Source organism: Aulonocara stuartgranti, assembly GCF_965226115.1.
Source record: "Aulonocara stuartgranti genome assembly, chromosome: 4".
Classification (NCBI taxonomy): Eukaryota; Metazoa; Chordata; class Actinopteri; order Cichliformes; family Cichlidae; genus Aulonocara; species Aulonocara stuartgranti.
The window spans coordinates 2,085,120-2,210,416 of NC_138942.1; the positions used below are offsets into that span (position 1 = coordinate 2,085,120).

General features: G+C 44.3%; 7 protein-coding genes across 16 annotated transcripts; 3 read left to right on the forward strand and 4 right to left on the reverse strand.

Annotated features, from left to right (window-relative positions):
- Positions 1-11,023: 11,023 nt before the first annotated feature.
- Positions 11,024-17,253, reverse strand: foxj1a (forkhead box J1a). Its single transcript, XM_082531756.1, has 3 exons — positions 17,033-17,253; positions 15,512-16,126; positions 11,024-14,032 (listed from the first exon to the last, which is right to left on the reverse strand). Exons 2-3 carry the CDS (start codon positions 16,064-16,066, stop codon positions 13,208-13,210), a joined length of 1,380 nt encoding a protein of 459 aa, XP_082387882.1. The 5' UTR covers positions 16,067-16,126; positions 17,033-17,253; the 3' UTR covers positions 11,024-13,207.
- Positions 17,254-28,018: 10,765 nt separating this feature from the next.
- On the forward strand, positions 28,019-39,496 carry ubald2 (UBA-like domain containing 2). The gene is made up of 3 exons (XM_082531916.1): positions 28,019-28,360; positions 33,853-33,909; positions 36,089-39,496. The coding sequence occupies exons 1-3, from the start codon at positions 28,241-28,243 to the stop codon at positions 36,434-36,436; spliced, it is 525 nt and encodes a 174-aa protein (XP_082388042.1). The 5' UTR covers positions 28,019-28,240; the 3' UTR covers positions 36,437-39,496.
- Positions 39,497-44,870: 5,374 nt separating this feature from the next.
- LOC309704367 (glutamine-rich protein 2) lies at positions 44,871-62,242 on the reverse strand. 7 transcript variants are annotated; one of them, XM_082529471.1, is made up of 18 exons: positions 61,672-62,242; positions 58,489-58,569; positions 57,483-57,560; positions 57,292-57,354; positions 56,230-56,638; positions 55,549-55,637; positions 53,283-53,567; positions 52,543-52,665; positions 51,428-51,496; positions 51,017-51,181; positions 47,867-47,985; positions 47,382-47,447; positions 47,179-47,280; positions 46,941-47,105; positions 46,533-46,680; positions 46,311-46,422; positions 45,912-46,022; positions 44,871-45,624 (listed from the first exon to the last, which is right to left on the reverse strand). In XM_082529471.1, the coding sequence occupies exons 1-18, from the start codon at positions 61,996-61,998 to the stop codon at positions 45,494-45,496; spliced, it is 2,643 nt and encodes an 880-aa protein (XP_082385597.1). In that variant the 5' UTR covers positions 61,999-62,242; the 3' UTR covers positions 44,871-45,493. The 7 variants fall into 7 exon arrangements, with proteins under 7 accessions (XP_082385597.1, XP_082385598.1, XP_082385601.1 ...); XM_082529472.1 differs by having other exon boundaries at positions 53,298-53,567; positions 61,672-62,241; XM_082529475.1 differs by lacking the exon at positions 53,283-53,567 and adding an exon at positions 55,377-55,439 and having other exon boundaries at positions 61,672-62,241.
- A 1,056-nt stretch (positions 62,243-63,298) lies between these two features.
- Positions 63,299-73,405, reverse strand: mfsd11 (major facilitator superfamily domain containing 11). 2 transcript variants are annotated; one of them, XM_082529576.1, is made up of 14 exons: positions 71,669-73,405; positions 71,017-71,124; positions 70,880-70,935; positions 70,063-70,170; positions 69,900-69,979; positions 69,715-69,811; positions 69,145-69,203; positions 68,877-69,036; positions 67,135-67,178; positions 66,983-67,048; positions 66,692-66,817; positions 66,434-66,608; positions 65,959-66,094; positions 63,299-65,874 (listed from the first exon to the last, which is right to left on the reverse strand). In XM_082529576.1, the coding sequence occupies exons 2-14, from the start codon at positions 71,110-71,112 to the stop codon at positions 65,713-65,715; spliced, it is 1,365 nt and encodes a 454-aa protein (XP_082385702.1). In that variant the 5' UTR covers positions 71,113-71,124; positions 71,669-73,405; the 3' UTR covers positions 63,299-65,712. The 2 variants fall into 2 exon arrangements, with proteins under 2 accessions (XP_082385702.1, XP_082385701.1); XM_082529575.1 differs by having other exon boundaries at positions 71,017-71,219.
- Positions 73,406-73,856: 451 nt separating this feature from the next.
- srsf2b (serine and arginine rich splicing factor 2b) lies at positions 73,857-78,012 on the forward strand. Of its 3 annotated transcripts, XR_014276260.1 has the most exons (4): positions 73,857-74,221; positions 74,550-74,843; positions 76,186-76,252; positions 77,816-78,012. XR_014276260.1 is itself a non-coding variant. In XM_082529577.1 (3 exons), the coding sequence occupies exons 1-2, from the start codon at positions 73,863-73,865 to the stop codon at positions 74,839-74,841; spliced, it is 651 nt and encodes a 216-aa protein (XP_082385703.1). In that variant the 5' UTR covers positions 73,857-73,862; the 3' UTR covers positions 74,842-74,843; positions 76,186-78,012. The 3 variants fall into 3 exon arrangements, 2 of the variants coding, with proteins under 2 accessions (XP_082385703.1, XP_082385704.1); XM_082529577.1 differs by having other exon boundaries at positions 76,186-78,012; XM_082529578.1 differs by having other exon boundaries at positions 74,562-74,843; positions 76,186-78,012.
- Positions 78,013-79,740: 1,728 nt separating this feature from the next.
- On the forward strand, positions 79,741-81,472 carry eif1 (eukaryotic translation initiation factor 1). Its single transcript, XM_082530773.1, has 4 exons — positions 79,741-79,933; positions 80,558-80,721; positions 80,818-80,919; positions 81,000-81,472. The coding sequence occupies exons 1-4, from the start codon at positions 79,903-79,905 to the stop codon at positions 81,042-81,044; spliced, it is 342 nt and encodes a 113-aa protein (XP_082386899.1). The 5' UTR covers positions 79,741-79,902; the 3' UTR covers positions 81,045-81,472.
- Positions 81,473-86,932: 5,460 nt separating this feature from the next.
- Positions 86,933-92,582, reverse strand: LOC309705864 (trypsin-like). Its single transcript, XM_082531914.1, has 6 exons — positions 92,477-92,582; positions 89,681-89,701; positions 89,294-89,456; positions 88,848-89,116; positions 87,832-87,974; positions 86,933-87,745 (listed from the first exon to the last, which is right to left on the reverse strand). Exons 1-6 carry the CDS (start codon positions 92,529-92,531, stop codon positions 87,524-87,526), a joined length of 873 nt encoding a protein of 290 aa, XP_082388040.1. The 5' UTR covers positions 92,532-92,582; the 3' UTR covers positions 86,933-87,523.
- Between the last annotated feature and the right edge of the window lie 32,715 nt (positions 92,583-125,297).

Below are 125,297 nucleotides of genomic sequence, written 5' to 3' on the forward strand. Positions count from 1 at the left end.
ACAAAATGACACACACTTGCATCACATGCAAACACTTACAGATCAGGGGGACACACTAGTCTACTTCATATAAAACACTGCAGTCTTTGATTTCCATTGTTTATGCAGAAGGCATATTTTCAGGAGACACAAACAACCAAAAAAGCAAATAGGCCTACTCAGTATTGTCCACTGCAGCACCATGAATTCAGATCAAGCAAAAAAAACATAATACAGTAATAGAAAAAACACTATACTGTACACACAAAACATTATGACAATTGTGCATACGTGGGCTCATGGATCCCGCCGTCTGTTGGGGTCTGGCCACAGGACCTCATCAACATCGCAACCAATGTCCTCTCCCGCTGGGCACCGGGGAAAATATCCTCTTGCATGTCGAAACCATCCATGGATTGCTGTCACCTGAATGTCGCCGCAGGCCTGTTCCATTGCCTGCAGAAGAGGCATGCGGGCATGTGGTTGGCGGTCATATACTCGCCATCTCCAAGCCTAAAAAAAATCCTCTATAGGGTTTAAAAATGGTGAGTAAGGGGGCAAGTATACCACTTCAAGTTGATTGTGGTTGGAGAACCAGGCCTGGACCAGAGCAGCCCGATGGAAACTGACATGATCCCATATCACCACAAACCTGGGCTGATCTGCTCTGTTCTGTACAACTATATCATGGAGAGCATCTAGAAATGTGAGTATGTGTTGGCTATTGTATGGACCTAGTTTTGCATGATGATGCAGAAGCCCTCGAAGGCTTATGGCGGCACACAATGTGATGTTTCCCCCGCGCTGCCCTGGGACGTGCACAATTGCCCTTTGGCCAGTTACATTACGACCCCTTCATCTTGTTTCGCACAGGTCGAATCCAGCTTCATCAATGAAAATGAATTCATGAGGCTGTGCAGCTCCATCCATGGCCGAGATTCTCTGTAAAACAAAGAGAACATATTACTGCACTACAGTGCTACACATACAGAACCCTCACCCATCACACAGGTACCTGTGTAGCTCTCAGGATGGATCCATGTGGTACTGATATGGTACATATTCAGCTGCTGCTGGATTTCACCAATACTGTATTGTCATGTAAAGGACAGTTACACGTACCCGTACATATTCAGCTCGAAGTCCTTTGACCGTGTCACTGGTCCTCTCAAATGGGACTCTGTAGAGCTGCTTCATGGTGATGCTGAGTTTTCCCAAGATGCGTCTGATGGTGGTGATGCTCACATGGTTTATGTTGCTGAACACTCGCCTGTCTGCAAGTATTTGCTTTCGTAGCTGGTGGAGACGGATGGCATTGTCTGCCCTCACTAGGTCCACGACGGCGAGTTCCTGCTGTTGTGTGAACAGGCGTTGGCGTCCTCCCCAGAAGGTCTTCGAGTCATTCTGGAGAAATACAACCACATACTGTCATGGCTTTGCTTATTTTCTTACAGTACTTTACTGTATATACTGTGTCATCCACTGTACAACACTGTACTTCAATATAAGTAATCGTGCTATGTTTCACAGAAACTACCACTTTGGCTGCAAAAGCAGCATTAGCACCCTGCAGTACCCTGCACACTTGATATGATGATGTACTGTAGAACAGTGCTATGAAACCATCTGAGTAGAGTAGAAGGCAGAGAGGTGAAGACAGACCTGCTTTCTAGTCTGAATGTTCGTATTACAGATGCCACTGTGAAGCGGCTTAGATGTGGGTGGACTCTCTGCCCAGCTTCCCTCATAGTCAGGCCGTGGTTGATGACATGGTCCACCAAAGTTGCTCTTATATCATCAGAAATATGGGTCCGTGCATGGCCTCTTCGACCTCCTCCTCCTCTTGCTCTCCCTCCATCCATGCTTGCAAAGTTCTTGAATTGGCTAAACTGAGGGCTTTTTGTAGTTGGCTAATTGGTGTTCAGTTTTGCAAGTAAGTGCCTTCAGGTGTGTATTTGAGTGGTTGCAATTACCCGATGTGTTTTGTATTTTGGATACATGTGTTTTCCAAATGGCACCCTGAAATTTCATTTTGTGAACGAAGTGTCTTAATGTATGAAATAGAGTGTAGCATGCAGGACCATGTGTGTTGCATAATTGCAACTACAGTGCAAAGCAGCGCTTTTGTTTAAGGTATGAGTACATGTGTTTGAGGTATGGTAACAAAAGCTTCAAGTTGTGTTACTTTAGTCTAAGCATGGCTTTATAGTGTTCAAGAAACGGGCAACAACTGTAAGTCGTCCTGAAAAAACAGCATCTGTTTGAACAGGTTCCACAAAACTCTGGTTTCAGTCTCGCTGGTGTTTCATGGTATGAGTCGTTAAATTAAATATGAGCTCAGTGATGGATTAAAATCAACATTTGTGCTGGTGCCATATGCATGTGACGAGTTCAGGGTGTGGAGGTCAGGGCAAAGATTTGTAGGTCATTGTGTGCAGGATCTTCAGGAACACTGTGTGTGTGTGTGTGTGTGTGTGTGTGTGTGTGTGTGTGTGTGTGTGTGTGTGTTCTTTGTCAGGAAGACACAGTCTGAGGGGTAATCCGACATCCATCACAGCCTCAGTGAGCAACACACTCTCTGTGTAACAACAAGGAGACAAAGGGCAGGGAAACAGTGGGAGGGCCTCTCCATTCATGGTGCCGGGCTGGGAGACGTCCTTTTGTCGCGGCTTCAGAGGAAAGAATGAGGCAGCAGAAGACCAACATGACACAGCTGTTTGTGGAGTGACCAGTACAACTCCGCAGAGAGCTCAGAAGCTTCTAGAGGAAAAACACGGCGCTCCGACGAGCTCAGCACACACTCCTGCTTTCTCCTGAGGCTACAGGGTGGCCGTGTAGACACAGGGTAACTTATCAGGCCCATAATCAACGGCACCAGATTACAGATCACTCTGGGCGATTACATCATCGCTCTTTCATTTTCTGTAGATCCTGCATTAATTTTGTGAATTATTTTTTGTTTTTTTTGAAATCGCAAGGAGAAATTGTACTTTCTAACGTAAAATAATTACACACACTTTATTGCAGCACGTGTGTGTGTGTGTGTGTGTGTGTGTGTGTGTGTGTGTGTGTGTGTACAGAGGAGATTTCAGCCCTGCTTCAAAGCTTCAGCATGACAGGACAACCTCTGGGAATATCGCACGATCTGATATCGTCGTGTTGGTGTTGTTCCCAGATCAACATAGTAAATGTTGTTGCAGGATCAACATTGCAAGTGACCAATCAGAATGTTGTGACGTCATACTTTTGCGACTTCGGGAAAAAACGCCGTAAAACAAAAAACTGTACTTAAGCTGCGAGAAAGCGCCTCTGTCCGCCGATCAACGGACCCTGACCCTTTAATAAACGCTGAGCAGAACTGATATTGTCCTTGCAACATTGGAATTTCATAAATGAATGAATGGCTTGGCGCGCCAAAGAATAACGTCACAACAACGTGATTGGTCACTTGCAATGTTGATCCTGGAATAGGGTTGCCAACCGTCCCTTAAAAAACGGAATCGTCCCGTATTTAGAAACAAAAGTACACGTCCCGTATTGAGCTAATAAGGGACGCACTTTGTCCCGTAATACAGTGAGAATCAAAAGTAGTCTATAAATGTTAATGGATTTAACGCTTTGTTTGAAATCATAATTCCCAGCCCCTCTCCTGCTTTGTGACCAATGAGCTGACAGCACACTTATGACGAGTATGACAATTCAGATTACCGCTCATCTCATTGGTCGAGGAAAGGTCGCTTGCGGAGAAAATACCGGAAGACAACAGATGACCACAACAAGAAGCATGGCCAACAGGGAAACAAACGCCGACACTGCGGTGCAAGTCTCGGACGACAGTACACCTAAAGCTGGGCAGACACTGTGCGATTTTTTCAGTCACGTTATTCAGCTCCTGCTCAAACTGCACGATTGACTCGCAGGGGTTAGAAGTTGGTAGGTCACGATGCAGGTCTCACACTATACCGCCCGATGCTCTGATGCGACCTGAGTGCTCACACTGTGCCTCCATAACATGAAGGTTATAACAGAAAATCTGTCGCTCGCTCCCTCTGTCTTTCACTCACACAGACACACCACCACCATCAACTTTGCTAAATTGCTAATGAAAAACATGATCAGCTGTGATTGAGCAGCAGTGTATATCCAACTATTTTCACGGTTGTTGTGGTCGTGATAATTTTGTGATGCCACATCGAAAAGGCTCGGATGAGCTTTCCAAAGTTCTACAAGTTGTGCCTCCATCGCTTGTGTCCAGATCACACGCTGCACAGCCGTGCTGCTCCGTCTTTTTCACGGCGTTTACGTGTTTGCGCGTGAGCAGTGTGAGCGGCTCACGAGCGATTGATGATCGGGAGCTGCTCAAGGTGTTAATCGCTTCTCGTTACCCCACGTATACTACACGATGCACGATGAAGGCCAAAATCGGGCCGATCACCAAATCGGTCGCACGACTCAAAAATCGGCTCAAAATGGGCCAAAAATCGCACAGTGTGAGCCCAGCATTAGAGCAGCAATGTTTGTTCCCCTCAGAGAAAGAAAAGAAAAAAGGCTGCAAAAGTACTGGGAGGACTGGGAAAAACACCTGGCTGGAAAAGTGCACGATAACACCTATAAAGCGCACTGCACTGTGTGCCGGCGCACTTTTTCCATAGGCATGCTTCTAGTGGTGGGCACAAGAAGAACATGAGGGGCGTGAAAGCTCGGGGAACCCTTAACCAATTTTTTGTCCACCAGGCCACGGCAGAAGCAGATATGGTATGTAAACACTGGTTTGTTTTTAAACCCTCTGGTTAAGGTTAATATGGGCATGTGCAGTGAATATCAGCGCTATGTGGCCAGAAGTGTGATAATATAATTTATTTTGTGTAATAAACAACTGCAAGGATAGATGATTACAACAAATAGATGACTAATACATAAAAGTAATACATAGATGAATAATGATGATGAGTTAAGATGCGTAATCATGGGAACAAGCGGGTTTACAAACAGGAGCAGCTGATTAGCTTTAGAAAAGCTGAAATAATACCTCAACTGAAGCCAATTGTACTAAATGTGCACAGTTACAAGAATATTTTTGTTCTATTGTTTTATATTAATTTATATAATTTTAAGTTAAGCAGGACAGAGTTCTTTTAAAGAAAGATTTACTTATATTCTCAAAAGTTAAGCATGACAGGCTTCTGTTTAAGAAAGAGACCTGTTTTACTGTGTTAATGTTGTCATTTTGAGCTAAAAATAAATGGCTAAATGATCATTTGTTTCCCATATGGTCATATCACAAAGAATATGCATCTGCTTAAATCAAATTCAAGTCAAATGCTTAAAAACTAATTTCACACACAAAAGAAAGAGCTACCACACTGGGAAGGGTGAAGACAACTGGGTTGCCACGAGGTGTCCCTTATTTATCTTTCAGGGAGTTGGCAACCCTATCCTGGAACAACATTTAGATTAGATTAGATTAGATAGAGCTACTTGGAAAGGCTGCCGTCACTCCAGCGCCATCTTAATATTTACTATGTTGTTCCAGGATCAACACCAACACGACCATATCAGATCATCCGGGAATATCTGAGTATCATAACCACAACAAATATGGCTGATGTTAAAAGCATGTGCTCCCTGTCATTAAGCTGCTTCATATTAAACTCATTTATTTAAACTTTCTCAAACAATACATTAACATGTTACGTCCGCACAAGGATTGATTGATTGATTGATTGATTGATTGATTGATTGATTGATTGATAATACTTTATTCATCCCGAGGGAAATTGGGTAGGGCTGCCAGCTGTGCCAGCTCCATCTTCATCATGATCATCATCAAGGAAAATAAAATAAATACATAGAAATAAATAGTGTACAAATAAAAACAAGAGTTGTGTCTACTGTTTACAAATGGTTGCTATATACAGTAAATACACTCAGAGAATGTAAATATGTAGATAAAGTTCAGTGGGAGATGTACAGTAAATGTCACCAAATCTGCCTTATAGCTGTTTATTTAGCTTACAGTGCATTGTATTTAAAATGCCGACTGATGTGCTCTTTGGGTGTTTCAAACCTGATCACAGGTGTTTTCACAGCATAGTCTGAACAAACAGACGAGCAGCCCCTAAAAGCTGAGAGCCACTCTGTTTGATTTTATGGTGTTGATTTTTCATGCGCTGCTGTGACAGTAAGATAAGACGCGTCTTCACATGTTTCAACGCAACACAAACAGCAGGAAGAGAGAGCAATAAATATCACATCAGGTGACGGAGAAGCTGCAGCAGTAAAATGCTTTCTATGTGTTTACTGAGCCACCGGCACTCTTCCATCGTCCTGATGAGGAGTTTGCATGTAAGTAAGTCACCTGTTGACTGTGGAGGGGCAGGAATGAGTGTTGGTGCCTCCGATCGTTGATTTAATGACGTGCATCTCGGGCAGATCTTCAAGGCTCATGTCAGCATGTGAGATGGGTCACTGTTCAAATCCAGTTAGAGCACATGAAAGGTGTCCTTTATACCTACATTGTGATGGACCCCTCAACATCAACCATTTCATAGAAATCATCGTATTTGTCCAAACAATTTTTTAAATTACAAATGTCCACATATTTAATTATTTTCTGTGTAAATCTGGAAAGTTCGATCTGTTGATATTTTTGTTTATGTGGTACGGACTGTAATATTTACTCAATCCAACATGAAAGTTGAATAAAAATACAATTTTCTTTGTTTTTGTGACAAAAAAAATTAAAGTTAAGAGAATTGTGTCTTTTATTTTTGCATTATTATGAAATATGATGATATACTGTTCAGAAATTACCACTATTTGTCTTTTGCAATGTGAATTTTTTTAAATTAATGTGTGCTCAAATATGCTACTTTGCAAAGTGATGCATTTTTTAAAATATTTTTACTAGCCTGAGGTGTTATGTGTCCCAAATTACAGATGCTGATTTACTTTGATATAAAGATGAGTGAAAAAAACAGACTTTTATCTTTAATGGTTTTTGAGATATTCATGTTCAAACGTGAGTTTCAGTGCGCAAAACACTGGCCTGTGAGTGGCTCAAAGGAGCATTTTTCAGAAACATATATCTAAGAAAGTATTTGGTAAAGGAAGCTAAAATCTGACAGCAATCACTATATTTGTTCAAACTTTGGACCATAGTCTTCATGCAAATGATGGAGCAGGATTTGAGGTGGAGCGACTGTCTTGAAGTTGCATGGAGTCCTACCTTCACACTGTGAGTATTTTCAAAGTTATGGGGAGAAAACATTTTTCATTTTTTAATTTGTGTAATTTTCATTAGTGAGACCTCATAAAGGGACCCATAGATCCTGATGCTGCTCCATGAACTCCTCCATGAACTCGCAGATGCTTCTTAAGGTGGAAATGATATTTAACAAAGAGAAAAGAGTGCGAACAAGCATGCCAAAACTCTCCTTTAAGCAGGATTTAAAGCAGGACTTTTCCTTGTAACGGCATGTTGTTAATCTGATATATTGGTACTTTTACATAAGTAAAGGAGCTGAAGAATTCTTCCTGTGCCATTGCACTTTGGGGGTCTGTTCTCTGGAGCCTCACTTTGGTGAGGTAAGTGAACTTTCACAAAAACCCTGCTGCAATAAATCTGGGGCTCCATCCACAACATCCCTCCTCAGCCCTAATCAACCCGACAGCCTCCATAGCACCAGGAACAGACCGTCACCCATCCCCGCTCCCTCCAGTCCTACATGACAATGGTACCAGCAGTTACCCCGGCAACAGGCTTTTCATTAGCTGTGTGAAAAAAGATGTATTCCCCGCCGCTTCTCGTCTGTCCACCGTTTCACATCTTGCAGATAAGCTGCAGATCCCTCATTCGGCAGTGCAGCTTGCAGGAGTGGAGACATCCTGACTGCTCACAAGAGCTGAGACTGACTAAACCTGAGCTCTGGCTCAGAGCACCCGGACAGTCACAGGCTGACCAGGTGATTCGTCGTGAAATCTCACTCGAGTGTCATTGTTGTGTTGCACCGTTGTCTGCGCTGAATGTGAAGCATCCAAAAACATGTCAAGATGGCTTTTTAAAATGTCGTAATGGTGTCAGCTGCTGGTTTCAAGTCTGCTAGTTTGGGAAGGACGAGGCGGTCCGTGCTTTACCTCTGATCCGCATCCTGAGGCTTCAGAAACCGTCAGGTCTGTGAACCTGCCAATTATCATCCCTGTCAGCTGTGTCAGAACTAAATGCTTTCGATCATATTTTACAATCATATAAAACAAGAAAATAAGGGACAATCTTCACATACAAGGAACTATTAATCTGAGGTTAATGAGGTTGATGAAAATGAGGTTTTCTAATCTAAATGATTAGAAAACCTCATTTTCTCTGAGGTTTTGGCAGGCACCCTGCTCTCTTCTGCTGAAGCCTGCTGTAAGTGGCTGCATCGTCAGCCCGGCCACATCGGGTGTTGGCGTTTAGCACTTTCAGTTTGCAGCGTTTCTTGTTGGAAGAAGCGGCGAGGGTTAGCGTTTCAGCAGGTGGCTCCTCTTACCTGCAGCCGTCAGCAGGGCCGGAGAATAATACCTGCATCAGGTTACCACGGCATCTCATCTAACCAGCCTGCTGCATTATAATTATGAGCCCTGCGATCCAGCTGGAGAGCTCCGTCCAGCAGGTAATAGCGCTGCGGGGGGCCTACATGGAGCTCTGGCTGGGGGGGGGAACAGCAGCTCCCCTTTCCAGGAAAAAGGCTGCGGGGCTGGGCATGAAGATGCAGGATCCTGCTCTTCCACAGGAGTGTTGGGTGTCCATCATGCAGAGGTGTAGCGTTACAGCACTTTATCTTTTCCCTTCATCCCTCTGCCGTCATTACCTCATCAGTGACCACAGACAGACACGCTCGCTCACAGAGAGCCCGTCTGTTCACGACCCCGGGGGGGGAACGCAGGCTTCTTAAATTCTACGTATTTGCATTTGATTGCTGCGGCTATTCATCTGATGCTCTGAACGCGAGCCACCTAGCTAATCTGCGGCAGGGTCAGGGAGTGACGGTGTGGTCTACAGCGGGGCAGACAGGCCGTGATATATGGGGCCGTGGGACACTTGTCCCCGTTAGACCCCACACCGCCCCAATGAGGGACCACAGATCTGAGCTTCATGGGGAACAAGAGTTTGACTGAGCACAGACAAAGCCCTGAAACAGAAACCCAGCCACCCCCCGCTACTATTACCCATCTACTGCCTGAACACACCGAGAGCCCCAAAAGAGACGAGCAGGAAAAGAGCAGCGTAAATCTCACGCCCAGGCGCACTAAAGCAGAGGGGGGTGAGGGCCGAAACAGACAGCGAGCAGGAGAAAACAAGACATACCACGTAGCCATGAAACAGCCCCGGAGGCATGCTCACAATGACAACGTGCTGATGATTAGCAGCTCAGCACGGCGACTGTTTCAGATTACCCTGTTTGCTCATCGTCATTTCATTCAGGTCATAAGCCAATAAATGTGGTAAAACTGCACCATAAATTAAAATACATCTCAATGAAAAGTCTCAAATTATAATATTTCATCCTGAGGGGAACATGAAGTCCCGAGAAAAAAAGCTGCTGATGGATTTTAAATATAACAGAGGACCAAAGTCATTTAAGGTTATCCTCGGGCGCTCAAAATCGGACCCATGTAAACATAAACGCTAGATTTAAAAAATCTATTTAAACCAACTAAAATAATTTTAGTGATCTTGGAAACTACAGTAAAATAAAATTACAGCAGAAATATCTGTGGATTTGGTATTTGTTAACTTGTTTACTGTCTGATGAGGGTTTAGTCCACTGCTTTTAAATGTTCTGTTTATACTGTGATATCCAGACTGAATAAAAACATACTAAAACTGTCAATGTAACGAAATATTTTCAAATAATAAAAACTAAAGCTGAAATAATAAATAAAATAAAATACAAACTATCGAGAAGCCGAATATTTCAGCATCCATAAAGTAGATCGTAGAAAATAATACTCTTGGAAAATATCAAATGCGCAGCGCTTCGTGGAAAATGGCACGAAGCTCTGCATGAATCTTCATCACATCCATCCAACAGCTAAGGATGGGGTTCATCCTCAGGGAACAAACCACTACTCCTTACAGACTGATCTGTTGAGTCGATAGGACACAGCATAGTGAAAAGCTATCAGAAAATCACTCAAATGTATCCTGCAGAAACCAAGAATATCCAGACAAAACATCAGGGCTGTCCTGTTCCCATTTGAATACCTCGACCATCACAGTCATAGACCGGCTGATGAAAAAGAAAAAGCTCTTTTATGAATATCTGTAGAAACTATCATCACAATCCATCCAGAGTGACTGTTTTAAGAGAAAAACTTCCTGTTTCATAACCACCAGCCTTAGGATTCACCCTCGGGGGACTTTGAATGAGTTATGTACCAATCCAACAAGCAGGAGTTGATGTATTTTAATAAATGAGTGAAAGCTTGGTCTAGTTGTGGTCATGGCATCACCAAAATTATTTGAGTTAAAGCTCGAGTGTCACAGCAGTCCAGACCGTTAGCATGCAGGAAGTCACCCTCCCAGGACCACAAATGCCTTTCCAGACTTTACAGAATAACTGTGCTACAGATTAGCTGTTACAGTTGAGATCATTAAGATTCACCCTCTGGGGACCACGAATATCTAAACATGCCAGAGGAATCCCCACCAGAGCCGTGGAGCTGTTCTTCTTAGACGATAACCTCGTGGTTGGACTAGAGAAAAGTTAAAGATTCAAAAGTCATTTTGATTATCCTCTGGGGACCACGAATGCCTTTAAAACATTTCAGCCTTTACATTAACTTTACGTGTGACTGGATGAGTGAGAGGCTTGGAGGTTTTTGATAGAAGAGTTTATCCTCTGAGGACCGTGAACTGCCTTTTTTGGCAGTCAAACTGAAAGAGCCTTCATGACTAAAAATGAGGAAATGTGTCAAGTAGACAGGCGAGATGCAGTAAAACATTTTTTATTGTCAAAGAAAAGTTGAAAAATAAAATAAAAACAAAAAGGTAGAAGAATACATGAGCGTTTAAACATCAGCATAGAACCAATCATGAGGTAAGATCCCATTATTGTGGTTTAAAGTGTTATTTGATTGAGACGAGCTAAAACACAACCATAGCTGGTTTTACTGAGAGTCCCTCGAGTGTATTCACACCTCCGAATACACAAAACAGTGAGCCTGGTCTCTCTGAAGTAAACAGCATGAATGGACTCCAACAAATGACTGTAACATATAACAAATATCACTGTACAATGATTGCACTTTCACACATGTTTAGAGAACAGTTACTGCATCTCAGCAGTTAAAGACTGTCCCCGTCCTTATGCAGCGTGATTTGGTTTAGTCTGAATCCAGCGAGCTCTTTTGTTCACGTCCAGCAGTCCCCAACTTTATCGCACACCAACACAAAAACATTTCCTCATTGCAGTAAAACGCGCACGGCCGCCCCGTCGAGTCCCAAGTGTTGTTCTTGGCACATAGAAGGTCAGGTATTCATTTACAAGCCACCGTGGCCTCTTTAAACTGTGCATTTTAAGCTCCTAATGATTCTTTGTTGGAGAATTTTGCCTCAGGCTGCTTTGTGTTTATTTTAACTTTTACACCGCGAAGCTGTGATGCGTCCTCTGCTGCGTTTCTTTATATCTACCGGCTACAAAGTCACAGGAAGGAAGAAAGAAAGCCGTTACTTCTACAAGCCATATATGTCAGTCTGTTTTTCTGGAAAAAGTTAAGCTAACATGAATAATTTGTTAAAGTTGTGCTAGTTCATTCTGAAAATAAAGAGTTAGTACCAAAAAAATCCCACGCCAAAAAAAGACAAGAAAACTAAATGAGTAAATCACATCTACACAGAACATAATTTGGCAAAAATCTCATCATCAGTCTGTCGTAGCATTACTCCTGATTCCACTTTAACAATTAAAAAAAAGTCTTAGTTGATCAACTGTTCACTGAAAATATCTTTCAGGCAACATGATCTCCTTTTTCACAATAAAACACTTTCGTGATGTAAACAGAGACCATGTTGTGTCGTCTGTAAGGCCTGGTCACACCAGAGATCAATTTATTCCAATAAAATTGTGCCGATTGGTGGATTCATGCTGTTAGCTGTTTATTTCTGAAAGAAAATGTGGACCTCTCTGATCAGATGGAGTGGTTTTGGTTGCCGGTGGATTGTATAAAATAAAAGTTGTGCTTTATCGCCAAAATGAAAAGCCATACGGCCTCTGATTCCAGTTAGCGTCGCACTTCTCACAGTTTCATTACCGCTTGGTGAGTAGTTGATGTGTGTTTGCAGACAAGTTCCATGCAAACTGCTGGTGGGAAGAGCAACCTGCTAGCAACCAAAGCAAGCACAACAAGGTTGTGGTGTGGCATTGTGTTCCTATTCTAAGTAATTTCACAATATCAACTGCCAGAGACCACATGCAGCCAAATCCACACTTTTCCGTAGTGGTAAACCGAGTATAAAACATAACGAACTGTCAGTGTTTTTGTGTAGTTTTGAGAGAGTTTATTTTGGGGGTTCTCATCTTCCTGTTATGATTGAGTGGACTAGTGACTGGCTAACTTATTAGCATTATCTGTAGGAGCTCTATGTAAGAACATAAACGTCTGAATCGGTTAGAATGGACATTAAACTAGAAATAAAGTCTACTTGCATTTAGCTCCAGCATCTTTAAACTACACCCTCCCTAACAGCTCAATGATTGGCCAACTTCTGGAAGCTTACTGAATGGCAGCAATCAGTGCTTGTGAGGGGTAATGACCGCTGGAAATGTAGTTTAAACAAATGTTTACATCATTATGTGAAACTCGTTTAGCAGGAACACCGTCCACCCCTGGCCCCGTGTTCTCACAAACACACGAAGGGAAACATGACGCTAAAATTACCGTGCTGCCTTCTGGTGTGTCCAGGCCTTCACTCTGAAAACTGTCATTTCACAAAAAAAAGGAAAAAAACATTCAGTGTAGTTTCTCTGTGGAATATGAACTGCTGCTGTACATTGTGGCATCATTGTTCGGTAGGCATTGAGTGTTTATTTCCAGCATTGAACCTGCGTAAAAATGTTTCTCTAAAAATACTTTAAACATCTTGAAAAGGACGGTTAAGCTTGCATGAGGATAAAAAAAGAGTATTTTATTCCCAGGTTGTGTTGAGAAGCGTTCTTAGTTTGTAAGACGACCTGGAAATTATTCCTTAAAGGAGGGTGTCCATCCTGCTGCTGGGGTCCCCACCTAATGGGTCCTCGAGCCCAAACAGCTGGTCTAAGTTGACGGTGGAGCTACAGAGGAAATCACTGCGGCCATGATCCGCCTCCTCTTCTGGCCAGGGGTTCTCCAGGAAGGCTGTGGCAAGGAAGGTCTCCTCATCAAAGTCAGACATGTTGTTACTCCTCTCTGCCTCTGCTGAGCCTGCAGGGGCTTCAACAGGAGAAATGTGGGTTCCCCGCACTGTTAGGTCCTCCTCTTTCATGATGGGGCTCAGAGGCTCACCACCTTCCAAAGTGAGCTCCCCGCTGAGGGCAGAATCCAGAAGGGCGTCCCAGTCGAAGTCTCCCTTCAGAGGTCCAATCTCCTTCTGTTCATCCATGGAGAGCAGAGGGGAGCTGGACCGACGGGGGGCTTTGGCAGCACCATTTCTAGAGCCCTGCTTCCTCTTGAGCCCACTCCTTCCCCTGACCACTGGCCAGGACCCCAGCATGGTCCCCTCAGCCAGATGGGGGTCCCAATTCTGATCAGCCCCCGTTGCCTCTTCGAACTCTCGAAGAAGCCTTTGGGACTCTGGGTTGACGCAAAGCCCGATCTGCCCTCTGGGCTGAGGCTGCATGTTCACCCCGAGTCTGTTCCGCAGGGCCGGGTTGATCTGGACGGGCGGCATTCGTCTCTTCTTGTAGGCACCACTCAGGAGGCGCTCAGCATACTGCGGGTCAATCTTCCAGAAACCCCCCTTCCCAGGCTCGTCCTTCTGCCGCGGCACCTTGATGAAGCACTTGTTGAGCGAGAGGTTGTGTCGGATCGAGTTCTGGAAGGAGGAATGTATATTTTAAATAACAGCTCACACACTGTCTTCATTCAGCTCAGATCATCAGATTGATGTTGCTCTTATTTGTGTTCAGCACATTTGAAGCTGCAGCCTGGCTTAACAGTTAGCTTAGCTTAGCATAATGGTAGTAACATGTTTACAAAAACTGTTTCAGTCTGTGTAGATAATTTCCCCCCTCATAACTGTACAAGGGAGAATGTTTGGATAACTGGATTACAGTTTGCATTATTAGAGGCGTGGCCTCTGTGACTGTCAGGTGTATGGTGACACAGGCGGCTGTCTGCTAGCTGTCTGCTAGGCTTCTCCTCAGCTAGCTAGAGACCCTGAACTAAATCTCTGGACCATGTTTGTGCTGTTGGAGCCTTTTGGAGCCTTTTTAATTATCTAACCAATAATATGGATGCTGTGAAGTTACTGCACTAACAGACCGTCCAACAGGTCTGAGCTCCAGTTTTAGTGAGTGAAATTCTAGGACTAATTGGATGTTACTAAAAAGCCAAAAAGAATTCCTAAATGTTCATGCTAAGAATAAATGGCAGAGAAATCTCCTTTAAAGTAATACAGGTACATGTGTACTATATCTGAAGTCCTTTTTTGCCTCAAGCCAGGAAATCAGAGAGCCAAGGATGTCAGGTTGGAGCTGATCCCAGTATGCTGCCTTTAGCACACCTGCTAAACCTGTGAGCTAACCTGCCCGCTCATGTTTCCTTTTATGATCCTTTAAAATTAATCTTAATTTAATTCTTTTATTTTCAGGCATCCTTCCATTTTTGGCTTGGGTAACAATATTTACATCTTTATTTTAACACACATGAGTTGCTATAAAGCTGCTGGTATGTAGCTTTTTAGGTTCAGATACCTTTAAGTGTCTTTTCAGCAACAGACTTTAGCTTTTTGTGGTGCAGGAAGTACAGCTAGCAGAGCATTGTAGTCAGTTATAATGTATCCTTGCATTCAACCATCCAGCCCCTCTCCACTCAGGTCTAAACAGAGCGCTGACCCTGTGACCTTTGTTAAATATTATCTGCCCCATGTACTGCCTTACAATAACAAAATGCTCTGAAATGTCTGAGGCTGAAATTCTGGGAGTGCAGCGAACGGCTTCATCAATCATTGATCCAACAGAATTAAAGTTTTCTGAAAAACTGCTGCTGCCTTCATGAGAAAGAATCTGCTTCGGTTACTCCTACTGAGCTGATTTCAGGTATTATGCTGCTTAAAAAAGGAAAACAAAAAGTGCAATCCTGTTAAAGTTTGAGTGTTTTAGGCCTCAGTTATTAATTACACACAAAGCCAAGTGGCAGCAGGCCCAGACCTCTGTTCTCAAACAGAAACACATCCAGCTGTGATGTGACCTGAGAGAAACTCATTTTCACACAATGAGTGCAGCAGGTGGCACATCCTGTCTCAGGTGGACTGCCTCTGTGTGTGTGTGTGGGTGGGTGGGGGGTCCGTTACCTGCCAGGTGGGGTCAGCATGGCGGTAGTAGCAGAAGTTGTCGGTGATCCATTTGTAGATGCAGGACAGCGTGATCTTGCTCTTCTTGCTGGCCTGCATGGCCATGCAGATGAGGGTGGCGTAGGAATACGGTGGCTTGATGTGCGCGTTGGTTTTGTAGTCCACGTCGTCCGGACAGTGTCCGTGCGCCACGATGCCGGGCAGTGGCTGCATCCTGCTGTAGGCCGCCGCCGTGGGCTTCCCCGGGGTCAGCGGCATCCCGATGGAGGCGGGATCCCCGGCCAGGGGGGAGGCTGGCGCGTCAGAGCCCAGCTGCTGGTGGCCGAACAGGTGGTGCTGGTGGTGCGTGTGATGCGGCACGTTGGTGCCGAGGATGGAGAACTCCTGCAGCCACTGCAGGCTGGTCAGGCTGTCGTCCAGACTGACGGAGCAGCTGCTGCTGTCGGTGCCGCTGACTCCGTCCCGCTCCTCAGCCTGAGCCGCCGCAGTCACCACCTCCTCCTCCAGACCCACGGAGCCTTCGGCCCACGGGTCGGCACAGCTCAGGGACAGCATGGCTCTCTCCTCTGTGTCAGCTACTTCTCCTCCTCCTCCCTCTGTTACCTCCTGACAGGACTGTAAATACACACCCGACACTTCAGTGAAGGCCAGAACAATGACCCGAGAACAGCTCTGTGTGCGCGCAAAGGGACACGCACTCAATCCACATCCACGCATTCATGCCCGACACCCACTCAAAGCAACAGCTCAGCGTTACGTCACTCTGACACCACAACATCTTTCTGCAGGATGTGGACAAACTTTTTCTCACACACACACACACACACACACACACACACACACACACACACACACACACACACACACGCACACACACACACGCACGCACACACAAACATGCACACACACACACACACACACACACACACACAAACATGCACACACACACACACGCACACACAAACATGCACACACACACACACACACACACACACACACAAACATGCACACACACACGCACACACACACACACACACACACACACACACACACACACACACATGCACACACACACACACACACACACACAAACATGCACACACACACACACACACACACACACAAACATGCACACACACGCACACACACACGCACACACACGCACACACACACAAACATGCACACACACACACACACACACACACACAAACATGCACACACACGCACACACACATGCACACACGCACACGCACACACACTCACACTCGCGCTCGCGCTCGCGCACGCAGGGGTCTCAGTTGTCGCGTCCTGTTTTAATAAAGTTTGAATTTTTTCCGCTTTCTGGACTTTCATAAGTTTTTACGCGCAGTAAAATCCGCAGATTTGCGCTTCTTGTACTCCGATCGATCAAACTCTTGAAGGACTTTTGAACAGTTCTTGTGTGATTTCTACATTTCTGTACTGATTTGCTTGCTGAGAGAAAGAGGATAAATGACCTTCGGAATAAAGATCCAGACTCACCTTTGAGCTGCGCCCGTTGAATCCAGACTGATGGAGGCCGAGTGTGAGTCTGCGCACCTGCTGCTCCACACGGAGACCTGGGGAGGAGTCCTGCTTCTCCTGCTCGGCGGAGGTTTGTGGCGGCTGTCAGCGCGCTGCGGGCTCCAGTTTAATACCTGCTGCAGGAGGTTTGACCGGCAACCATAGAAACGCTACACCCCCTGTAAACAGCTCCGCGCGTCTTCATTGGCCTCCCCGTTTCTATGGCGCTTCATTTTTAATCACGCTCAAGTCAACTGTGGCCGCGGGTTCTCAATCTGAGGCCCGGGGCCGCTCCGGGGGACCTGCTGGGACTTTTACTGCAGGATTATTGCAGTTTTATTAAAAGCAAACTCCGCATGACTTTTTCTTTCTTTAAAAAGCGAATGAATGCAAAAACATATTAAATCAGGATGGAAGCTCAGGTCCTGCTGCTCCAAGGCCACGATGCACCATCCACCCACACATCCATCATTTCTATCATATTTAATACCGCACTTATTACTCCTCTGCATTCAGGACAGATTAAGACTCCATATTATTAAGTCTTCCAAAAAGCTTTCAAAAAGTAAAACCAGCTTTTCTGTTGTCCTGCTGCTCTGAACAGTCCGAGCATGTGGAGCTTCATAAGGGATAAACTATTTGACTGATTTTAATTTCTTTGAGATGAAGATTTTACATTTAAAACATGAAAATAAAGTCTTTTAAAACTATACAAAAGACCCGATTATTGAAAATAAAAATGTTTCCTCTGTAAACGTTTCACCAGCCGATGAAACTTTTTACTCTCAAACAACAGATTTAAATCAAGAAAAATCTTTTTTCTCGTCATGATCTGGAACTTTCATAAAATAATTCCCCAATAAATCTCTAAATTTGTCAAAATAAAGAAACAACAATAACAAAAAAAAAATCTAAAACCTGAAAGTAAATTTTGTGTGTTAATCAATCAAGCAAAACTTTATTTATATACACTTTTTATACAATAAAGCTGTAACTCATAGTGCGCACACACACATTCACACACACATACACTATACTCATGTAGTATCACAGCAGGACTGTCTTTGGAACACTGAGATACAAAATAATAACTAACAGTGAAACATAAAGGGAACTAAGGTGAAAGAATAAAGACATTATATAATTAAAGCAGAGTTTTAACATTTAAACAAATAATACAATAAAAATATCACAATGAATTAATAGGAGGTGAACTAAAATATTGAAAAAGAGTAAAAATATTAAAAAGGATCTAAACAGTCTGAGCAGCCCTCGGGTCATCAGGGGGACTCTTCCATAACACGGAACTTATTAAGTCCATAATAATGCCATGTTACCTCTATAATAACTCCATGATAACTCTATGATAACTCTGTTAACTCTATGTTAACTCTATGATAATTCTATGTTAACTCTATGATAATTCTATGATAACTCTATAATAACTCCATGATAACTCTATGATAACTCTGTTAACTCTATGTTAACTCTATGATAACTCTATGTTAACTCTATAATAACTCTATGTTAACTCTATGATAACTCTATGATAACTCTATGATAACTCTATGTTAACTCTATGATAATTCTATGATAACTCTATGTTAACTCTATAATAACTCTATGATAACTCTATGTTAACTCTATAATAACTCTATAATAACTCTATGATAACTCTATGTTAACTCTATAATAACTCTATGATAACTCTATGTTAACTCTATAATAACTCTATAATAACTCTATGATAACTCTATAATAACTCTATGTTAACTCTATAATAACTCTATAATAACTCTATGATAACTCTATAATAACTCTATGTTAACTCTATGATAACTCTATGATAACTCTATGATAACTCTATGTTAACTCTATGATAATTCTATGATAACTCTATGTTAACTCTATAATAACTCTATGATAACTCTATGTTAACTCTATAATAACTCTATGATAACTCTATGTTAACTCTATAATAACTCTATAATAACTCTATGATAACTCTATGTTAACTCTATAATAACTCTATGATAACTCTATGTTAACTCTATAATAACTCTATGATAACTCTATGTTAACTCTATAATAACTCTATGATAACTCTATGTTAACTCTATGATAATTCTATGATAACTCTATGTTAACTCTATAATAACTCTATGATAACTCTATGTTAACTCTATAATAACTCTATGATAACTCTATGTTAACTCTATAATAACTCTATAATAACTCTATGATAACTCTATGATAACTCTATAATAACTCTATGATAACTCTATGTTAACTCTATAATAACTCCCCACAAATCTTCTGAAAACTGTTGAGAGTTCATTTGAGACGCGACCAAAAGGAGAAAATAATAAAAAGTGTTTGTTTGGTTTTGACGGGGGAACATTTGATCGTCTTTAATAACAGAAACAGTTTGTGGAGAAAAAGGACCCGCTGTTCAAAGTGCCCATCTCCCTCCACCTAAAACACTTCCACAGGATACACCTGTGCGTCCTCACTGATAGCTCCTCCTGCAGACTCCTCCCTCCTCTGTCCTCCTCCAGGTCACAGAGGAGGAGAAGCCTCCCCAGGTCTCTGGTGGAGGAACCAAAGGAGGGGTTATAAAATGAGAACAGGGTCAGTCTTCATATTTAGGGTGAGTGCTTTGTGTTTCTGTTTTTGTCCTCACCGGCTCGTCTCTTTGGATTTCCTTGTCCTTTTGTTTTTGTTGCGCTCTGAACTTCTTGGTTTGTTTTTCTTTGCTTGCTTCGCCTCTGTCTTCATGGTCACATGTTACAAGAATACTGGAGTCTCTCCCTCACATAACGACTCCTCACCCCTGGGTCTGACCTCAGAGGCCTGGACTGAGAATCAGGCATCAGCCACAGGAGACGTTTTACTGCAAAACGAGGTTTTTGTCTGATTCTGAGAGTATTCGTGTACTTTAATACGGTTACTTCTTGTGCCTGACTGGGCTTGCTTGTTTGTCTGCACAATAAATGTAACATACGAGACAAACCAAAAGCTGGACCGAGCGTCTGGACTGATGCAGGCGGAGGCGTGTGTGAAGGAATGTACTTTTGTCCATAAGGCAGAAAAGGAGAGAAAGGCGAAACAAAGAGCTCGGTGCCCCTGAATGTTCTGTTAGTGTGGCTGAGTGGTTTCCTGAGGCCCCTCACAAAACTGTAAAGCTATAAAAAGGCTTCCTCATCTCCTCAAAGCTGCTCTCAACTGATCTGCACAGGCTGCTGACAGCTGCAGGCTGAGTCAGAGAAACAGAGCTTCACCTGCTCACAAACCTCTTCAGGTGTGAAGGGAGGAAGTGGGAGCTTCAGAATAAAAGCTGAATTGTGGACCTCCTCTAGAGATAAATGATGTTTTCATTCAGGACACAGATATTTCGATTGATGCGTGAGTAATGCTAACATCAGGGAGTAAATGATTAACTTTAAACCTTAACATACTTAAATGGATGAGTTTTATTAGAATACATTTGTTATTTGGCGTGAAAGTCAAAAATGAGCGATGCTCACATTTTACTTTGATTTTATGCCTGTAGTCCTGTCTCTGTCCCAACTCTCTGCTTTGTTAGCCTTCTTCACCTGTTCTCATACAGAGGTCAGAGGTCAAAGAGGGACCAGTGAAGCAGACTAACTTTAAAGAACAGAGGAGCAGGGAGAAGCGATCTGGACTCAGAGCGACTACAGAAATCTGTCATTAAACTTCACAGACTGGCTGATGGGCCCTTGGACATGCAGATGGATTACTGCCATAAACACATAAACATGTTTTCATCTGAAGCAGAAAAAACACAATAAAGACTAAATCATGACTGTAGGGACACTGAAATGGAAACAAGAAGGTCAAAAACTGAGAAAACAGCTGCAGAGACTCGAAACATCGTCCACAGTGACAAATGCTGTGAAACAAAGAGGAGACAGAAAACACACAATGATGTAAAACCAGATAAATACAACACGAGGCAAAATGTGCACAAATACATGCAAAAACACAAACAGAGACACCAAGCGCTATTCTGATTTTTATTTTCATGTGTTCCAAAAGAAAATGACAGACAGCAGAATTATTAACACATACTCAGTATATTAACTGAAATTTGTTCCAGATTCAAATATTTTATTACAACTCTGCTTCAAAGTTTGTGATCTTTGAATGCATTTTTAATCACTTTGAGCTGCTGGTTTAGTAAAAATAAAATGTAATGGTCACTTTGGACTGGAACAGTCGGGCAGCAGGAAGAAGATCTAAAAGATAAAATGTCGAATAAAACTGAGCCCTTTGAACACAAATGAAAATCTATTTAAAGGTTTATTAATAATAAAAACTCCATCGTCATTTCACTCAGTTTAATTTCTGAAATCTGGTATATATGTTTGTCTGTTCGTTTTTGTATCGTTTTGTTTAAATGCACTCTGGTGTAATGTCTATGATTGGACAGATGAGGGCGCCATATACACGTGAGACGTGAAAGAGGAAAAAACTGAACCGATTGAGACGCTTTTATATTTGTGCCGTCATTAAAAAGTTATTCCTGCTACATTAATGTCGCATCCATATTTTTTTCTCCACTGATTTCTTCCAAAGCTGAGCAGGATTCAGTGATTCCCGCTCGGAAACAGAGGAAACTCCATGAACACATCTTCACCTCCACTTTTACACACTATTAATCTATTGTATTGTATCTTTATTTGTTTCAGACATATAAAACAAAAAAAACCAATATATACACACTACATATATTTTCATTTACAGATACGAATATATATGTAGATATACACACACACGTATGTGTTCAGATAAACAAAAAAAAAATAATGAAATAAAACAAAATCGTCTGACATAATGTAACAATGTTTGGTCTGAAAAGGAGTAGGAAGAAGTATGAACATACTTATTAATTCCTACCCCTGCTCAACATCTTATTGATCCCACATAATTCACCTAATTCCCATCATCACATACTCCACACGATACACGAGGAGAAACATGGCTACCGTGATTGATATAATTTGGATATAATTTGATATTTTTATACATACAATGGGTGATCATCTTTATCGGTATCATATTCTTCCAAAATCAGTTTTCGAAGTATTTTCATGAACTTACTAATTCCTGAGCATTGCTGTAGATCTATAGTAAAACTATTCCACAGTTTTACCCCATAAATAGTGACACAAAAGGTTTTAACCTTTGACCGTGCTTTAAGAATCCTTAGATTCAATTTCCCCCTCAATTCATAGTCTCCTTCTCTGTCATAGAACATCCTCTGTATATTTCCTGGTAACATATTGTATCTGGCCTTGTACATAATTTTTGCAGTTTTAATTCTATTCATCTTATTTATTTAGTTATAGATTTTTTTTTAGCATTTGTTTGTTTGTTTTTCTATTACTGTGTTATTGCCTTTATTTATTCCCTTATACTGTGATTTCTCTATAGAGAAGGTCTCACTATACTTTTATTTGTGTTGTTATTACTATTGTTGTATTTCCTAATGTAGTCTCCTTTGTGCTTGTTATGCTTTTGTGCAGTAGTGATGGGTTTTTTTCTCTCTCGCAGTGGTTTTTTGGGGGTTTTTTGCACTTCCTGTTCTCTGTTGTCATCACAGGAACACGTGACAGGATCTGTCAGACGTCTGTGCAACGACTCCTGTGATAATTAAAGAAACCGATTCATGTATTACTTTTATAAAGTAACCGACTTTCCTTCAAAGCTTCTCGTTTAAAGTTTAAAGTGTAGAACTGCAGATTTTTGGGGTTATTTCTGTAGTTTTGACTGAAAAATGACTGAAGCCTCATTTTTCTGTGGATGGTTGCAGTAACTGCTTTGAGCTGTGATCACACAGAGCGCAGTGAAGGTGGGAACTGTGCAGTAAAACTAAAGGATGAATCACCTCGTTTAAAAGGTGAGTTTGCTGTTCAGGGTGTAACTGAGTATTTCTGCAGTACTTGAGCACTTCCGTCAATAATCATTGTGTTTTTGTAAATACTGAGCTGTGCAGACGGCTGTTAACCATTGACTCTCACAGACCCCCCCGCTCTTGCTGTGGTGGTGAGATGACCCCCAGCTGAACTTTTCTAACATTCAGCAGCAGCTCAGACGGGAACCATGAAGCACGAGCAGCTCCAGGAAGCAAGAAAAAGAAAAAAAGCAATGGTACAGAAAGCTTGATGTTCCCGTTTCATCAGAGACGACGGTGCATCGGGGGCCCTGCACGTCTCCAGCAGGCGGATAAAAGTGCATCTCGTCCTGCTGGATGAAATCCAAATGTGCTTTTGTTTTACTGCTCAGGTTCATTTTTAACATCCGCTCAGAGACAAACCCTCACCTATGAGCAAACATCCCCCACCGAGAATATGAGATAAGATAAGATAAGATAAGATAAGATAAGATAAGATAAGATAAGATAAGATAAAACTTTATTAATCCCTCGGGTGGGTTCCTCTGGGAAATTCGGTTTCCAAAAGCACAGCACCGACAGAAGTTACAGAGTAACAGAATATTATACACACACACACACACACACACACACACACACACACACACACACACACACACACACACACACACACACACACACATATATAAATAAAATATACGAAGGGGATAAATAGAATAAATAGGAATAAAAATAAAAATACAAGTGAATTGCACATTTCAAGTATGGAGTCTATTGCACCGTTGACTATTAACAAAAGTATTGCACAGTGAAGTGAAGAGGCACTACAGCTTAGTTGTTCCCCCCTCCTTTGATGAGTACAAGTTAAAGGTCAGGTCAGTTAGTGGCTGTGAGTCACTGAGAATTCAATAAATATGTTAACAGATGACAAATATTGCACCAGAGATAAATGCAGGTTAAAAAGTCTCCGCTCGCTGATAAAACATCACTTTTCACAACATTCGATTTAATTTCACTGCCCTGACGCCACTTCTGAAGAGAATTCCAAAGATCTGAGGAATATTTGCATTTGAAGGAATTATTCAGAGATAAGAACCGACACACTTTGTTTTGAACATGGTGTCGCCTCAGCCAGCGAATCAGGACACAAACAGCATGTTCACACAGTTCAAAGTGCTCCACAGATAAAAGACAGGCTGAGCACAACAAACACGAAACAAGCATCAGAAATAAAAATATTACAGAATAAGAGAATAAAAATAAAGAAAGGGACGTCGGCGTCTTTGCACTAAAATCATTTTTCGTGGACGCCCTGGCTCGATGTGCGCCAGGGGTCAGTTTGGGGACCAGCCTTGTTTCCTGTGTATATGCCCCCCTGTCTGTGTGTAATTGACACAATGAGGACTCACATGATCATCAGAGCTGAGTGCTCTTTGTCAAGTTTAAGACTGGACAGAAATAAAAGTTGAGGAATTCGGGCAGCAGCTGCAAACATCACACCACCAACTAACACGACCTGTCGTCTTTAAGTATCTCAAGGACACAAAGACTATCAGACCAGCGAAGCCTCCAGTGGGGGCCATCACAGTGGCTACATCCATCATTTATATACAGTCTTTGGACTAAATTATATGTATCCTCCCTCTCTGACATCACAGAGAGCCAAGATTAGAAAACACTGTGACCGACTGAGCGTTCAGAGCAGTCTGAATCCTGAGGATTACAGCACACACACTGACCTCATTAACTGAAACTTTGGCCATGTTTAATCTGCACATCCAGCTCCTGAACTGAGATACCTGACAGGTAATAAAGCAAAAGGAGAGCAGGTCCATCTGCTGTGATGTTCTCATGAGCAAACAGAACCACTAGACCTGCTGAAGCCTGTCAGGAGCTTTGTGTCCCTATAGTCTTCCTCTTTCCTCCAATAATACATAATAGATGCCCTCCTGTGCCACATGCTCCTTCACCTGCAGCAGGGCTGAATTACTCACCTGATGGCAGAAAGAGAGCCGGACAGCCTGCAGCCGAGAGCTGCTCTGCCCCGATAAGAAGATTATCAGTGTTCATCAGGAGAACCGTCACTGTGGGTCCTCTGGAGCTCAGCTCTGAGGGGACAGGCTGATAGTGTTTCGTGTCGAAGCCACGACGCTCATCCAAGCACAAACACTTGTTCCTTTTATCTGTAGCCCATCATGCAAAAGGCTTTTTAAATTTTAAAAGTGTTTGCAGAAAAATGCAGCATGTTACCAGTGGAAACCACAAACTGTATATCAAAGATGGATGTACCCCCTGTCAAGTCAAGTAGTCAAGTATTTATTTATTGTCATTGTCAAAGAACAATGAAATTGCGTTTGGGGCTTCCGTACAACCCGTAAAAAAAACCAAAAAAAAAAAAAAAAACCCTTAAAACCCAAGTGTAAATATTTAACCCAGTGTGACTTCAGTGCAATGAGACAATCCTTAGCAACAACATGAGAACAAGACAGGTAATGTTCATAGGACATTCAGACAAAGACCTGAGAAACATGACAAAATGCAACAATGCAACCCGTTCAATATTATTGTACTGTGAGATATGATGGTTGTCTATTTAAGAAAGAGGGGGGGGGGGGGGGGGGAGAGAATAAAGATATGATGCACCAATGCAAACCAGTTCATTGCTATTAAGAAGTTGGATATGGTTATTGTCCGTGAGAGGGGGGCAGAGAGTTCAGGAGCCTCACAGCCTGTGGATACAGGCTGTTGGCCAGTCTGGATGTTCTGGCCTGTATAGACCTGTACCTTCTCCCTGAGGGCAGCAGGTGGAAAAGGTGGCGCGCAGGGTGATGTTGGTCCCGCAGGATACTGTGCACCCTCCTCAGGCAGCGAGTGGGGAAGATATTACTGATCTCTGGCAGAATTATTCTCTGGAACATGACTCTATGTTTGAAGTCTCTGTGTTAGAGTTTTAGCTGCAGCCATCTTGGTTTTTGAAGCCAGAAGTGACCATGTTTAGGTTAGATGTTGGAGTGCTAAGTTAGTGGTTAGTAAGATGCATCCACATATATCTGTGTAGGTTCTCAGTTATCCAGGTCACGGAAATCTAAGGAGCTTGGAAAGACTTTTTAAAATTCTGTGAAGACATTTTACCTGCTCAGTCATCCAGGTAAGTGAATCACTGTTGGTTCTGTTCATCTGGACGTAGCGAGACGGAAGAAGTCACTTGGATGAGTGACGAAACGTTTGAAAACTCTACATCCAGATGAACAGAATCAAACTTTGGGGATTTACTTACCTGGACGATTGATCATGAATCAAAACGGAATCTTTTGGGGTCTCAAGCAAAATGTATCTTCAGTGCTAAAACCAAATGGTGGAGGCGTTTAAAGTCTATGGGAGTTATCCCTTAAGAGGGTCGTTGACCCACTATTAGCATGAGCGAAGGTGTGAAAAAAGGGCGTGGGTCATTATCAACAGAGGTTTCGGGTGAATCCATTGTGAGACTTTCCCTCACACCATCATCATTGAGATCAACTGATGCAAAACGTGAGTGGAGGTTGAGGCACCTGGGAAGGGTCTCAAAACTGTTTTGTAGGTGGCAGACAGTTGGCGTTGTAACTTACAAATCCATCTTTGAACTGTTCACAGATGGAGATGCCACCATTTGGTTTTAGAAATGAAGAAGCTTCTCGGATGGGAAATCAAATGTCCTCACGAAAGCTACAGAAGTCCGGTCAGCTTTTTGACAGTGGATGTTGGAGGAACTACAGTCTGCCACCCTGGGGCCACACCATTTAAAAGTTTCTAGAAACGTCTCTGCAAGCTCATGTGGTGAAAAGGGGTCAGGATATCAATACAAAGATCAGTTTCATGTCCTTCTTTACATTCTTGCTGTCACGTTAGTGTTTAAATAGATTATGCTTCATCATTTATAAAGCAGCATGATTTATTTTTGATGTGCTCCTGAGATGTTAATTTTGGTTTATTGTCCAATAACAACAACAACTAAGATGTTTGTGAAGGCAAAATCAATTTCATTATTAGCTCCTTATTTCAGAAAAACATCAATGTAAGTCACGTTTATAGGATATGACATATTATATGGAGCATACACATTTAAGACATGTGTATGTGGTCAGAAAAAGAAAAAGTAGTGAAAAACTAGACATACATGAATAACAGACACGTACATATCAGTATTATTACTCATGCCCCCCCGACCCGGCCCCGGATAAAGCGGATGAAGATGGATGGATGAGTCTTATTATTGTTAATAGGCAAATTCAAGTTAGTTGGATTCCAACATGGATTTAATATTCTTTATATGAAAAATTTATTAATAAAAGCAATTAAATTATTTAAATCCTGGACTTTATGTACTAATAACAGAAAAATCTCTTACATCAAAACGTTTGTAAATTAACACATATCTTTAAAATACCCTGTAATTCTCATGAATATTCTGCATTACTGTGGAAACAAATTACTGAATAAATCGGTTGTGTTCGAAATGTGTTGTTTCATATTACTACAGTATATATTACAGTTTTGATAAATACAAAAGCAAACGCAAAGTAAACCTTCGTGTATTATGTAACACACTCCTTATAGTAGCCTATTTAATTTAAAATGTATTTTTGATATATCAGGTTTTTGTGGTGTATATGAGAAAAATATAGGCAGTCAGTTAAATAAATTATGAAATTAAATTTTAAAAATGTATTTAATTTATTATGTCTTTCTCGGGTTGACTCTATGAACGGGATATGTTTCAAAAAATAAAACAAAATATTTACAGTGTTTACACGTGTGAAGCTCGTGAGGAAGCAGCCAATCGGCTCTATGAGTTTACGGCAACTGGCCGATCGAACATTACGTCAGCGTAACGAACACAAATGAAAGCGCTTGTGTAACCCTACTCGACAAACACTGAGGGCGGCGTGGACGGTTTTCACTCACCCCTATTTAAGACTCCACCCACCGACACAGTCCTAACACTTAAAACCAGCGCACCGAAGAAATTTAAACTCGTTTCATCGATAGCCAATCAGCGCCTCTGTAGTACTCTCTCGCCGTGGAGTCGTCCAATCAGTGACGCGTTGCTCTTTGTTGTTGCGATGACATGAAAACATTGTTGTTGCTGCTGCGGAGACTCACGGACAGACGAGCAGGAAGGACGGAAGGTTCGCGGGGCTTCCTTCAGGTCCGGGTTTAGTTATTATCATTTTTTTTATTTTTTAGAAAAAAAGGTGGCAGTTTTTGTCTGTAAAGGAGCCGCGGGAGCAGCCATGTCGGTCAATATGGAAGAACTGAGGCACCAAGTGATGATAAACCAGTTTGTTTTGACGGCTGGCTGCGCCGCGGATCAGGCGAAGCAGCTCCTCCAGGCGGCCCACTGGCAGTTCGAGGTGAGTGGGAGGTTTATTTACACGTTGAGTCCTTTTATTAACCCCCACGCGTGATTTGGTGTACAAAGAGGTGCCCGTGAACTCGCTGTGGTGATTGTTTTGAGGATTTCCCGTGCTGCCTCGCTGCCATGCGCTCCCGGGGCTAGCGTTAGCCGCCTAGCCGCGCTGAGGACGTGGTGTTCGATGCTTTTTGTTTACATTCTCCGTCGCCTCGCCGTTAAGCTAGCTGCTGTTAGCCGGGCAGAGCGGTAGTGCGCTCGGGTTGGACCAGGGCTGTGTAAGGCTAGAGTAGAGCGGTGTTTATTTTGGCGTGGAGATGCTGATAAGATAAGATGCGCTGTTTTTCATCCGCTCGCATTACTCACAGATCATAAACTACAGGTCAGGCTTGTTTACCGTCAGAGCTCGCGGGGTGATCTGATGGATCAGCCCCTCCCTGCCCAGCTCAAAAACAATCGTTTCATCACGTTTCCTGTGTGAGTTTCTGGAAGCACAGCGAGCGGCTCTCTGCGTGTTTGTGTCCGCTTCACGGAGCGGATAAAGAGGTCAGACCGTGCGTGCTCCCCGCTAAGCGCCCTGACATTGATCCCGGTGCTTCTCGGTTATATATAGACCGATTAAGATGCATTATCCTTCCAGCTGTTCCTATACACGGACCTCCGTGTGCCATTAACACCTATTAGAAGTTGAAGCTGGCTGGTGGAGGTCAGTTTGAGCTGTTTCTTCGCAGTTTTCCCAACGTGGCGCTCGTGTCTCTAACTATGATTCAAAGCCGAGAAGTCCTCCTCTAACAGGGCGAGGCAGGCCAGCGGATAACAGAAGACGAGCCTTTAGCTGCTCGTTGTGTTTAGTGGGAGTCATAAAATGCGTGATTGAGCTGCTGGTTCTCCTCTTTTTCCCCTCTCATGAAGAAAGTGGGTCCCATGATATTAATCTGATACGCATGCCGGGGACGTGACTGTTTACTGGGCCTGTGATGGTCAGGCTAATAATTCAACAAAGCGTACAGTGTAAATACACAGGCCAGCTGTAAGTCATTACAGAAGGCTCTGTGCTCACTGGAAAATGAAAAGTAGCCACTATTGATCAGATTTTGTTGAACAACAAACTTGGAAATTTCTATGAAGTGACAGTCAGGCTCCCTCTGCTCCTCACTGGTTTCCTCTTTCATTGCTAAACAGGCCTGAGCTTGTTTCCTTCATGTGCTGCAGCACAGAGCGCTGTATTTTCGCCAGCTTATGAAGAAAACACACTCGCACTCGTGTTTGAAATCCTCCTCAGCCTCTCTCTAACCACCGATCACAGATTGTGGATCGGATTAAGATTTGGGGATTTTCCTTTTCATGGATCCAAAATGTTAATTGAATGATCTCAGACTGGATCGCTGGAAGAAGCCTGACATTTTTATTTTGGCCCACCTTTAAAAAGCAGAAATGCACAGACTGTGCTGAGCCTGATAAGGCAGGATTGGCAGTCCATCAGCCATTCCTGAAAAGTTGTTTCACTACGGTTCTGTGCTGCGTCACCTCACAGCAATTTGTGAACGTTATTCTTATTCAATGAAATAAATAAAGGATAAAAAAAAAGATTTAGGTGTACCCAGGTCCTGTTTACAACTTCTGCTCCCATCTGTCTGCGTTTGTGTGGATGATTTCTCCTTGACCACCTCCCAGAACATCTGACATTTCATCAAACGCACCCATCCGCAGCATTGACCTGCTGAACAGCTAACGGTCACCTGAGCTTCCACGCCTCTGTCTGTTGCAGCCAGGTGCTGCACCGGGAGGGGAGGAGGCGGTGGTGATGTTTGGAGTACTGTCAGGAGTTGGGGTTATGACTCTGATTGGCTGACTTGTTTATTTGGAAAAAGTGCTGTGCACTGCTACTTTGTGTGACTGGAAACTGGGATTAAGGAGTGTTGTTGTGTCTCTGGGGTGAGTCACTAACCTTCACGTTACCTGGACAACATAATACAGCTGAATCCTGGAAGACAACGCTGAGGGAGAAGCACGGGTTAGAGGCGCAACCTTGGTGTGAAGGATGTGGGCGTTCCTCGCGTCTGAGATGCCGGACTTGCAGTCAGACCTCAGTCCCACGCTAACATGTCCCCACAGCAGGCTGTTATTTTGTTTTGGTGTTTGCTGAATGAAGAGAATCGAGCTGCAGTTCCTCTAACGTCCACTGGAGGCTCCAGCAGTTAGTCAGTCCCCATAGACTCCCATGTTAGAGCATTCCAGCAGAAATCAACAGGTTTACAGCCTGATACACAAACTCGTTCAGTCTCTGTGGACAATTTCCTCTTTTAGAACAATCGTCCAGGTGTTTACGTTCACGCTGGATGTCCTGCTGACTCACAGGTCAAAAATAATCTGTATTTATCTTGCCTGTGTCACTTGCCTCTCACTGACATCATACAGACCCAAGAGTAGAAGTTTCAAAGTTTACATTTATGGGGAAAGATTGAATGATGTTAAGGAACCGCGTGACCACAGACCTTCAGCCGGCTGTGAAGAGACTAGGGCTGCCACAAACGATTATTTTGATAGTCGACTAGTCACCGATTATTTATGCGATTAGTCGACTAATCAGATCATCATCCATTGGACGTAAAACTACAGCTTATTGCACCAGCAGCATCTGCTCTTATATAACTATCATTAGCTTACAGCTTTAAGTGTTTAAGGTCTGTGCTAACTAAAAATAAAGACAAGATGATAGTTTATTAAATTTTAATGAAATCTGCAGATTGTTTCGGTGAAGTTTAATAAACTCCTTGCTATCTAAAATATAACGGGACACCGGAGTAAATTCTCCAGCATCTCACACTTCTGATAATCAGCTGTCTGCTTGACGTTTATTCAGCTGTGTAAAAACTATAACTTTAATCTCAGCCAAACAGATTTACTCAGGAACAAATAAAATACTAAAAAAAAGCCAAACAATAACATTTTTAAGTTATCTAAGTGACTCATATGTTTAACCTGAGTAGCGAAAGACGGCGGTGGGTTTGAAAACGATTTGCCGGGAGTCCGGTGTTCTCACAGCGCTAGTGAGCCTAGCCCCCGGCTAGCTATCGAGCTAGTGGGTAACAGACGTCTCCGAAAACGTCGGAGCGCTTTTGAAAATATGCGGTGTCCTGATAAACTGAGCAGATATTTGAGGTTTACACAGCTACATTCTCCCTGAAAATATGTTAAACGTTTATTTTGTGACCCAGAAAGAATAATAAGAGTAACATTAAAACTAACTAACTGCCGCCATTGTTGGAAACTAAGCAGGGCTTATTAGCTATGAATTCTGGGACACAGCTGCTTCTTCTTCTTCGGGGTTTAACGGCAGCTGGCATCCTTGTACATGCAGTGCTGCCATCTTCTGTTTCAGTCCGTTATTACACTCTTAAATCCTGCTACTTATTCCTGCGTCTTTTGTGATCTTACAAAGCTTCAAATGACGCGTCGACTATTAAATCAGTCGTCGACGATTTTGATAGTCGACGTAATCGTGACTAGTCGACAAATCGTGGCAGCCCTAGAAGAGACGCACGGACCTTAAATAATCCTGAGATTTAACCTGTGGACGAGTAACTGGAGTAACGAAGTTGGTGGAAGAAGTTTGTTTGAGGGGAAAGAAAGCTTTTGAAAACAGACCCGAGCGCTGAGTGACGTTGGCAGGTCCAGATGAGTGTTTTGTGTTGATTATCATGTTGATGATGCTGACTGTGTTTGTACAGTGTTGACTCGTTCTGAGCGAACACAGTGACACGTGAGGAGCCCGAAGCAGGAAATGTGTTCATGCTGTTTTTGTAAAATTACTACAATGACAGTGAAAATAGCTGCTGATTAACTTCCTGTCGAACCGCCCGGTTTGCCCCTTTGCTGAAAGAGGAAGTTTCTTTTTCTGTTGGAGCTTCTGTTTTTTTTTGTCCTTGGTCATGAGGCACTAGAGTGAAAGTAAAAGCCGTCACGCCGCCGTGAACCGTTTTCCCTCTGCAAGGACTTTTAAAGACACTCGCAGGTTACGGAGTTTCTTGCAACAAACCAGAAAATTAAACGAGACGAGACAAAGAGCGGCTCTTTGCACAATAGCGGCCGAGCACTTTCGCTCTTTGAGATGGGTGTCACGTTGTACGGCAGACATTCCTGCGCCACCGCTGTTGTTAAACAACCACGGCTGGGGGGAGGGGGAGGGAAGGGCACGGCATTCATTCAAGTGTTGGGAACAAAAAAGAAGAAACTGAGCTGCAAAACAAGCTCACGCTCCCTGTTCAGACCACAGGAGCTCTGCAGTCCCACAGTTATTGCAGACATTGAACTCAGCAAACACCACATTCAGTGATTTTTATCTGTTATGCACGGTTAAATATTGTGCTGGTTTTAATGTTCCTGCACGTCGAAGATGCTGGGAACAGTGGAGCTCCGAGGCGTTCGAGTCCTTAGTGCAGAAACTGGCTGTCTCAGTTTTAAGTGTTGGGAATGGAAAGTCTAAAGTGGTCCCCTCCTGGTCAGTTCCCACCTGTGGGATGACTCCACCCCCCGCAACATTGCTGGGGGGGGGTCCCTTGGGTCCTCGGGAAATGTTTTGTAGCGTTGGGTCGGCCCGGTGTTTCTCCTTCTGCAATCACAGCGTGCGTTTGAGTTCACAACAAAGACGATGCGTACGTGAAGCCAACTCGTTTCCCTGTTTGCACAATCAGGAGACGCACTGTTTACATTTCAGGCTGCTGTGAGGGAAAGCTGGAAAAGTTCGACGAGTGCTCGTGTTTTGTCTTCTGAAAACTTGCAGACCTTCAGAGATACGAGCGTTTGAGTCAGTCCAACCCAGCTCAATGTCACACAGGACGAAACAGGAGACGCTGATGAGACTCTTTGTTTCTTACTTCACTGCCAGTGTTTCTGCGCCACAGCTGCTTAAATCCGAACACTTTCAGCGTGTTTCTGCAAACATGAAACTAAACGTCTTTTTGGGTTTTGTGAGGTTGTCTCTGGCGGTTAATGCCCCGAGACAGGAAATGAAAAATGATGTGACACATGAGTCCATGATCATAAATAAGTCAGTCCTTTTATAACTGATCAGTTTTCCTGTTTCAGTGATTATTGGGTATGTTATCAAAGCTTCCAGGCGCGATGACCTCGGCTGCTTCAGGTGGTTTGGCTGTGAAATAAGCTCGTTTTCGTTCCGTGGCTTTAAAAATGTTGTCAGCTCTGCAGGAAGCTGCAGATCATTTCTTCAGAAACAGAAAGTCTGGTTTTTGTTCGCCTCCCTCGAGGTTTCACTCCCAGCAGCTCTGCAGAAAAAAGAGTCTCTGCGGTCTGATGACTCAGTTTCAGGTCCCAGCGTGGAGATGATACGTTTAGCCCTTTGTGTTAACGATGGTGAAAGGTGGGGGTATGGGGCGGCCCTTCCTGTCTGAGGTTTTGGGGGAAATGAATGCGTCCTGCTTGCTCTCCATGTGGAAACGTAACTCGTCCTTCTGCCTCTCTTTCTGTCTGCAGACGGCCTTGAGCTCCTTCTTCCAGGAGGCCAACGTCCCCGGGCATCACCACCAGATGGTAAGTGCGTGAAAACGTTACTAAACACAACGATTTTATGAAAGTCTTCTGTGGTTGTGGTTGGATGGTTCAGCGTGGCGATCCACAGGCTGCCGTTCAGACATCAGGAAGCAGTTCGATGGTCCACGCCATTCCTTCTTCCTGCATCTGCCGGTTGGTTTAGTCACAGAGAGCAGCAGAAGGTGGAGGGCGAGCTGCTCGCACAGACGCTGTGTTTGTGTTTGAGCGCTGTTAGGACGACGGGCGTGTGCAGCCATAATAACTGTTTAATCTCCAACTGCAGCCTTGTAATTTAATAATTACCAGCTTATAAAGAGAAAATGTGCAGACCTGCGTCACAGTGAGCAGACAGGTGTGTGTGTGCGCGTGTGTGTGTGTGCGCGTGTGTGTGTGTGCGCGTGTGTGTGTGTGTGTGTGTGCGCTTGTGTGTGTGTGCGCGTGTGTGTGTGTGTGTGTGTGCGCTTGTGTGCGTGTGCGCGTGTGCGTGTGTGTGTGTGTGTCTTCTCATTAAATCTCCTGCCTCTGCCTCCCTGGATCTGATCCTCGGTCGTGCTGGGACGCCTGCAGCAGGCGTGTTTTGTTTTCATTCCTCCTCCTCTGGTTTGTGTGCACGCGTTGGGAGGGGGGGGCATGTTGAGGCAGCAGGCTGCTTTGTTGTTATTTTGGGTGACATCATCTTCATCATCTGCACTGAAGCAACTCAGCGCTCTGAGCGAGCATCAGCTGCCCAACTTCCTCCCGGGGTGCACAGGAGGAGGAGGGAGCAGCGATGTGGAGCCTTTATTGTGAAAGTAATGAGTTTGTTTGAGGCTCAGAAAATGGCAGAGTTTGGACTTTTTGCCGTAAGAACAAATATTGACAAATTTAGTGGAATATTTTAGAAAAATGTAAAAAATATTTTGAGTACAAACAGTTTTTCGGAGTATGGGGGAAATGGGAATCCACATGTGTCTGTAAAGTGATGAACTATTAAAGATAACACTGAAGTCTTGAGGAAATAAAAAGCTCCGCGGGAACCAGCCGAGCGGCTTCTTCTCCTTCTTAGACGCCTCGGAGATTAATGAGAGAGCGTGTGTGCACGTGCAGCAGCGCCTCAGAGAGTTAATAAGAACCAATCAATCCTGTTCCTGAGGATCATTTTTGACTCGTAAGTAAAAGTTTGATTATTTGGCTCTGTGTGAGGTCACGTGGCGCCCGGCAAGCTGGTGTTGTTCTTGGTCCAACGTCATCGGTGCGATGCATCAACACGCAGCACACCACAGAACCGGTTCTCCGAGGCTCACGGGAAATCTACAGAGGCGAGGCCGTTTGTAACGAACACGCCGATCAGGCCTGAACAGCAGCAGGAAAATGCCCGCAGGTTTACCGCCTCTGCACGCCGTGCACCTCAGCGCTGAAACAACACACCCGGCTGTTTACGTCGGGAAGGAGGCCTTTCGCCGGCTCAACGTGAACATGTGAGAAGGCGGAGCTCCAACAGGCAGCGTAAAAGTCACTGTGGTCATCCCGCTGTTGTTTTGGTGACACAGATCTGTGGCTGCAGGCGCAACTCTGTTTGTTTCGGTGTGCTTCGAATTGACGTCGCTAAACATCATGAGATGGGCCGTAAAAGGAAGGGGAAGGGCTAAAAGGTCTGCACCTGAGACTCGGGTTCAACCATCTGTACCACATATGGAGGGTAATTAATGTCAGTTTTATCTCGGGCGCTGGTGGAGACTCCAGGAAGTTCCTGCAACCTGCCAACAGACGGTTATTGCCCCCCCAGTAAACCATAAACATAAAAAAATATATAAATATGGGTGCAGCCAGCGTGTCGTCGTGGCTCGGGTTTTGGTTCCACCGTGTTGGTTTATTGTCTGCAGACTCGCAGCTGCTGACCTCATTAAAACGAAGCTGTTTAATAATCTTATTTTCATTGAGCAGCATGTGTGGCTCCGCCTCCAGCAGCCTTAGAAAGTCTGGGTCATCCAATGGCCCTCTTGACTTTCCTTCGCTGTGTGTGTGTGTGTGTGTGTGTGTGTGTGTGTGTGTGTGTGTGTGTGTGTGTCAGCAGAGCTCCAACTCTTTACAGTTCAGGTTTTTCTTCTTCTGACTTCACATTAAAGCATTTGAAGTTTTACAACAAGTCCTCCAGGCTTTTATTTTGAAACCATCCTCCCTCTCTCTCCTCTTCCTGCAGATGTGCACTCCCAGAAACACCCCCGCCACGCCACCCAACTTCCCCGATGCCATCACCATGTTCTCCAAACTGCGGGCGTCCGAGTGTGGCTCCGGCAGTGGGCCCTCCCAGGCGTCCATGGCGTGCTCTCCACCGACTCACTCCTCCACGGCGGGATTCGGCTCCTTCTGGGCGTCCTCGCCACCCAGCCACCAGCCGGCCTGGCTGCCCCCGTCATCGCCCACGGGCCACCACATGCATCACAATCACTACCACCACATGCAACAGACTCCTATGTGGCCCCCCGTCTCCCAGCCCAACGGCTCCCAGCAGCCCCCTGTTGTATCGGCACTTCATGGACAGAGATGAGGCTGAGCGGCGGGCTGAGTGAGCTCGGGCAGGGCGGGAGGGTCTGGGGTTTTAGGGGCGGGAGGGGGGAGGATTTCTTGTTTCTCGTTTCTCTGAACTGAACACGAGCAGTTTGGCTTTGCTGCGAGCCGGAGGGCGACACTGGAGGGTCTCCGAGGACACTGAGAAACTGAACCCAGCCACGCTCTGAGCAGAACCCCAACAGAGCACTTACCGAGGATCGGAGCCATGAGACGTGATTTTTAGAGACTCTCTTTTCATTTGTCAGAAAAAAAATCAGACAGGAAGTCGACAATAAACCAGCAGACCAAGAGGAGGACGAATCAGACGTGTGTGTGTTTGGAGTACAGATGTGCATCAACAGGTCAGCTACAAAGTTTCCGCCCAGGCTGCAGACACTAACGTGATGTCAGAGACGATCCCAGTTTGTGCTTCTCACTGAGTGCCGAGTTGTTTAAGGAGGTTTTTCTGAGCTGGATGGAAAAATGTTGAGTTTGCTGCACACCTGCCAGATGTGAACACAGCTGGAAGTGAGAAACTGTGCCTGAGGCAGAAAATTTAAAATAAATGTAATCTTGTTTATGTCCAATGATTCTTTTTTTTTTTTTTGTCGTTCTCTTTGCTTCACGATTCCTCGTTTCCACCTCCTGAATCTACAGATTTTTAATTCCACTTACAAATAAATAAAACTAAACACCTGCTCTGATTCTTTCACATCTGCTGATGTGATGAAATAAACCGCAGATATGAGAAGGTTGGACAGAACGTGACGTCCTCAGTCTTCATCTGACAGTCAAAGCGTTACCTTTGTGCACAGCTGAGGTTCTTTCAGAATGATTCAGGCTTTTCTTTACTATTTAAATCAAAAATTGGACTTAAATCATCAAGTTTGTGTTTTGTCATGGAAACTGTAACACCATCATAGACTGTATATAAAAGATGGACATCACCCATTAATTTGAAACGTCCTGTTTTAAAACATTCAGTTGGCGACTTTTACTGAGTGACTTTGACCATAAACTTATCAGGAAAGTACAGCTGAGGTCAGAGGTCAAGTGAGCAGTAAGTAAAAGAGTCGCCCCCTGTTGGGCATTAGCAGGAATGCATCATTTTCAATGTTCATGCCCAGAAGCCACATCAGTCTTTCATGAGCAGTGCGTGCAAGTGCTTCGGGGCACAAATTAAAAAAACAAAACCTAAATATCTCCTCCTTTTTTAAAAATTTTTTTTTCGTATCTTTGTTTGGATTGAGATCTTTATTGTGCAGCAGATTTGATATTTTTTCATTGCACTGATCTAGATGCACCGATGTAGACGAGCTCAGTAATGTTCGCCAACGTCTGTGGGTGGGGTCAGCTGTGATGATGAGCTGAGTGCGGCGAATAAATGACAGAAGAAGAAGAAGAAGGTCAAAAATGAGCTGCTGATGTGAAGCCGGATTAGAGAGCAGAACTCGAGCGTCCACTTTTCTGGGTTGTAAATAAAAAGATTCCAGTTGAACTTCTGAGAGCGCTTCTATTTTTTTTTTAATGTCGGCTCCTCCGCCATGTGTCTGCGAGAGGTTAAAGGTCGACTCGGCAATTTCCACACAACCTTTCAGACAACCAAACGCTCCTACCTCCACCTGTGTGAGTGGGCGGGGCCCCGCGCTCGCTCTGAATGTACTCCGCAGGACTTCCTGTTTGACAAGTCCTGCATGCGTCACGGCGAGTAAAATAAAGTTGCGTTTACGTCACGAGGAAGAGGAGTGAGGAGTTTTCAGGTTTTGTTCTGACAATCAGCCGTTCGTGAACAGCGTTTATTCGCTGCAGGAGGGGCGTGTCGGTCTCTGACATCGGAGACTCTCAGATTTAAATGATGCGAGGGAACTCGAGCGCTGTGAGCTAACAGGCTAAACGCTCAGCTTTACGGCAACGCCTGCACGCTGTCAGACTTTAATGTGACGTAACGCTGTCCAAACGCTGTTTACGCCAAATTCCTTTTTACAAAGCGAGGACACTTTCAGCAGAACGTCGCGGCGCTGAAATGGTGGGAAAATTGTTGCCACAGTCAAACACGTCGTGTTTGACTCGTCTGGGTTAATGCGATGGTGTCAGGTTGTAGCTGTTCGTCTCTGCAGAAATCCAACCCTCTGAGGAGCCCACGCGTTAACCCTGAAACTGAACTTTATGAAGAGATTTGCTTAAAATGAACTAAGAACAGATTCTTAATCAATCGTTAACAGTTTAATCGACACTGGTTCGATTGTTGGAGCCTCGATCGGCTCCACTGGTGGAAGCGTAACCGAGTATTTAGAGTTAAAGATGTAAATGTAACAGTCTTACAGCTGAGTCGTTGGAAAAGTTTAAGCGTGAAACATTTGGACTGAAGATCAACTAATGATCAGCTGATCGATCCCTTTTAAAGTTTAATGATTTCCAGTCCATCATGTCAGTAAACGCAAGTTTGGCTTTAAAAAACTTGGAAAATCAGATTTTTTCCAAGTACAAAATTTCACATTTGCGACTGAACCCACCAAAGCTTTGGTTTATGGGCTCAGTCGTTGGTGGATCGCACAGCCGCCGCCAGCTTTTCCACAGTGAAACGCGGAGGTCAGTGGACGCCTTTCAGGGTCCAAGCTTTTAAAGAGACCTTTTCCTAAAAGTCTTATCTCTGATGATGCGTTCGCTGACCTCAGGGCAAATTTTTTCCAGTCTGAACTCGTTCTGGAGGAGTTGAGGCAAATGAGGAGCGGCTGGAAGGTGACCTCCCGCCTGGTTTGTTGTTGCCGACGATCCGCGGGGTTCGGAGGCTCTGTTTGAGATTCCCGCAGCGTGGATTAACCGGCCTGTCCACTCTGCTCCTACTCTTGTTTTTGCAACATATTTTAGGCCTTTCAAATCCAGCCGAGGACTTTACAAACTGATCGAAGGGTCATTAAAAGATGTTTTTAGCTCTGGTCACTTCCTCACAGACTCTGATCCACGACTCTGTTTTAGAGATTTCGCTCATGAACTTTTTTTTCACTTCCTTTGTTTAAATTTGTATTTATATGTTTAATAAAACAACTTCTGATGTGTACTTCCTCTGGGCTCTTCTGTCTTTCTTGGCAGTGTTTAGTCACGCCACACCTATTTTAGTTTTACTGTAAGAGCGAAAGAAAGACGGTTGTACTTCTTTGCATTTGAGTTTGAGGAAGGATGTGGTCGGGCCGGGTGTCAAACTGAAGAGTCAGTAAGAACCAAAGTAACGTGGATTAATGAGCCGCTGCTGAAAGTGAAGCGAACGCAGCTATGTGACACATGTAAATAAGGAAGGATATGCCATTACACGAACGGGACGAGATTTCAGGAACTTTTTACTGTTGGAGCGGCTCCAGTCTGACGAGTTCACAGCGTCCTCCGCTTGACTGATGTGAACTTTAAAGGCCTGCTTGGCCACATTTAATAACCCTGCTGGGCTCTTAGCCAGGCATCAGCCATAACCTTCAAATGATCAGTTATAAAATACATTTTTCCACATTATATCATCATGAAGCAGTCAGCCTACAGTGACCACAGTCTGCTCACACTGGTGCTGAAGACAAAATATTCACAGCATATTCTCAGTGGGTTTGGTGGAGAAGAGGACTGAATAGATGGTGGAACGGTGAAGGTGGAGTTTAAACACCTGGAGACCAGGTGGAGACGAGTGACGGGGTGGCAGCAGGAGGGAAAGGGCAGGTTGGTGTGAGACCGATGATGGCCGATGTTAGTTTCTCTCACGTTACACTGGCGACACGTGTTTATATTAAATGCTGCCAATGAAAATAAACGTATGTAAAAGAAATCTCAGTTGGCTTCCAGCACCCCGACTGAACGGAAACAGAACATCAGGGGCCACAGCCCAGGCTTGAGTGAGCTGAACGCCAGCATGTCCGTGTACGAACACTGACCCGGCTTCCTGAATCACACTGAACGTGCTGACACCTGAACTCAGCTTCTGATGCCACAGCCTCACCTGACAGCGCCTTTGATACGACGCCTGGATTTAAAGCCCAGTTAGTCACTCATGTGACTGGTAGTTTAAAAAGAAAGCACGAAAAAGTCAAAGTCAGTCTGCGTTAAAAGCTTCTGCACAGAGACTTTAATGCATGAAGGGAGTAAAAGTTTGGTTTCAGACACGATGTGTGTAAAACATCACTGAGGGGAAAGAAAAATCTGACCCTCATAAAGACTTTATGTTTACATTGTGTATTTACAGTGTTTTTTATTCAGGTCCTGATCTATAAACTTGGGGAGTTTTCCAGGACTGGAAAACAGTTTAGAGTTCCCAGGTTTTCCAGGCTGCCTGGAGTCGGACTGAAGCACAGACCTAATGTGTTGAAAGACAGGAAGCTTCAGGAGTTGTAACTGCACCTCTCCCTCCTGCTTTTGTATTTACTCATCAGCGTGTCCTTCCTGCTCGCGGCCTCGTGTTCCTGTTAACAGGAAGTACTTTTGTTGCTGGTAGTGATGATGTAATTCCCCACATGATGCAACAGCTGAGTCCTGAATGTGTGAATGGGTGGATGATTGTGTATAGTGTAAAGCGCTATACAAATACACACCATTTACCATCCTCGGCTCGCTGACAGATCAACACGACAACAACACAACTCTTCTCTGGCCCACGAGGCTTTATGAGAGCTCTGCATGTTTAGATCAGTGTTTCTGATCCTTCTCACTATATATATATATATATATATATATATATATATATATACACACATATATACACATATACATATATACACATATATATGTGTATATATGTATATGTGTATATATGTGTATATATATGTATATATATATATATATATATATATATATATATATATATATAAAAAACACCCAGCACGCCCCTGCGGGCGGTTTATCCTTCAAGCTCGGGTCCTCTACCAGAGGCCTGGGAGCTTGAGGGTCCTGCGCAGTATCTTAGCTGTTCCCAGGACTGCGCTCTTCTGGACAGAGATCTCCGATGTTTTTCCCGGGATCTGCTGGAGCCACTCGCCTAGCTTGGGAGTCACCGCACCTAGTGCTCCGATTACCACGGGGACCACCGTTACCTTCACCCTCCACATCCTCTCGAGCTCTTCTCTGAGCCCTTGGTATTTCTCCAGCTTCTCGTGTTCCTTCTTCCTGATATTGCTGTCATTGGGAACCGCTACATCGATCACTACGGCTGTCTTCTTCTGTTTGTCTACCACCACTATGTCCGGTTGGTTAGCCACCACCATTTTGTCCATCTGTATCTGGAAGTCCCACAGGATCTTAGCTCGGTCATTCTCCACCACCCTTGGGGGCATCTCCCATTTTGACCTCGGGACTTCTAGGTTATACTCGGCACAGATGTTCCTGTACACTATGCCGGCCACTTGGTTATGGCGTTCCATGTATGCCTTGCCTGCTAGCATCTTGCACCCTGCTGTTATGTGCTGGATAGTCTCTGGGGCATCTTTACACAGCCTGCACCTGGGGTCTTGCCTGGTGTGATAGACCCCAGCCTCTATGGATCTTGTACTCAGAGCTTGTTCTTGTGCTGCCATGATTAGTGCCTCTGTGCTGTCTTTCAGTCCAGCTTTGTCCAGCCACTGGTAGGATTTCTGGATATCAGCCACCTCCTCTATCTGCCGGTGGTACATACCGTGCAGGGGCCTGTCCTTCCATGATGGTTCCTCGTCTCCCTCCTCTTTCTTGGGTTTCTGCTGCCTGAGGTATTCACTGAGCACTCGGTCAGTTGGGGCCATCTTCCCAATGTATTCTTGGATGTTCCTTGTCTCATCCTGGACTGTGGTGCTGACACTCACCAGTCCCCGGCCCCCTTCCTTCCGCTTAGCGTACAGCCTCAGGGTGCTGGACTTGGGGTGAAACCCTCCATGCATGGTCAGGAGCTTTCTTGTCTTTATGTCAGTGGCTTCTATCTCCTCCTTTGGCCAGCTTATTACCCCAGCAGGGTACCTGATCACGGGCAGGGCATATGTGTTGATGGCCCGGATCTTGTTCTTACCATTCAGCTGACTCCTCAGGACTTGCCTGACCCTCTGCAGGTACTTGGTGGTTGCAGCCTTTCTAGCGGCCTCTTCATGGTTCCCATTTGCCTGCGGGATCCCCAGGTACTTGTAACTGTCCTCTATGTCTGCAATGTTGCCTTCTGGTAGTTCAATCCCCTCAGTTCTGACTACCTTCCCTCTCTTTGTTACCATCCGACTACACTTCTCCAGTCCGAACGACATTCCAATGTCATTGCTGTATAGCCTGGTAGTGTGGATCAGTGAATCGATGTCTCGTTCACTCTTGGCATACAGCTTGATGTCATCCATGTACAGGAGGTGGCTGACAACTGCTCCGTTCCGTAGTCGGTATCCGTAGCCAGTCTTGTTAATGATCTCACTGAGGGGGTTCAGGCCTATGCAGAACAGCAGTGGGGACAGAGCATCTCCTTGGTAGATCCCGCACTTGATGGTAACTTGTGCTATGGGCTTGGAGTTGGCCTCTAGTGTTGTACGCCACATCCCCATTGAGTTCCTGATGAAGGCTCTTAGGGTCCCATTGATCTTGTACAATTCTAGGCATTCCAGTATCCAGCTGTGGGGCATTGAGTCATAGGCCTTCTTGTAATCAATCCAGGCAGTGCACAGGTTGGTCAGTCTGGTCTTGCAGTCTCGGCTGATTGTTCTGTCTACCAGTAGCTGGTGTTTTGCACCTCTGGTATTCTTGCCAATTCCTTTCTGTGTCCCGCTCTTGTATTGACCCATGTTCCTGTTCATCTTAGCCGATATGATGCCTGACAGGAGCTTCCATGTAGTACTGAGGCAGGTTATTGGTCGGTAGTTGGAGGGGACCGGTCCCTTCTTGGGGTCCTTGGGGATCAGGACCGTCCGGCCTTCAGTTAGCCATTCCGGGTGTCTTTCGTTAACTAGCAGCTGGTTCATTTGTGCTGCCAGACGCTCGTGGAGTGCAGTCAGCTTCTTCAGCCAGTAGGCGTGAACCATGTCGGGCCCTGGTGCTGTCCAACTCTTCATACTGGAGACCCTTTCTTGGATATCTGCCACTGTGATGGTTACTGGACCCTGTTCAGGGAGATCGCTGTGGTCTGCCCTCAGATCCTCTAGCCACTGAGCATTGCCGTTATGGGTTGCATCCTTCTCCCATATGCTCTTCCAGTATTGCTCCGTCTCCAGCCTTGGTGGTGCTGTTCTCTTATTGTTCCCTTGCCACTGAGAGTACACCTTTGCTGGTTCTGTGGAGAACAGCTGGTTTATTCTCCTGCCTTCTATCTCTCTGGTGTACCTCCTCAAGCGGCTGGCCAAGGCTGTGAGTCTTTGCTTGGCAGTTTCCAAGGCCTCAGGTATGGACAACTTGCTGTATTTCTTAGGCACCTTATTTGTCGCACCTTTCTGCAACTCCGTTAGTTGGCTAACCTCTCTCCGTGCTACTTTGATCTTGCCCTCTAGCCTCCTTCTCCATGGAGGGTACTGCCCCTTGTCGCTGTTCAACTTGTAGCCAAGCATCTCACTGATCACTGCTGCCGTATTGTAGATCAGCTTGTTAGTGTCGGTAATCGTGGTTGTAGGTATTGCCCGTAGTGCTGCATTAACATCATCTAGCAGACCTTCTGAGGGTACTTCACGTAATCTTGGTAACCGGCTACGGGGGATCCAGGTTTCAAGCTTGGCCATGATCCTATTTTTCAGGTCAGTTCCTCTCGCACTCAACGATCCTTCTCCTATCGCACTTGGGGCTATGTACCCAATCTCGGGTGGGGGTGATGATATCTCCCCCCTGACCTGGCGTCCTGACTCCTCCTTGCCGTAGCATTTGTGTTGTACCTCGTCAATCTCTAGCTGTGAGAGCAGTCCCTTCTTTCGAATGTTGGAACACTGAGCTACTAGTTGTTTCGCCGTCATTGTGGATGTTGGGTATCGAAGAATCCATAGGTCCCTCATCCTATTCATGTAGCCCCTTCCGCCGGGGTTACTTGCGTAGTAGCATTCCAACAACGCCCTGTTTTCGTCCCTTGCCCACCGATGCCTTCTTGTTCCAGTAGCCCACTTTTCGTCAGGGTGCCCTGGTTCCTCAACACCTGACGCGGACCTTGTTGATCCGGGCGACGTCCGAGCCGGCATGCCTTCATATTTATCTGTCTCGCTCATGTCTGCGGTAGGCTTGCTTAGCATAGGGGGTCTAGCCTTAGGACCCTTACTGGATACAGACGCCCCAGGCAGGAATCGAACTTGCGATCCTCTGTTCCAAAGGCGTGTAGTTTAACCACTACGCTGGATAGCGTAGTGGTTATATATATATATATATATATATATATATATATATATATATATATATATATATATATATATATATATATATATATATATATATATATATATATATATATATATATATATATCTATATATATATATATATATATATATCTACACACAAGGTTTTCTGAGGAGCTTTGAAAGAAAAGCGTCTGGGTGTCTTTAAGTTTCCAGAAGCTTCTTCAGTTCTAAGAGCGACCGGTGGAGAGTCCCAGACTTTAAGTCCTATGGGACTGTCCCCATCTAATCACACGAGCTAAGGTGAGTAAATGGGTGTGGAGGTGAAAGAAAGGTAAAATAATTCTATACCTCCCCTGACCTTCTTGAAGCCTTTTAAAGACTATTGATTATTTCAGTAATCAATAGTTGATCAGGTGGTTTGATTAAGAGGGAATCCTCTGTTTTTCAAATAAACATACAAAGACCATGTTCAGACAGACTCGGTGACGTTTTACTGTGAATTACATCAAAAGGATCCTTTAAGATAAAACGTTAAACGTGGCTCACTTATGATAAATAACATCTGTTTGATGTTTAATATCTGATGTTCTAAAAAGTGATTAAATTCACACTAAAGTTTATTATCTGTTAACAACAATATTCAAAGTGAAAAAATAAGTACAGAGCCACATCACGGGGGGTTCTGGGATGTGTAGTCTGGACGATAAGCAGGAGGAGGTTACCCGAACCTCTGTCTGCACTCGCAAACTAAACACAACATGGAGGCAGACGCTGCCCCCTACAGGTTGAGGGGCTCGTTGCTTGGAGGCTCTGCGGTGCTGTCAGCCGCAGCTGAACCCTGAGCGATGGAGCTCTGAGACGCACAGCCCAGAGCCGAGACGGGCCAATCACGACCGGAGCAGCTGGATGCTGGAGAGGAAGGAGAGGAGGAGGAGCCAGGTTTGTGTTTGCAGGACATTTAGACATCAGATGAATAAGCAACAGACACTCAGGCGCTCTGCTGTCGACACAGAAGGATTCACTTCAGTTTAAACTTTAAAGGTGGAGCAGAAACAACAGACACTCCCAGACCTCCCTCACCCCGGCCACCTCCTCCTGCTACTCTCCGGGGGAAGAGATCGAGGTGTTCCTCACCTTCTTAGCTTCTTTTGTTTTAACTGGTACTGATGACACCTTTACCTGCGTGAATGACTCACCCGAGCGGCTGCACGCTGCGCTCCTGGGACTGCAGGGCGGATGAAGAGGAGTGCTGGGTCCCACCTCCGGAGAGGCAGCAGGCTTGGCTTTGTCCTTACTCTTATACACGCCTGCAGACACGGAGCAGGTGGAACATGTGACCAAAGCGAAGAAGAACAAGCACTGCAAACCTGGAGTCACCATGACAACCAGGTGTCATTGTTGTGTGTTCACAGCAGCGCTGTCAGGCTGCTTCTTTTGGAATTTTTAACTTGAACTCCGTGCAAACGTCTGCTGGAGTCGAGCTTCAGGTGTTTGCTGGGGGTTGTGTTGTGTAGCCTGTGTGTTATTCAGATGTGAGTATTTTTCCCTCGGAGTGTGACGCAGCGTTAGTGACGTGTGATGGATTCAGAGTTTACCGTCTCTGGTGGGGATCGTTGGCAGTTTAGTTTCTGAGTTCCTGCAGGCCGGGACGTTCAGGCGCCCTTTGTAAATGCGCCCATCCAGTCCAACGATATCCACCTCCTCCGACTGACCCACACACACACACACACACACACACACACACACACACACTGTGAAACCTCAAACAGACCTTTAAGACCTCGCTGCAGTTTCAGGCCCGTTTTCCTCAGACGTACCTGCATCGCACCGTCCACCTCACCGTGGAGTTTTGTGTACTGCGGGCCGCCACGGCGCTGGCTGCCTGCAGCGTTGGTGTGGTGACTCCCGCCGCAGCTCCGCGCCGCAGCCAGGTGACCGTAATCCGTCAGCTCAGATATGCGCTCGCTGCCCGAGGCGTGAGGACAGAGAAATGGAACGGTGATCAACACAGAAATCACAGATCTGCTCACTGACCTCTAATGACGTCATCATCATGTACGTGCTGATTTTCTGTAGCTTCACCTCAGAAACGCTGCAGAACGGTAACGGCAGCACTGAGGTTCAAACTCAGTGATCGAGTGAACGCATGAAATTACAGTCTTGCTCTTTCCACGTTAACCCTGTAGCAACCGCAGACTTTAAGCTCCACCCCTGCCCTGACTCACTGCTGGCCTTGCGCTGTGTTCGTGCCATCGCCGTGCTGCGGCCGTCCCTGCATCTCTACGCTCTCTATCTGCCTGCACGCGGTGACGCGGCTCCTCTGAAGCCGCTCCCTGCTCCTGCACGCCTTAGCTGCCTCGTACCTGCAGCGGTTGGTGCCTGGCTGCTGGCTGAGGCGGTGACAGGGGCTCATCAGAACAGAAGACACTGAGGAGCCTCACCATGTGTGTGCAGGTAACTCACCTCCGGTAGTGCTGGCGTAACTGCTCCATGGTGTAAACGGTGAACGGCCGGATGGACTTGTGCGAGGGGAATGCAGGAAACGAGGGCAGCGTCACCAGATGCCTTTAACCCTCAAAGAAAAGGTACAAATGTAGGAGAGGGGAGGAGTTCAGACAGCAGCTCAGAGGTTTGGGTCACGTACTCTGTGAGAGGCGTTCACTCACGGTCCGGGCGTGTGCTTCACGATGGGCCGGTCGCAGGAGAGGCAGTGGAATCTCTCCACGAGCTGTCTGGAAATAAACACAAGAACAAATCTTCAGTGCTTCTCAGCCCTTCACCTGCTGCACATATTTAAAATGTTCTGAAGACATTCATAAAAAATGCTCCTCCTTCTTTGTTACCTCACGTGTCTGATTCAGACGAAATCTGAACAAACACTGTCTGCAGATGTTTCAGTCAGACGCTAATTATGGAACATTTAGCAACAAATGACATTCAGACCAAAGCCAATAATGTTAACAATAATAATAATGTTAGAGACATATATCGTCTGTCAGAGCAGCTGTGCGTGACTGACAGGTCAAAATAATCCTTCAATTCATCCTATCTCTGTTAGCCCCTCCCTAAAAGCCCTCTTTCTCCTGATTGGATCTCCTGGAAGCACCTGTGATTGTGAGCTGTACTGCGTGTAAGAGTGCAGTGTTCTCACTTCCTGATCCCGGCGGCGTCCTCGTACTCCGGCGCCGCCTGAGCCTGCAGCTTCTCGTGGATGCTCCTCCAGCGATCCTCCAGCTGCTTCTTCACAGAGTCCAGCTCGATCCGGTTCAGCTGCAGAGGGACCAGATCAGAACCATCAGATCAGAACCATGACTCTTATTTTAAAATCAATTCTAGAAAACTTCTAGCATTCATAGTTTCCAGTAAATTATAAAAATATTTCCACCTTCTTTTGGTTTTCTTAATAAAAACAACAACACCTTGACTTTGAGGTCACTGAGATTCAGATCTTTTTTTTTGTCCCGTTTGGATCTTTAGCCGTCAGAATCGTTGTCTGAAGGCCAAGAAAGATGCCAAGAGGATTTACTTTACCAAGTGGATCATCATGGCCTTGCCATATTGGTCCATTTGATTGACCTTTATTATAATTATGTATTTATTTTATTTTATTTTCAGTTGTTACAGACGGGACAGACATGACTGGGGGATAGGACAGGGAGAAAGAATGAAAGAAAGAGAGGGAGAGAAAGAAAACCAGAGGAGAAAACAAACAACAAAGAGCAACATAATAAGGGAGGGGAGACAGGAGGACAAAGGAGGGGGGAACAACTACGCTGTAGTGCCTCTTCACCTCACTGTGCAATACCTTTGTTAATAGTCAACGGTGCAATAGACTCAATACTTGAAATGTGCAATTCACTTGTATTTTTATTTTTATTCCTATTTATTCTATTTATCCCCTTCGTATATTTTATTTATATATGTCTCTGTATTTATATGTGTGTGTGTGTGTGTGTGTGTGTGTGTGTGTGTGTGTGTGTGTGTGTGTGTGTGTGTGTGTGTGTATAATATTCTGTTACTCTGTAACTTCTGTCGGTGCTGTGCTTTTGGAAACCGAATTTCCCAGAGGAACCCACCCGAGGGATTAATAAAGTTTTATCTTATCTTAATAAATACAGCACCATCACAATAAACTAGCTAACAGTAGCTAACAGTAGCTAACAGTAGATACTAAATATTACATGTTATTGTGCAGCACGCAAGATGGACACTGACATTTACTTAAAATTTTTGAGGCAACACTTTTACACTTAAAAATATTGAGTAGATTGGAAACCGGTCAAACCTGTTCAATATACTTGATCAATTGAATAACTAAAGCTTAAACATATTAAGTTGAAATGAATAATTGTAGTTTTACACAAACATGAAAAAATTGAGTAAATAACACTGACATGCTTGGTCATGTAACTGTAAATATAGATGTCAGTTAATCCAAAGTTTTGTTCCATTTACTTCATATTGTAAACTGAACGTGATCAAAATTGTACTTAATATTAAATATGGTAACTGGCCTGTATTTGTACAGCGCTTTACTTTGTCCCTATGGACCCCAAAGTGCTTCACACTACATCCACACATTCACAAGCTACACTGTAGCCACAGCCGCCCTGGGGCGCACTGACAGAGGCGAGGCTGCCGGACACTGGCGCCACCGGGCCCTCTGACCACCACCAGTAGGCGACCGAGACTGTTGGTGCCGGGGCTCGAACTGGCAACCTTCTGATTACAAGATTCAAATATTCAAATATGAATGTTATTGTATTTCACTGGTAGTCTAAGTCTGAAAAACCAGACAAACTAATATGTAGTTGTGTTTTTCATAATACATGTATGAAAGATGACCACATGTTAGACATTTTTCCAAACAAAATTTTATTTTCATAAACATGGCAAAAAATCAAAATAAACAAGCACTAAAAAGACAAGAGCCTTTCCCCTTTCAGCTCAAAGCCTCACATACCTGAAGGATGAATGTCAAACCAGGAGCGCAAACACAAACGCTCAGAGTATTTAAAAAACACAATGAACGAAACAATGGAAAAGGCTCATGGTACTCAATTACTCTACGTTATCATGTTTTACTTTTCAGTTGTAGTTGCTGACAATAAATAATATTGATTTGAATAATTAATGATTTTAGTACAAGATACTGATGAGTATAGATACATATTTCTCAAATATTTTGATTAAATGTTAAACAAAAATATTAAGCACATGTAAAGAAGGTATTCTGTGAACCACATACTGAATTTTTTGTCTGAGATAAATGTAAATAAATACCTTAATTTAACACAAACACATACGTTAATGTTTTAGACATTTATTTCAACTTATCAAACTCAAATAATTACTAAAAGGATATTCATAGATTTGATCAGGCTCATCTAACTTATATTTATAGTGATGTTTACTAAAAGCCTCTGAATTACTTTTTAGAGTGCAGCGCACAATGTGCTTTGAGGCAGCAGCCAAGAAAGGTGTAGTTTGTGTCTGCGAACACCTGTGTGGATCAGCACGCTTGTATTCCAAAGGTTTCTCCATGTAACGATCTGCTAGGGAGTGTGGGGAGCCATAGCCCCGTCCCCCAGGGCATGAACCAGGTATGGAGGAGATCCAGGCCCCAGACATCCAGAGGCCCCCAGAGTACAAGGACCCAAGGAGGACCACCAGGGGGGCAACCGTGCCACCCTCCTGGGAAGAGCTGAGGAGAGCCCCAAACAAGAGGTCACCCAGCAGCCACGGAGCAGAGGCCAGAGGTGTTGCAGTGACGTGCCCGCGGGCTCTGCCAGCAGTGAGCTGAGCCAGAGAGGACTGAGCTTCAGGCCCAGAGGCCTGAGGGCACCCCACCCCCTGGAAGGGGCCCAGCCGGGCCACAGGCGCCAGGCCCCGCCAATCAGCCACCAGGAGTGAGTCGGTACATACATGAGCGCCCAGCCCCAGACACCAAGAACCACCAACACACCAACGTCTGAGGGCATCAGCCACCAGCAGGGAGTGTGGTGAGGGGAGATGGTTCCCAGAGAGGCGGAGTCTGAGACCCAAGCTGACATATAGACACAGTCTGAGATCTTTAACAGATGCTCCTGTGGTGTTAATTTGAAAACCCTACATCACACATGTGACGCCCCGGATCAGCCTGTTATGACCGAAGCGTAAAATCTCCAATACTGCAGCTTCTGTCACAGCTGTAGCAGAGACGTCGTCACGATTTAAAGACAAAATATGTTTTTAAATTTAAACCCATTACCCTTCCCTCTGATCTCGGATCAGTTTGAGTTTGCAGGCGTGGCTCTCCTACCTTACACTCCATCTCGGTGGAGAGCTTGCCCATGAGTTTGTGCCAGTCCTGCTCCTGACTCGTCACCTTGTTCAGCAGCTCGTGGAACATCCCGCTCAGCTGCTCCGTCACCGAGTCGAGCTGCAGCCGGCTCACTTTCCCCTCCAGGGCCGATTTGTCTGCTCTCTACGGGCACAGAGGGAGAATCGGGAGGTCAACGGCGAGAAGGCGGAGGCCGACAGGTGTCCTGAAACAGTCGCCTCACACACATCTCAATCAATCAATCAATCAATCAATCAATCAAGGCTTTATTCGCCACATGCAGGTTGCCCTGCAGTGAAATGGAGGGACAGATCACACCCAAACATCTGAAACTAAAGCAGGTGAGTCTGACTCCTCCCACAGGTGGGAGGTTAAAATGAGCCAACTCACGATTTCACTCTCGACCATCTGCTTGTCGGCCTTGTTCACCTCCAGCTCCTCCGTCGTCTTGTAGAGCTCCTGCAGAGACGAGAGTCCGTCAGCTCGTCTCCTCAGCTGTTCAATTCAACTTTTACATTTTTAGAAGAATGACAATAAAGACAAAATATGTACGGATGAAAAACTCTTTGGATAAAAGCAGTTTCGGGAGCAACCTGCAGTTTGAATCTTAAATGACTGTTTCAAGAACTCTTTCTTGCCGTCACGTGTCGCACACGGCGCAGCACCTCCTACCTCTGCGGTTTGTTCTGGTGGAGACGTTTGAGTGGAGCAGTAAGTAACAGCGTGGTCTCACACTGGTTTCTTTTTGGTGCATTTACACCTTCAATTAAAAGTAAAAAGTGTCATCACAGTTCATATTAAGATGCTGGTTTTCTACACCGTTATATTTGTGCCACAAAACCAGCCAATCACAGACTTGGATGCACAAAAATCTGATTGGTTGTTTTGGTCTCCAATCAGCTCAAAATGACGAAATGCAATATCCCAGAATCCATGTCGTCCAGACATATCTTAAAGTTTATTTTGTGACCCAGACAGAGTAATATTTCAAACTCTGCCACTGCCTCGCTTGAGTTCTGGACGACATGGATTCTGGGATATTGCATTTCGTCATTTTGAGCTGATTGGAGACCAAAACAACCAATCAGATTTTTGTGCATCCAAGTCTGTGATTGGCTGGTTTTGTGGCACAAATATAACGGTGTAGAGAAAGAGTTGAGCGCGCACGGGCAGAAATGTTGAGAGCACGAGCGACACATTGCGAGCGAGCGCAAAAACTGAGCGAGAGGGGCTGCTGTGTGTGTGTGTGTGTGTGTGTGTGTGTGTGGATAATAGCAAACACTGAAATACATCTTTTGCACGCAGGAATGAATTTTGTTCACTCAAATTTAGCTTTTCTTTGCTCAAAATTTCTCCTCAAAATGCAACACTTGCACCTGCAAATGTTTTTTAAGTGCGCTCATAATAGTGGCACAAAAATAACGCCATCGTTTTTTTCCTGTTGTGTGATGCTGTGGTAGCTGAGACTGAATGACGTGCGACGAGGAACGCGCTGCATGTTTTACCTCGATGTGTCTCTGCTTGCGTTTGCTGTCTTCGTGCAGCGATCTCATCGTCTCGTTTAGCTTCTTACAGTCGGCCTGAAGCTGCAGCATCGCCTGCTGCACGCCGTTCACCAGCTCCACGTTCTGACACACACACACACACACACACACACACACACACACACACACACACACAGAAGGAATCAGAGATCTTCCTGCAGACAGCTTAACCCCGGTGTATTCTGTGTATATCGGAGCAGTGACGTTTAGTTTCCAGACGAGGTTCCAGGACTTTGACCTCCCCTTTAACATCATCTCCTGGAGCACCTCTGGGCCACTTCCACCACTGCTGCTATTTTTAGATCACTTCCTGGCAGTCCATCCAGACCTCGTACCCTGCACGCTCTGCGGTTTCATCAAAAACCTCAAACCCTGCAGACTTTTGATGCGTCTGCAACAATCTGCAGTTTACGGCATCTCAGGTGAGGACCGCATCGCTCACAGTGTTGAGCGTCACGAATCTGTCCACCAGGAAGAGCCAGCTAGAACTTCCTGTGGTGTCTGAGGAAGAACATCATGAGGAAAGTTGTGAGATTTTTAGCCACCTACAGTACTTAGACTGTGAGTTATGGAGAGATCTAAAAACAGCAGCCAAGGTAGGAGCAGCTTGGACGTGACCTTAAAAGGTAAAAATCAAAGTCAGGTGTTTTCAGCACTCTCTTAAACCCAGCGTGCAGATCTGAAATGTTCCCTAGCTTCACCCTGCTCTGGCTTGCCTCTCGGTCCTGCGGCGGCCCTTCTCTGGCTCCGCCCTGCTGCTGGATCAGTCTGTTCACTGCGTCCTGCAGCTGCTGGTAGTGCTCGAACAGAAAGCTGAGCTTCTCTCCAATGTTTGTTGTTCTGGCATTCAGAGCTGACCACTCTTCGCTCTGACGGACGCTCGGACCACCACTCTCCGCCTGCACGGCCTCATCGCATAGACTCGTGGACAGCTGAGATGTGAAGGACAAGATTGTGTCCTCCAGTGTTCCCCGCAGGTCGTCCAGCTGAGGTCGGAGGGCAAAGAACTGAGATTAGGCTGATGCATGTCGCCTGAAACACCAGGGCATCTTTGACTGTTTCTCTGTTTCCTCTGCTCGTGCTTTGTCTGGAATGTTTTCAGACTCACAATGTCATTTGAGACTTTTTTTACAGTGTGGAAATCTACATGATGTCTCCTGCATGACATTCAGGAAACAGACGCCACCTACAGGTAAACACCTGACACCGAAAACTAAAGACGCGGCTCCTTGACCAAAACAAACAACTTTTCTGATATTTTTTCTGATTGTTTTTTCCAAATGTGCCAAGCATAACAAAACTCCTAAATTATGACTTCGCTATTTACACGTGTGCTGCTGTTCCGTTCCCTCCCTGTAGGTGGCGCCAGTTTGCCTCCTGAGCTTCAGCACTTCCTGCCTGACCTGACGTTGTAGCTGTTGGTCTGCCGCTTTCTCCTCACACTGAGTCTGCTTCACGTCCTCCTCCAGCCACTGCACACGCGTCCTGGACACGAGGGCGCCATCATGAAAGCACAACGACTAAAGTGACCCGGGTGAATAAAACTCCTGACAAGTTTCGAAAGACTAAAAGGAGCCCTGATTCAGCGCGTTTAACGAGTTTCTCTCTGCAAGTTGGATCATTCTCTTCCAGGCAGCTCAAAAAATGATGTCAGAAGAAGAAGTGGCCAGAAATGCACGCAATGATGCTACAAACTGCATCCCACTAGTGTTTCCTCTGTGACAGGAAAGACTGATCGTGTTTACACGTGAACATGAAACCGACCTGATAACAAAGTCGGTGAATTCTTGTGAATTCATTATAAAATAACAGTTTTAGGTCTAGTTTCTGTCAGGCGCCATCATCGTTGTCACCACAACACCGCCCTCGTTTAGGCTGTAAAAAAAATCTGTTTTATTTATAAAGCTCCAAATCCCAACAACAGTCGCCTCGAGGCGCTGCAGGAGTGCTGGTTCAGGAGCTCTTGGCTGATGAACTCGGTCTTAAAGGACACTGACATTTAACAACTCCGGCTGCAAAGGACGAAATAACTGCTGGTGATGCGAAGTGGGCGGGGCCAGAGTTAAACGCATACACAGATCCTCTCGCCTCCGTAGCTGCGACTGCCTTCGTGTTGCAGGGGCAGTTTGAGTAACATCCTCAGTTACATCACGTTCACGCTTCTCTCACTGCCCTCAGCTTCAAGCCAAGACTTCGAAATTTTTCAAACTTTTTTCTCCTAAATTTGCCATTTTTTCTCTAAACAGTTAAAGCGAGCTTAAAATAGCTGAGCTGGTGTTACTACAGGAAGCTGTATATGTATATTCATGGTCAGGGCTCCTTTTAAAACTTCTGTCGGGTGATGTAAAACTGGCTCTCCCTCCTGTGTGTCTTTACCTGAGGTGGGATATTTGCTCTCTGAGCTCTCGGTAACCTTCGCTGTCTGAACCCACTCTTCTGCAAACCTCTGACTCCGCCCTCTCCGAAGCTTCCTTTTGCTCCAGCCTCTCTGAATCTGCCTTTGACTTCACCCTCTCTGACACTTCTGGCTCCGCCTTCTCCGAAGCTTCTGACTCCGCCCTCTCTGAAGCTTCTGACTCCGCCCTCTCTGACACTTGTAACTCCGCCCTCTCCGAAGCTTCCTTTTGCTCCAGCCTCTCTGAATCTGCCTTTGACTTCACCCTCTCTGACACTTCTGGCTCCGCCCTCTCCGAAGCTTCTGACTCCGCCCTCTCTGAAGCTTCTGACTCCGCCCTCTCTGAAGCTTCTGACTCCGCCCTCTCTGACACTTGTAACTCCGCCCTCTCGATAGTTACCTCGGAGGCGCTTTCTTTGTGTGGGCTCATCAGGCTCATGAGCATGTCCTCCAAGGCGTCCAGCTTCAGACGGACAAATTTAACCATCAGAGCAGACAGACAGGAAGTGACACGGCAGCGTTTGTGCTGATGTTTGAGGAGGAGAGGGTTGTTCCGGTTGGTTCTTACTCACCTTTCCTCGGTCGCTCATCAGGCGGTCTATCAAACCTCTCTGCTCATTTAGCTGATCCATCAGGTTACTGAACGCGTCTCCATGGGAACCTAAATGTTCAACATAACATCAGCATCGCAGTCTGGGAGCAGAAATCAGATGCTCTAAAAGTGCTGAAATTCTCATTCATTCCATGAAGTTTGAGCTGTAATATGTACAAATAATAGTTACAGGATAAATTACAGTAATTACTGTAAATACCTATAAAAGTTTACTTGAACTTTTACCACTGGGGGCAGTGTTTTACCAGGAGGGGTGTTACATTTTTGGGATGTGTGTGTGTTCTTTATACCCGCTCCCTCAAGAAGTGCTCTCGCTGACGTACTAGGTTAAAGAAAGACTGCACCACCTTGTGGTACAATTAGGCATTACACACAAGTGTGGCCACACAACAACAGATGTTTCGGGCACAAACTCATAGCAGCTGTTTCTTCACATTCTGCTGATAGATTTTTGGGAGGCTAAGACATTTTTAAACAAAATAATTTGTAAAAACATTTAAGAAAGATAAAATAAAATCAAAGGTTGGTGCAGCTCTAATATATTCTTCATGCTATGACTTCAGATCTCACACTGTGATCTGAACACTTTAAATGAGAGCTGTGTTCATGAGAGACTTTCTAACAGCTTGTATGGCGTCACCTTTGGTGGCGATGAGCTCTCTGAGCTGAGCCAGCTGACTCTGGTCTGCCTTTCCTTTCTCTAACACCGCTACGTGAGCTTCCACCTGGACGAGCCTCTCCTGCAGCTGGCTCACACTCCTCAGGGCCTCCACTGCCTCTGTGGATGGTGTGGAGCAGTTGGAATCTGAAGCTGGAGGTTTACCAGCAGAGTCTGCTTTAACACCAGCCTGTGGAGGCGGCCCTGACTGGACCGAAGAGCACTCGGATTTATTTGGAGAACTTGGAGCTGCTGGTCCAACGGTGACCTTGTTGGGGTGGGAGGAGGGAGGTGTGCTGCTTTGAGGAGGTTCGGTGAGGTCACTGCCGGAAGGCGAGGAGGTTTGTTTGGCTGCCACGAGCTGATTATCGACCCCTGAATCTCCAGGCTCCTGTGAGGAAGTCCGAGACAAACACTCTGAAACTGCAGACAAATATCAACACTGTACTCGAATCCATACCGCTGGTCAGGAACACAGCAGGGAAGGGCAGCCAATCAGAATCAAGCTGATTTAGTGGGAGTGGAGCTTGTTTCAGGGAAAACTCTGGAGCTGCACCAAAGCTCGGGTGAGATTAAGAAGGATCATTATGAACCTCTTAATCACACAAAGCAGAGGCCAAGCATAAAAACATGGAGCTGGGAGTGAGCCGCAGAGGTTCTTCAATAATAAACAGACGGGTGAAGATCAAATTAACCCCAAAACAGAGACGTGTGATATGGATGGTTCGAATAAAAACAGCAGAGCTGGGATTTTTATTTTTTTCTCTTTGATGCCAAAGAGATCAGATTCCCATGAACATCTGCCCCAACTTAATCTAAATTTGATTAAAGAACCTTCTTTAAAAGCAAAATTTCATGTCACATCCGCCTGTTTGGCTTGTTGCCTCTTGTTTCTTGATAAATAATCACCTGCTGAGGCCTCAGCTCGGCTCTGCACACAAACATGGCTGCTTTCCTTGACACTAAAATAACTTTAGGACTCTAAACATCTGGCTGTAAGCTCGTCTGTTTCTGATGAAACACAAGTTTCTGTTTCTTTCTCACCTTCTGGAATTTTTCTGTCTCGCCCTCTCTGTTGCCGGGTAGAACTGCGTCCCTCAGAGATTTCTGTAACAACAGTGAAATCACGAGGTTTGGGCATGTCCTCATTAAACTGTCAGAATTACATTATTACACAGAAGCCAGTAGCCAACAGTTTAAACAGTGTCACATCCTCCCCTCAGACAAACCCTCACCACAGTTTCCTCCAGAGCGTCCACACGGTGGCAGCAGCTCTCCACCCGAGCGGCCGTCCCCAAAGCGTCACCGACCATCTGAACACAGGACAGAGGGAGAGATCAGAACATCCCACGAATCCACATCCAGCATCAGCTGAGCTCCATCGCCGAGGCCTGAGGGCGAGAAGACGCTGAAAATACGGCGTGGCTCAGAATCAGCGTGTTTCCCTGCAGAGCCACTAAAAGTCAAACATACATGAAATATTTGCTATGATGATGAGCTCTTTTCTTCAGCTGAACATTGACTGAGACTTTTGGACAGCAGAGAAACTTTCTGTGGTTCAGATTCATAAATCTATCCAGTCAGACCAGAACTTTTTTTCTGACAGTTTCTATTTATTGTTTTATTTCTAGTTGCAGGTTTCTATTCTACTTTTTGTTTATGGAGCTTTATTATTCTGCGTATTTCATTTTTTCTGTTAAACTGGGCTCCTTTATTGTGTGTCATGTTTTACCACATTAAAATGTTTCATTTTGTTTATTTGAGTGATGCCGTTATAAGATGTGTCTAATATTACTTCTGTAGTAAATTAAGTATATCTAAATAAGTATAAAGTAGAAATAAAGTATATCAGGCTCTTTGAGTTTTCTGACTGACTGTTTGATTTCTGATTATTGAAAGTAGAAGCACTTCCATAAAACCTGGATCAGAGTTTCATAGAATAAGTTTGAAAAATTAAACATAATTAAAAATGTTTAATGAATTTGGCCCGATCTCACTCCAGATGGTCCTGCGGGCTGAAGAGGAGCGGGACCATCTGGTTTGTGGTCAGCAGCGTCCGTACGTGGAGCTTCATCAGAGCAGCTTGGAATCGGTGCAGGTGACAGAATCTGTCCCAGCGTTTGTGATTTTTTGTTTTTGCTCTAATTGACTGTAATCATTTGAAAACGTTTCAGTGTTATTTCTTTGTGCTGTTTGATCGGTCGTGGTGTTTGCGGTGTGTTTCGCTGTGCACGGCCCGACCTCGTGTTGCTGCCAGAGCTCCTCCATCTGCCCCTTCAGACGCTCGTTCTGCTCGTTCAGGTCCAGGATCAGCCTCGTCGACTGCAGACACAGCACACAGCTTCGAATCAGTACGCCGCACATTTTCACTACAAAAAAACTGCTTCTCATCCTGGAGGTGTGTAAAAGGTGACGCCTGGTGGTTTTCTGCTCACCGATTGGCAGAGGAGTTGTCACAGGAAGTCAGATGTGTGGGTGGGGGCGTGTCTGTTCTGCTGTTTCACTGATCTGGGAGATTTTTAAAACTGGTTTTTCTTTCTTATCTCGCATCTGGTCCTGCGATTTGTGCTGATGTATGGATTAGATATAGATTATGGATGATCTGGATGAATACTGGCGCTGTCACAGCAGCGGTTGCTGATGCCTGGGTTAGTGGTACAAGATGCTGGACTCATTTTCTGTGGATGTCCATGTGTGGCAGTGACGTACATTATGAAATAACTGCTGTAGTACAATAATTGTCCAATAATGAGAGAAATCATCAGAATAGGGAAGCTGATGTGCTCTGATGTTGTTATTTTTTTAATTTAATTTGATGGATGTAGCGTGAAGTGCGTTGGGTTGATGATCGGCTCTTTGACCTGCGGGTCATTTACACTTCCTGTGGGGGTGGCGTGAGGTGTGTTGCAGAGCAAACGGACACGGTTCGATCTGTCCTTTCACGCCGAAGCAAAGGAAATTCCTGAGCTGTGTGCGAGCTGCTGTTTAACTTGTGTCAAATGTGCCGAGTGATGCATGGCGACCCCCCACGGCTCGGGCCTCAGTGACTCAGAGCTGGTTAATGAGTGCAGCCTCACCTTGTGTCCGGGGTCATCGGGACGGTTCGAACACTTTAAAACAAATCACATTCCCATACAGCTAATCCGGATTCTTCATTACGCTTTGGGAAAACTCTCCCGCTGCTTGGTTCGCTTTCAGCACCAAAGCTACCTGCTCAGCTTTACGACGCTCATGCTTTGGTATAAAACACAGACTCTGATTCGCTGCTTTCTGGGATGACTTTTGGCTAACAAGGCTGCTGTGCAGTCCAACAAGTCTGAGCTCCAGTTTGGGTGAAATTTGAGGATTTTAATTGGATGTTACCGAGCACTGATCAGCAGGTATCCAAGTCAGTGTGATGCTCCTGTGCAGTCTCCCACGCTGCTCGCTCTGGAACAAATATGGTCTCTTCTGGCAAAAATGAGACCAAAACCAGCAGGTCACATTAGCTTTGTCCATCATTTATCTACAGTCTATGTTATGGCTGGTGGCGGCCTTTAACTCAGCACAACCAAAATGTTCAGAAAGCAAAAACTCAATCAGTAAATGGAGAACATTATGAAATCATCATTAGATGAAGTCCTATCACTTGCATATCCAAAATATTCATAACCGCTTCTCTAAATAACGAGAACCTGCTGATGTCTCTCAAACTGATTTAGGAAAAAGACTCGCCAACATGGCGGAACAGTTCTGTGAGGGCTCCGAGCTCCGTCTGTGTTCTGGTTACACTCCAGCCTCGTTCAGATCAGTCACTCATTAACTAGAACCCCCCCCAACCCCGATGCACCAAAAGCCATGTTCAGGTAAACAGCTGTCTGTCAGATTAATGGGTGATGCCTGCCGTCCGGCCTTTCACATGGAGAACACACTGAGGTCATGCAGCCGGATGAAGAGGGCGCGCCAGCAGAAACAGCAGCTGACCCGGGCCGAGCCCACAGAGGACATGAATGATTCAGCCGCACCTCCGTGCACCTGCTCGGTGTCCCGCTCTTCACCTGAGAGCTATTCATCCCCTGACAACCAGAGGCATCTCTGCAGGGGACTAATTACCCCCTATCACGCAGAGAGGAGAGTGCAAGGCGGAGGAGGAGGGGAAGGGGGAGGCAGCAACGTGTGAACCACAAACACCTCCGACCTTTAACGTCCTCCACGCTGCATGACGTTTTTAAGATCAAAATGTTGCTGGGCGGCCTGATGATGATGTATGTGCTCATCTGCCGGCGGCAGCTCTGCAGAAACCTGAACGGGGACACTCCGGGGTCATTTGAGATGTCAGGGTGGCGCCCATCTCCCATTGTGCTCTGCTCTATCATCAGCGGCTTAGTAATATGCTGAAATGTTCACCACTGCAAGCCAGACATGGAAGAAGAGAAGAAGTCGCTGGGCCACGGTCAGGGGCAGCGTCATATAGTTATCTACAGTGTGTCGTCTTTACTGACGCTTTATTGTTTCTTTATTCTCACTTTGTGCAGGAAAACAATACCTATTCACTAAAAACAAACAAATGTAGTCTTTTAGCTCGTCTCTGAACATTACTGCATCACCCACCACATCAGGCAACAGCATTGGCACTGATGTTCGGTGTCTCGAAAAACAAGGATTTCTTTCTTTTTAAGATGCAAAAAAGGCGACAAAACCACCAAAGAAATCAGGCGCACGCACGTTTACAGGTGTCAGCGCAGTTAAAGCGGCCCAGAGCGCAAAAATGTGATGATTGTTTAATACATGGTACCAACAGGCAGACCACGACAGTAGTGTGGTGTCACCACATCATACTGCCTGTTAATCACTGTTACACGTCCACGCTGCAGATGTTAATAAAGTTGCGTTCTCAGCACTGCCAGAAAAGGAGCATAAACTGAGGAACTGTTGTTTTTTAAGCAGACAGTAATTTCTAACAATTCATCAAACACAGGACAGTGACTGCAGGTTATGGATGTTACACTGGTGCCCAGCACACTGTGGGAACCATGGTTATTACTGGGTGGCCATTGGTTGTGAGGTCACTGAGGTCAACCTCGGTAATTTGATTTATTGGAAACGGGCACCAAACCTTTCTTTACTTCGAAAACTCTGTGTTCAGGTGGTTGGGATGACACATGACGAACGATAACTGGTTTGTTTAAGAGTGAATCAGAGCCACTGAGTGGGTGACTTTGCCTTCCTGCTCATTTAACTTCAGGTGAAGGAATATTTCTGTTTTATTATTTTGTTTTGTTTATGAACACAGTGTCATCGAGCACAAGGTTTCTCCATTTAAATGTATGAAGTGTATGAATTTATATTTAATCTTCCACTGATTGTATATCATCATACAGATTCTGATGTATTTCTCAGTGATCACAGGTGGTTTTTCTTTAAGGTGGTCTTTGAGTACTTCACCTTAGAGAGGCCGTCCTCACATGTCTGGATGCGGGAAAGGAGGTTCAGCTGGTCGGGGACCGGGCCCGGGCATGAGGGAGTCGCTGCCCGATTCTGGAAGTCTGTGTCCGGCTGAACCTCCACCTGAACCTCCTTCTCTGCCGCCGTGAGATCAGGGCTCCAATAACCCGGAGAGGAGTCCCTCCACCGGGTCTTCACCTCCCGGAGATTCAGCTGTTTCAGCATGGCGAGGAGCAGCGAGTGGAGGGCGCCGAAGTTCACGGAGGACTTCTGGGGGGTCCCGATGGATAGGTTCAGCAGGTCGTACAGACTCACCTCCTCCGACATGTTTGACGGACCGTTAAACCGTTACCGTGAAGCTAACGTTAGCTCAAACCTTAGCTACTCAAGACCCGGTATTTATAATAAAAACAATTACAAGTGTCAGTGGTCTTTCCCTAGAGTCGGTTTTCCGGTGTTTCAGCCAGACATCCCACCAGCGGCGGTAATCTCGGGTTTGTGCTGGAATCTCGTCACGTTCAACAGAAAACAGCAACCCCCACTTAACAAGCTAGCCATATTTGCCGGATGCACAAACGCTGACCTCTCAAAATAAAGTTTGAATGCAAACTAAAACCCGTATTGTGGAAACAAAAATCTTAATCATGCTAACATGACCGGTTTTATTATATAAATATGCAGATTAGCGCCACGTCTTTCGGCTCTGTTGTGAATCTTGCCAGCAATATTTACCAGTTATACTTTTATTGTTAAGACGGTAACCGGATGTGGTGTTGACCGTTTACTCTTACTTGACGTCGCGTCGCGCGGCAGTCCCACGTTGGAAAGCTCGTAGCATTGATTGTTGCCAGGCAACAAGCAGCCCTAAGGCTGTGTTGAGGAAAAGCGGATTTCTGAGAGCTCTCGAATGGAAACGAAAGCACGTCCGGGACTATTTTAGGATGAGTTTATTTTTTTTAATCGTTTTTAGTTTACACTTCACTTTTATCTTCAGTTTCCAGCTTTACTTCGCTTCCACGGAGAAACTGATTGTTGAGTTTTTGGTTTGTTGAAAATGAGATTTAATCACTTGCATCAGGTTTTCGTATTCTTTTATGTGGCATGGGTAGGATTTGTCAGGGGAGCTATTTAATGAGTATCATAATAAAATGAACAATAAAAGGACATATTTGAAGGCAAATAACTCGCAGCCAAAGTCTCTATAAGTAGAGAAGAAAAACACAGACTCACATCATCACCGTCTGCTCTGAAATCACTGTGAAAATCATTCATATCACAGAGCTGATATAGCTCACAGATGTCTTATTCTTTTAGATTTTTTTCTTGAGTTTCAGTTTCCATCACCCTTGGAAACACATCAGCTCTCTCCCAGAACAGTTTGTGTATCAGGCAGTAAGCATGATTATTGCTGCTGCAGAGGTTTAACACAGGAGTCTGCGGGGACTGACTTACTGCTGGAGCCTCCTGTGGACATTAGAGGAACTTCTCTTTGGTTTAGCGTCACACACACAAATAACTCAAAAGTCAGTGAGGATCCAGGTGTGTTTGAAGTGACCGACGGCTCTGTTCAGATCATCTCGTGTTTCCGTCTTTAAAGCTGTGGAGCTCTCCATGTAAACACAATGAATGCAGAAAACAGTATTTTATTGACAAGAAAAACATGCAGGCAGAAGTTTGGGTGTCATTTTTAATTACATTCAAGTATAAAATCATCATCTTGGTACATTTCCCTTATTTATCCTTTGATTGCGTTCACTGCAGTAGCAACATGAACCAAAGTTGAGCAAACCCGACTCCCAGCAATAAATTAACTACAATAGTGTACGGCCATTCGTTGTTTGACACTTGGAACAGGAAAAAAAAGAAACTACAGCATGTCTGAAGTTGCTCCTCGTCACCATGGCAACATTACAAAAAGCATTAAGGCTCAAATGTCACGCTGTGTCTGTTTGGCGTCACATCAGTTTAAACCAGAGTGAAACTGTGAATCTGCACTGAGCAGCAGCCCAGACAGGCTTGACCTCAATAAAGATACCTTCTGTGATTACCCTGTGCACACTGCAGACACTAGGTGGCAGTGTTTTCACGTGTTGAGCTACAGTCCACCATCATAAGTGAGAATATATCATGATGATTTAACTGGTTAAAGGCTATACCAACTCACTGCACCATCTAACAGAACATCACAACTGCTTCGACTCATTTTGTGGCACTTTAACTATTTTTAAACAAGAATTTATCATTTGACTAAACCTGAACCAAAGGAACGATTAAGTTCAGTTCAAGACGGGCAGAGGGGAGTCAGATGACGAGTAGAAAGATGAACGAGGGCACAGTTTGTTATATTTGTGTTCTTTTAGTTTAATCATATTTTTAATCCCGATCATTAATATTAAATGGGGAAATTTTGAAGTTCATTTGGTTGAGTTAAAATGTGGTTTAAGGAAGTGAGCTGCACATGTAGGCATGACCACTCTACGTACAGTCAGTGTAAAAAGTCTGCATTTCCTTAGACCACATTAATAAGTGCATGTCCTCTTATTATTGGCCATTTCATTTTTTTTTTTTATTTCTAGAGTAAAAGCTGTTAAAAACAATCAGTTTTGGTGATTTTCTTTTAGTGGAAGGACAGATTTTTCACCCCTATATGCAGGAAACCCTGGATATCTCCCCATGATTGTTTCTCATGTTTTTGGTGGCACCTCCATCGTCACGTTTACCAAAAGTTATTCAAACTAAGTCAAATAGCACCCCCTAGTGGGCAAAAACTGCACAGGGTGCCTTTACGAGGTAGGGAAAAACAGTTCAGTGGATGTTGCATTATGGGATTTGTAGGAACAAGCATTTTTCCCTCTCTTTTTACTGTAGACACCTACCCGTGTGAGCCACCAAATGTTAGAGATACCAAATCACTGAGACGCCCCTTCAGGTCAAAGTCTGTGTAGCTTCAACTCTGTCCGCCACTATCAGCGCAGAAAAAAAACAAAAAACCCCAAAAACCCTGACTTTATTTTCTTTTTGTTAAACACGAAGAGGTGAGAAAAGCAGCAAAGATGAGGAAGAAAAAAAAAACAAAAACTTTTTCCTGTCCTTAGAGGCACGAACAGAACATCGTCTGCTCTGCAGTCTGAGCCGAGCGCCGTCAGCCACGCCTGATTCAGAGTTGCTTCCTGGACCGCAGAGATGCACTTTGACGACACGGATCTCATTACAGCGAAACCAGTCGTGTAAAAGAACAGAAGACGAGGGGTGAACGTGGATCTGACACCAGAAGAAGTGACTTCTTTTTGTTTCTCTTTAAATAAAAACGGCTTAATTTTAAAGCCGAACAGCCGAGAACAGTAAAACTGCCTCATGTGGCGTGAATCGCAGTCTGTGACCGCTTCACTCCAACATTAGAAGGAAGAAAATATTTATGAGACACCCATGAGTGACAACCCTTCAGTATTTGGCTGTAACCAGAGCTGGATTTGTGCAGATAGAGTATAGAAGTTTAACTTAAACCTTTTTCTTCTTGTCAACAAATCCAGAAAAAACCCTACAAATATGTTTAACCTTTTAAAACTGCTCAGTGATTGGCTCAGTGATCTGGACGCCATTTTCCCCCTCAGGTGGGTGTGGTTTCCGTGGAGCTCTCCTGTATGTTTCTAACAGATGACCGAGGGCTTTTCACAGAATTTGTTGTCAAGATGGAAGTTGGTCCACTGAAGGAGGACTAACAGCGTGACGCCAACACGAGCAGTGGGATTATTACTCTTTGCCTTGAATAGAGTTTATTTACAGACCGAGTGCACAAGAAGGAGGAGTCTGGTTATGAAACTAAACGAGGTATATGAGGCGTGCACACCACCGTCATACATGCCGTTTGATTTAATTGGGTAAATGCTGAGATCAGGAGGAGCGTTTGGTCCCGGGTTCAGAATCTAAATGTACCACAGCTAGCATCAGTCTGTGGGCCGGTCGTCCCTGGGCGAGGTTTTTTTCCTTTCCAGCAGTGGAGAGCGAAAAAACTCCAGCTGTGCCCTCGTCATCCGGCCCGGCTCAGATACTATCGTAGTCCGACTGCCGCCTGCTGGAGCTGGCCATGTGCTCCACCTTAAAGAAGGTTATCGTGCCCAGAAACCCCACCACGACCAGGATGAGCAGCTGCCAGTGCAACAGCAGGTAGTTACTGTAGTAGAAGGCCAGAGCGGCCATGATGGACTGCACAGGAAATGACAAACAGGTTAATTCAAAATAAAACTCAGCTGTAAAACAATACACTCTCCTGTTCAGCGTTTGTGTCACCTGGATGAACTTGAAGACGGCAAAGGCGGGGGCGCTGTTGTCGTGGAACATGAAGCCGATGATGCTGAGGAGCTGCGTGTTGAAGCAGCTGTCACCCAGACCGAGCAGGAAGCTGCAGAACAAGGCCACGCCCACGCTGAGGCACACAAATGGTAACGTTAACCCGACAGCATCGTTTAAATAAGTTTAGAAAACCAAAGTCTGAACACAGTCAGAGGGCTCGTAACGGAGGCTCCGGGGAAAGAGAACAAGGCTTTTATTGTGAAAAGGTAACAACCATTCATTTGCATTATTTCAGTCATTTCGATTTTATTTTAAATGCACACACATTTATCAATAATCATATATTAAAACCTTTTTATATTTTTTCATCAACATCTCTCCTTTTTTATTAGTTTGATAACAAATTATTTTTTTAAAAGTCAATTTTGTCGTTATGACTCACACCTCAGCGCCTCACGTGATTTTTCTTTACCTGGGGGTGATGAAGGCCTCCAGATCTGTTCCTTCTTCCGGGGCCAGCGTAGCGTCGCTGGCGATGTTGAGGAAAATCAGGTAGAAGGCGATGATGTGGGTGACGAACCCGAGCAGAACGATGGGGTTCCTCCCAAAGCCGATGCGTTTGTTCAGTATCCCGAACACGCTACCACCTGACGGAGAGACCCGACACTCAGCTCGTCTCCTTGTTCTCGCCCTGCGGCGTTTTCCCTTCAGACGAATGAAGATGACTCACCTAATATCTCGCCCACACCGATGCAGATCCCAGAGATCCCGATCAAACTCTTCGCATCCTGGCCGAACCTCATCATGGCGCCAATGCACGTGCCGTACACGCCGCTGTAGAAGGTCAGCTCCAAACCTGACGGAGCCGCAGGCATCGGGTCAGTTCGAGGGGCTTCAGTATCAGTCGTGTTTAAATGTGCACTGAGCAGCTTTTTTGCATTCAGTTATTTTCATAACACATATCTGATTGTGACTTAAAGGAGGAGACCGTCCTCTCCTCGCCCAGCTCGTCTCCACCCACCTGTGTATCCGATGGAGACGCCCAGCAGCAGCATTTCTCTGGTGATGAACAGCTTACACGATTTGACTGCAGACAGGACGGCAGAGGTTAACACGCCGCTCGGGACGTTTCAGCTACAGCGAGAAAGCGAGGGTATTTTTTCAGAAACTCACCAAACGCGTCGAGCGCCTGAGAGCAGAGGTGAGAGCATCCCGAGCTGCAGAGAGGAGAGAGAGGGGGAGGTCCATCATGCTCATTTAAACAGTCACCGTGAAAGTTTCGGCCCCTCGACCTTCTAAGGTTCATATTTATATTTGGGCCCTCCTTCCTGAGCCGCCTTGGTATCCCGGAGACGGTGTCCCAAGAAATGCACAAAAGACCACAAAGGATGGTGTTTACAGTTAAAGGTCGCCCGTCTCATTTCCACAGTCCCTCTGAAATAATTATCCTTCCTCCCGTGGACCAGAGAACCACGGCACCCATCCAGCTTTTAAGGGGAAAGAAAGAAAAAGAATTTTCCTGAACATTAACAATCTACTTCCCATAATACACGGAGCTCTTATTTAAAACGCATCTCAATTTTAATTTTGAATGTACTTGTAACTCACGCAGCACACTGATCACCTGAATTATTAATGACTGAGAAAAAGTTTCCATACCCTCATTTTTCTCATTTTCTTTAAATTACGAATCATTTCACTGTTTGAGATCAGAGCTTCGTGTCTAAGTGAAGTGAAGCCATCCCAGGCCGTGTTTGAACGTGCAGCCAATCTGTGTGATTGGACAGTGATGAGCCAATGAGCTTGCAGTTTCACAGTCGGACCCGCCCACTCCACATCACAGCCTGTTTGTGTTTTAAACCACAACGACAGCAGTGAAAACGCTCAAAGCTTCCATATATTTGTCAGTGAGTGTAACATCGGGAGATGTGTTTCTGTAGCAGCCGTAAACACGTGAACGCTCGCCGGGTGGAGCAGGTGAGGCTGATGCAGAGGTGGGGTCTGAATCCACACCGGGGTCATTTCCCGCTAGCATCTACTCGACTCAGCTCTATTGCATTTCACTCATTTTCCATTCCAACTGGGTCATTAAGGCAAAGCGGGCAGAAAGTCCTGTGCCCTCATTTCAATGAGACACGAGCAACAATGGAGGACATCGAGCTAAGGGTCCACCTGCTGCTCGCTCTGCAGCTTTTTCCCAGGATGAAACACGAGAGCCCACGAAGGCGGCGGGCAGCGCGTGCACACACTTCCTTCACTGCTGGATTTTTTTTTCTTTTTTAAAAATGGAGCTTTGATGGCCCCACTGATGACTCCTCTAGTCACGTCCCTCCCTGACCAATCAGTGGCTGAGCAGGTATTATAAAAAAAAAATCCTGGTACCAGGAAGTCGAAGTAGGTCATAGTGAAAAAGAAAAAAAAGAAACGAAAAAGAAACGGTGTTACTGCGCGTCTTTCCCTGCCGCCTGTCCACCGTTCTGTCACAATAAAGTCTTAAAAAGCAGAATTATTTAAAATAAAACTGAATTTTGTTGAAATGCATCATTTCCAGGTCTTTAATAACAAAAAGCAACACGCAGAGACATCTCCATCTTTTCCTGAACTCAGTCACCCAAATGACATCCGTTCCATTCTTGAGCGATGGCCCTACGCCTGCAGACCACAGTCTGCATGTTGTAGCTGTTTTCTGTCAGCAGGGGGCAGTGAAGAGGCGCTCTAACAGAGCTGAAGGTTGAAACAACGAGAGTCCCGCTGCAGCGGCGTGTGCAGTCTCTCGTGATCTTTGAGCGTTTTTGGGGTTTTTTTTGCTCTGTTGTTGCTCCTCGTCCTGTTCCATCCAATCAGCGCCTGACCCACGAGGCTGCACACGCCTCTGCGTACACAGACACAAACCATAATGTCACCTGAGTGCTCACCTGGTTGCGGTGTTGTCGCAGGGTTCCTCCTGCAGCAGCGGCTCAGTCGCCTCAGCAGAGGAAGAGCATTCAGAATCAGGCTTCCTGAGGAGGAAGAAGAGGAAGCAGCCGACCAGGCTTATCACCGTCAGAGAGATGAACACCGTCTGCCGGTCCTTGTCTGAGAGGAACAGCATGAGTCAGACGCTTTTCATGAGACGACCACACAGGAAGTTAATGCTATAAAAGTGTGAGGCAGAGAGCTCAAAGAAAACGGCTGGATTCAGACCTGTGATGTGGACGTGTCCGTGCCAGGCGCAGTAGATGTAGAGGTTTCCAAAGAACAAGCTGCAGAGAGAGGGAGGGAGGATGTTTAAAAAGGCGTGCACAGAAATCATCATGTGACTGAACTTCCCACAGAGCGTCATGAGTTTCAGAATCCACCGTTCCTGTTCACGTGAGCCACTCACGGTGAGAGCTGTTCACGAGCACCACAGTATCATATTTACCAGCATGCTGCACTGAACATGCTCTGCCATAAAGCTCGCCATCGTTACCGTGGTTCCCGTACAGCTGGGTGACCTCTGACCTGTTCATAGTGACAGTAAGGCTTATATCCAATCAGATTTCTTATTACAGGCACAACAGTCGCCCCCGGCTGGACATCAGGCAGACCCCAAACCTACATCCATCTTTTATATACAGTCTATGGTCTGCCTGCTGACGTGGTAATTAGCAGAATCTGAAACGTTCTGAGGTTTATGGGAAAGTACGGCAGTGGTTTGGCTGTTAGACCGAACTGGGGACAACATGGAGTCATCGACGCTTATATCCTGACTATGTACTCCTGAAGGTTTACCTGAACTGCAGCAGCGCCCAGAATATACCACTGTTTCTTCCAATGGTGCTGTCCGTGGAGTTGATGGTGAGGACGTTCCCCTGAGCTGTCCACAGCACTAGAGTGCAGAAATCAAAATGTCAGATATGTGCACAGACCAAGCTTCTTTTCCAAATATCAGGGCTAGAGGGATGCTGCTGCTTTACCTGCTGCTGCTATTCCAACCAGCACGGACGCCGTGTAGAAGCTCCAGGTGTACGGGTAGATGAACATGGCGATGTACAGGCTGTGGAAGACGACAGTGCATGAATTAGGAGGTTTGCTTTCTATTGAAGGGGTGGAAAAGAGTGGATGCGAGTGTGCAGGTACCTGTACAAAAGCCCGCTGAAGAACATGGAGAGCTGGGGCCCGATGACCGCCACCACCGACGGGGCGATGAGGTTGGATGCAGAGAAAACGCCATAGATGATGGCCATGCTGCGAGAGGTAGAGCACAGTCAGGCACCTCGCTTTAATTGATGGATTTTTAAAATTTGAAGCCACGCGAAGTGCACAAAACCAAACTTTAAACCACCAGCACAGAAGAAAAACGAGCGGTTTAGGTTCCTGCTGACGGCCTTGCAGTGCTTTCCACCAATCAGCTGTTTTCAAGGCTGTGCCTCTGTTAACGTTACGTACTAACGAAGCCCTCTACTTCATCTAAATGCTCTTGAACTCTTTGGTCACAGAACACTGACAAACTCCGGATGATCTGCTTGATCCACTCATACGGCATCATGGGAAATGTGGTTGTAATCACATGGTTGGTAGTTAACAACTTCCTTCATTAGCTTGTTTTTTTTGGTGAAAGTTGTTTTTTGAGCCTTCTGCAGACATCTGAACGCTTTTGTTTTTTTCTGCTGCTGGCACCGAATTGAAATGAGTATAGATTTAAAACAACAACAACAAAAACAGTGAAACGTCTCCGTTTTTAAACTTTAATGTGACGTCTTTTCACTGTTTAAAATCAGCTGGAAGCTTTAAATAATTGACGGTGATTATGGTCTCCTCACTTCTTGGTTTCTGGAAGGTTCCTGAAAACTCTGACGGTTCAATAAGATTAACCTTAGATTGAATTAACCCCTCAGCGCTTTCTGGCCGCGACTGATTCGATTTGAGAAAGTGCCACCAGCCGACACTTGTTTACCTCGTGTATCCGCTCCCGTGGAACTCGGTGCTGTTGAAGCTCTTGATCACTGTTTGCTGTTAAGATAAAGAAAAAATGACTTATAATATGTAAAGTTTACTTAATTTTGACAGAAGTGCGGTCAGTGACAAACTTACCTCTATATTGCCACATGTCTGAAAGGCTGTGAACATGAACATAAAGCCGAAACCGAGGATGATGATGTTTAAAAGCTTCTTCCCTTCTGGACTCATTCTGGAGGTTATCTGAACTCCCAGAGGAAGTAAAAACCAAAAATAATAATAATAATAATAATAATAATAATAATAATAATAATCTACTGTTGGTGTGAAGAGCTCATCTGAGAATAGAAACAAAAGAAGTACATGTCAGAATATGTCTCTAAGAAGCTTTAATCAGTCAACAGCAATAAAACTAAGCGACATTTAAATCCCGCCTGTTTTACCGCAAACACCCATTTTCTGCGTTTGTTTGATAAAGAATTAAGATAAAAAGCAACACTGCCTTCAAAGCAGTGTAGTGTGACTGATGTGATGTACGCAGAATTATAAAGAAGACCGTCTGGGGTGAATGAACACAGCTGTGTGCTCTCACTTGTGTGCTATTTTTATAGGAAAGAGCGTTTAATTTAGACATTTCTAAACGAGATTCGGTCTGCTGCTCGTTGCTAGAAATGCATAATGCGGAAATGCTCCAGACTATTTCCAATGACAAGAGACTATTTTTAGTTTTTTAAGTGTCACGCTTACAGAGCAGTTGTGCCCGGAAAATTAGCCGTGATCAGCTCACCAAATCTGCCGACGCTGCTGAGCTAACCTGCCCGCTTTTCTCCTCACTCAGTCGGTCAGCTCTTCGTGGGAACCCCCGCAGCCATTTATTATCACCGTTCGGATCCTAAACCAACTTTAACACCATGTTTCCGCCGTGGAAAGCTGGTTCCCGGAGCCCTTTCACAGCACCGATAAACAGGACTGACCTGAAACTAAAACGAGAGTCATGTGAGTGAAATCAGCTGACAGGCTAACAGGCGCTGCTACAAGGAAACGGCTAAAAACTTGCACATGCGCAGAAAGAAACTCACGCAACCCGCTCTTGTGGAACCCGCGAGCTAGGCGTTTCTCTTGGTTTCCGTTTCCGTTTTATTTCTTTTTAATATTACATCTATTATATTTAAACCGTCTGGGTTTCCTGTTCTGTAGGGGAGCTCTCGAGTTCGTCCAGAAGAATGATTAGGCGTCTGAGGAGCTGTAGAATAAAATGTTCGTAAAATACTTATATTTATACTTATATTATTTTTCTCACACACACGCACACACGCACGAAAAAACTGTATGTTTGCAACGTGGACATCACATTGTCCAGTTTACGACATCCGCCATCTTGATTTGGGGCATGAAGCCAGCAGTAGGTTGTGGCGGTTGAAGGTGTGGCATCATCAGCACCTACTGCTTTTTCTACACACAGGTAAGCTTCTGCTGTGGGCTAACCGCGCTTCTGAGTTTTTGTTGTTGTTGTTTTAATTTTTTAATATAGATCTTTATTCGAAGAAAGAACAAAGTGCAAACTCATTAACTTAAAATAAATACAATACAGTCATACTTATCAGAGCTTAAACACAAAAGAGACAAGTGCGTGAGTGGGAGCAGAAAACAAGAGGAAAATAGCAAAAACTGAAGAAGCTTTTGTATCAAGCATGAATGAATGAACTAATGTTTAGTTTAGTGAAGTTCTAACTGTGTCTTTAATTAGAAGTCTGATAGTGTTAAAACATAATTTCATTAGGGCTTATTAAATTAAAGTTGTGGACGTCCATCATAAAGGTGAGGAAATAAGGAAATAAGGTTTTCTGTTTAGAAATTTACATTTATGAATGTGAAAATAAAAAAAAGTTATATCCATCAAAGCTAAGCTTTTTTTTTTTTTTTTTTTTTTAATGAAACAGTTTTAATGACATTGTTATCAGAGTCAGACACTTTCAAAATGCACCTAGCCCAACTTCTCAATAGTTACACTGGCTTTTGTATTTATTAATTTCAGGGTTGTTGATTTTTTAAATTTTTACTCAAATACACAATTTATTATATTAGCTCAAACTATTACAAAAGTAATAAATATACATATAAATGTTGTAACTAATATATATCAAAGAGGACTGTCTCTGGGTTACGTCTGGTGTCAGCGCAGGACTTTGTAGTCTCACTGTTTTGTTTCTTCTTTACAGGCTTCAGTAACAGGGCTGCATGTATGTTGTGGGATACTTACAGCCTGTGATTACTGTTATATAAAAGATGTTGATAAACAGTTATAAGAGAGATATCAACACAATTAAAGGTGAACTTTAACTTATTTTGTTATTTTTTTTATGCACTTTGCTTTTCTGGAAGTTGGGATAAGAGAGATAAGAGAAAATGCCATTCTGGAAGTTCTCAGGAATTATTTTGTGTTTTAGACAACAGTTTGAAATCAAATTTTCAACAACATAATTCACTACATAAATAATAATGGATTGGATTTATATAGCGCTTTTCAAGGCACCCAAAGCGCTTTATAATAACACTATTCATTCACTCTCGCATTCACACACTGGTGGGGGCAGCTACAGTTGTAGCTTTCCACTAAAAGGGTTGTTAAGTTATCAGAGAGAACATAACATCGTAGAATGACCCAATAAAAACATCTTGTTTTGTTTCCTCGTGTTTAGTGTAAAGACTGCAATCACCGCACCGTGGCGCTCGGGAGCGGATTACACTCCGTTTGTTTTCCGCGTGGAAGAAGAAGCTCTAGTCGCTGCTGGCTCGGCGCGGTTCGGAGAAATTTGTGGCGTGCTCTGTGTTTTTGGCGGCAGTAAACTGAGCCAGATCCGCGAGATTCTGCTTAAATCGCTCCGTTCTGTCTCTGCGTAGCGTTTTGAGCCGCGCAGGCGCAATCTGTGTTACTTTCCGGACTGTTCTGGGAGCTTCCCGGGCCTCTCGCGCCAGGCAGCATGAGTTACGGCAGGCCTCCGCCGGACGTCGACGGCATGACTTCCCTCAAAGTGGACAATCTAACGTACCGGACCTCTCCCGAAGCCCTCCGCCGGGTGTTTGAGAAGTACGGCCGGGTAGGGGACGTCTACATCCCGCGAGACCGCTACACCAAGGAAAGCCGGGGCTTCGCGTTTGTTCGGTTCCACGACAAACGGGACGCCGAAGACGCGATGGACGCCATGGACGGCGCGCTGCTGGACGGGCGGGAGCTGCGGGTCCAGATGGCCCGGTACGGCAGACCCCCCGACTCCCATTACGGCGGAGGACGGCGAGGAGGAGGACCGAGCCGGAGGTACAGCGGACGGCGGAGCAGAAGGTAAGGAGAGGCCGGATCTCTGGTGTGCAGAGCGAGCGTGACTGAATGTGGATCATTTACTTTCCCCACAACACTGTAATTAAGACTCCCACCATTTATCAATGATTGCATTTAATTATCCAGAAATTTGAGTTATTTGATTAAAATAAAGACCGGAAGTTTTCTTCAGACCAGCTGATTGGAGGCTCAGAGCTAACCAGGAGAACCAGATGGCTCCTGACTGCCAGCTCTGCTCACTGTAGCTCCAGCCCTGCAGCTCATGTTCTCCTCAGTTCAGATCCAGCTGTTTTTTTCTTTGACTGTAACTCAACCCACTGAATGTATCCAGCTGTTCCCCCAGCCCGAGACGCAGGAGACGGAGCAGATCCCGCAGCAGGAGCCGCACGCCTTCTCGAAGCCGGTCCCGCTACAGCAGATCCAGGTCCCGGTCCTACTCCAGGTCCAAGTCCCGCTCTCCCAGGACCAAGAAGACCAAGGCGCGCTCTCCTTCCAGGTCTAGGTCCCGGTCCAGATCCAGGTCCAGGTCCAGAAGCCGCACCCCTTCCTCCAAGAGAGGGTCCAGGTCGAGATCTAAAAGCCAGCCAAAGTCAGCAGCAGAAAATGGAAATGAAACCTCGTAGAGGTGAGTTTAAACGTTAGCGGCCATTTTATTAGATACACACATTTTTCCCTCAGATGATCAGCAGGGGATTTTTTTTTCCCAGTCTAACAAAAGTTTCTAAACTTTTCAGTAATAGAAGTTGTGTATTTAAAAAAACAAAATGTGGAATTCTCTCCTCCCCAAGCTGCGGTATCCTGTTTGCTAAGGTGGTGTTTGAGCTGAGCTGAGGCAGATTGAGCAGGTACAAGGTGTGTGGCGAGCTGCAGCAACAGGGTGGAGGCAGTCAGTGTTGGTTTGGTGGTGTTGAGGTATGTGTGTCTGCTGTTCTGACTGCGCACAAAGGAGCGGCGGTTTGTGGTGCTCGAAGGGTTGCATCACTTCCTCTTAGCTCCACTTCATTTGAATTTGTGCACATTAGATAGAGAAGGGTGACTTTACATGAGCTGGCCTCTCCAGGTGTATCTGGTGACTCTTGCTCTTATTTTGAAAGTTCGTGTGCTCATCCACACAGTCAGGGGCTCACTGGAGAGTCAGATGTTTGTACTTGACGGTGCGCACGCCCACGCCTTCTGCAGTAGTATTCATGTTTTACTCCTGCGCAGATACTTCAAACACTTAGCTGTGCAGGCGACGCATGCTTGTGCTTGCAAAAGGAACTGCGCCACACTTGTGACCTGAACTTCATGCCATGCATATTAAAGCAATAATCGGCTCCCGTGGACGCTCGTTAACCGGTCCATCCTCTCCTGTTGCTGGCAGTCCTCATCATCCTCTGCAGACTCAGAGAACTCGATGATTTTCCAGCTGCTGCAGGTTTTGTTTGAGCAGAAGAAGAATTAGGTAACAGCAGCTGTGGTCTGAAGCGGTGCCATTGAAGTTTGCAGAGCTCGAGATAGCGGCCTGAGCAGGACGTCCTGCAGGGAAGTAAAATGAGATGTGAAGCACCAGAGCCAGCTGGTTCCAGCTGCCTGCAAGAAGGAGTAAAACCAGCTGCTGTGGTCCAAAGCAGTCCAGAATATTCAGAGCTCATGCAGCTGAGCAACAACGACCGCGAGCTGGTCCACAAGCAGGTGCCGAACTTTCAAAATAAGAGCACGGGCTTCCTCCACATGTGTGCTGTGTTTTTCTCAGATGGGCATAAAGTAGCTAACCCTAAAATAAGTCGCCAAATATTTCTGCGTGATCACAGCCAGAGAGTAAAATGAGAGTTCGATGAACAGAAGGCGATCACGATCTCTGCTCCAGTGATCTGGATTTTACGTGTAAATTTGCACGTTTCTGATCAGCCTCGTATAAAATGCTTCTTTCTGTGTCAGCTGGTACTTTCTTTAACTTTTATTCCTGACGTTTCTTTGATTCACAGTTTCGGTTAAAGACGTGTGACCTCCCGGACCGGCTCCCACGCAAGCACCAGAGTCCAGCTGTGAAAGGTTATTTTGTCTTCTGTGCTTTGGTTCATTTCCTTTTTTTCGCTGATTTATTGTGATTTTGTTTCCTTTTCATGTCCCGATTACGGTTTAAATGGTGTGTTCAGACCTGGATTTAAAAATGAAAGCTCATAAGATAGAATGTTCCACTCCTCTCATATTATCATCTCCTCTCTGGCCTGTATCACAAAGGTGTCATAACTGCAACACAGTCACATGTGTGAACTGATGAATTGTGTACTATTATTGCTGACAAAACTCAGGCCTGATGGGTGAATCGCCTCAGTTTCTAATATTAATAAACCTTCTATAATAATACATCTGATGTTTTTCGTTGAGTTTGGACACAAAGGTCTGTCCTTTGTGTCCAAACTGTCCTTTATGATAACAGAAAACCTAATTTAAGCTTGAAATTAGCTGTAATCTCCCTTTGTGATACAGGCCCACAAAATAATGCTTAAAGGATAATTTATGTGTAGATCTTCTTGGGGGTGGGGCTACGGGAAAGCGTTTATACCTGAGCAAACACTGAGCTCCCTGCAGGTCCAGATTCAAACCCAGAGCTGCAGTCAGAACCACCACAGTCCAGTGATCGCTCTTTAAATCAGCATCTGAATTCACTGTTAAAACACCAAAGACTCACAAAGCAGGTTAAAGTGTCTGTGAGTTAAAATTCCAGTTTTTGTGAACGGAGCCTGGTGTAGTGTGGAAAGACGGCGTCCATTTCCACGACGAGCGCAGCGTGTTTGGTTCGGCAGTTTCACTTCCTGATGCAATTCCAGAGATGGCTGTGTTCACAGCTGTATGTGGACTTAGTCTGCGTGGGGGTGTGGCCTGCTGTTACACGCAGCAGGTGACACCTCAGATGAGCTCACCTTAAAGAAATACAGTGATTTAAATCAGCAGAAGGAAAACGGTGAAGTCCTTTACTGCGTTTCCTGGAAGCTGCAGCAGCTCCTGAGCGACACACAAACTACTTTTTTTTTAAATTACTTAATGTTTTCTTTATTTTAACCTTCGTGTACATCGCTTTGTGACTGCCTGTCTGCGAAAAGCGCTTAATAGATAAACTTTACCTACTTATCAACAAAATCAACATTTATATTGATGAGACGGCTTTAATGAAAATACGAGTCACACACAAGTCATTTTAAGTGTTCCAAAGGAAAGAACGGATCGGGAGCTTCTTCAGAAGCTGCAGGGAAGCTCAGGCCGTCCAGCGCTGCTCCTTAAATCCCCAAATCTCTGAAAAAGTGACGGAAATCCGCCCGAACCAAGCCAGAATTATACTTTAAGCATCCATTTGTTTTCTGTCGCACCTCCATCTGCTTTTCTTGTCTGATAAAGTGACATGAAACACTTTTACCCTGTAGAACTGTAGCTTCTTATTTTCAGTGTGTTTATTTAGCTTTTTCATTGAATTTCCGCATTTAAAAAAACACAAACTAGACATTTGTGCAGCTCAGTGTTTGTCAGGTTATTCCAACCTTTTCAGGACAGACACACACTGACTCCTTTGTTCTTTTTTTAATGCTAACCCTGCTCGTGTGTTTCTTTGTGCACTAGGCGCAGTTGTGTAGCAGTTGAGTTTTGCTGGTTAGCTGTTAAGGTGGCGTGTTGCGCCGACGTGTCCGTGTTCTCCTGATTGGTCCTGTGACCGCGGCGCTAACGACTGCTTCAGTCTCGGCTTCTGTACAAAGACACGGTTTTTCTCTTGTACACAAATGTGACTTTCAATAAAGATTTGATGTTTTGTGTATAAAGTTGTCCTCTCATCATTCGGCTGTACGTGTGGTGTGGAGATTTCACACAGGAGTCATCCTCACTGTCGTTTTAGTTTCCAAAGGAATCCAAACAAGTCAAAGTTATGGATGTGAATTTCTGCACAGCAAAGACGAAGACTTGGATAAAAACTGCAAGACATTTTAAGTAACTATTGTAAGTGTGGTATTTTGTCCCAGCATCATCCCAACAGTTGGGAAATTCCAGAGTTGTAGCAGCTGGAACATGAAATACGGCCTGTGACTAAATCTCTTAAATAGATGGGTTACTAATAAAGGAATAGGTATGTCTAAAATGTTTTTCTTTTCAACATGAACAATGCACTAACACGGCTCTATTGTTGATGGATTCATTTACATCATCGTAAATTGTTCAAATGGGATCAGTCCGGGCGGGTGAATGACCACCTCCGGTGCGATTGTTCAGCAGGATGCTGGTAGAAACTGTTGGCTGTAGGAGAATATGCAGAAGAGGAAAAATGAAGGAGGGGCACAGTAGGCCAATCCTCACCTCCTCCAGTCCACCTGTTCACAGGTGACTGAGCCACAGGTTGGCTCTGATGTGTCAGCTGAGTGAGTGTTAGATCAAAGAACTATAGGATACTATACTACTGACTTTTGGATATCTTCTCCTTTTTGGCTTTATAAAAAATAAAATTTGAATTTCAGTGCAGTTTAAGTAAAACGAGAGAAAGTATGGAAGGAGGGTCAAACTATTACATTCACAAACTTGAATACCTGAGAATCCATACTCTGAGGAGGGAGACACAGTAGTCTGATTTATCCAGTCATACAGAAAAAGACAACAATGGATGGAGTGAAAGAAACAACATATACGAATGTTACAACCAACCAAACGAGACCGAGCTGATGTAGGTTTTGTTTAAGTTCACTTCCCACCCCTGTGTCGAGTAGATTTCCCAGCTCTTAGATCAGTTAAGTGCACTTTATTAATGGATTGCATTTATATAGCGCTTTTCAAGGCACCCAAAGCGCTTTACAATGCCACTATTCATTCACTCTCATGTTCACACACTGGTGGAGGCAGCTACGGTGTTATCCTTATGTTATCCTTTATTTATTTATTTTATTTTTAAATGAACAAATTATAATCAGAATTTTAATGAATGAATAATAAAGACACTACAACTTGAAATAATCTAAGAAATGTAATTCTATTTATTAACTATGACAATAAGATACAAAACAAAGGAAAAACATTTCTGATTAAATGAAATTGAAGTCACAACAAATATGAGAGAAATATTAAAGTTTTTAGAACTCAAAACCGTAAAAAATCATTTTATTTATTAAGCTAAACTGAAAAAAAGAGACTGGCCTCTCTTGGATTAATATAAGCACCTTGGGTGTATTCAACACAACTGCCTCATGTTTTAAAGTTAAGTGAGTTAATTTAACTCAATTGTTTAAGTTGCTGCCAAAACAAAACATCTGTGTACAACCAATGTCCACTTTCGAATTATATATTTGTGTGTGTGTGTGTGTGTGTGTGTGTATACGTTTTTAAATATAATTATATGTTTATTTGTAATTTTCCAGTTGCCAATTTGACTGAAATCTAACGACATGACGTCACCCTTCCGGTAAAGTTGAGAAAGAGTTCTGGGCGTGGCTGCCTGCGACGTGCCGTTCTTAGTCAAAGACGTGCTGACGCCAGTTTCGGGGCGGAGCTATAAAGGGTTGTTTTCCAGCACTGCCAACCTTACGCGATCTCCATTTTGTGAAAGCTGCCGAGGCCGAGCCGTGTGTCGTCCCCAAGAACCTCAGAAGACACGAACAAAAGAGTCTAAAGCAGCCGACGGACCGCTAGCTGACCAAGTTATTATCCGAAAGGAAAGCAAATCTTATCGTATGTCCGCTATCCAGAACCTCCAAACTTTTGGTGAGTGGTTTTTGATCGAAGAGAGCAGTCGCAGAGGGTGGGGGAAGGGCGAGAGCTCACGGTGCTAACGTCCAGCTTCAGCTTGGGGCCGAGGCTTATTTCCTGTGGCGTAGTTTCATTTACCTGCTTTTTACCTAACTAATTCGATCAAAATAAAGCGTGAAACTGGAGAAAATAAATGGGAAATGTCTGCCCGGATGTGTTAACTTTGTGGAAAAACGCTGTTTAGCGGCCTTGCTAACGTCAAAACGGCCGCCATTAGGCCCAAAAGCCGCTTCGAGCTACATATTTGTTTTCTTAGAAACCTTTGCCGCCTTTTTTTCTTCTTCTTTTGTTTATTTACTGGTGGCGTTAAAATATCGGATAAATGTCTCGGGTGTGATATACCGCGGGCTCGGTGGTGCCGCTGAAGTCACCCTGCCATGACTCTGCTGTTATTTGGCAATGGTTAAGAGCTTGCTAGCCCGACCTGCTGCATCTGTGCAGCTCTTCATTTGAAATATGAACCCCCAGTGGTAAACACGGGCAGGATTTGGCAGCAGGACAGCCAATCTGTATGTAAATCAGCCGGGTGAGCTGCCAGCCTTATGTGTTCATAATTCCATTGTGTTCTGCTCTTTCCAGACCCCTTTGCTGATGCAACTAAGGGTGATGACCGCCTCCCAGCCGGGACAGAGGACTACATCCACATAAGAATCCAACAGCGGAACGGGAGGAAGACCCTCACCACTGTCCAGGGCATCTCTGCCGACTATGACAAGAAGAAGCTAGTCAAGGCCTTCAAGAAGGTACAGCCACAGCGCTGCTTTGTTCTGAGTTTGGAGGTGGTTCTGGTTGTTGCTGCTGCAGCGTTTTTGCTGATTGACATGTTTTTGTCTCCACAGAAATTTGCCTGCAATGGGACAGTGATTGAGCACCCAGAGTATGGTGAAGTGATCCAGCTTCAGGGAGACCAGCGCAAGAATATCTGCCAGTTCCTCATTGAGGTAGGTCTTCGTCCAGATGTTGCCCCTGATGTTTGTTCTCAAAGTTGCTGAGTGTAATTGGATCCCTTTGTCTTCTGTAGATCGACTTGGCCAAGGAGGAGCAGCTCAAAGTCCACGGCTTCTAGGAGCTGCTCTCGACCCACCCCCCCTCTCCTCAAAGGCCATTAAACTCCCCACCCCCGCTACATCTCTACCCCCTCCTATGTGCTGCTGTTGCTCTTCCTCCCCCCTCCCCTCTTTGCAATCCCACCAGCTCCTGTTAGCTAACACGTGAATTACCTCTGAAACAAACATGGGACTCTGTAACACCACCGCCCCCCTACAACACCAGGGGGCAGGCTCACTCTCACAAAGACACACCACTGCAGCTCCACACAACATCAGGGATGAGTGGTGATGACCCTCCCACACACTTCCACCTCCTCGTCCCTTTTGTTTATTTCCTTTTAAATTTTTTCTTTTAGGTCTTGTGCCACAGTACGGCGGCACAGTCTCATGTAACGTTTTTGTTTTGTACTCTTAAGGTGTTTCAATAAAACGATGAGTCTCCATATTTTGGAGTCGAGTGGTGTCATGGGGAACGGGGTGGGGGCTGGGTGTGCAGGAGGGTCCCAGTGTTTGCAGGTCAGAGGAGGTGCTGAGGATGTCTGTTAAAAGCAGAAAGGGGTTTCTGTAGTTGGCCAGCTCCAGATCTTTACCTCCTCTCGTCCTGCCTCATAAGTTGCCATTGTTTACATCCATCTGAGTGGAGAGCATTTAAGTGACCATCTTCACCACCATCCAGCAGATTTGGGCTTCTTGTTGGGTGCATTTTCTTCTCTTTGCCAATCCAAGTATCACACTTTGACTGACGCGAGGCCTGTAAGGAAGGTGGAGTCTGTTCACTGTGATCAGATGGCAAAGTTACACCAGGGTGGGAAATTTAGTCCAAGCTGGTTTCATTTCTTTTGGGATTCATTAGTGAGGGTTTCCTGCTCTGGTCCTCAACCAGCTTTCTGGTTCAGCCCCACAGCAAATTTGGTACTGAACCTGTGGTTTATGGACACTTGAATCTATTAATTTCCTGCAATGCAATAATTTATAAACAAGTTCAGATGTAGTGATGCTGAAATAATAATGGTTTAAAACGAACACAAAGCCATGGCCAGGTCGCACTGTGCTACTGTGATGGAGTGTTTTGCAAGTTCCACATTTGGTTCAATAAAATTTCTGCAGTTGATAAGCCTGTCATGTGTGGGTGCTTTTACTACTTCAGTTTGCAGCAGATTTGAGCTCTGAGGTGGAGAACACATCTGTGGACATGTTTAATGTGTAAAATAAGGATATGCTACTTTGGTGCTTTATTTCTGTAACTGCACAGCTGTTTAAAGTAGACTCGTCAAAGTATTTAATAAAAACAAGCATATTTGCTAGTGATGTGTAGATGAGGCCTCGTGAAGCGTTTCAGCACATTCCCCGAACTTCGATACTGTCGACAGTGTTGCTGTTTTGCTCCATACTGACACCTGCTGGACCTTAAATGTCATTGCAGGCAACTTACTTGAGACTCTCAACTAGGGGTGGGTTTTTATAATCGATTCATCGATTAAAATCGATTCTGGCTTGGATAACGTAAAATCGATTCATTAAAATCCTGAATCGATTTTTTAATATAAATTTATTTTGTCCGAAATGCCAGAATCTCTGGTGACATCTCACAAAATTTCAAGAACCACCAAACAGTAAATGAGAGCAGGTACAGGGATTCTGCACATAGACTTAAACACACAGCGCGACCCGCGGATCAGAATCAGTTAGATGTCGCCTTTCTCACAGTCGGGGCTGAAAGCCGACAGCTCGCTGATCCGGGTCCGCGCTTTGTGTTCACGCCCTTTATGCGCTGATTCTAAAGCTGTTAGTTTGATCTCTCTCCAAACAATATTGACCAAACCAGCAGCTAAAGAAGATCCAAACGCTTCACATAAACATCGTCATGAATTCACTCTTTTACTGTTTTGCTTCCACTGCCATGCACAGCTCTCTCCCTCTCTCTGTACTTCAAGAACAGTTTCCCTTTCTTCATTATTCGCTTGCTTGTTACGCACAAGTCTACTGCTGTTTACAGGCTGTCGGCCGCTGTTTTTTCCCCTTTTACATTCTTCCGAAAAGAAAACCTCATTTCTGCTGTTCAATACTGAACAAATTTAAACTTTTTAATATTATTCAAAATGCAAAATGCTTAGCCGTGTGTCTAATAAAACCGCTGTAACGTCAGAGGTAATGTTCATTAATTAATGGTTTTCTTTCGTTTTTGATGTACTGCAGAATATTTTTATAAAATCCCAGGCCAGGAAAATCACCTTCATGTTTTTCTGTGTTTTATCTTCAGCTACTTTGACACAAAGGCATCTGCTGTGATGCTCACACCTTGGATAAAGTCTTGAGAGTGTCAGCTTCCTTTTTATAGATACAAAAATATGTAAATGTTCTGATCTGAATTATACTTCTGACTGTCAAAATTTCCCAGATTTAAATCGAATCGAATCGAATTAAATCGAATCGTGGATCGAATCGATTTGGGACCTTGTGAATCGGAATTGAATCGATTCTAGAAATCAGTGACGATACCCAGCCCTACTCTCAACAGACACTGATTCAATGACCTAGTCATACTTGTATACACTGTAAGGTACTTTCCATGGAATCATTTTATATCTTTTACATTTCAAATGTTGTAGACATCTTTAAAATATGTTGCGAATGACATTAAGTGAAAATTTAAATGAAAGTATTGTGAATGTAATATTACCCATTTAAATGTAATTGACTGGAGAGTTTATTATAAATTTCTATTCAGAAAAATAAGTTGTTTTTACATTCAGCCTATTGCATTTTTTTGACACCATTTCCCCAGCTTTGGAAAACACGCTCACAGGGCACAGATGAAGCTGGGGTACAAAAACTGTAAAGCCAGGTGGGAAAGGTTCGGATAAGATGTCTTCCTATTCCTCCAGTACCTTAAAGGATCCTCTGATCTTGGAATGTTTCTCTCCGCCAAGTAGCGCTGGACCTCAGTAATGGAGTCTGCTGTTGGGTTGTTGGGTTGTCTGCCAACTTCTCCATTGAGCCGCTGCCACAGGTATAATAAAAAATGCATGGCTGTTTTAGTTTTTGTCATCTACCCCAAATTAGCACACATTAGTATCAAAATAAATGTACGAATAAACTGATAATACTGAACTTGCCTGGAACAGGTGACTGCTCTGATGAAGGTCCAGGCTGTGGCTCAGATGTTGTGCAGGCAATTACTGCAGCACACTCCACTTTCAGGCGATTGACTTCCTCACTACACTTGGAGGAACTATGAAATCCGAGTGTTTTAAATCTGGGGTCTAAAAGTGTTGATAGGGTCAACACACTTAATGACTCCAGATTAGAAGCGGTGTCTGTGACACGACACCTCAGTTGGTCATGGAGATGGGTGGCTGCTTGTGTGTGTAGATGTAAAGAGTTCTGCTCAAGTGCACAATATAGCATTTTCATCATCATCACCTTTGATCCTGAACCTCTCCTCAGACAACTCCACTGTAGCCTGGTGGAAAGGGACCAACACAAGAAGTGCTTCTGTTACGATGTCACACTCATCAGCCGTAAGTGGAGTTAAATCTGTTGGAAGAGAAGCAACAGATTCCCAGCCTGCTTCTTTCTCATCATGAAGCCGTGACAGCATCTGATATGTGCTGTTCCAACGTGTTGGTACCTCGTTGATAAGTTTCAAGACGGGCCGTCCCACCTGCTGCTGCACTTGAGCAAGCTTTTCTTTGGCTGCAGTGCTGGATCTGAAGAATGATACGATCTGTCTAGATTTGTCTCTTATGGATGAAAGTTCAGGGATTTGATCACGTGATTTCTTGACTAATACATTGCGTTTGTGTGCAATGTGAACTGAAAGTCGAATTTGGAGAGTTCTTGTTGCTGCAGTCATGTTTGGTGCTGCGTTGGTCAGAAGACACCTTATTTGTGATGGCCCAGTCATCCATCATGACCGTTTTGAATTGGGCCAAATTGTCTGCAGTGTGACTTTGTGGAAAGTGTTTCACACCCAACACAGATGCGCACAACTGCATATTCTCATTAATGTAGAACCCGTCACTCTCCACAATACTAAGGGGTTGGCAGCCATTTATAATAAAATCCAGGACTGCCTGGTGCAGAACAGTCATCCTAGATGCTTGATTTCAAAATAATAGAACACATATTAATGAAAAATGACAATAAAGCTGTTCAGTGTCTGTATAGGCCGACCTGTGTTCATTCTCGGTGTGCTTGTCTCCTCATTTTCATGTTTGGCTCTGTAACGCCTAAACACTGAGGAGGTGCTTTTGTTTGTGTAAGAAAGCTCCGCAGAACAGATGCGACATTTAACCTGCATAACATGAAATAAATATTTTACACTGCAGGTCACGTTGCTGTTGTTCCTATTCTGATAGATTACACTGAAACAACGACAGACAAACAGTTACCTTATTTGCAGTGAAAAGATCAAAATGATCCCACACAGCAGAAATCTTTCTTTTTCTTTTGGGCTGCATTTTGTTATAGAGAGATATGTTTTTTTTTATCTTTGCGAGAGCCTTCTGTCACAGAGCACTTCTGACACTTGTCTCGACTCTCAATTTAAAACATTTAAAACTACAGGCTGAAGTCTTTCAGGTGTGTAAAACAGGCAGGTGTCACAATTCCTCTGATGGTGTAAAATTAACGAAAGGTCTGTGGCTGCTCCACACCGCTCCAGAGAATCATCCACTGGTGCTCCGTACTCCTCCAGCTGCTCATCACCGATGCGTCCAACCATGTAGTCAGAGTTTAAGCTGCATCTCTGCGGTTCATAAAAGAAGCCGGCACGGCGACACCGAGATCCAAAACTACGCTTCTCTTACAGTCGTGACACACCGAGGCTGCAGCTGTCAGCAGCTGTTTGTTGGTCAGTCACTGCTCTTAGTTTATCCACAGGAAACGAGTTTATGTTTGAAGGTCTCACTCTGCACATGCAGGTATCTGCCAGGAGGGGGTGCTAAAAGATCTGCTTTCACACTGCACACAGTGTGTGTCATTTCCCTGAGGTCCACAGGACAAGCACTTTCAGCTTTTTAATTTCCCCAACATTTAGTAACATTTTGACAATAATCAAATAAAGTGTTATAACAAGCACAAAATCAGACCTGCTCTTTATTTCTTTATGTTAGGTGTCGTGATGATGTTGTGATAAGTGTAATTTGAATCTTCTTTCTCTTCTCTCCTTTGGTCACCTGCTGCTTTTGAGACTGTATGCTTCTGAGTTTTATTTATTTACTATAAATAATAAATAATGTTCAGCTGTAATGATGTAATACGTTAGCACTGCTGCCTGGGTTTGAATCCCCCATCTGGCTGGAGCCTTTCTCTATAAACCTCCATGACATTTACACCAGGATAAAGAAACAATAATATTATGAAGTGGTTACTGAAATCACGATAATGACAAGAAGAATCAGAGAAAGAGCTTGCATCCATGAGCTAATGAGAACATCGTCGTAACCAGGCGAGCAACACGGCGAGCGCTTGGTGTGTGTGCTGCTGACAAAGACAGTTCAGTTCAAACTCCAGCTCTCATTTCAAATCCACAAACATGTTAAATGATTCTACTTTTTTCATCTCAACAAAAGAAAGAAAAAACAACAAAAGGTTATTTGAATTTCTTTTATATTTCAAATCAGTCCAAGAGGGATGATCATTGCCGCTGTGTTCCCGAGATCCCCAAAATATATTTCTTTAACTCCAACTGATAAATATTAGAGGCGATTTTATGAAAGCAAATCGATTCAGTCCTGTGGGCACTGTGGTTGTGGTTGTTTTAGGGGTGGTGGTTGGCATTGGTGGCAGTCCTTTGCAGGTGACACTGAGGTCAGGGTTAGGGGTTTGTAGCTTAAACCTATTCGCTGGAACGTTGAAGACAATGTAATTACACAGCAAAGCAAGACACGAGTAGGCAAAGTTCTTCATGTTTCTCGTGCACGGGAGAGAACCGGACAAACGCCGTTCCTTCGCTTGACCCCAGTCGCTCTCGTCCGCTCCCCCGTAACACTGCTCTTTTATTGAGGTTACATGAATATACATAGGTGCATTAACATATGACGTCTACATACAAACAAAGAGTACCTTGCCTGTGTGTGTGTGTGTGTGCGTGTGTGTGTGTGTGTGTGTGTGTGTGTGTGTGTGTGTGCGTGTGTGTGACCCCATGAACGACTTCCCTAAACCTGCTGGTCTGGAAGTCCAGCAGTTCATCTAAACAAAAGGCACTTAGCCTAAAACAGACATAGATACGTTAATCCATAAAACAATAAGAGAAGGTACGAGCTCTCCCACGCTCCCAGAGTGCTCTGGAATACACACAAAGTTTGCAGACTATTAAGGATCAAACCTCTACCAATCTACAACTAATTATAAAACTCTAAGCATATATAAGTAGATATTTCTAAGCACAAATGATAATCAACAATACAAAACCTGACACGTTTTGTGTGTGCGTGTGGGGGGGTTAGCCTGGGGCACCAAGCAGGCTAGGACCGCCACTGGGTGGCAGTCCTCAGCAGGTGACACTGAGGTCACTGTTGGTCCCAGTGGACGTGAACGTCATGAAGCCCGGCTGGTTGGAGGAGATCTGGGTCCTGATCCAGGTCTGGTACTGGGATACTCTGGCGTAGACTCCTGGAAGATTCGGCCTGGCACAACCTTCCCCAAAACTGACGACTCCCGCCTGAATCCAGCGACCGCTCTGCTTGATCACCATTGGACCTCCTGAATCCCCCTTTGAGAGCAGAAACATTTACTGTTAGCTGAGGAGAAGAAACTGTAGAAGGTGAAAATGTGCCAAACACAGGTAACAACAATCACCTGACAGGAGTCCTTTCCTCCTGCACTTAACCCGGCACAGATCATGTTGCCAGTGATTGATCCCACTCCATTGTTACAGTTACACTGCCTGTTTCCCTCAACAGGAACCTCCACCTCCATCAGGTTGGGTGAAGGAGCGGACGCTAAGGCAAAAAAGTATAAAGCAGAAAAAGTAAAGTAGATGAAAGGTCTCCCTCATTTGATACCAGGATTATTGTGTGGCTGTAATTCCTTCCGTATCAAAAATATTTTTCTTGTCTAGTGATATTTTAACACTGGGGAATGACGCTTTGGCTGTGAAATGGAGAAACAACACCAGTATTCACATGGCGAGACAAAAATTGGAAAGATTCTAACGTAAAATTGGCCAAAAAATGAGGTGAGTGGGCAGGTTGGATGCACTCCTTTTGCAGGCCTGTTGACTGCAGTGGCTTGTTTTATCTCAAACAGCTAACAGATCAACTGCAGAGGAATGGCTTATTTGAAGGTCTCTATCACGGTTCTGGGTCATTTTGACGCAGCATTTTCAGTTTCTTGCATTTTGGTATTATTCTCTATGATTTATGTTCTGATTCTCTGGTTGTGCTGTTTTGATTGTTATTATTCTATGTTTCAGTTTAATTCTGGCTATGAGTTTAGTTCTTGTTCTTGTTCCCTCGTGTTTAGTGTAGGTGTCATGTCTGTGCCTATTGTGTGCTTCCTGTTTTACTTTGAAAATCTGTGTCTCATGTCAGTGTTTCCAATTTTGCTTCCCTTGTCTCGTTAGGTCTAATTCCTCCCAGCTGTGCTTCCCTCCTGTCTCCAATTCCCGGATTACTCGACTGGGTACTTAAGCTCTTTTAAAACATTTAAAAAAACAATGTGTTCCCAGTCATCAAACTCAGATTTAGAACATTTTAGCTTGCAGAAGAATTTTATTGCTTGAAGTATTTCTGAGCCATCTGAGAAAGCACACTTATTTCTTTCAGTGTGGAGATTTTTTACTCTAAAAGTAATCTGGTGTTTTTATGACCCACCTCCTTCTCTAGTACTTCCCCAGCCGGTGACCCAGCTGTTAACACCGCTGTAGAAGATGCTGTTTGAAGCTGCCAGGCAGACGGGAGAAATGTAGTTGTTGAAAGTCACCGGTGAGGAGAGCTGCAGGAGGCAGATGTCGTTGTCGTAGGTACCAGAGTTGTATTTTGGATGTTTGATGATCTTTGTTACAGTTCGAGATACTGCATTGGGATTGGATCCCTGTAGACTCTGAAGGCCCAGATTCACAGTCAGTCCTCTCAGGTTGGTGCTGAGATCATCAAGGAGCACAAAACAGCATGCAGTTATTACGATGGCTAAAAAGAAATGATATTATTGATTCCTACTCTGTTAAATATTTATCCTGTTACACCCTCACCCCCTGATTAAAACCTTTTATAATCTCTTTAAATCTTGTTTAGAGTGCAGCTTCAGCCTCATCACTCACGTTTGAAAGCAGTGAGCAGCAGTCAGCACCCACTGACTGTTAATGAGGGATCCTCCACAGAAGTGGGACCCAGATCTTTGCAGACTGACCTGCCAGGGCCAGCTGCCAGCACGGGCCGCCTGTCCTCCTACAATCCTGGTGTTGAGCTTTGGCTGACCACAAACTGAAGACCGACATTAAAACACAGAGTGAGCATTACTGTAGGAGCTGTAAACTCTCAGCACTACAAACTGCTGAGTGAGGACACAGTGATCCTGGACTAACAGCAGTAAAAAGTAATCTGATTTCAGGAGTTCACTGCGTTGCAAGTCTAGAGTCCAGTCAGAAACTAATATTCATCCTCATGATGTATTAAACATTACAAGTTAAAAGGAAACTTTATCTTACCATTCAGCTGTGACTCAGACTCTGAAAAACAGGAAAACATTTTGGTTAGTGTCACCTCAGCTATTTTGAGTCTTCAAACTGGACGTCTGGACTTTTGGTGCAATTCAAGCCTTTTGGAGCATTTTTAAAGACATCATCTGATCAATAACAGCGCTGCTGTGGTTTCAAGTCTTTGGTGTCTGGGAGTCCACGAACACATGATCTGCAGTTACATCATAAGTTTAAAGCTTATGGACGTGCTGCACATGATTACTACATGATTACAACGACCAAGAATTATTTTTAGGGGCTTGTTTATATTAAATAAAACATGATACAGAGCATCGCAGCACATTAAAAAGACAACAGCCTTAATTAACGCAGTGGACGATTGGACCCAAAAGTTGGGTTGATACGTCATCACTTATGTTACGATTCGATGTTGTCAGTGTTTTGTTTTAGGCGTGACTGTTATGGGTTTCCTGTTTTACTTTGAAGGTCTGTCTTATCTCAGTGTGTTCAGTTTAAGCTTCCTTGTCTCGTCAGTTCTGATTTGCCCCAGCTGTGTTTCCCTCCTGTTGTCCATTCCCTGATTGCTCGCTCTATGTATTTAAGCCCTGTGTTTCAGTTTGTCATGGTCGTGATCTCCCCCCGTGTTGTAAATAGTTTGTTGTATATAGATGTAAATAGTTGTCGATACTGTTTTTACTCGGTAGCTGTAGGGGTGAGAAGCCATTTTTCTTTGGGAACCTTTTCTCCTGTTTTTGGTTAGAGAGGCAGGTAAGACACCTGTAATATTTGTTTGGGGTTTTCTGTGAAGGTAAGCCAGCTGCATTTCATTTCTAGAGTTTTTGTTTGTTGTTTTGGCCATGCTCACCCTGATGCCTGCTACCTTTTGGGACTCAATAAACTGACTGGCTGTTGTGAAATCCGTGGTAGCTGTTTTTTGTTGGTTCGTCCTCCTTAAGAGCAGGGAGTGGGGGGGGGGGCATTTTTCCTTATTTTTGTTTTCCTTATGTCGCACGCCGGTTCCCTGGGCTGGGGTGTAACACTTAACAGATAACAATGAGGGTAACGAAAAGTCTAAATATGGCCACATCTGACTTTATGAGCTATAAGAAGAATTATTTCCTTGGTACTTAAACCGATTCTGAAGTACAATTTCACTAACTTAGAGGGTAACCGTGGCAGATCGCCTCAAAACAAATTTCCCACGCGTGGGACTAATAAAGGTTATCTTATCTGGAAACAAGTGTAATCTCCACATTTCAACTTTTTTTTCAAAATAGATTTTCTAATTTAATCTTGAAAATTCGACTTTATTCTTAAAATGATCAGTAATGTTTTTTCCTAATGTGGCCCTAATACTCTGTAATTAAGTTCTAACTACATAATTATATCTAATAAAGTGACTTCTTACATTCATGTATATTATATCCAATATAAGCATTAGAAATATCCTGTCTCAGAGTGATGCTGAAAAACTTTATGCATTTATTACTTCCAGGCTGGACGACTGTGATTCATTATTATCAGGAAGTCTTCAGTTAATCCAAAATGCTGCAGCCAGAGTCCTGACAGGGTCTAGAAGGAGAGAGATTTCTCCTGTATTGGCTTCCCTTCATTGGCTCCCTGTCATGGGCTGGGACCCAGCATTTTCTGTTCATTTTGCATCATTGGCATGTACTGTAGAAGACATGCTAAGTTCTTGTTGTCTCTACCATTAGTTCGGATTTCAGTTGCCTTGTATTTTGACATTCTTTTATGTTAAGTCATCCAGTCCAGTCTTTAGTCCTTGTCGATCTAGATCCTGTTGTGTCGTCACCCCTTATGTTCCAGTCTGCCTTGTTCATGTTGTCAAGTCAGTATTACGTCTGCCTCCGTCATGTTTCCTGTTTTATTTTGAAAGAGTCTGGTGTTCTTTGTTCATTGTATTTAGTTTCACTTCCCCTGATCGCCCCTCGTGTGTATTTAGTGTGTGTGTACGTTTCTGTCTTTGTCAGAACGTCTGTGTCACCATGTCATAGCACTCATGGTAGTCACAGTAAACATAGTTATCATAGTTATCGTGTTTAGTTTTCCCAGTGTAGGTTGCAGTTTAGTTTGTCACCCAGTTTGTATTGTATTCATATTTATCAGCCAAAATAAAATGGCTTGGCTTTGGTTTAACTCTCCGCTCCGTCTCCTTCTGTGTGCGCACCTGGGCCCTCGTTCTCGCACAGTCAGCTCCGCTGGCCGTGACACTCCCGCTTAAATCCAGAATTGAATTCAAAATCCTGCTCCTCACATACAAGGTCTTAAATAATCGGGCCCCATCTTATCTTAATAACCTTGTAGTACCATATCACGCCCTGAAATGTTGGTGATTTGATGATATATAAATAAAACTGAATTTTCTTATCACAACAAAAACAACAGCTGAATGTCATCTACGAAGGACGTGAGCCACATATTTGAACTGTAATATCTCTTCTTGAGTATTAAGACTTAATATGTTAACATTATAAAAACATTATAAGTCTCAAGTTCTTAATATGAATTGGAATAAAACACGGAATCAAAGCTAAAATAAAATAAAGCAGCTGTGACACAGACGCTGATTGATGGAGAGCAGTTCAGCCTCTCAGCTGCTTCCAAACCAAACAGATCGTCACATTAATCTGTGTTTTAGCTTTCATCACCAAGATAAAGATGAAGCTAAAGCACAACACCAGTCCTCCTTTTCCTGCAGTGCCACTTTACAGTGAAGCGCTGTGCTCCTGAGGGTTTTCACCCTCTGAGTCGTACCTGATGCAGGTGTGTGCAGAGAGCTCTTACCTTGGGTCAGGAGCATCAGCCCAGCAGCCAAACACATCACTTTGTAGAAAGCCATCGCTGTAAGATCCAAACCTCCAGACCTGCTGAGGCATAAATAACCTTCCTCTCTCCTCCTCCTCTCTGTCTGCATTAAGCACACCTCTCTCAGACACCTGTCTGACGACACACCCAACACCTCACTGCAGCTCACCTGATCCAGGAATTTCAGCTTCCAGGCAGCAATGTTGAACCTTTTTATTAATCCTTTCCAGCTCGATTTCTCTCCCAGTCAATCAGTACACGTCCTTTTCTCCTTCCTTGGTGTCCAGCCTCACATACGGTTCACTGTGAGCCTTTTCCTTTATCCTTGCCACCTCTCTCTTAGCAGCCAGCAGTCCGGTCTACTTCCTTCAGCTCCCTGACTCTCCCACTCTTCCTTTGAATGCTTTCCTGTACTTCCTCATCCTAACACCAAGTCCTCTTCAGTACACCAAACACCTTCTTGGATGTTTCCCTCAGCGCTTTCCCAGCTATCTGGCAACTTTTCCCTTCCAACCAGAACCTGAACTCTGTGCTACATTCTGCCTTCTTTAACTTCCACCATTTCATCTTCATCTCTGTCTTTCGCGTCCTCTTCTTGATTTTTATAGTCATCCTACAGAGTGCCATCAAAATCTCCCCTGAGGCCACCGTGCAGTCTTACATCTCAGATTGCAGGTTCTGCGTAAGACACAATTTAATTGTCCAGCAGAATTACTGGACTTGAAAACCTGATGCTGAACAAACTGAACTTCACAATTTAGCATTTCTTCTTGATATTTCATTCTGCTTTTTTCTAACCTAAATAATAAATATATTTATTATTTATAAATATTTATATTTATTCTGCTCTTAAAAATTTGAGCATGTGCGAGTCAAAAAACAGTGAACCTGTCTCTTATTATTCGGCTGTAACTCTGATAACAACCAATCACAGAGTGGAGACAGCTGTCAGCATTGTCAGCATTTTCTTTAAACTTAACTTAAACAGCAACACAATAACGTCAGAAGAACAATGACCCAACTCTTAATTTTGAAATTATGACTAATGACTGAGAATGTAAAGTTCAAATGTCAGCACTGAAGGTTTGTTTAAAGAAGCAGTTTCTGTTTGTGCTGCATGATTCACTCAGAGATTATAAAGGACAGAAACACAACAGATCTGTTCTGTGAAAGAAAAAGTCCTTTCTGTGCTTCATTTATCTGCACTGACAGCAGGACTTACACAATAGGGAGTGTCAACAATAACCCTGCTCAGGAATTAACTGGTCAGCCTGCATTAGGTTTCCTAGAATTAACAAATGAACTGCATCCACCGTCAGTGACATAACGTGGAATTACAGTCTCCTAGTTCTCATCCCCCCCCCCCTTTTTTTTTGTATATGAGGGGTGGGGGGCACACTGGTGGTCTAAATACTAGAGACTGCGGGCAATATTACATTTCCTCTGCACATGCTCAGTAAGCCTGTGGAAGTGAAGTGCAGTTATCTCACTTATGCAGAGATGCTCAAGGTTCAATCTAATTTTCTCATAAGGAAATTTGTTTTTGGATGTACAATATTTTTTTCTGCTGCCAAAACTTTGGATAACTGGGATTTTTATTTATTTATTTATTTTAATTCCGGAGGCCTTTGAAAGTGACAAACAAAGACTCACTGCAGGCTTGGACAGCTGATTGAAGGAGATGCTCTGTCCCCACTGCTGTTCTGCAAAGGCACGAAACCCCCTCAGTGAGATCGTTGACAAGACTGGCTACAGATACCGACAATAGAATCGAGCGATCATCATCAGTGTTTGAAGCCATGTTATGAACCAAATAAACTGTTCAGGTAAATTCACCCAGTCAGGGGATTGTAGCCTAGCTGACTGACTGGTTTTCTCCCAGGCTGACCATGAAAAACAGCGGCTGAGTGAACGCCTTTATTTGTTAATGCTGGTGTGCGTCACATCTATTGTGTCTATAATGCCTCTGTTTTGCTACGCTGATGCAGATTTGACGTAGCTACGTCTTACGAGTTATTCACTACCTGAACAGTTTAGGTGGTTCATAATGTGGCTTCAAACACTGTGACGTTTTTCCTCATTTGTACTGTGATCTTATTTTTATTTTCTGTTTTATTTTCTTCCATTTTTGCAGAAACCCTTATGTACCATCACACTGAGTATTAGAGAAACTGCATCTTTTGCAACTCAGTCCCTGGATGTAAGACCATCCTTCTGATTCAGGATAATCACGGGAGCACCAGCTAGCCTTCAGCCAACAGACACCATAATAATAATAATAATAATAATGGATTGGATTTATATAGCGCTTTTCAAGGCACCCAAAGCGCTTTACAATACCACTATTCATTCACTCTCACATTCACACACTGGTGGAGGCAGCTACTGTTGTAGCCACAGCTGCCCTGGGGCAGACTGACAGAAGCGAGGCTGCCATATCGCGCCATCGGCCCCTCTGGCCAACACCAGTAGGCGGTAGGGTAAAGTGTCTTGCCCAAGGACACAACGACCAGGACAGAGAGCCCAGGGATGGAACCGGCAACCTTCCGGTTACAGATGCGATTCCCAACCCCCTGAGCCACGGTCGCCCCTATGGACCATACCGCACCATACCTTTGTTGTGTTATGCTCATGTCGTGGATTACTGGAATGCTGGTGGAACTGAGACACCTGTGATTTTCTGGATCTTTAGTTATTATTACAGTCAAGCAGAAACGCTTTGACTAAACAGGTGATTTTAATTTTTTGTGACTTCTTTATCTTCAGGATTCAGGTCACAGGTGAGATAAGTGCAAAAAAACCAATTAACAATATAATAAAACATGAAGCACTCCTGTGTGTGTGGGAAGGGAGAGGGTGAATTTTTGAAAACTGGTTCTCAGGAAACACTGTAATGATAACATTATGTGAAAGATGATTTCCTGGAATAATACTTTAATGTCTGTCAGCAAACTGGATCTACCAGTAAGAGCACAGGTGAGTTTACAGGTATGCAGGAGTGCAACGTCATTGTGCCGGGAGAGGACCTGAAGATGAAACAATTCCTCTGGTTAAAGGAGACAATAGATGATAAACAAATGAATTCAAAAGAGATTGTATGAGAGTTTTTGTAAAAGGCTGGCAGGTTATTAAAAGCTCTGCAAGGAATTGGCTGCTTGATTATACACACCTGAAACACACAGCAGGTTTATCGACATTAAACAATAAGAACAAAGAATGTAACATGAAAAAACAGACGCTCCATCTTTTCTTTGAAATCCCAAACATTGCCATCACTGTCATTCTTAGTGAGAATAAACTTGGTATATATCTGTTTATGTGCTCATTTGGGGGCTGGTGAGGTTGAGAAGTCTTCAGTTAAATTTTAGCACCAAATCAGAACAGCAGTCACATCAAGGTGCTTTATATTGTCAATTCACTAGCTCCAAATGAATATAAATTAGTTGATGAAATAGCTGCAGGGTTTGAAAGTATAGTTATATGGGTAACCGCATTAATTATATCCATTACAATGTGCTGAGACTCTCTAACCTAACCAGAGACGCCATGGAGGGGTTCGCAGAGCAGCTGTGGCCGACCTCGCTGATGGGAGTGCAAAATCGAATGGGCCTGGACATGTTGTTGGCCGAGAAGGGAGGTGTATGTGCCATGTTTGGTGACATGTGTTGTACCTTTATTCACTGGTTGGGGTGAGAAGGAGAACAGGACAGAGGCAAGCGTAGGGAAAGTGAACGCCGAGTGGCCTCGCCACCCAGAGCAGAGGAAAATAACTGGTGGAAGGCTAGCGAAGCTGAACAGCTCTCGATAAGGTAGTTGAGGATTCCATGGAGTGGAGTGGATCAGCTCGGACAATTAGGAAGGAATGGCAGAAGAAGAGGTCAAAGGGAATTGAGAACAATGGGAATCTTAATAGGTGAATGAGCGGAACCCTGGATCAGGTAGCGACATGGCTCGACTTTGAACTGAAGCTCTGACAGAGAAGTATGCTGGATTTTGAGATTTGAGGTGAGGCTTGGAGGTTCGTAAGGCTTGCGTGAGCTTGTCTTTGAGTAGAAGATGGAGAGGGGGTGCTTAGCTGGTTAATTACTTCAGATAAGGTAGTGATAACTACTGTGCTTATTTCGGAAATGAACAGAAGTGACAGCAGCAGCTTGGGAAGGGTTGATGCATTGAAAGATCGTTTTTAGAAAAGTTGTCTAGATGCGGAGAAGCTGGCGTCCCAGTGGTAGAAGGATTCACTGCTGCTTTTGCTGTGATAAATGCAGAGAAACTGGCAACTCTATATTAGAAAGCTTGCTGCTGAGTATGCGAATGAGGGATAAAGAAGAACCAGGCAACTCGGTGCCAAAGCTTGCTACTGTATTAGCATAGGAGTGATAGAGGAAGAGAACCTGGCGTCCAGTTGCCAAAAGCATGCTGCTGCATTTTGCCAATATGGGATACAGGAAAGGGAAACTGGCGACTTGTTCGTAGAAAACCTTGCTGGTGCGATTGGATATGAGGGAAGGACCTAGCATCCTGGTGCCATGAAAGCATGTTGCTAAATTTTGCGAAGGATGGATGGAGGGAAGGGAAACTGGCAAGGTGTTGGTAAAAGGCTTGCGGCTGCTTTTGTAAATAAGGGATAAAGAAAAACCTGGCAACCCACCTCTGCCAGATGTTTAAAGTGGGGTCCGTTGTCTGATCTGATGGTTCTTGGTCCTTCATAACTTCTGTTACCGCGCCAGATCCGCGGCCCCGAACCGTAGTAAGGAAACCTCTGGCAGTTACTTGACTCGCAGCCGGCAACAGCTTACTATACAGGTCAACTCCGCTAGCAAGAAGATCGAGGGAGGCGTAGGAAACTGCTTTACCGAACCTTTATTTCTCCTCCAAGGCACGAACACTGCGTACAGTGGGCTGAAACAGTTTACTCACAGCGGGCATCGCCGATACAACTTTGGCTGCCGAGGGAGTTATTATATTCCTTTTATTTACTTTCTCTTCGTCTCTTCTGTAGTTAACCGTTACTTTTCTTTTCCTTCTCCACTCATCCTCACACACCCGACAGGCAGTTCCGCTACACACACCCGCATACATTTCCCATCAGGCTTCACCCTTAAAGGACCATGCCTGTAACACTACCCCCACTCTGGATGATAATTAAACCCTTAACATCATTCCAGCACATGAACCCCCCATTAACAAGGAAACATACAGCATTCGTGCCCCCAGTCCAAAAATGGCGATCCTTAGGATGGAACAATCTTGAAGTAGACAACTGTCCATATTTTAAGCACAAGAAAACATAGGATGTACAGGGTTCACTTTGAGGAGGGTGCAAGTCAATGTCCATATCCCGCCCTTCACATAGACAGTATTCATAAAGAAAGACATTAAGGCACTACAGCTGAACGTTTACCCCTATATCCAGCTTTACCTCATTAGTATAAACAGTTCAAACAATAACTTGCAGCCCGTCGACAGCCATGTTGCCAGGAAACAGCAAGACAAACAAGCCCAACAGTACATGTAAGAATAGCCCCCTGTAACAACTCAATTTACAACAGTCATATCACTTAACATATGTAACATGAACAATTATTATTATTATTTTTTATAACTACTGAGCAGGGCAGCGATCCGCCTACACCCCGACTCAGTTAGGACATACTAGCCTAGTGACTGACCCAGTCACCAAACATGTCCGGCGCCCGCCGCACACGCTGTGGTCTGGAACGGGGTGTGGACCTGAAGGAAGGGTGCTGTTCTGGTCCTTCAGCCCCATCCACGTAAGGCTGAACAGGGCTGGCTGGCAACCCACTACCATCTCCTTGAGCGGGTGGCGGAGAGCCAGCTCTCAGGGAAGCACCAGTATCTGGTTGATCTGCCCCAGCTGGGGTCTCCCACAAGTCGAAGGGGCCGAAATCAATGTCAGAATCGCTTTCGTCGAGCGCTGGAGGAGGCACCTCGGTGGGTGCTGCCTGGTCGGAGTCTTGGAAGACCCAGCTGTTGTCCAGCGGCGTTCTTGAGTGATAAGGCTTGAGTCTGTCGTGATGAACCACTTTAGCCTTTGCTCGGGGCCCCTTTTTAATGCAGTAGACTAAATCATCCAACAGGCCCACTACGAAGTAGGGGCCCTCATAGGAAGGCAGAAACTTGCGAACCTTGTGTCGCACTCTCTTGGTCCCTTTGATCAGATGCCACACTGCAGCGCCGACTGGATACTGAACTTGGCAGATATTCTTATCGTACTGTTTCTTAGCGCGCTCAACAGATATCCCGGAAAAGAGCCCCCAGTGTTACCGCGCCAGATCCGCGGCCCCGAACCGTAGTAAGGAAACCTCTGGCAGTTACTTGACTCGCAGCCGGCAACAGCTTACTATACAGGTCAACTCCGCTAGCAAGAAGATCGAGGGAGGCGTAGGAAACTGCTTTACCGAACCTTTATTTCTCCTCCAAGGCACGAACACTGCGTACAGTGGGCTGAAACAGTTTACTCACAGCGGGCATCGCCGATACAACTTTGGCTGCCGAGGGAGTTATTATATTCCTTTTATTTACTTTCTCTTCGTCTCTTCTGTAGTTAACCGTTACTTTTCTTTTCCTTCTCCACTCACCCTCACACACCCGACAGGCAGTTCCGCTACACACACCCGCATACATTTCCCATCAGGCTTCACCCTTAAAGGACCATGCCTGTAACACTTCATATCCCATTTGGTTTGCCCACCATCACAAGAAGATATCAGTATCCTTGTTGTCCTTTGGTCACCTCTCATGTCTGTAAAATCAATTTTGATGCCCTTAAAAGAGGCATCCAGTATTGGAAACCTCCCCTTTGAACACTGGTGCAGCTGCTTTGGGTGGTGTTCATTACAGGTGTTGCATTCCATCACATAGCTTTCCACCACAGGCCCTCCATGTTCTTGTGAGTTCTTCTGCTCTCATGTGCAGCACCAAGTGCTTATTTTAACAATAGTTGAGAAAATGTTGCTGGGACAACTAACATCCTATCATGTGCTCTCCAGAATCCACTGTTCTGTGTTGCTTCTTTCTTCATTCATTTATTGATGTTGTAGCTGCTGCATTATCTTGATGTCATCTTCTGTCAGTGATGGTAGCGATTCTTCTGCCAGAACAACCATTTGTCCTTGATATCCTCTTTTCCTCCTTTGCCGCCCATGTTTGGTTCTTTTGATATCCTTTACATTTCATCACTGCCACTTCCCTTGGTAGCTCATAACAGTTCTTCCGATTGTTCTTTATGTTTTACTGGAGTATTGGCTGTAAATACAAACCCTCAGTCTTACCGATTAAGGTCCATTGACATGAAGTACTGAAGCTGAATAGATGCTTACTCTTTTTCCTTGTGGGAGTTGTAGTGCTTTGGTGAGAGCCACAATTTCTGCCACCTGAGCTAATGCAGGTTGTGTGATGATTCCTTGTACTAATGTTTCATTTGTCTCTCCATCATGGCTCTGACTCACCACAGCAGATTTTCACCCCTGTTTCTGTATACAATGTGAGATCTGGATGCTCCAAGGCCACACCTGACCTGTATTCCCCTCTAAAGCATCCTCTTTCAGTACAGATCTTGGGCCTGGATCTGGTTGCTGTTGTCGTAGCTGTGGTTCACGCTCAGTCTGTGCTTGTGTAGCCAATGCAGCAGCCACAGCTTTTTGTGTTTCTTCTTTTAAGTCCACTAACACAGCCACCAATCTTTTAGCTTTAACTTTGTTCTTGTTAACCTCTGAGTCCTTTCCTGCAATCTGTTGCTTAAACAGCCTTTTGGTTCATTGTTTCATCTTCTTCTCTCTGTGTCTCCTGACAAGATGTTGCAAATGCTCTCTCCATAAGAAATCTGTCATAACACTCAGTTGAACCACTCCATCAAGCAAATCTTGTGCAGATCTTGGCTAACCAATTTCACACTGATTTCTTGCCAAGTGTAAGGTTGCTTCAGTCATATCAGGCTGCACTCCTGTTGGATTTTCCCAGAGTTTGGCTACCCGGTCCAGATATTCAGTCAAGGTCTCATTGGCAATCCTTTAAATGCCCTTAGATCTTTCATTCCTGGGTACAGGGTTTCCATATGTTCCCACAGGGCATTACTGAAAGGGATCAAGGCAATCGCTATCATGGGTTCCAGAGCCAAACCCAATTCCTTCCAAGAGTCTCTGTGCACTGGGTACCCCTTCTGTTTGAAAAAGCAAGGCACAAATGTCTCCAATGGCAAGTATCTCTCCTTCTGTGTTATCTTCAAAAGTCAAAATCCAGGCTGGTGCTCCAGCAGATAAAGATGGCAATTTCTCACCAGTCCTTCTGTATCTCTGAGATAAACTGGTTCTCATATGGACTGGCACAACAAGCGACTGATATCTCTTCTTTCCATCCAGTCTGGTCTAGTGCATATGGCTACCTCTGCTGATAGATGCAGGTAGTTCTTGATAATCAATTTCATCCTCTGTGTCAGTTTTTATCCTCCTGGCTTCTTGATGTTACTGGTGAACCATGTGTTTCTTTCAGCTCCAGCTCTGATCCAGTTGTGTCCTCTTCTTCTATTTGTCCCACTATTTCAGCATTCAGCAAGCCAGTCTCTGTTTTTTTAAATTTCTTTGGTCAGTTTTGATTTTCCCTTGTACTGATGACGTCCCTCAGTTTTCTTAGAATATTTCTTACTGAGAGCCACAGTCTCCTCCTCCTCCTTGGTCATTGTCGTTGACTTCTTTTTGATTCTCAGAGTCTGACTCACTCATCCTCTTCTTTCTTCTGGTCTGCTGTTCTCCTACTGGAATCTCCTGATTTGTTGTTGGAGGAATCAGTATGGAATCTCCTTGTAGCTTGTCTGGAGGAAGGAAGGAATTATGGAAGGGAATATGGGAAGAGGAGGAGGGATCTCCTTCAGGCCAGAGCCCCAGCATACGTGTGCTTTCCTCATTCCTGACATCTGTGCAGTTTGAGTTTGCTTACCTGTGGTTACATCCTCTCTGGTAGTTATGTTAGACCAGTTTCTCATTAGCAGAAATGTGCAGTAACGCGTTATAAGTAGCGTGTTACTGTAATCTGATTACTTTTTTCAAGTAAGTAGTAAGGTAAGGCATTACTATTGTGAAACAGTAATTAGATTACTGTTACTTTCCCATAAGCACGCTGTGTTACTGCATTACTAAACCGTGATTTTGTTTGTGAGAGTGCGTCATGACTTAAGCGTGTGCGACGTCCATGGTAACAGACGTGTGCAGATCAATAATGGATAATATGGAGTGCGCAGGAGAGTATGTGTGCAGCGTTTAAATCATGGAAGTACTGACCTTACTTTGGGTTTGATTCCGTAAATAGTGACAAAAACATTAGCGTCCACTGTTCACTGCGTGGGAAAACGCGGACCACTCAAGGTGGCAAATGAGTATTTTGTCCACATCATCCTCTTCATGCATGTTGTCTTACTCCAAGCTGTATAGGCTCGAAAGCCTACTACCAATGAAGCATATTAGGTGATGTGCATCTCTGTAATGAGAAGGGGTGTGGTCTAATGACATCAACACCCTATATCAGGTGTGCATAATTATTTGGCAACGTCCTTTCCTTTGGCAAAATGGGTCAAAAGAAGGACTTGACAGGCTCAGAAAAGTCAAAAATAGTGAGATATCTTGCAGAGGGATGCAGCAGTCTCAAAATTGCAAAGCTTCTGAAGCGTGATCATCGAACAATCAAGCGTTTCATTCAAAATAGTCAACAGGGTCGCAAGAAGCGTGTGGAAAAACCAAGGAGCAAAATAACTGCCCATGAACTGAGAAAAGTCAAGCGTGCAGCTGCCAAGATGCCACTTGGCACCAGTTTGGCCATATTTCAGAGCTGCAACATCACTGGAGTGCCCAAAAGCACAAGGTGTGCAATACTCAGAGACATGGCCAAGGTAAGAAAGGCTGAAAGACGACCACCACTGAACAAGACACACAAGCTGAAACGTCAAGACTGGGCCAAGAAATATCTCAAGACTAGTTTTTCTAAGGTTTTATGGACTGATGAAATGAGAGTGAGTCTTGATGGGCCAGATGGATGGGCCCGTGGCTGGATTGGTAAAGGGCAGAGAGCTCCAGTCCGACTCAGACGCCAGCAAGGTGGAGGTGGAGTACTGGTTTGGGCTGGTATCATCAAAGATGAGCTTGTGGGGCCTTTTCGGGTTGAGGATGGAGTCAAGCTCAACTCCCAGTCCTACTGCCAGTTTCTGGAAGATACCTTCTTCAAGCAGTGGTACAGGAAGAAGTCTGCATCCTTCAAGAAAAACATGATTTTCATGCAGGACAATGCTCCATCACACGCGTCCAAGTACTCCACAGCGTGGCTGCAAGAAAGGGTATAAAAGAAGAAAAACTAATGACATGGCCTCCTTGTTCACCTGATCTGAACCCCATTGAGAACCTGTGGTCCATCATCAAATGTGAGATTTACAAGGAGGGAAAACAGTACACCTCTCTGAACAGTGTCTGGGAGGCTGTGGTTGCTGCTGCACGCAATGTTGATGGTGAACAGATCAAAACACTGACAGAATCCATGGATGGCAGGCTTTTGAGTGTCCTTGCAAAGAAAGGTGGCTATATTGGTCGCTGATTTGTTTTTGTTTTGTTTTTGAATGTCAGAAATGTATATTTGTGAATGTGGAGATGTTATATTGGTGTCACTGGTAAAAATAAATAATTGAAATGGGTATATATTTGTTTTTTGTTAAGTTGCCTAATAATTATGCACAGTAATAGTCACCTGCACACACAGATATCCCCCTAAAATAGCTCAAACTAAAAACAAACTAAAAACTACTTCCAAAAACATTCAGCTTTGATATTAATGAGTTTTTTGGGTTCATTGAGAACATGGTTGTTGTTCAATAATAAAATTATTCCTCAAAAATACAACTTTCCTAATAATTCTGCACTCCCTGTATATACTTTGCAAAGAGATTTTTACACTTACACATGTCCACTGGCTGACCAGTGGGTGGCAGGGTATGGAGTGACACATCAGTGTCCAATGTAGTGGTTTATCTGCAAGTATACCATCAACACTGACACAAATACAAGAAAACAGCCTTTGAATAGCTGTAACTGTAGTGACCACTATATGTGAAAGAGTTAAAGCAATCACAGTCCAGCCCAGTTGGTAAATAATAACAAACACACTGTAATAAACTAATAAAAGATCAAAGCAACAATGTCAAAAATGAATTTAGAAATTAACCCAAAAAGAATCTGTATCAATACTCGATAAGAAATTAATGAAACAAAAAACTAAGATTCAATTTAACAATCAACTCAACAGGAATTATGTCAGAATCAAAGAAAAAAAATGAAAATGAATTTAGCAATTGACTCACGCAATTATTTATATATTAAACAGATACAAACAGGGGCAGCACAGTGGTTAGCACCATTGCTGCACTGTCCTGAGTTCAATTCCACCATCAGGCCGGGGTCTTTCTGTGTGGAGTTCTCCCCGTGTTTGCGTGGGTTCCTTCCGAGTACTCCGGCTTCCTCCCACAGTCCAAAGAGATGCTGTTTGTGGGGATAGGTTAATTGATTAATTCAAATTGCCCATAAGTGTGAATGCGGGAGTGAATATGAGTGCGAATGGTTGTCTGTCTCTGTGTGTTAGCCCTGTGGCAGACTGGCGACCTGTCCAGGGTGTACCCCGCCTCTCACCCTATGAAAGCTGGGATAGGCTCCAGCATCCCCGCGACCCTGAAAAGTATAAGCGTAAACGAATGGATGGATAAAAATCAATCAAAGAAAATCCATCCATCCATCCATCTTCATCCGCTTTATCCGAGGCCGGGTCGCGGGGGCAGCAGCCTAAGCAAAGAGGCCCAGACCTCCCTCTCCCCAGCCACCTCCTCCGGCTTATCCGGGGGAACACCAAGGCGTTCCCAGGCCAGCTGAGAGATATAATCTCTCCAGCGTGTCCTGGGTCTGCCCCGGGGCCTCCTCCCGGTGGGACATGCGTCTCGGGAGGGGAAAGCGGTGCTCTACCTGCACTGTGTATAGTGCTGGCGGAGCGCTGCTGACGTCGACTGAGAAAATTGTCAGGCGGTGGAAGGAATACTTCGAGGACCTCCTTAATCCCACTGACACGTCTTCCGAGGAGGAAGCAGAGTCTGGGGATGAGGGGAATGACCCGCCAATTTCCGGGGGCGAGGTCGCTGAGGCAGTTAAACAACACCTTGGTGGCAGAGCCCCTGGTGTTGATGAGGTCCGCCCCGAGTTCCTGAAGGCTCTGGACGTTGTTGGGCTGTCCTGGTTGAAACGCCTCTGCAATGTTGCGTGGAGATCAGGGGCAGTACCCGTGGACTGGCAGACCGGGGTGGTGGTCCCCATCTTTAAGAAGGGGGACCGGAGGGTGTGTTCCAACTACAGGGGAATCACACTCCTCAGCCCCCCTGGGAAAGTCTATGCCAGGGTGCTGGAAAGGAGAGTTTGTCCGCTAGTTGAACCTCGGATGCAGGAGGAACAATGCGGTTTTCGTCCTGGTTGCGGAACACTGGACCAGCTCTTTATCCTTTATACTTGAGGGTGCATGGGAGTTTGCCCAACCAGTCTACATGTGTTTTGTGGACTTATGGGGCAGGGATAGTTCAGTAGGTAGAGTGGTGGCCCCATGATCAGAAGGTCGGGGGTTCGACTCCACTGAACGGCTACCCTGAGGTACTCCTGAGCAAGGTACCGTCCCTACACACTGCTCCCCGGGCGCTGCATTGGTGGCTGCCCACTGCTTCACTGGGTGAATGGGTTAAATGCAGAGGAACTATTTCCCTATGGGGACTAACACATACACTTTACTTTTCTTTTTTGGAGAAGGCATTCGACCGTGTCCCTCGGGGTGTCCTGTGGGAGGTGCTGCGGGAGTATGGGGTGTCTGGCCCATTGCTACGGGCTATTCGATCCCTATACAACCGTTGCAAGAGCTTGGTTCGCATTGCCGGCAATAAGGCTGCCCTTTGTTCTGTTCATAATTTTTATTGACAGGATTTCTAGGCGCAGCCAAGTGGCAGAGGGCTTTCGCTTTGGTGGCCTCAGAATCTCATCTCTGAATTTTGCGGAATATGTGGTTCTGTTGGCTTCATCGGGTGGGAGCCTCCAAGTATCTCGGGGTCTTGTTCGCGAGTGATGGGAGAAAGGAGCCGGAGATCGACAGACGGATTGGTGCTGCAGCTGCAGTGATGCGGACGCTGCACCGGTCCGTCGTGGTGAAGAGGGAGCTGAGTGTAAAAGCGAAGCTCTCAATTTACCGGTCGATCTACGTCCCTACCCTCACCTATGGCCACGAGCTGTGGGTAGTGACCGAAAGAACGAGATCGCGGATACAAGCGGCAGAAATGAGCTTCCTCCGAAGGGTGGCTGGCCTCTCCCTTAGAGATAGGGTGAGAAGTTCGGCCATCCGGGAGGGGCTCAGAGTAGAGCCGCTGCTGCTCCACATCGAAAGGACCGAGCTGAGGTGGTTCGGGCATCTGACAAGGATGCCCCCTGGGCGCCTCCTGGGTGAGGTGTTCCAGGCATGCGTCTGGGGCCCGATCGGGCACAGCCCGAAGAGGAGACATGGGCCCATCCTCCCGCAGGCCCACCACCCGCAGGAGGCGCCATAGGGGTCGGGTGCATTGTGTGCCGGGTGGCGGCCAGGAGCGGAGGCCCTGGCGGACTGACCCCCGGCTGCCAAGACTGGCAACAGGGACATGGAATGTCACCTGTCTGGTGGGGAAGGAGCCTGAGTTAGTGCGTGAGGTTGAGAGGTACCGGCTAGATATAGTCGGGCTCACCTCTACGCATGGCTTGGGCTCTGGAACCAGTCTTCTGGAGAGGGGCTGGACTCTGTCTCAGTCTGGAGTTGCCCCTGGTGAGAGGCGGCGGGCTGGGGTGGGTATTCCAATATCCCCTCGGCTTGCTGCCGGTACGTTGGGGTTTTTCCCGATGGATGAGAGGGTTTGTTCCCTGCGCCTTAGGGTCGGGGAATGTTAACTTGTCATCAATCAATAACAGAAATGAATCCCGAAATCAACTGATTAAGAACTAATAAAAAAATCAGTTAATTAAATTCAATTAAATTCAATTCAAATCAATTCAATTCAATTCAATTCAATTCAACTTTATTTAAATAGCTCAAAATCAGAATGCAGAAACAAATATATATATATATATATATATATATATATATATATATATATAAAGAAAACACACCAGTTAATTCTATAGCTTTTTCCTGATATCAGAAATCAACTTAAAGAAAACAGAATACAAAACCCAATTAGCAGTTAACTCTATAGTTGTTAACTTTTTACCAAACAAAAATAAGAGTCAGTTTAATATTTATCTTCTAAAATATCAGATTAAAAAAAAGGTCAGTTTAGAGTGTAATTTTCCAGAAACATTTAATCATTTATCAAACAAAAATGAAGTTCAATTTAGAATTTAACTTCAGAAACAATTACTCAAGAAATTGTTTTTCACTCTCTGGCTTCCGTAACAAACCTTGATCGTGTGATTGTAGTTATTTATGTGGTTATCATGTGTTTATTTCTTTACTGTTGAGAACCACTAGTGTTTATTAAAGGAGAATTCCCTCCTTCTTACAGTGACAATGACAATGATTATTCACCATCATGTTATTTAATCCATATTTTATTTTTAAAACTTAGCCTTTTACTTTAACCTCCTAGGACCTGGCGTGCACATATGTGGACATCATATTTTAGTTTATTTAGACCAAAATACTCAATTTACAAGGGCCTGTTAATCGCTTATGAGGACATTATACTGCTGCTGTTCTATCGAAATGTTAATATCCTCATATGTGGCTCTCATTTTTCTTAGAAACAAAGATCAGGTAAAAACATCTGGTAGTTCTTTGTTTTTACATTCATCAGGCTTCAATATGCCCGAATATCAAAGAGAAATTAAAAATACATGCTGTGGAAGAGTTTGCGTCTTAGGAGGTTAAGCTGTTTAAATTTCTCATTACTCACGCTCTTGATTTATTTCCTTGTTTGATCTTTATATACATCATTTCCTTGTTCTTAGTAAATCTCTATTTAACCTGTTTTTAATCTGACCTTTGACCTATTACTTTTTAACTTAAACATCACTTATAATCTTAACCTTTTTTGCACTTTATTACGAACTTGTACCGTAACTCCCGGACTACAGAGCGCACCTGATTAAAAGCCGCATGCTCTAATTTTAGAAAGAAAATCAATTTTGTACTTCTACAGGCCGCACCAGATCTTAATCCGTAAGGTAACATAAACATGGTAACATAAACGTTATGGTAACATACAAAAATACATACTGCAAATGCTTTTTTTCCTCGAACAGTGCCTATAACACGACTACCTATAAGTATACGTAGGTATCAGTAACACACAAATTACATTGCTTATGGGTTTTTTTACGGAACAGTACACAAACAACATTACAACGTCTCTTAACAACCGGTAAAAATATATACCGTATATATACTACTTATCAATTTCATTGGTCTACTGTTACCAGGCAAAATGTTTTTGAACGCATGAAAAAAAATATGCATTAGCCGCACGTCAGTATAAGCCGGGTGTTCACAGTGTTGGACGGTTGATGGTTGTTTAAATTGTAGTGTTTGTTGGAAGTGTGTTGTTTGTAGTTGTGGTTGTATTTGATGGACGGTTGATAGTTGTTGGAAGTGTAGTGTTTGTAGATCTTGTGGTGTTTGTTGGACGGTTGGTGGTTGTTGAAAGTGTGGTGTTTGTTGAAAGTGTGGTGTTTGTTGAAAGTGTGGTGTTTGTTGGACGGTTGATAGTTGTTGGAAGTGTAGTGTTTGTTGGAAATGTGGTGTTTGTAGAGCTAGTGGTGTTTGTTGGATGGTTGATAGTTGTTGGAAGTGTAGTGTTTGTAGGTCTTGTGCTGTTTGTTGGACGGTTGGTGGTTGTTGAAAGTGTGGTGTTTGTTGGAAATGTGGTGTTTGTAGATCTTGTAGTGTTTGTTATAAGTGTGGTGTTCGTAGTTGTGGTTGTATTTGTTGGACGGTTGATAGTTGTTGGAAGTGTCATGTTTGTAGGTCTTGTGGTGTTTGTTGGACGGTTGGTGGCTGTTGGAAGTGTGGTGTTTGTAGTTGTGGTTGTATTTGTTGGACGGTTGATAGTTGTTGGAAGTGTAGTGTTTGTAGGTCTTGTGGTGTTTGTTGGACGGTTGGTGGTTGTCTGAAGTGTAGTGTTTGTTGAAAGTGTGGTGTTTGTAGGTCTTGTGCTGTTTGTTGGACGGTTGGTGGTTGTTGGAAGTGTAGTGTTTGTAGTTGTGGTTGTATTTGTTGGACGGTTCATAGTTGTTGGAAGTGTGGTGTTTGTAGGTCTTGTGGTGTTTGTGGGACGGTTGGTGGCTGTTGGAAGTGTGGTGTTTGTAGTTGTGGTTGTATTTGTTGGACGGTTGATAGTTGTTGGAAGTGTCGTGTTTGTAGGTCTTGTGGTGTTTGTTGAATGGTTGGTGGTTGTCTGAAGTGTAGTGTTTGTTGAAAGTGTGGTGTTTGTAGGTGTGGTGGTGTTTGTTGGACGGTTGGTGGTTGTTGGAAGTGTAGTGTTTGTTGGACGGTTGGTGGTTGTTGGAAGTGTGGTGTTTGTAGGTCTTGTGGTGTTTGTTGGATGGTTGGTGGTTGTTGAAAGTGTAGTGTTTGTAGTTGTGGTTGTATTTGTTGGACGGTTAATAGTTGTTGGAAGTGTGGTGTTTGTAGGTCTTGTGGTATTTGTGGGATGGTTGGTGGCTGTTGGAAGTGTGGTGTTTGTAGTTGTGGTTGTATTTGTTGGACGGTTGATAGTTGTTGGAAGTGTCGTGTTTGCAGGTCTTGTGGTGTTTGTTGGATGGTTGGTGGTTGTTGAAAGTGTGGTGTTTGTAGGTGTGGTGGTGTTTGTTGGACGGTTGGTGGCTGTTGAAAGTGTGGCATTTGTAGGTCTTGTGCTGTTTGTTGCACGGTTGGTGGTTGTTGGAAGTGTAGTGTTTGTTGGACGGTTGGTGGTTGTTGGAAGTGTGGTGTTTGTAGTTGTGGTTGTATTTGTTGGACGGTTGATAGTTGTTGGAAGTGTAGTGTTTGTAGGTCTTGTGGTGTTTGTTGGACGGTCGGTGGCTGTTGGAAGTGTGGTGTTTGTAGTTGTGGTTGTATTTGTTGGACGGTTGATAGTTGTTGGAAGTGTCATGTTTGTAGGTCTTGTGGTGTTTGTTGGACGGTTGGTGGTTGTTGAAAGTGTGGTGTTTGTAGAGCTAGTGGTGTTTGTTGGACGGTTGATAGTTGTTGGAAGTGTAGTGTTTGTAGATCTTGTGGTGTTTGTTGGACGGTTGGTGGTTGTTGAAAGTGTGGTGTTTGTTGAAAGTGTGGTGTTTGTTGAAAGTGTGGTGTTTGTTGGACGGTTGATAGTTGTTGGAAGCGTAGTGTTTGTTGGAAATGTGGTGTTTGTAGAGCTAGTGGTGTTTGTTGGATGGTTGATAGTTGTTGGAAGTGTAGTGTTTGTAGGTCTTGTGCTGTTTGTTGGACGGTTGGTGGTTGTTGAAAGTGTGGTGTTTGTTGGAAATGTGGTGTTTGTAGATCTTGTAGTGTTTGTTATAAGTGTGGTGTTCGTAGTTGTGGTTGTATTTGTTGGACGGTTGATAGTTGTTGGAAGTGTCATGTTTGTAGGTCTTGTGGTGTTTGTTGGACGGTTGGTGGCTGTTGGAAGTGTGGTGTTTGTAGTTGTGGTTGTATTTGTTGGACGGTTGATAGTTGTTGGAAGTGTGGTGTTTGTAGGTCTTGTGCTGTTTGTTGGACGGTTGGTGGTTGTCTGAAGTGTAGTGTTTGTTGAAAGTGTGGTGTTTGTAGGTCTTGTGCTGTTTGTTGGACGGTTGGTGGTTGTTGGAAGTGCAGTGTTTGTAGTTGTGGTTGTATTTGTTGGACGGTTCATAGTTGTTGGAAGTGTGGTGTTTGTAGGTCTTGTGGTGTTTGTGGGACGGTTGGTGGCTGTTGGAAGTGTGGTGTTTGTAGTTGTGGTTGTATTTGTTGGACGGTTGATAGTTGTTGGAAGTGTCGTGTTTGTAGGTCTTGTGGTGTTTGTTGAATGGTTGGTGGTTGTCTGAAGTGTAGTGTTTGTTGAAAGTGTGGTGTTTGTAGGTGTGGTGGTGTTTGTTGGACGGTTGGTGGTTGTTGGAAGTGTAGTGTTTGTTGGACGGTTGGTGGTTGTTGGAAGTGTGGTGTTTGTAGGTCTTGTGGTGTTTGTTGGATGGTTGGTGGTTGTTGAAAGTGTAGTGTTTGTAGTTGTGGTTGTATTTGTTGGACGGTTAATAGTTGTTGGAAGTGTGGTGTTTGTAGTTGTGGTTGTGTTTGTTGGACGGTTAATAGTTGTTGGAAGTGTGGTGTTTGTAGGTCTTGTGGTATTTGTGGGATGGTTGGTGGTTGTTGGAAGTGTGGTGTTTGTAGTTGTGGTTGTATTTGTTGGACGGTTAATAGTTGTTGGAAGTGTAGTGTTTGTTGGACGGTTGGTGGTTGTAGGTGTGGTGGTGTTTGTTAGACGGTTGGTGGTTGTTGGAAGTGTGGTGTTTGTAGTTGTGGTTGTATTTGTTGGACGGTTGATAGTTGTTGGAAGTGTCGTGTTTGCAGGTCTTGTGGTGTTTGTTGGACGGTTGGTGGTTGTTGAAAGTGTGGTGTTTGTAGGTGTGGTGGTGTTTGTTGGACGGTTGGTGGTTGTTGAAAGTGTGGCATTTGTAGGTCTTGTGCTGTTTGTTGCACGGTTGGTGGTTGTTGGAAGTGTAGTGTTTGTTGGACGGTTGGTGGTTGTTGGAAGTGTGGTGTTTGTAGTTGTGGTTGTATTTGTTGGACGGTTCATAGTTGTTGGAAGTGTAGTGTTTGTAGGTCTTGTGGTGTTTGTTGGACGGTCGGTGGCTGTTGGAAGTGTGGTGTTTGTAGTTGTGGTTGTATTTGTTGGACGGTTGATAGTTGTTGGAAGTGTCGTGTTTGTAGATCTTGTGGTGTTTGTTGGACGGTCGGTGGTTGCTGAAAGTGTGGTGTTTGTTGAAAGTGTGGTGTTTGTAGAGCTAGTGGTGTTTGTTGGACGGTTGATAGTTGTTGGAAGTGTAGTGTTTGTAGATCTTGTGGTGTTTGTTTGACGGTTGGTGGTTGTCTGAAGTGTAGTGTTTGTTGAAAGTGTGGTGTTTGTAGGTGTGGTGGTGTTTGTTGGACGGTTGGTGGTTGTAGGTGTGGTGTTGTCTGTTAGACGGTTGGTGGTTGTTGGAAGTGTGGTGTTTGTAGGTCTTGTGGTGTTTGTTGGATGGTTGGTGGTTGTTGAAAGTGTAGTGTTTGTAGTTGTGGTTGTATTTGTTGGACGGTTGATAGTTGTTGGAAGTGTGGTGTTTGTAGGTCTTGTGGTGTTTGTTGGACGGTTGGTGGCTGTTGAAAGTGTGGTGTTTGTAGTTGTGGTTGTATTTGTTGGACGGTTGATAGTTGTTGGAAATGTCGTGTTTGCAGGTCTTGTGGTGTTTGTTGGACGGTTGGTGGTTGTTGAAAGTGTGGTGTTTGTAGGTGTGGTGGTGTTTGTTGGACGGTTGATAGTTGTTGGAAGTGTAGTGTTTGTAGGTCTTGTGCTGTTTGTTGCACGGTTGGTGGTTGTTGGAAGTGTAGTGTTTGTTGGACGGTTGGTGGTTGTTGGAAGTGTGGTGTTTGTAGTTGTGGTTGTATTTGTTGGACGGTTCATAGTTGTTGGAAGTGTAGTGTTTGTAGGTCTTGTGGTGTTTGTTGGACGGTCGGTGGCTGTTGGAAGTGTGGTGTTTGTAGTTGTGGTTGTATTTGTTGGACGGTTCATAGTTGTTGGAAGTGTCATGTTTGTAGGTCTTGTGGTGTTTGTTGGACGGTTGGTGGTTGTTGAAAGTGTGGTGTTTGTTGAAAGTGTGGTGTTTGTAGAGCTAGTGGTGTTTGTTGGACGGTTGATAGTTGTTGGAAGTGTAGTGTTTGTAGATCTTGTGGTGTTTGTTTGACGGTTGGTGGTTGTCTGAAGTGTAGTGTTTGTTGAAAGTGTGGTGTTTGTAGGTGTGGTGGTGTTTGTTGGACGGTTGGTGGTTGTAGGTGTGGTGTTGTCTGTTAGACGGTTGGTGGTTGTTGGAAGTGTGGTGTTTGTAGGTCTTGTGGTGTTTGTTGGATGGTTGGTGGTTGTTGGAAGTGTAGTGTTTGTTGGACGGTTGGTGGTTGTTGGAAGTGTGGTGTTTGTAGTTGTGGTTGTATTTGTTGGACGGTTCATAGTTGTTGGAAGTGTAGTGTTTGTAGGTCTTGTGGTGTTTGTTGGACGGTCGGTGGCTGTTGGAAGTGTGGTGTTTGTAGTTGTGGTTGTATTTGTTGGACGGTTGATAGTTGTTGGAAGTGTCATGTTTGTAGGTCTTGTGGTGTTTGTTGGACGGTTGGTGGTTGTTGAAAGTGTGGTGTTTGTAGAGCTAGTGGTGTTTGTTGGACGGTTGATAGTTGTTGGAAGTGTAGTGTTTGTAGATCTTGTGGTGTTTGTTGGACGGTTGGTGGTTGTTGAAAGTGTGGTGTTTGTTGAAAGTGTGGTGTTTGTTGAAAGTGTGGTGTTTGTTGGACGGTTGATAGTTGTTGGAAGTGTAGTGTTTGTTGGAAATGTGGTGTTTGTTGGACGGTTGATAGTTGTTGGAAGTGTAGTGTTTGTAGGTCTTGTGCTGTTTGTTGGACGGTTGATAGTTGTTGGAAGTGTGGTGTTTGTAGGTCTTGTGGTGTTTGTTGGACGGTTGGTGGCTGTTGGAAGTGTGGTGTTTGTAGTTGTGGTTGTATTTGTTGGACGGTTGATAGTTGTTGGAAGTGTCGTGTTTGCAGGTCTTGTGGTGTTTGTTGGACGGTTGGTGGTTGTTGAAAGTGTGGTGTTTGTAGGTGTGGTGGTGTTTGTTGGACGGTTGGTGGTTGTTGAAAGTGTGGCATTTGTAGGTCTTGTGCTGTTTGTTGCACGGTTGGTGGTTGTTGGAAGTGTAGTGTTTGTTGGACGGTTGGTGGTTGTTGGAAGTGTGTTGTTTGTAGTTGTGGTTGTATTTGTTGGACGGTTCATAGTTGTTGGAAGTGTAGTGTTTGTAGGTCTTGTGGTGTTTGTTGGACGGTCGGTGGTTGTTGAAAGTGTGGTGTTTGTTGAAAGTGTGGTGTTTGTAGAGCTAGTGGTGTTTGTTGGACGGTTGATAGTTGTTGGAAGTGTAGTGTTTGTAGGTCTTGTGCTGTTTGTTGGACGGTTGGTGGTTGTTGAAAGTGTGGTGTTTGTTGGAAATGTGGTGTTTGTAGATCTTGTAGTGTTTGTTATAAGTGTGGTGTTCGTAGTTGTGGTTGTATTTGTTGGACGGTTGATAGTTGTTGGAAGTGTGGTGTTTGCAGGTCTTGTGGTGTTTGTTGGATGGTTAGTGGTTGTTGAAAGTGTGGTGGTGGTGATATTGGTGGTGGTTGGCACTGGTAGCAGTCCTGTGCAGGTAACACTGAGATCACTGTTGGTCCCAGTAGACTTGAACGTCATGAAGCCCGGCCGGTTGGAGGAGATCTGGCTCGTGATCCAGGTCTGGTACTTGGATACTCTGGTGTAGACTCCTGGAAGATTCGGCCTGGCACAACCTTCCCTAAAACTGACGATTCCTGCCTGAATCCAGCGACCAATCTGCTTGCTCACCATTGGACCTCCTGAATCCCCCTTTGAGAGCAGAAACATTTACTGTTAGACAGAACCATCAGGGTTTATTAAGGGGGTGCAGTGAGAAGATGGCATGTAAGAGGAATGAACTGCTTATGCATTTCTGTGAGTTCCTTTCCCAACGAAAATACATTTGTTATTTTTTGTGCTTCACATGTTGAATTTGGAAACCTTTCCTGAATATAACCAGAGGTACGACTCAGAGGTCTTTTTGTAGAGCTGTCATGGTGGTGACTAGATCAGGGTTTTTGGTTCTATACTGCCCCTTCAAGAGCTGCCTTAAACTAGAGCACAGACAGTGAGCTGTGAGTGGGAGGCATTCCACAGAGATTCTGAAATGTGTCACGTGCGTGTGTTTAATGGTCATGTACTGTGAGAGCTAGCTTGCTGTATGATTCCTGTGTGTGTGTATTTGTCCTAACGCATAGCTTGTGTCAGTGACCTGGATCTGAGAGACCCAGGGTCCATGAGCAGTTATGGACCAATATAATATATGATGTATGTTTGCTGGACTGTGCTGTTCTTGTGCTCTCCATGCTTGTATGTATAGGCAAGTGGGTGTGTCTGTGAGTGTGGCTGAGCACAGGGTTTCAGGTAGGCTTGGTGGGTGTGTCCCATCTGGAGGCTGGCCCCACCTGCAGCTAACGAAGCCTCATCAGGGAGCTACTCAAGAGTGTGGCTGAGCACTCCTCGGCGTGGGATCGTTGCGTGAGACTCCACGTCAGTGTTCTTTGTGAGCCAAGTTAAGTGAGTGCATGCCTGCAGTGGTTAAGTGTCCTGACAGTTGCTTCCACTGGTTTTGGGTTAGTGACAATTCAAAACCTACCTTTGAATTTGTTAAAATATGGTATACTTTATATTCTGTTAAACATGGGACCCCAACGTGGGATCTCTCCCGATTTATTGTTAAATTTAAGCTTTTCTGAATGCAATCAGAAAATAAAAAACCCAAGAATCTTTCCTGTGTCCTGTCTCATTCCCCATGACTGAGCCACATATATGATTTCCTGGTTATAGTTAAAAAAACTGCATCTGTTCTATTAGTAAATTACACACAGCTCAATATGGTCTCTCTTAGCAGATCAGGTATGTTAAATAGAACTGACTGCATCTGTGTGCACCTGAAAAACTAAGAAGAATAATCTGTAAAAGGTGAAAATGTGCCAAACACAGGTAACAACAATCACCTGACAGGAGTCCTTTCCTCCTGCACTTAACCCGGCACAGATCATGTTGTCAGTGATTCTTCCCACTCCATAGTTACAGTTGCACTGCCTGTTTCCCACAACAGGAACCTCCACCTCCATCAGGTTTTGTGGAGAAGGAAGGGGCACTGAAGGGGTAAAAAAAAAATCTGTTTAATAAACAGCGTGTGACAGATTAAAGATACAAACCTGAACAGTAAACAAAGCATCGTTCCACTTCCAGGCATTTATTCTGGTGGTGAATAAGTTTTAACTCAAAGGATTTCCCCCTTTCAGTGGTCACATGACAGAAAGCTGTATATATTGAACCACCAGACAAATCTGATTAAAAGTAAAAAAATATGCACAATCAGTTTTTAAAGTGTTTTTGACATTTGGTTCGTATCTCTATCTTTGATGCTTCAGACATTTCCCAAATATTTCAGTCCATGTTTCTTTTAGTGTTTATAAAGTCTGTTTCCCCTCCACGCGCACAGGTTTATCATCAAAAACGAAACTGCATGAGGCCAGTTTCTTTTTTACAAACATTTCCTTTGAGGTTGCCTCAGAAACTTGGTGTCTTTTCTATAAATTCATAAATCATAGTTTCTGAAACATTTAGGCTTCTCTTCAGCAACAGAATCATAAAATAAGCAGACAAAGGCTCCTTTATGGATACTTTGGAGAAGCTGTTTGTTTCCTGTCATCCTCAGACAATATTAATCTGTTCTAACCAGTGACCCACCTCCCCTTCCAATGTTGCCCCAGCCGGTGACCCAGCTGTTAACACCGCTGTAGAAGATGCTGTCTGAAGCTGCCAGGCAGACGGGAGAAATGTAGCTGCTGAAAGTCACCGGTGAGGAGAGCCTCAGGAGGCAGATGTTGTTGTCGTTGGTACCAGAGTTGTAGTTTGGATGTTTGATGATCTGTGTTACTGTCCGAGACACTGCATTGGGATTAGATCCCCGTAGACTCTGACGGCCCAGATTCACAGTCAGACCGGTTGGAGTACTGCTGAGATCATCAGGAGCGACACGAACAGTACACAGTTGTTACAATTGTTATAGACGAGAAAACATATATAAAGTTTGACTTCCTGCCCTGTTAAATATTTGCAAGTGATCATTTCATTTATATACCACATTTCATTACATGAAAATTCAATGTGTTCAACAGAAAATGAAGAAACACTTACATTTTTTTTATATGTAAATGTAAATATTGATCCTGTTACACCCCCCCCCCCCCCCCCCCTCCCCCAGATTAGGACCCTCCATAATTTCCTTAAATCATCTTTAGAGTGCAGCTTCAGCCTCATCACTCACGTTTGAAAGCAGTGAGCAGCAGTCAGCACCCACTGACTGTTAATGAGGGATCCTCCACAGAAGTGGGACCCAAATCTTTGCAGACTGACCTGCCAGGGCCAGCTGCCAGCGCGGGCCGCCTGTCCTCCTACAATCCTGGTGTTGAGCTTTGGCTGACCACAAACTGAAGACCGACATTAAAACACAGAGTGAGCATTACTGTAGGAGCTGTAAACTCTCAGCACTACAAACTGCTGAGTGAGGACACAGTGATCCTGGAGTCTACAGTTCACTCACAAACTAATATTCATATGAAACTAAAGATTTATTAAACATAAAACTAAATCATTACACAAAGAAGCTTTTTCTTACCATCCAGCTGTGACTCAGACTCTGAAACACAGAAAACAAACAATGTTTAAACAAAAAATCTGCATTCATCTGTCTGTGGTTTGTTCATTGTCTGTAATAAGGCAAGGCAAGGCAAGGCAAGGCAAATTTATTTGTATAGCACAATTCAACAACAAGGTGATTCAAAGTGCTTTACAGAGACATTAGAAACAAGAACAAATAAAAAGCATGATTTAAAATTGATTAAAACAAGCAAATAAACTAACTAACTAATTAACAAACAAACAAACAAAACAGTATATAAAATCAAAACAGATAAAATCAGTAGTTAAATGTAAGTTTTGAAATTTAAGCTTAAAAGTGTGGATTTGGTGCTTTATTCAAATGCAGCTGAGAACAGGTGAGTCTTCAACCTGGATTTAAATAAACTGAGTGTTTCAGCTGATCTGAGGCTTTCTGGGAGTTTGTTCCAGATATAAGGAGCATAAAAGCTGAATGCAGCTTCTCCGTGTCTGGTTCTGACTCTGGGAACTGATAAAAGACCGGATCCAGATGACCTGAGGGATCTGGAAGGTTCATACTGGGTCAGGAGGTCATTGATGTATTTTGGTCCTAAACCATTCAGAGCTTTATAGGCCAGCATCAGAACTTTAAAGTCTATCCTCTGACGGACAGGCAGCCAGTGTAAAGACCTCAGAGCTGGACTGATGTGGTCCACTGTTTTGGTCTTAGTGAGGACTCGAGCAGCAGAGTTCTGAATGAGCTGTAGTTGTCTGACTGATTTTTTAGGTAGACCTGTAAAGATGCTGTTACAGTAATCAAGCCTACTAAAGATGAATGCATGGACTAGTTTTTCCAGTGGGTCAGTCAATAGTCAATATCTGTGGTTAGCTAAAAGCATCCAGCAGTGAGTCAGTCCCCTTGGGGAGGGGCTGTAGCTGCTAGCTGTCTGTTTGGCTTTACCTGAACTCGACCTCTGGGCTGTTGGAGCATTTTTAATGACATAATCTGATCAATAACACAGCTGCTGTGAGGTTACTGTACTAACAGACCCTCCAACCCACATAGCAAAATTGGTATGGCCTGGATCTGGCCCATACACCGCAAAGAATGACGGCCCACACATGGGTCAGCACAAGGCCATTTGCAGACACACTGGTGGTCCTGTGCTGGCCCATCTGTGGACTACCTCTGGCAAACCTGATCTGGACCACCAAAGGGCCGTCATTGTTTGCGATACGTGGGCCATGTGTAAGTTGTGCACAGCCACGGGCCAGTTGTAGACAAACTGACCAGTTTCAGCTCTGGCCCCAGATGTCAGAATAATGTGTACCTTAATCAAGCCATGTAATAACAACACGTGTCAGAATATGCAAAACAGTGCAAAAGTAACATGACACATGTTCAGACAGTGAATGGACTGACTCTTATATAGCATTTTTCTACTCTCCCGGATTACTTAAAGTGCTCTGTACAACATACCACATTCACCCAATCACACACTTTCTCTACACTGAGTGCTTCCTAACTACATTCACACACATTCACACTCTTGACATGTGGACTGAAGGAGCCAGGGATCAAACCACTAACCTTCTGACCAGTTAGTGAGCTGGTCTACCTCCTGAGCTACAGCCACCCGGTGGTAAACATGAGTAAACCCTCACTAGGTTTTGGATAAAGTGTACACTCACAAACCTGTCAAACCTGCATTTGAAACATTCTAGGATTTTGATTGGGTGTTACTGAACAGGAAAGTAATGTGTCTGTGTGATGCTTCCATACAGTCTGAGATAACTGTGCTGTTTTTCAGAAAAATAGGTGTCATTTAAAATCTTGATTATGTGACCAGTACGCTGCTTCCTTATGCTTGTGCCGTGGACACATGTGTCTGTAAGTAGTTCATTTATTATTCGTGGTTAGTTTTTGACTGTATTTCCAAGAGTTTGTTTTCTGCTTTTTTTATTTGGCTAGTTTGAAGGTGCTATTCTAAGTAAGCCAGCCTGTTAATTTCAAGTGTTCTAATTTTTCAGTAAGATGTTAATAAATTGAATGTATTATGAAGAATCTTTATATATATTTTTATATAAATATTAACATATATTTATGTGTTATGTTTCGTTTTCCCCAGTTTTACAGTCGTGGTTAACCATGCAAAGCAGTCAAAGGCTCCAGTGGGCGCTTCCTTCATCTGTTAAATGCAATTTCTGTAGCTAGTTGTGTGTGTGTTTGTATGTGGTTACCATTTACACCATTATCATTTTCGATTGGCGAGCTTTCCTCTTCTGAGAGGATTGTTATCATGTAGTTGTTTTCTGACAAAGATCAGTGAACTCTTTTCTTTAAAGTTTTCTGATCTTTTTGTGTGTTTATGTTTGTGCGTGTTCTCATCTCAGCTACTCAGTGTTTTTATAGTTTTGCTTTCATTTTCCACTCTCCACAATTACTCCATTGTTCGATAGAAAAGTTATAAACAACCATCAAATAATCATTAATAAACGTTTTTAGTTTTTTTTAAACATGTACACCCTCATGAATAAATCTCTGTGTATGACTCAAAACTGACTGATTAAATCATCAAAAAATAAATTGAATTGAAAATGAAAGTTAAAAACTGAATCAAAGCTAAAATAAAATAAAGCAGCTCTAATAACTGTGATACAGGGGCGACCTTGGTTGGGAAGCGCATCTGTAACCGGAAGGTCGCTGGTTCGATCCCTGGGCTCTCTGTCCTGGTCGTTGTGTCCTTGGGCAAGACACTTCACCTACTGGTGTTGGCCAGAGGGGCCGATGGCGCGATATGGCAGCCTCGCTTCTGTCAGTCTGCCCCAGAGCAGCTGTGGCTGCAACTGTAGCTGCCTCCACCAGTGTGTGAATGTGAGAGTGAATGAATAGTGGTATTGTAAAGCGCTTTGGGTGCCTTGAAAAGCGCTATATAAATCCAATCCATTATTATTATACAGACGCTGATTGATGGAGAGCAGTTCAGCCTCTCAGCTGCTCCCCAAACCAAACAGATCGTCATATTAATCTGTGTTTAAGCTTTCATCATCAAGATAAAGATGAAGCTAAAATAAACCACCAGTCCTCCTTTTCCTGCTGTGTTACTTCCTGCAGTACCACTTTAAAGTGAAGCGCTGTGCTCCTGAGTGTTTTCGCCCTCTGAGTCGTACCTGATGCAGGTGTGTGCAGAGAGCTCTTACCTTGGGTCAGGAGCATCAGCCCAGCAGCCAAACACATCACTTTGTAGAAAGCCATCGCTGTAAGATCCAAACCTCCAGACCTGCTGAGGCTTAAATACCCTCCCTCTGGCCTCCTTTTTGTCTGCATTAAACACACCTCTCAGTTTCCTGTCTGGCGACACACCCAACGCTTCAATGCGGGTCACCTGATCTTCCTCACATCAAACATGTTGTATTAAACAGGAATTTCGGCTTTCAGGCAGCAACCTTTTTACTGATGAGTAACTTATTTTTAGAATTAATTATTAATTTTACATCATGAAACCAAAATCCTGCTACAGACTGAAGTATTTTAAAAGCTGAATAATATAAATGTAAATGTTAAATGGCCTGTATTTGTGTAGCGCTTTTACTAGTCCCCCCTAGGGACCCCAAAGTGCTTTACACACCCAGTCATCCACTCATTCACACTCAGTGCCTCAAAGCTATGCTTTATATTAATAAGTGTCATATAATTATATAGCGTAGTATTAAGTGGACACGGCCCTGATAATAAAGGCCTTAGACTACGTGTCCTTTAGTGGTAGATTGTTGGAGACCCTCACCCACGCTTGTCTGCAGGAGTTGATAACAGGGAACCATCTGCCAGTAGAAATTTACTGGAAGGGAGTAGGGAAAGGTCACAGCCTCGCCAGAGCTGAGAAAAGATGTTGTGCAGCTAATAGACAATAACCTCTGAGTGCGCTGTGCAACGTGACTACTGAATGCCTGTGTAACACTGTTGTTAGGGGCACACCGCCATCACCAGATCCACGCAGAGTGTCATTCAGGACGCATCTCCCTTGTAGAAGTGATTTTGTGAGAGAATAAAGTGTAAAATGGTCTACTGAGCAGTGTGTTGTCTTCCATCAGATGCCTATGAGGAATCAAAAGAACAGTGAAGTGTTGATATTTAACAGTGTGCATTTATTCTCAGCCTCAAACGTCAGACCACAAACAAAAAGCCATCAGACTTCTGACTAAAAAGGCATCACACTAAACGCTCTCAGTCTTTATCTCAATCTCGAGTAGGACTTAAGAGGTGATAAGCTGCCAGGAAATACAGTGACAAAGCAAAGAATCTAATATGGGTGACATGAAAAAGGTGGAGCTGAGCAATCATGACTTCACTTAAAGCAACCTTTTCTATTTCCAAAACCCTGATGGACTCCCTGATTTTGGTTTGGGTCAGAAACTAAAACCCAGCATCCTCCTCTGTCACACCAACCCTCTGCATGTCCTCCTTAAGTACATTCATGAATCTTCTCTGAGATCTTCCTCTTCGCTTCCTGCCCAGCACCTCCATCTTCACCCTTTTGTCCAGTATATCCACCCTCCATCCTCTGCACATGCTCGAGCCATCGCTGCCTCTCTGCTGTCTCTATGATGGATTCATTTCTGATCCTGCCTTTTTCTCATGGCCACTGTCTCCAAGCCATACATCACAGCAGGTGTCACTACCATCTTGTAAACCTTCCCTTTCATTCATTTCATTTACCTTGTCCTGCCTACTTCCTTCATCTCCCTGATTACCCTTCTTTTTCTTCATTAGCCTCTTCCTTCGTATACTTTCTTGTATGTCCTCATTCCACCACTAAGTCTCCCTGCTCGCTTTCCTCTGTGTGGAGGATTCACCAAACGCCTTCTTGGCAGTTTCCCTCAGCAGTGCAGCTGCACTCTCCAGCTACCTGGTATCTGTTCCCTACAACACAGAACCTGAACTCGGTGCAACCTTCTTCCTTCTTTAACGTCAAGCATTCAGTCCTTGCCTTCAGCTGCTTCCTAGTCTTGATTTTTAAAGTAATACTACAGAATACCATCTAATGCTGGCTAGTCACATTCTTCCTTCTGTCTCCTTCACTTACATGCCCATTAAAGTCTCCTCCAATCACCCCTCTGTCCCCCCTTGGACACTTTTTACTAACGTTCATTAGATCGATGTAAGAAGTGCGTTTTTCTGATGTCACCTAATCAAATGTAGTTCAGTTTCATTGTGGCAATTATAATTTGCCCTGTCGTTTGTTCACTTAGATGTTAGATCTGCAGTGATATTATACTTTTTACAGTTAGTAAAGTCCACATAAAAATAACGGAGGTGGCCAGAACATTTAATTTTGCGCAATTTACAGTCCCAGATTATAATGAAGACTTCAGCTGACCTGCACAGGCAGAACAACGGCAGAACACCATCAGGTGAATGTCACCTGTCAACGTTCCTGCATGCTGATATTATTCTGATACTAATCTGTCAATCAGTGAACACCAACCTCACCCAAACTTTCACACTCTGTGGAGTGTACAGCGTTTTTTGTTTTCCAATGATTTACATAATTCAGTTCCTGTTTTCCTTTCAAATTTACACAGCAGAGAATTTTTAATAATAGTCTAACTCAGACCTTCCCAAAGTGTGTGTGTGTGTGTGTGTGTGTGTGTGGGGGGGGGGGGGTATGGAAAGGGAGGGGGGGGGGAGAAAAAACAAAACGCTTGAACACTGCTAGCACAGTGCGCCCACAGAAATGCAAAGCGGGAGATGAAGCATCGCTGAATGTATATATATATCAGCCAAAGACTGGAAAATATGGTGAAGCAAATCTTCCCTTTGGCTTCACCTGCACAAGTGCCGAGGTAGGTCTCCTGCAGAACTGGTTTTCCCTGCGTCGAGAGCAGCGCTGGGCTGTTTAAACCACGGACAAACAGGATCCCACAGCTGTTCATGCCCATATGGAAAAGAAATAGTAAAAACATATATGATTTACTCGTGAAAGTGGCCACTTTCTCATTACTTTCATATATTTTTTTTAGTAAGTATCCAAAACATACAAGTTTCATTGTATAATTTTTCAAGGGATCTTATATGTGGTTTCACTCTTGTATTCTTTTCATACAAGTTTCATACAAGACAGATAAAAACTTTATAAGATTTATATATATCTTTTCCATATGGGTGTTTTTGGACCCACTTTGCACAGAGAGGCATTTTTTGAAAAATGCATTGATAGCAACGTTGAATATTATTACACATACAGTAAAATAATCACACCGTGACGCCTCTGCCTTTCTAAATGGAGGGACAGTAACTGCGTGTAAAACCTGCAGACAGTCAGATTAACAGTATTTTGTCTCTATCTGCCATTCTGCAATTCATCTCATGTAAACAATAACGCGGCCACAGCGTGTCGTGAATAAAGGCACATACCTTTGACGCTGCGTGACCAACTCTGTATTCCTCGTCCACACGTAAACGCAAAAAAGGAGTTTTAAAAAAATCTCCGTTTTCAGTTTCTTTGTTATTCTCATTTAAAATTTTCAGCTTTTATTAAATAATTATCTGAATCTTACAACAAACGATTGATAGATTGATGCATATATACCACGAAAACATTGAACATCACTGTCACAACAGCGTTTGTTTTCATTCAAAGGCTTTATGGTTTTTCCTATAATGGCGGCCGGTCTATAGTCAAAATGCCCGGGCCGATTTTTTTGTCCCAGTCCAGCCCTGTATGCAGCTCATCTGCAGCATGGTGTTACCTACATCCTCCTACTCAGAAGGCAGCAGTTCCTGGTTAGGTTTTGTATCATGATTGTAATTTAGGAGTGTTTACTATTTGTATACTTGAACACTGCTTGTTCTGGTGTCCATGTGGCTCAGAAATCGCAAAAGCTGATAGAAAGCACAAAAACAGCAACATTTTGGTCCTGAGTGGCTGACCTCCGCATCACCTCTGAGGTCTTCCTCTTGTCCTCCTGCCTGGCAGCTCCATCTTTATCATCTTTTGTCAAGTTAACCACCCTCCCTCCTCTACACATGCTCAATCCGTCCCAGCCTGTTTGATTCTCAATTGTCCCACTGATGGAGGAATTTCCATCCCACTCACTGCCAGTGAACATCTTAACTTTAGCTTGACCTCCACAACTCCAGTGCTTCACAACAGGTCTCACTGCCATCTTCAAACCTTCCCTCTTGCTGCTCTCCTTCTGTCACAGATAACCTCTGATACTTCACCCTCAGTCTAAAACTTCAGGCTGAATTCTCTCAGGTGTGTAAAACAGGCAGGTGTAACATTAAAACACAGACAAAGTCAAATTCCTCTGATGTTGTAAAATTAACAAATGGTCTGTGGCCGCACCACCCAGCTCCACAGAATTATCCACAAGTGCTCCGTTCTCCTCCAGCTGCTCATCACTGATGCATCCAACCTTGTAGAGTAAGAGTTTAACAGAATCGCTCTCATTAAAGAAGCCTAACACTGCATGTGCACAAATCCACCAGTAGGGGGCGCTGAAAGCTGTCTTTTCACACTGCACACGATTCAGTTTGTGTTATTTCCCACAGGACAAAGACAGTGTTGGCTTTTTAGTTTTTCCCAACATTTATTAACTTTCTCCCACATCGTTGTTTACATAGTAATCAAATAAAATACTAAAACTGACAGAAAATTAAACCTCGTGATCGTAACGAAGTGTAATTTGACTCTTTTTCATGCCCTGCAGTCAGCTGCTGATGTTGGGCCTGTGTGTGTTTGAGTTGTATTTATTTACAATAAATAATGCTCAGCTGTATACTGTCTCAACAGCTTTCCAAGGCTTTCCGAAGATCAGTTAGAATTTCCCAAATATGGGATAAATCTAGGCTTTGATCTTTTTTCATGTTATCTGGATATTTGTGTGAAACTTTTTATTGTGTGTTTATGTTTTATGTTCATTGTCCAAAGACAGCCGTAACCCGATGGTCATGGCCCTGGGTCTGGTGACCAAGTGTTATGTTTTTGATTATTAACCTTCAGATGGTTCAAAATGCTGCTGCTCGCCTGCTAACCGGTACCAAACGGAGAGAGCATATAACCCCAATTTTAGCCTCTTTACACTGGCTCCCTGTCCCCTACAGGATCCAATTTAAACTCTTACTTTTTGTTTTTAAGTCACTCAACGCCCGAGCCCCCCCCTACTTGTCAGAGCTCCTCTCTGCCTATGCTCCAGGAAAACCCACGAGATCTAGTTCAAAACTATTGTTGTCCATTCCACGGACTAACCTCAAATCTCGTGGTGATAGATCCTTCTCTG

What these genes read in the sequence shown, in the direction of transcription:
- foxj1a (XM_082531756.1), bottom strand. Translation starts at nt 16,066, where the DNA reads ATGCTGTCCCTGAGCTGTGCCGACCCGTGGGCCGAAGGCTCCGTGGGT. An exon ending in ATGCTGACCCCACCTGGCAG is followed by an intron (nt 14,033 to 15,511) that starts GTAACGGACCCC and finishes TCCTCCTTCCAG; the next exon opens with AACTCGATCCGACACAACCT.
- ubald2 (XM_082531916.1), top strand. Translation starts at nt 28,241, where the DNA reads ATGTCGGTCAATATGGAAGAACTGAGGCACCAAGTGATGATAAACCAG. An exon ending in CGGCCCACTGGCAGTTCGAG is followed by an intron (nt 28,361 to 33,852) that starts GTGAGTGGGAGG and finishes TTCTGTCTGCAG; the next exon opens with ACGGCCTTGAGCTCCTTCTT. An exon ending in CCGGGCATCACCACCAGATG is followed by an intron (nt 33,910 to 36,088) that starts GTAAGTGCGTGA and finishes CTCTTCCTGCAG; the next exon opens with ATGTGCACTCCCAGAAACAC.
- LOC309704367 (XM_082529471.1), bottom strand. Translation starts at nt 61,998, where the DNA reads ATGTCGGAGGAGGTGAGTCTGTACGACCTGCTGAACCTATCCATCGGG. An exon ending in TGATGAGCGACCGAGGAAAG is followed by an intron (nt 53,568 to 55,548) that starts GTGAGTAAGAAC and finishes CTCCGACCTCAG; the next exon opens with CTGGACGACCTGCGGGGAAC. An exon ending in CCACCGAGATGGAGTGTAAG is followed by an intron (nt 47,986 to 51,016) that starts GTAGGAGAGCCA and finishes GTCCCTCTGCAG; the next exon opens with CTGAACCGGATCGAGCTGGA.
- mfsd11 (XM_082529576.1), bottom strand. Translation starts at nt 71,112, where the DNA reads ATGAGTCCAGAAGGGAAGAAGCTTTTAAACATCATCATCCTCGGTTTC. An exon ending in AGACATGTGGCAATATAGAG is followed by an intron (nt 70,936 to 71,016) that starts GTAAGTTTGTCA and finishes TTATCTTAACAG; the next exon opens with CAAACAGTGATCAAGAGCTT. An exon ending in TTCAGCGGGCTTTTGTACAG is followed by an intron (nt 69,980 to 70,062) that starts GTACCTGCACAC and finishes CGTCTTCCACAG; the next exon opens with CCTGTACATCGCCATGTTCA.
- srsf2b (XM_082529577.1), top strand. Translation starts at nt 73,863, where the DNA reads ATGAGTTACGGCAGGCCTCCGCCGGACGTCGACGGCATGACTTCCCTC. An exon ending in AGCGGACGGCGGAGCAGAAG is followed by an intron (nt 74,222 to 74,549) that starts GTAAGGAGAGGC and finishes GAATGTATCCAG; the next exon opens with CTGTTCCCCCAGCCCGAGAC.
- eif1 (XM_082530773.1), top strand. Translation starts at nt 79,903, where the DNA reads ATGTCCGCTATCCAGAACCTCCAAACTTTTG. An exon ending in TAGTCAAGGCCTTCAAGAAG is followed by an intron (nt 80,722 to 80,817) that starts GTACAGCCACAG and finishes TTGTCTCCACAG; the next exon opens with AAATTTGCCTGCAATGGGAC. An exon ending in TCTGCCAGTTCCTCATTGAG is followed by an intron (nt 80,920 to 80,999) that starts GTAGGTCTTCGT and finishes TGTCTTCTGTAG; the next exon opens with ATCGACTTGGCCAAGGAGGA.
- LOC309705864 (XM_082531914.1), bottom strand. Translation starts at nt 92,531, where the DNA reads ATGGCTTTCTACAAAGTGATGTGTTTGGCTGCTGGGCTGATGCTCCTG. An exon ending in GCTGATGCTCCTGACCCAAG is followed by an intron (nt 89,702 to 92,476) that starts GTAAGAGCTCTC and finishes CCTGTTTTTCAG; the next exon opens with AGTCTGAGTCACAGCTGAAT. An exon ending in GGGAAGTACTAGAGAAGGAG is followed by an intron (nt 87,975 to 88,847) that starts GTGGGTCATAAA and finishes TTTTTGCCTTAG; the next exon opens with CGTCCGCTCCTTCACCCAAC.